We start from the raw sequence: 142,281 nt of genomic DNA, 5'->3' as shown, positions 1-142,281 counted from the left end.
ATGTGGAGAAATAGGAGCACTTTTACACTGTTAGTAGGAGTGTAAATTAGTTCAACCATTGTGGAAGACAGTATGGAGATTCCTCAAGAACCTAGAAATAGAAATTCCATTTGACCCAGCAATCCCATGTTATAAAGACATGCACACATATGTTCATTGCAGCACTGTTTACAATAGCAAAGACCTGGAACCAACCCAAATGCCCATCGATGATAGACTGGACAGGGAAAATGTAGCACATATACACCGTGGAATACTATGCAGCCATAAAAAAAAGATGAGTTCGTGTCCTTTGTCGGGACATGGATGAACCAGGAAACCATCACTCTCAACAAACTGACACAAGAACAGAAAATCAAACACTGCATGTTCTCACTCATAGGCGGGTGTTGAACTAGAGAACACATGGACACAGGGAGGGGAGCATCACACACTGGGGTCTCTTGGGGAGGACTAGGGGAGGGACAGCGGTGGGTGGGGAGTTGGGGAGGGATAACATGGGGAGAAATACCAGATATAGGTGAAGGGGAGGAAGGCAGCGTATCACATTGCCATGTATGTACCTATGTAACAATCCTGCATGTTCTTCACATGTACCCCAGAACCTAAAGTGCAATAAAATAAAAAAAGAAAAAGAAAAGGAAAGGAAAAAATCAAAAAAAGAGACAGGATCCAAGATGGGCGCTGTGCACTGCCTGAGTTTTGGGAGACCCTGAAGTCCCAGAATTGTATGCAGTATTTTGTGTGTATAATCCAGACATCAGCTAAGACACCCAACTTTTTTTTTTTTTTTTTAAGAAAGGGTCTCATTCTGTCACCCAAGCTGGATTGCAGTGGTGCAACCATAACTCACTGCAGCTTTGTGAACTCCTGGGCTCAAGCAATCATCTCACCTCAGACTCTTGAGTATCTGGGATGTGCCACCACACCTGGCTAGTTTTTTTGTTTGTTTGTTTTTTGTTTTTTTTTTTTCTAATTTTTTGTAGAGACAAGGTCTCATTATGTTGCCCAGGCTGGTCTCAAACTCCTGGCCTCAAGTGATTGATTCTCTCCCCTTGATTTCCCAAAGTCCTGGGATTACAAGCATGAGCCACCACACCTGTCCACACCTGTCCACACCTGTCCACACCTGTCCACACCTGATCTTTTGAGTTCAAATAAGATCAGCATCTATGCCAGCCCATATGCACCCCACTCTCAGGCCCCCCAGGAATTCTGGGATCTGGCTAATGACTTCCCGGTTATCACCGGCTCGACCATCTTCCAGGGTGATTTAGTTTGTCAGTCATCTTGTGATCTTGCAGCTACTAATCACGTTCTGTTCTCTTCTCCATGACTTCCTTAAAAAAAAGAAATCACTCATATACAAGGGTGTTGCAGATTTGGGTAAATGTTCAAGGACCAGCAAGACAGAGTAGATGTTCATGTTGCGTGTGTGTGTGTGTGTGTGTGTGTGTGTGTGTGTGTGACACGTGTTTTTCCTGCCCAGTGTCCCTTTCACCATCTGGTGAAAACAGAACTGCCTTTCCCCAACTCCATGTTTCTAGAAGTTTTGTCATCTATGATATCCCAGCCCACCCAGCCACAGGGGTTACTAGGCTGGTGTGCAGTAGGCCTAGAGTTATTAGGGGTCATCTTCTCAACTGTAGGGAAGAGGCTTCTCTACAGGGAAAGAGACTAAAGCCAGGACCAAAAGAAGCTGATCCAAGAGAGATGAGGGGCAAGATGAGAAGTGTCCTTTGAGTCCCTGGATCTCCACTTGAGCCAGATGCGAGAGCTGCCAAAATGTGAATGGCACTCCCTTGGGTCACGCAACTCAGTAGAATCATGGTTCCACTGGCAACTTCCCAGTTAGACGAGTCAACATCAACATGTTCCATCTTTCCACCTGCCTTTCTTTCTTCTTTTCTTTTCTTTTTTTTTTTTTTTTTTGAGACGGAGTCTTGATCTTGTTGCCTAGGCTGGAGCACAACGACGTGATCTCAGCTCACTGCAACCTCCACCTCTTGGGTTCAAGCAATCCTCCTGCCTCAGCCTCCTGAGTAGTTGGGATTACAGATGCGCACCACCGCACCTGGCTAATCTTTGTATTTTTAATAGAGTTGAGGTTTCCCCATGTTGGCCAGGCTGGTCTTGAACTCCTAAACCTTATGATCCGCCCACCTTGGCCTCCCAAAGTGCTGGGATTGCAGACATAAGCCACCACCCCTGGTCTTTTTTTATTTTTTTAATTAATTTATTTTTTAGAGGTTTCACTCTGTCACCCAAGCTGGAGTGCAGTGGCACAATCAGGGCTCGCTGCAGCCCCAACCTCCAGGGCTCAAGCCATCCTCCTGCCGCCCAAGTAGCTGGGACAACAAGTATATACCACCATGCCTTGCTAATTTTTAAAGTTGTTTTTCTGTAAAGATGGAGTTTCACTATCTTGCCCAGGCTGGCCTCAAACTGCTGGGCTCAAGTGATCCTCTCATCTCAGCCTCCCAAAGTGCTTGGGATACAGGTGTGAGCCATCACGCCCAGCCTCTTGCAAGAAATTTGAGTTGAGATTTAATCACTCACTACCGAGGGGGTTCCATCTGCTCCGCCTTGCTGGCCCTCAAACCTTTAGCCAAGTCGACAACACAGCTTCCGGTGGTGATGCCATGGAGAGGGGCTGATTTCTGTCTAGGTCAACCAGAGCAGAGCAAGGGCAGTGCCTGCAGGGTGGTGAGATAGTCTGCAAAGTGAACCATTTTTTAATGGTGAAGTGAGCCATCTTTTTATGCAGAGCAACAAGGTCCTCCCTTGGTTCTGCTCCGGCCTTTCATAGCCTGCCCTGAGGCCCATAGACCTGTCAAGTAATTTTCCCAAACAATGACAGATTCTTGAAAAGGGATCTGGATGCTCCAATGGTTACATTTCCACTATATATATATATATATATATATATATATATATATATATATATTTTTTTTTTTTTTTCCCCCTGTGTATATTTTTCCAGGGAGAGGATTGGTAGCTTTCACCAGATTCTCATAGTTCCATGACTCAGAATAGAAGACAGACAAAAAGAGAGATGGGAGGGGGGAGGGGCGAGGCTCTCATGCACTCGCACAGGAAGCAGCTGCCAAATAAATAGAAGCAGAGCCAGACACTAACGGGCAGACCACAGACATTTCCAGCCAGAAGGATCCTCCGAGGTATTCGAGCATTTTCAGCCTCAGCACCCTTTGTTCAAACGAAATCTTACAGGAAACCCCAATCTGTGAAACAGACAAAAGGAGGCAGGGAAGGGAGCGGGAGGAGGAGAGTCTTGACCCCGCAAGACTCCTGGGAGGCGCTAAGGAGGGTTTTGTGAAACCCTTAGGACTCCTCCATGTACACCTTGGAAAATCCCTGGTCCAGCCTAATCAACTCACAGATGGAGAAACTAAGGCCCAGAAAGAAGTGAGTTGCTTACGTTGCCCGGCTAATTGTGATGTCATTGAGACTTGAATGCAAGACTTCTGGGCTCCAGTGGCCAGGTCTGTGCTCTTCCTTCTGCCTGGAAAAAGGCGAAAACCACACTTTCTGCCCCAAAAGGCCAGGTACTCAGCCCCTCCCACAGCCCACAGGCAGGGGCCTGCCTCCAGTCCCATGAAATATCCCTCATCCCAGCCTCGGGACCCTCCTGGCCTTTACAGGCAGGACACTGGGGGTCTCTTTCACCCAGGAGAGAGTTTGGAGCAGGAACCGGAAGACGCCTCCTCCCTTTTGCTGGCAGCTAGGGCCCGGAATGAGGCTGTGTCTTCTCTAACAGGGCCCAAGGAGGAGCCAGCGTGAACCTGGGACCCCAGGGACCGAGAGCAGCTTAGGGCAGAGTCCTGAGATGTCTCACTTTACAAGGATGGAATTTCATGACTTGTGTATTTTAATTAAATTTTTATTTTTATGGAATTTTAGCAAGAGTTCCCCCACTCCTGGAGCTCGCTTATTGTTATTAAAAACCATGACAAGATGGGGGGGGGGAACCAAAACACTGTCCAAGTGGCCAAAATGAGGCCATAATTTAGAAGAAATCTGACCACAGTGTACACTTGAAACCCACTCCCTGCCTTCAGATGCCGATTCCGCCCCCGTGACTTCACAGATCAGATTTTAAGTCTGTGGCTTATTGCTTTCTGAGCCTCCTGGGGCTTATAGGATTATTCTGGATTTAATCCTTTAATAATTTTTCCTCCCTCCTGTCTAAAGTCTGGTTTTCCAGCTGAAATCGGCCTGGGTGAAGCAGCTTGCTTTTAGCCCTGATGGACACCCCTCTCAGACTGCTGTCCTCTGTCATTGCAAGAAAATTAGGGAGGGGGCCTGTGTAAAGCCGACCGTTGCTGAGACTTACAAAGAGAAAGCTGGAAGTCCTCGTTCAGAAGCTCTGGTGAAGAGGGAAAGGCAGCCCATGCCAAGCCCTATACCTGAAGCTTGGCACATGCCATCTTTACTCCTTACCATGCCTGGGAAGCCAGCATAATTATCCCCATTTTACAGAAGAAACTCAGGCTTGCCCGGGTGCAGTGGCTCACGCCTGTAATCTCAGCAGTTTGGGAGGCCAAGGCAGGTGGATCATGAGGTCAGGAGTTCGAGACCAGCCTGGCCAATATGGTGAAATCCCATCTCTACTAAAAATGAAAAATTAGCTGGGCGTGGTGGCGCATGCCTGAAGTCACAGCTGCTCCGGAGGCTGAGGCAGGAGAATTGCTTAAACCTGAGAGGTGGAGATTGCAGTGAGCCAAGATTGTGCCACTGTACTTCAGCCTGGGTGATAGAGCGAGACTCTGTCTCAAAAAAAAAAAAAAAAGAAAAGAAAAGAAAGAAAAAAGAAACTCAGTTTTAGTAATAACAAATGACTTGCTCAAATTGACACAGGTGGTTAGAAGTAGAACCGGGCTTTGAACTCTCTCTGGCTGGGGTCTGGAGGCCTCACTCCCTGAGCCATACCAGCTGCCTGGCTCTTCTCTCTTTCACCCCAACCAGTTATCCCTTCCAGCTGAGCATGAGACTAGTAGACAGGGTCACCCTAGGAATGGGGAGAGGGAAGGAGATGCCTTATTCAGCCAAGCAGCTCTGGCAGTCAGAGAGGGAGCAATGCCCCAACCTGATCTACCTCAAACAACAGCTGCTAAGGCCAGGTGCGGTGGCTCATGCCTGTAATCCCAGCACTTTGCGAGGCCAAGGTGGGTGGCTCATGAGGTCAGGAATTCAAGACCACCCTGGCCAAGATGGTGAAACCCCGTCTCTACTAAAAATACCAAAATTAGCTGGGCGTGGTGGCAGGTGCCTGTAATTTCAGCTACTCAGGAGGCTGAGGCAGGAGAATTGCTTGAACCTGGGAGGCGAAAGTTGCAGCGAGCTGAGATCACACCACGGCACTCCAGCCTGGGCGACAGAGTGAGACTCCATCTCAACAACAAAAAACACAATAGCTGCTAAGGAAGATGAACAGGTGTGATTCCCCCCCTAAACACCCTAACTGAACACCCACTGCCAACCAGGCAGAGCGCTGGAGGCTGCAGAACAGGCATAAAGAATGAATGAGACCTCCCAGCGAGTACAGGAACCAGACCCACGGTAGTAAGGCTGCTACCATACGAGAGCCCAGAGAAGCAAACGAGCCTCTAAGACCTGCCCAGAAGTGGCCACATTTGGACTCGGTCTTAAATTAGTGAGTTGGATGTCCACCTGCAAAGAAAGGACATGGGAATGCTGAGCAGGGGAAACAGCATGGGCAAAGGTGTGGAGGTGTGATCACAACAGTACATTGAAGGGACTTTAGAAAACGAATCCAGGCAGTATTCTCAGCACCCTGGGAGGCCGAGGTGGGCGGATTATTTGAGCCCAGGAATTTGAGATCAGCCTGGGCAACAAGGCAAAACCCTGTCTCTACAAAAAAAAAAAAAGAAAAAAAAGCAAAAATTAGCTGGGAATGGTGGTGCGTGCCTGTAGTCCCAGCTACTTGGGTGGCTGAGGTGGAAGAATCACCTGAGTTCAAAGACGTCGAAGCTGCAGTGAGCCACAATTGTGCCGCTGCACTCCAGCTTGGGTGACAGAGTGAGACTCTGTCTCAAATCAACAAACTTCCACTTTAAAGACTCACCCAAATTATTTCTTGTACAAGGTCCAAGAATCCTCTCTTGGGGTCTGGATTGGGCCCTCTTTCCAGTAACATACTCATGACCCCAAAAGCTCAGAGAACCAGCCATCCTGCCCAGCAGACCTCCTCCCCTCAACTGAGCTCTATAACCAGCAGCTTGGTTCCATATCCACAATTTATTCAGTCAACAAACTTCCAGTGATCAGCTTCACTATCTGCCAAGCACTAGAACAGACATGGAAAAGACAGTCCCAGCCTTCCCAGTGGGAAGGAACAAAAAATAAGCAGGTGGCCGGGCATGGTGGCTCACACCTGTAATCCCAGCACCTTGGGAAACCGAGGCAGGCAGATCACTTGAGGTCAGGAGTTCAACACCAGCCTGGCCAACATGGTGAAACCCCGTCTCTACCAAAAATACAAACATTAGCTGGGAATGGTGGTGTGTGCCTGTAATCCCAACTACTCAGGAGGCTGAGGCAAGAGAATCACTTGAACCTACCTGGAGGCAGAGTTGCAGTGAGATTGTACCATGCAGTGTCTCCTGAGATCTTTTTAGAAATGCAAATTTGCAGGCCCTGCCTCAGACCTATTGATTCTGAAGCTGGTAGGGGGCCCAGCAATCTGTGTTTTAACAAGCCCTCTATGCGATTCTGATGAGGGCTAGGGTTTGAGAATCACTAAGCTATAGGAACACAAGAGAACGTGGTTTTTTTGTTTTTTTGTTTTGTTTTGTTTTTTGGTTTTTTTTTTTGAGATGGAGTCTCACTTTGCCGCTCAGGCCGGAGTGCAGTGGTACAATCTTGGCTGACTGCAACCTCCACCTCCCAGGTTCAAGCGATTCTCCTGCCTCAGCCTCCTGAATAGCTGAGATCACAGGTGCCTGCCATCATGCCTGGCTAATTTTTTGTACTTTTAGTAGAGACGGGGTTTCACCGTGTTGGCCAGGCTGGCTTTAAACTCCTTACCTCAGGTGATCCATGCACCTTGGCATCCCAAAGTGTTAGGATGACAGGCGTGAGCCATTATGCCTGGCTGGTCCTTTTTTTTTTTTTTTTTTTTTTTTTTTTTTGAGACATAGTTATGCTCTGTTGCCCAAGCTGGAGTGCAGTGGCACGATCTCAGCTCACTGCAACCTCTGCCTCTCAGGTTCAAGCAATTCTTCTGTCTCAGCCTCCCAAGTAGCTGGAATTACAGGTGCCCGCCACCACGCCTGGCTAATTTTTGTATTTTTAGTAGAGATGGGGTTTCATCATATTGATCAGGCTTGTCTCGAACTCCTGACCTCAGGTGATCTGCCCGCCTTGGCCTCCCAAAGGCCTGGGATTATAGGCATGAGGCACTGCACTTGGCCTGGTACTTTTTGAAAACTAAATTAATTTTTTTTTCTTTTTAGTTGGGAGTCTCTGTCACCCAGGTTGGAGTACCTTGGTGTGATCTCAGCTCACTGCAACCTCCACCTCCCGGGTTCAAGCGATTCTCCTGCCTCAGCCTCCCGAGTAGTTGGCATTACAGGCAAGCACCACCACACCTGACTGATTTTGTATTTTTAGTGTAGACATGGTTTCACCATGTTGGCTAGGCTGGTCTCAAACTCCTCGAGCTCAAATGAGCCACCTGCCTTGGCCTTCCAAAGCACTGAGATTGCAGGCATGAGCCACTGCACTGCTCCCAGCTGAGAAAATGGCACTTCACCCTGATTAGGAAAGGCTTCCTAGAGGAAGAAACTCCTGCGGTGAATCTTCCAGAAGGAGCCTGATGAAGAGGTAAAAAGATGCCCAGGTGAATGAACTGTGTGTGTAAGAGCAGGGAGGGTAAGGAGTTTGCAAAGAACCGCAGGGGTGGGTGGTGCATCGGCAGGCAGGTGGGTAGAGATGGAGAAAGTGGCTGGGAAGAGACACTGGGAATCAAAGATTTCAGAGGCTCTGAGAAGGAACACGAAAGAGCGTGGGTGTGCCGTAGACCCCACTGCAGTAAATAGCCTCCTCTAAACCCGGAGGGACAGATACTCAGCCTCCCCCGGGGCCTAGAAGCCTCCCCATCTCACCCTGCAACTCCTCGGGTTAACCAAAGCGGCATGACCTCATGTGTTATGGCTGCAAAGGTGCGGGGGAGGCCAAATCCGGTGTTTGTATTGAAATTAATTGGGGGCTTCTTGGATGATGGAGGCTTTGAGGAATGCACAGGCCCCCGCATATGATCCTGTGAACAATGGTGTCACTTACGACCACCGGGGCCCACGTCTGCACGTCCACAGCCCTTCTCGATGAAATAATAATCAGAGACAGATATGAGTATTTAAAATACGAAGCAGATACCGCAGTGACTTGCGACGGGGAGAACTCAGGCAAGCACCCCAGAGCTATTTTTAGCCTAGGAAACGGAGCCCCATTTTACCAGGGCAGCAGCTTGTCAATCAGGAAAACCCCACTGCTCCCCGCCAACTCTGATTTATGATGATTCAGAGGGGAGATGCTGCCAGGAACGGGCCGGGGCCAGGAAAATTTCATCTGTCTGGAATCCGACAGGAAAAAAGAGGCCTGGAAATTTCAGAGGAAGCCGGGATCTGTGCGGGTTACAGCGCCTCTGTTTGTGTTCGCTCAGCTGGCTCCTGTTAGCGAGTGAAGGGTCCGCTGGGGAAAAGCGTCAGGCCAGGTTTTTCCATCACTCCAGAACCTTGAGCCTGATCCCCAGGCAGCCGCTGCTCCTGCGACCTCCGACCCCAAACAACAGGAGCCTTCACCGGGTGGCCCCAGCCCCCGGCCCTAGGCTATATCTTAAATCAACATCTTTGTTTTTTTTCTCTTTTCCCTTACCACAAGAAATGATAGCAAAGTGATTCTATCTTTTTCCCTATTTGTTTAACCGGACATTTAGCTCACTCCAGAAGCAGGGTTCAATATGAAAACCAACTAACGAAATGTAGTTTTCATTTCCTCCCCTGGAATGGCCCAGCTCTCCCAAGGTGGCCTTCTCACCTCCCCACTGGTGCTGGGGCACCAGGAGCCCCTCACCTCCAAACCTGATGCTACAAGCTCTAAAATGGGGCCAGGGATTAGGATTTTGCCCAGAATCTTTCGGCAAATCCTAAAGGGCCAAACAAGATGGTGACGGAGTTCAGGACACGCCACCCAACTGTACAGCACGTCGGCAAAAGCAGCAGGAGGAGGAAGGTCTCTCTGACCTTCTGCCACTACTCTCCCCTGAAGCAGACCATACAAGAATGTTCTGTCCTTCCTCTAGAGTGGGTCCTAAGACCTTCATTCCAGAGGGGTCTGCCCTATACCCAGAGGAAAGGAATGAAGACGCAGAGAAGAGTCTGAAGACACAGGCCTTGCTAAGCTCCCCTGAGTTGATCACCATTAGATCATACTCCCTTTCTTCCATTGTATTCCTTTTTTTTTTGGAGACAAAGTCTCACTGTGTTGTCCAGGCTGGAATGCAGTGGCACAATCTCGGCTCACTGCAACCTCCGCCTCCCAGTTTCAAGTGATTCTTCTGCCTCAGCCTCCCGAGTAGCTGGGACTACAGGCATGTGCCACCATGCCCAGTTACTTTTTCTATTTTTAGTAGAGATGGAGTTTCACTGTGTTGGCCAAGCTGGTCTTGAACTCCTGATCTCTTGATCTGCTTGCCTTGGCCTTCCAAAGTGCTGGGATTACAGGCGTGAGCCACCGCGACCGGCCTCGTTCATCATATTTCTATACAAGTGTCTGCTCCTCATCAAACCTAAACATAAAATATACACAGTATTCCCTGTTTCCTTAGGTCTTCATCTCCCATGTCACGTAAACTTATTGTACGAATAAATATGCTTTTCTCTTGTTAATCTATTTTTTTAATAAAAGGAAAATATATTACTCTTCCTCCCCTACCATGGTGTCCTTTCCATCCATTCATTCCCTCATTCATTTACTCAGTGCTGATCCACTTACTCAGGAGTTCGAGACCAGCCTGGGAAACATAGTGAAACTCCATCTCTACTAAAGATAGAAAAATGCTGTGCCAGTCCCTGTGCTAGGGGAATGGGGATGGGTTTGAGGGGATGCAAAATAGACATGACCTGCCTTCAAGCAGCTCACAGTTCAGTAGGGTACACAGACCTGCAAACAGGTTTAACTATGGTGCAGAGGAGCAAATGGGGTAATAGCAAAGCAGAGAGGAGTCATGAAGCACAGAGAAGACTCTGGGGGCTGGCTCAGAGGCAGACGAGAGGAGAAAAGCTATCCACGGGCAGGAACTGTGTGTACAAAGACAGAGAAGCAGGAAAGAAAGGGGAACACACACCGCACACCATGAGGATTCTGGTGTGACTGCAGCGTAAGATCCTGAGTCGGATCCGAACTCAGGCAATTTGTTGTGTTAAAGAAAAAATTATTCTTAACACTTTTTAAAGACAGTAAGGAAGACCTGATTTAAGGCGGGGGGGCTACACTGGGGTTTGGCAATGGGGAAAAGAGATTGGGCTGAACTCCGAAGACAACAAGGACTCGTGGAGATTTATAGCCAAGGAGCAGGGTGGGCTCAGTGGATGGAAAATCACTAAGCGGAAGGCTTCAGGTGAGGAGATTCCTGCTGAAGGCAGGCCAGAGATGCGGCATCAGGGTGGGGATGAGGAATTGGATCAGAGAGGAAGGATAGGGGATTTTTGCTAAATGGGCCCGGCAGGATTCATGCTACAACTGGACTAAATTGTCCAAGGACACAGCCCAGTCAAGATGCAATCAAAAAGAGGACCCAGGCCGGGCATGGCGGCTCATGACTGTAATCCTAGCACTCTGGAAGGCTGAGGCGGGTGTATCATCTGAAGTCATGACTTTGAGACCAACCTGGCCAACATGGTGAAACACCATTTCTACTAAAAATACAAAAATTAGCTGGATGTGGTGGTGCATGCCTGTAATCATAGCTACTTGGGAAACTGAGGCAGGAGAATCGCTTGAAGCCAGGAGATGGAGGTTGCAGTGAGCTGAGATTGTGCCACTGCACCCCAGCCCGGGCAACAGAGCAAGACTCTGTCTTCAAAAAAAAACGGACCCAGAGGACCCTGACTCAGGTTTAATCAAGGAGAAAGTCTGTCGGATCAGGGCACTGGTGTAACTGCCTTTGCATTGGGACTTCGTGCTGAGGACACTGAAGAATTGAGCAGGGAAACACCAAGAGGAGATGTTTGTCTGGGTGACCCTGGTGGCAATGTGAAGGCCAGTGTGGAAGGGGGTAGGGGGGGCTGGAGGCAGGAGGACCAGTCAGAAGAGAGCAGGGGCTGACAAGCAGGGCAGTGGAGCTGCAGAGCAGGGCAGGGCTTGAGAAGACATTGAGCAGCCAGGCCGGCGCTTGTAATTGCAGCACTTTGGGAGGCCAAGGAAGGCGGATAACTTGAGCTCAGGAGTTTGAGGCCAGCCTGGACAACATGGTAAAACCCCTTATCTACAAAAACCACAAAAATTAGTCGAGTGTGGTGGTGTGCAACTGCAATCCCAACTACTTGGTGGGGCTGAGATGAGAGGTTGACTTGAGCCCGGGAGTTCGAGGGTGCGGTGGGCCACGTGTGCACCACCGCACCCCAGCCCGGGCAACAGAGCGAGAAGCCCAGTTTTTTCATCTTCGGTGGCTGGCTGATCACAGTTGTTCAACAAGGAAACACGAGTGGGTGAAGGGAGACCTAATTTCCTAAAGAAGCCAGACCAAAACCACATGCCACAATCCCTGAAGGACAGGAAGGGTCCAGGCCTGCAGCTGTTCTGCTCAGGCTACTTGGGGCTGCAGTCAGCCAGGGACCCAGGGGAAGTGAACCCCAGGGCCCAGCCTTTACCAGCAGCTGCCCATCTTAGAACCCAAGGTACTGGGGTAAGGCCTTAAGAGACCAGTAAGGCATTTGCCTCCAGCACACAACTTATGAGAGTACCCCCGAACTCAGAAATCAAGATAGATAACTGATACGGTTTGCCTGTGTCCCCACCCAAATCTCATCTTGAATTGTAACTCCCACCATTCCCACTTGTCATGGGAGGAACCCAGTGGGAGGTGACTGAATTAAGGGGGTAGGTCTTTCCTGTGCTGTTCTTGTGATAGTAAATGAGTCTCATGAGATCTGATGGTAAAAAAATAAAAATAAACAGGAGTTTGCCTGCACAAGCTCTCTCTCTTTGCCTGCTGCCCTCCATGTAAGACACGACTTGCGGAGCAGTGTGAAGAAGAGGTGAGAGTGACCCCCAGACTGACCAAAGCCCATGCGCCGCTGCATCCTGCACCCAGCGCCTACGTCCCGCCGCTGTCGCCACCATGCCCAAGAGACAGTCTGAAGGGTGCTAAAGGAGATAAAGCCAAGGTGAAGGACGAACCACAGAGAAGATCCGCGAGGTTGTCTGCTAAACCTGCTCCACCAAAGCCAGAGCCCAAGCCTAAAAAGGCCCCTGCAAACAAGGGAAAGAAGGTACCCAAAGGGAAAAAGGGAAAAGCTGATGCTGGCAAGGAAGGGAATAACCTTGCAGAAAATGGAGATGCCAAAACAGACCGGGCACAGAAAGCCGAAGGTGCTGGAGATGCCAAGTGAAGTGTGGGCATTTTTATAACTGTGTACTTCTGGTGACTGTACAGTTTGAAACACTATTTTTTATCAAGTCTTATAAAAATGCAGAATTTTGTTTTACTTTTTTTTTTTAAGCTATGTTGTTAGCACACAGAACACTTCATTGTTGTTTTGGGGGAAGGGGCATATGTCATTAATAGAATGTCTCCAAAGCTGGATTGATGTGGGGAAAACACCTTTCCCTCCTAGTTTTGAGAGACTTCCTCTTGGCTCCCAGGAGGAGGGATTCCCTGACTTTGACACGCATGGACCCCTTGGCACACAAAAGCCTTGTGGTATAGAAAAACAAATTCATTTTTACGTCCGCTTCTCCCTTTCCGTCTTTCAGCACAGACTTAACTCCCTTAAGCCCAGACATCTGCTGGGACCTGACCCCCAGCCATTGGTTACCAGTGTCAGGCAATCTGGACTTGCCAGTGATGCCACTGAGATGGCACCTGTCAAAAGAGCAGTGGTTCCATTTCTAGATTGTGGATCTTCGGATAAATTCTGCCATTTTCATTTCACTTCCTGAAAGGCAGGGTCGGCTTGTGAAAAGTTGTTGAACAACATGCTAAATGTGAAATGTCAACCCTCACTCTAAACTTCCCCTGTTCAGAGCATCAGATGAAGACTTCATTGAGTTTGATAGTGGCTTTCTGATTTTTGGTGGTCCATCAAAGAAGGGAATTTGAAAGTTGTTGTATACTGTTAACAATTGTCTGCCCATGTCCTGCCTGAAATACCATGATTGTCTATGGAAAGTATCTTTAATAAAGCTGGATACAGTTTGGCTTGGGGAAAAAAAAAAAAAAGATGTGACTTGCTCTCCTTACCTTCTGCCATGATTGTGAGGCTTCCCCAGCCACGTGAAACTATGGATCCTCCCTTAAACCTCTTTCTTTTGGAAATTGCCCAGTCACGGGTATGTCTTTATCAGCAGCATGAAAACGGACTAATACAATAATATTTTTTTCTTTTTGAGACGGAATTTTACTCTGACCCCCGGGCTGGAGTACAATGGTGTCATCTCGGCTCTGCCCTCCCAGTTCCGGCAATTCTCCCACCTCGGCCTCCCTAGTAGCTGGAACTACAGGCATGAACCACCACCATGCCTGGCTAATTTTTGTATTTTTAGTAGGGATGAGATTTCACCACGTTGGCCAGACTGCTCTCAAACTCCTGACCTCAGGTGATCCACCCACCTCGGCCTCCCAAAGTGCTGGGATTACAGGCATGAGGCACTGTGCCCCGCCAAAGATAGATAATACTTTAATGCAATTTTCAAAAGTCAAAAATAATGTACAAATTCATGATAAACAAGATATTAAAATTTCAAATAAACGCAAGATCCAGCCCTTCCCTCAATACCCTGTCTCATCTACCTCTCCCTAATCTCAGTCTTGGTTCCAGTAAAAACTTGTTTTAAAAAACAGGCAGCCAGCTCACAGACTGTAGTTTACTGACAATGAAAATATTGCATTAGGCCAGACACAGTGGCTCACATCTGTAATTCCAGTACTTTGGGAGGCTGAGGCAGGAAAATTTTTTGAGGCCAGGAGTTCAAGACCAACCTGGGCAACATAGCAAGACTCTGTCTCTACAAAAAATAAATTAGCTGGGTGTGGTGGCACATGGCCGTAGTTCCAGCTGCTCAGGAGGCTGAGGCAGGAGGATCACTTGAGCCCAGGAGTTCCAGGCTGCAGTGAGCCTTAATTGTGCCACTGCATTCCAGCCTGAGGCAGAGAGCAAGACCCTCAGAAAGAAAGAACAAAAAGATGCATTCAATTTTATTTATCTTGATTACTGAGCTTTTTGGTGCCCTTTACATTTTGGGCCTGTGGTGAGTGCCTCACTCCCCTCACCCTAAATCTGGGCCTGCCAGAGACGGCCCCCTTCCTGGAATAGAAGCCCCAGTGAAGAGACCTATAGCCTGCAGAGAACACTGTGCCCACGTGAATTCTGCACGGGATCACAATCACTCCATGTGTGCTGAGGGGTCCAGGTTGGTCAGCAACCCCTAATGTCCCCGTTCCTTAGAATATCTGATGCCTCCACTGCCTCCACACACCTGGGAAGAGTTATTTAATCTCTCTCTCTCTCTCTCTCTCTCTCTCTCCCCCTCCCTCTCTCTCTCTCTCTTTCTTTCCCTCCCTTTCCCCCCTCTTCTTCCCTTCCTTCCTTCCCTCCATTTTTTTTGAGACAGAGTTTCGCTCTTGTTACCCAGGCTGGAGTGCAGTGGCTCAATCTTGGCTCACTGCAACCTCCGTCTCCTGGGTTCAAGCGATTCTCCTGCCTCAGCCTCCCAGTACCTGGAATTACAGGCACCCGCCACCGCACCTGGCTAATTTTTGTATTTTTAGTAGAGATGGGGTTTTGGTTTTTGTTTTGTTTTGTTTTGTTTTGAGACAGAGTTTCGCTCTTGTTACCCAGGCTGGAGTGCAATGGCGTGATCTCGGCTCACTGCAACCTCCGCCTCCTGGGTTCAGGCAATTCTCCAGCCTCAGCCTCCTAAGTAGCTGGGATTACAGGCACGTGCCACCATGCCCAGCTAATTTTTTGCACTTTTAGTAGAGACGGGGTTTCACCATGTTGACCAGGATGGTCTTGATCTCTCGACCTTGTGATCCACCCGCCTCGGCCTCCCAAAGTGCTGGGATTACAGGCTTGAGCCACCGTGCCCGGCCCGAGATGGGGTTTTACATTGTTGGCCGGGATGGTCTCAAACTCCTGACTTCAGGTGATCCGCCCACCTCAGCCTCCCGAAGTGCTGGGATTACAGGCGTGAGCCGTCCCGCCCAGCCTGTTTAAGCTTTCTAAGCTCATCTGTCTTATCCAAAACAGGGAGAGAGACTGTTTATTTACTGCTCTTCATGCCAAAGAAATCTAAGTTGGCCTGAACCCAGGACCTTTTGCACATCTAATGTACCAGCACTGAGACCATACTATGTGCCAGGCCCTGTCCTGGGAAAATGTTGACAAAGTAGGTGTGACATGTATTCCCAACCACTACTGACCACAGCTTATACTCACAGCTTAGAAAGAGGTAGGCCCAGAAACCAAAATCACTCATTCATTTGTTCATTCGTTCACCCCTTCAGTAATGGGCATCTGCTGACTATACACGCCAGACACTGCCAGCGTCAGTTGAGTCAGACATGATCCTTGGCCTCAAGATATTTGCAGCCTAGTATGGTGAGATGGATAAAGAAAAGTAACTGTAATACGAAGCTATGTGTGCTCTTTGAAGATAAAGGGATGTGGAAATTTAGAGAGGACCACTATTTAGCTGATAGTGAGGAGGGATTTTGCAGAGTAGGGCACAGGTAGAATTGCGCCAGACAGAGGGACTAGCACTTTTCAGGCAAAGTCCTGTATGTGCTAAGGCAGAGTGTGAAAGAAAGCATTGTGATTATAGGCCAGGAGGCTAAGCACAGGAAAAGCAGGTGTTGGGTCCAGGCCTGGTGGCTCACGCCTGTAATCCCAGCACTTTGAGACGCTGAGGTAGGAGGATTTCTTGAGGCTGGGATTTCAAAACTAGCCTAGGCATCATAGTGAGACCTTGTTTTTAAAAATTAAAAAATTTAAAAAGTAAGTGACGGGCTGCGGTGGCAGGTGAAATAAACTCAGCATAGACTATGAAAGGCCCTGAATGCTAAAATAAAAAATGGGATTTTGGTCAGACAAGGTGCCTCATGCCTGTAATCTCAGCACTTTGGAAGGCTGAGGCGGGCAAATCACTTGAGGTCGGGAGTTCCAGACCAGCCTGACCAACATGGAGAATCCTGTCTCTACTAAAAAGACAAAAATTAGCTGGGCGCAGTGGCAACACATGCCTGTAATCCCAGCTACTTGGAAGGCTAAGGCAGGAGAATCGCTTGAACCTAGAGGGGTTGGAGGTTGCAGTGAGCTGAGGTCGTACCACTGCACTCCAGCCTGGGCAACAAAAGCAAAACTCCATCTTAAAAAAAAAGGAGGGGGGGAGATTTTTATTCTTTTGGAGATTCTGGAAGCTTATAGGCAGAAGATGGCATGTTTTGATCCATTTTTTTTTTTTTCAAAGAATACTGGCAGGATTGAAACAAACTCAGTTGGAATATTTTGCATTAATCCAGGGAGGAATGATAAAGGCCTGAACCAAGGCACTCCTGGCGGGAACAGAGAGCAGGGATGAAGTTTAGCGAGATTTCTAGTAAGAAGCTATATAAAAATAAATAAAATAAAATAAAATAAAGAAGCTGTACAACTTAGTGGGTAACTGTATGTGGAGGGTGAGGAAGAGAAAGGAGTCTGGCTTGGTTTCCAGTTTTCTGATTTGGACAATTGTACACAGTGGTAACGGGGAACGTAGTGGTAACACACATAGGGAAATACGGGAGGAGGGACAAGTTGGGGAGCAGGGGATATGCTCCTCTGTGGATCTGTTGACTCAGAGGTGCAGGGAAGACTGTTCTGATAAAATGACCAGATGAGATATGATATGCGCAGGGCTTGGGGAAAAGTTTGGGCTGGAGATCCTGCTGTGTGAGCAGAGGGTATATGAGCCTGGGTGAGCTGACCCAGGGTGGGTTTAGAGGGAGAAGACAACTGAAGGTGAGAAGCCAGCAGTGGAGTGGAAAAAGCAAAGGAGACCAGAGGGCAGCAAGGGAGATCTGGGAGGAGGAGCAGGAAAGAGTGACATCCAGGAGACTAGGAGAGCTGCTAAACTAAAAGAGGAGAAAGAGTTCCACACAGCGGAGTGGGAAGAGCATGAGGACAAGAACCAAGCCATAGTTTGAAGACGAGTTGGCCATTGGTGCCTTTAGCAAGAGCAATTTCAAAACTGACCAAAGTCTGCAGCTCATTAAACCACAGATCGTTTCCATGGAAGGATGGAATGAGAGTTGAGGAATCCATAGGAGGTGAGGAAGCAGAGGCAGTGAGTGTGGACGGCTCCTTCAGTACGCTCTAGGGAAAGAGGAAGGAGGTGGTAGTATCTGTCTCGCAGTCCGGAGGTCGGGAGAAAGTGAGCAGGCTTTAGAAAGTGAGAGAGACATGAGGAGCATTTTAGATTCGAGAAGCAATGGAAACAGAAGTGAGATCCCAACTGGGCAACACAGGAGCGCCATGTTCAGACCCCAACCACAGAGCACCTCAGTCAAAATTCAAGACTCATTTTCCTTCATGGTGCTTAGGCTCCCCAGTCAGACCCTCAGAACCCATTTCACCCATAATCCGCCAGAAGCATGGTACCAATTATGCATGGGAAACACACTCCTTGTTCCGACTCAAAGTGCTAGAATTCTGAAGTTCTGACGGATGCTGAAAGGTGGGAACAAGGCTCTCAGGAGTGGGCAAGACAGATCTATATTCTGGTCTGGCTCATTTATCTACAAGGAACAGAGGTCCACTTAAGTCACCTCAAGGAAAAGGGGAGTTTGTGGCAAGGATGTTAGGTGGCTAGCAGCCTAGAAACAGAATGGGAATGGGAACCGAGAACGGTGACAGCAGTAGGTCCCTGGCTCGTGGTCACTCTGCTCCTCTCTGGACATCTGTCCCCTTGTTCTCCTCTCTCTGCCAACAGCTTCCTCCACTCTGCTTTGTCACTTCCCTTGTCACTTTGTCTCACATACATCTTTGACTTTTCATTCTCAACCTCTCGGAATCTCTTTCAACTACTATCCAGCTGCGACTGGGTCCCACTTCTGTTTCCCAGTTGAGGCAGGAATGTGACTGACCCAGCTCCTGGTTCAGGGCAGGGCTTTGGGTCACTAGCCAGGCTGTAGTTGACTGTCTTTAGGTAAACTGCCCACCTCTGCTCCAATCACTGGGGGCAGTGAGCAGAGACCCAGGGACTCAGGACACTACCACTGTTCAGCCTGCCCCTCCTACAGAGGCTGGAATGAGCAGGCGGTACCCAAAGCATATCTAACACAATAAATCTGTGTTCCTTTCTAAGCCAATTGCCTGATGATAGGGTCTGAATTAGGGGAACAAACAGGGATGGGAAATGACAAGGCTTTGAACCACTATTCAAGGGTTCTTATGGCAGCAACCACCTCCTATAGATGTTTGAGATTATTACATGAAGACCAGGAAGAGAATCTGTAGCAGGGAATTCAGAAGGAGATGGTGGTGAATGCCCCTTGTCCCCACTACACACATCATGGTTCTCTCCATCCACAGATCAAAGGAGGTGCCTCCTCTCCCGAGCACTCAGGAGATGCCTGTGCCCAGTGCCCTCCTGGTTTGCTGACTGCCTGCTGGCTTTTAGGAGGCTGCCTCCTCCAATCAGTGCCAGGGAAAAGATCTTGGGTGGAAGCCTGAGGGAGTGTCCTGGATCTCTGACCACAGGCCTACTCAGCAGGGTGTCCTGACCCCAGCACAGTGGAAAAGTATCTTCAGCCCCCTCTCCCTGTCCTCCAGCCTTCAGCTGGGCTGTCCCAGATGTCACTGGCTATCTTTCCAAAAATAGGAAGAATTCCAAAACCAAATGCCAAGTGCTCTGCCTCCCACATCCTCCCATAGCCCAACCAGCCTGCCAATCTTTTGAGGCAAAGAGAATCAGAAACCAGAGCCAGGCGCAGTGGCTCATGCCTGTACCTCAACCCTTTTGGGAGGGCAAGACAGGAGGATCCCTTGAGCCCAGGAGTTCAAGACCAGCCTAGACAACAGAGAGAGGGAGAATTCGAGGCCAGTGTGTGCGGAAGACATCAGCAGACATTGTTCAGAGACGTGCAAACCACAAGGGGAGCCAGTCTGTGGAGGAGGCCAAAGAGCAGGGACCTTAGCTGACCCATCACCCCTCCTGCATTCCGGCTTCTTTCTCCTCCAGCCCTTCTGGACTCCAAAGACCCAGCTCTACAGGAAGCTTAAAGTGAGGCGGAATGTTCACCGCTATTATTAACAGAACATCCAGTAACATTTTAATTGAAAATTTAACTCCAATTCTTCCAGTTTACCGGGAATGCAAGCACAAACCAACTGTGATGCAGGAACTCGGTACGTGAAAAGATAGAGACGCAAACGGGAGGAGAAAAGGCTGGGACCGACCAACAAACCAGGGGACCCCAGGACATTTATCCCACTCACAACGCAAACACCACGTCTCTGCCTCCTAGGGCACCCCAGGCTGCTACCCGGAGAACCTCCTACCCTCAAATCTTCCCCAGACACACACCCTTTCCCACTGCGCCTCTGCTCTTCCCAGCCCTACACTAGCCAATGATCCCTGCTTCTTGCTCAAATCAGACCTGTAGTCAGAGATTTTACTGCTGTGGATACAAAAGATGCTCAGACTATTGTTTTCCCTCCCCTCCCCTCCCCTCCTCTCCCCTCCCCTCCCCCTCCCTCTCCCCTCCCTTCCCTCCCCTCCCCTCCCCCCCATCCCCTCCCCTTCCCTCCCCTCCCCCTCCCCTCCCCTCCCCCTCCCACCCCCTCCCCTTCCCCTCCCTCTCCCCTCCCATCCCCTCCCCCTCCCTCTCCTCTCCCCTCCCCTCCCCTTACCCTCCCTCTCCCCTCCCATCCCCTCCCCTCCCCTCCCCTTTCCCTTCCTCTTTCCTTCTTTCCCTCTCCCTTCCTTCCTTTCTTTCAGATGGAGTCTTGCTCTGTTGCCCAGACTGGAGTACAGTGGCTCACCACAACCTCTGCCTCCCGGGTTCAAACAATTCTCCAGCCTTGGCCTCTGGGACTATAGGCGCCTGCCACCATGCCCAACTAATTTTGTATTTTTTGAGTAGAGATGGGGTTTCACCATGTTGGCCAGGCTGGTTTCAAACTCCTGATCTCAAGTGATCCGCCCACCTCGGCCTCCCAAAGTGCTAGGATTACAGGCATAAGCCACAGTGCCCGGCCTGAGACTGTCCTCTCAAAATGGTGCTTCACCCTCCACAGGGCACATGGCAGTATTCAGGACAGTCTAAAAAGCCACAAGAAAGAAACGTTGTGGCAATATTGTACTGAAATGTTTGGCAGGGAGAACCTTTAGTCTTACATAAAACAACTCAGGTAGGTTATAAGGAAGAAAGCAACACTTGCATGCATATTAAATCAAACACCATCTTCAAAATCATTCAGGCTAAATACAATGCTGTATCCAGGATTAGATCCTGGAACAGAAAGAAGATAGTAATGGAAAAACTGGGAAATCCAAAGGAAGACTGGAGTTAATTACTGGTAATGTACCAATGTTAATTTCTCAGTTTTGAGAAAAGCACCAGAGTTTCATAATATGTTACCATGAGGGGAAACTGGGTAAAGGGTATTTGAGAACTATGTGCTATCATTGCAGCCTTTCTGTAAGTCTAACATTATTCTACAATGTGAAGTTCATTTTAAAAAAAGAAAAGAAACAAAGCATGTGGCTGCTTCTGGCTTTCCGAATCCCTACCACACCCTCACCACTCCCCAGAGGCACAAGGTCACTGTCTTCCCCAACAGGGTTTCTTGGGCAGCAACCACTAGGAAGCCCACGAAGACCACCTGGGGCCAGAGGCAGGGTGTGTGGTCCTGGGCAGGCCTGAGCCAGATCCAACACAAAGCAATCCCGTCTGCAGAACCACAGACAATACAGACCTACGCAGTGGAATTCCAGATCATTCCAGATCTACAGGTCATTGGTTCATTCAATCGGTATTTATCATAGCACAGAGCACGCGCCAAGCACCGTGCTAGGCTGTCTTGAGAATGGAAGTGTGGGGAAAGAGAGGTGAGGTCCAAAGATGCATACCCAGAGAAAGAGAATCTCCTCCCTTAAGGAAGCAGTGAGGCGAACAGATGAGCTCCTCACACACAAAGGACTGGAGAAGAGGGATAGACACAAAGACTGCCAGAGGTGATCAGGAAAGGCTTCACAGAGGAGGTGGTATCAGCACCAGCAACTGTAGCCCTGTGACCCAAAGACAGCCACACCCGATCCCCTGGCTCAGGCAGCTGGAAAGAGGAGCTGAGAAAAAGGAGAGTCATGCTCTCAGCAAACCTCAAATGCTGCAAGCATCATAAAATCATCATCATCATCACCACCATCAGACACTGATGGCCCAGTGGGAGGCTGGGGCCCTGAAGAGAGCCCAGTTAAGGGGCAAACAGGCCTGGAAGAGGCAATTGCCTAGGGCAGTGGGGTGGGGGTGGGGGGCTGCTTCCCCATACCTGCAGCTAGCGGGGCCACGGGGACAGGGGCGTGTTGACACAGCTGGGAAGAAAGGCTTTGTCCCTGCCTCATTAATCACTTCAGCACAGGAGCTCCGAGGGAGGGGACGCCCCAGGGGCACTGGGCTAGCTCTCAAGAGGGGCCCCTCAGAGGCAGAGAGGGGTCCTGCCCTCAGGCCCAGAAGCCAGAGGAAGGTCCAAAGAGGGCAGGATGACATGGAAGGAGGCCGCCCAGGCCCTGGGCCCCTCAGTCGGGGGATTTCCCAGCCAGGATGTTTGTCACAGAGGATCAGTCCTCCCGCCCAGAGCCTAAAGCACTTCCAGCAGGCAGCCCGCAGATGGTAACCCCCTAACAAGAAGGTCCCAGGAGGGGCATATATTTTTCCCTTTCTCATTTGGCCAAGCCAATGTCAGCTGCTCGCCATGCGGTTCCTGACCCTCCCTAAACCCTGCCCAGGGTGTGCGTGTGTGTGCAAAAGGTCACCAGCCTTTGCTGAGAACTGAGAGAAGGTCCATCCGTGAGAAGACTTGGCTGTGAATGCAGCAAGGGAGAGGATGGGGAAGCCGTGGAATCGTTTCCACTTCTATTATTTATTATTCACACCACAAACATTTATGGAACACCTACTGTGTGTCTGGCAGTGTTCTAGTGACTGGGAGCAGAGGGAACACAGAACAGAGAGAAGGTCTGCTTTTCCGGAGCTCGCCTTCTGGAGGGAGCAGCAGAGAACGGGAAAAGCTTCCGTTCATCGGAGTGGTCAGGAAAGCCAACACCCTTCTCGGCCAGCTGAGCCCAGACCCGGTTTCCAGAACCGCCCTCCCTGGCATCCTCTTCCTCCCTCCTAGCCCTCACTGAGGCCTCTCCTGAATCTGAACGTGGAGGCCCCAAGCTGGGCTGGCACCCGGAGGGCATGAAGAACTTCCCAGGAGCCCCTGTCTGTAATGAAAGAAAGAAGCCAGTTCCGGCAGCTCGAGTCCAGTTGCACTGTAAACCCTCTAGGCGATCGGGTGGCCGAGTGGCCGAGGGTCTCCGCTGCCTGGGGGATGAGGGGCTCTCTGCCTCTCCCTTTGTCGCTTCCTCCCTCCCTCCCACAGTCTCTTTCATTCTCTCTCCTCCCGTCTTCCTTCCCCTCCCCCCCCCCCAGCCTCTGTTCTCTCTCTGACCCGCCTCCCCTTCTTCCTGTCTTGCATTTTCCTGCCCAGGAATCAGACCCCAGACAGTACCTAGGAAGTCTGCGGCCTTGCTAATACAACCGTAATAGTCCTCAGGGAGGCGCGATAATGACATCCTCCTTAAATAAAAGGACTTAATGGAGATTTCCCAAATTTGAAAACCACATTTCCACCAGCAACCCATTCAGCAAGCGACTGCCCTGGAAAGGAACCCGTGGGAAGCTGCAGTGGGGAGGGGGTGAAGTGGCAGGAGGGGAGGGATTTGTGCGAAGAAGGTTCTATTCATAGGGGACTTTCTGTGGCAGGACAGAGAAGCTAGCCTGACTGAGGACACGGATCACAAAGGTGCGCCATCTCCCTCCTCACCCTATGGGGCCAGCTCCTGAAGAGCAGTTGCTCAGCTCCGGGAAGTCCTGGGTGAGCTACTCACCCCTCTGAGCCTCAGCGTCCTCAGCTGGGAGTCGGCTGTAATCTTCTCCAGTTACTCACCGAGGGTCAGGGCATTCATTAGCACTCACCTAGTTCCTAACGTGTAGCAGAAGCCAAATGCACCTCAGAGTGCACCTGCTTAACAAACACAGCCAGACAGGGCCCTCCCAATCCCGGGACTGAGCGGACAAACCAGCCCACCCCACCCCACCCATTCACCCTGGACTTAAGGGAATACCAAGCTATTGCTGGGGAGGGGGGTGGTGGAAGGAAGATCATGGGTTTCACATTGCTTCTGTCACTAGCACTGAGAAACTGTTAGTGAGGTGTGGATATTGGATATAGAGCCAAGATCCTGGGGACTCTGGGACCCCACAATTTTGTGTTGTTTGTTTTTTGGTTTTTCTTTCTTTTTTTTTTTTTTTGAGATAGAGTCTCACTCTGTCATCCAGGCTGGAGTGCAGTGGTGCAATCTCGGCTCACTGAAACCTCTGCCTTCCCGGTTCAAGCAATTCTTCTGCCTCAGCCTCCAGAGGAGCTAGGACTACAGGCACGCCACCAGGCCTGGCTAATTTTTTGTATTTTAGTAGAGACGGGGTTTCACCATGTTAGCCAGGATGGTAGCAATCTCCTGACCTCATGATCTTCCCACCTCGGCCTCCCAAAGTGCTGGGATTACAGGCGTGAGCCACCGCACCCAGCCATGATTTCACAGTTTATCTCAGGGAATCATGTAAACCTTTTTGGGTCCCATTGGCTGCGCTTGAAAACAGAGATCCAAAGACTGAACCAAGGGCTCTGAGCCCCCGGCTCCCCACCCCAAGCCCAGGATGTGAAGCCACAGGCAGAACAGTATGGCAAATGCGCATTTCATCAATAAACCATCAGGAGTCCCGGACAAGGGGCACAACTCTGCCACCAACTCATTCTGTGATCTTGGCCAAAGCTCTTCCCCACTCTGGGCCTCCATTCCCAAGGTGTGGAGTCATGGAATTAATCGATCTCTAAGTATCCCATTCTAAAAAGAATTTAAACTGGAGGTAAAATTCTTCTCATCTGGGCCTCGTAGCAGTGAAGGATGTGGTTTGTTTGTCAACACTGCCACCTTGTGGCAGCAGCACAGAACTCCCGACTGAGGCCTCTGGACGCGGCACCCTGTGGTCAAAGCCCAAGGGTCACAGGCCTTCTGCCCACCCCACCTCCGTTCCACAACGAACACGCATTCCTATCAGCAGAGTGGCTCTGTTTCAAAAAATCCCTCGCTCACGGCTTGTAACATAGGACCCTCATTTTTGCAAATAAGATCCTATCTCGGAAGAGTAAAAGAATTATCATTTCTAGGCCGGGCGCGGTGGCTCAAGCCTGTAATCCCAGCACTTTGGGAGGCCGAGGCGGGTGGATCACAAGATCGAGAGATCGAGACCAACCTGGTCAACATGGTGAAACCCCGTCTCTACTAAAAATACAAAAAATTAGCTGGGCATGGTGGCGCGTGCCTATAATCCCAGCTACTCAGGAGGCTGAGGCAGGAGAATTGCCTGAACCCAGGAGGCGGAGGTTGCGGTGAGCCGAGATCGCGCCATTGCACTCCAGCCTGGGTAACAAGAGCGAAACTCTGTCTCAAAAAAAAAAAAAAAGAAAAGAAAAAGAAAAAGAATTATCATTTCTGGGCCTGCACGGCGGCTCACACACTTTGGGAGGCCAAGGAGGGTGAATCATGAGGTCAGGAGTTCGAGACCAGCCTGACCAACATGGTGAAACCCCATCTCTACCAAAAATAAAAAAATTAGCCAGGCACGATTGCAGGTGCCTGTAATCCCATCTATTCAGGAGGCTGAGGCAGGAGAATGGCTTGAAGCTGGGAGGTGGAGGCTGCAGTGAACTGAGATGACACCATTGCAGTCCAGCATGGGCAACAGAGCAAGACTCCGTCTCAAAAACAAAACAAAACAAAACAAAACAAAACTACCACTTCCAAGCTCCTTTTTTGTGCCAGTGACCACAAAGAATATGTTATTATACATACATTGTCTTGTTTGATCCTAAAAACAACACTGTGAGAGAGATACTGCTATTGGCTCTCATTTTACAGATGAGAAGACTGAGGCTCAGAGAGGTAAAGTGACTTGCCCAATTTCATGCACCTAGAATGAGATCACCGTGAAACTCCAAGAAAGCTCACCTAACTCCAGAGCTCAGGCTGCCTCCCCAGGAATGAGTAATTCATTATCCTCAGTTACATCCGACTCCATCTTCACAGACCTCTGCAGTTGAGGGGGGTCACTGAGTTGAAGGGGATGAGGGAGCGAAGTGTCTAAGGAACACCCCGCCCTACTCTTGGGATGTGAGTGGAGGTAGCCTCACTCTAGTCTCTGGGCCCACCATGCTGACTTGGGGCACATCAGTGCTTTCTGAATGCTCCCTGAAATGCCAAAGAAAAGCCGCCAGGCCCTAAAGAAGGCATGAACCCATGACTCAGAGGAACCAGAGAATTGACTCCTGCGTCTGGGGAATATTTGTCAATTTACTTTTACCTCTAAACCTCCTCCAACTTCCCAGAGTCCGTGAGCAATCTGAGGGAGTGAATGAAGATAGAGACCCAGCTGGTTCTCATACTCTTAGGAAAAGTGATTCTCCTGATGTGTTCCTGTGTAATAGGAACACGACCAGTCCAGCTCCAAAAATTACATATTCATAATGTTGCTTATAAGCAACCCCCACAAACATATTAGAACATCTGTCACAATCCCCACTGCATTTAATCACTTCCATCCCCACAACAGCGGACATCCCATAAGCAACATGGGCAGCAGCAGGAGAGAAGGAGGGAGGGAGCTGTGAGGATGCCCTTTACCTCCAGTCTGGGGATATGTAACTGTGATCAACTAATTGGCTAAGCTAATCTTAGCTGGTTCGTGTGAGCTTCGCGGCTTCTTGAAGCATAGACACCCACCCATGGGCCCTGGAGCTGTCCCAAATAGACCAGGAAACTGTCAGTATCTCCCCTACAGTCTGCTGATCTAGATGGTGTAAATACTATGGCCCTATGACTCCCCTGCTTCCAAAAAGAGACTGTAAAACTCAAAGATTAAACAACAGCAATAATAATAATAATAGAGTGCATACAGTCACTGGACAGAGAGTTCACCAGCAAATGGGATGTCCCAGAGCAAATGAAAGGAGGAAAGGCACAAGTCTTGCTCCCTGCAGTCCTCTGCACAAGCCAGGCCCTGTCAAGCTCACCAAAATTCCAAATAAGCATGCCCCCATTGAAACTTACTCTAACATTTTCACATTTATTCACAATGCATCAGCATGCCCAAATGTCCTTTACTGAAGACACTGTCACTGTCTGTTGGTGACATTCTTTAGCAGCAGCCTTGGCTCTGTGAGACACACCAGACACAGACGCAGATGCAGTACGTGCAACCTAGCGCTGCTGAAACCCACCAGCCCACAATGTCCCTCGTTCCCCACCCCGCTTGATGACAGTGAGCCAGAAGAGTCGCTGAAGCAGTGGACAGGCCAAGCGAATGCCATTGTGCCACGCAATTTCCCTGATCTTCAGTCGGTTTCTTGGGGACAGCTTTCATTTCCTTGTGAACGCTAGAGGAGTGGTGCCTGCTAACTGGCAGTGCGGTGTCAGGAGACCTGGTCAAGAGCAAGGCATTGACCTCTAGCTCCCAACACCCAGGTCAGAGCAGCGGTTATAACTTGGAGGGAGCGGGGGCAGAGACCTCCAGCTAACTTCTATATGGGCCAGAGAGGTGTCATCTCCAGGCAGCACCGCAAACAGAGCCTCAGCCCAGCCCCACCTGCTGACCACCTAGGAGGGAACACACGCACCCTGAAGCACCAGTTTGAACAGGCAAGTAGCACAAAGAAATTAGACAGCATGTGCTCCTCCATAAGGTGTGGGGGGACCCAGGGGCCCAGCAAAGCTGCAGAAGCTGCAGGCTCCGTTGCCATCTGAGTGAGGCAGAGGCTACTCCTCGCCTCTGGGGCTCGAGAGGGTTAAAAACTTGTTCATGGATCCATGGCTCCATTCCAAAGGGTCTCCGTTAACACCAGAGGTCTCCTGATATCTCACTCTCTTTAATAGATTTTTCCCATTGACGTCTGAGTTTATTGACTATCATTTCCTTTTCTGCAGGGGAGCTATTTTCTGGGTCACTGATCCAACCAACTTAAAAGGGGTTGCATTGATTAGGTTTTATTGGTGGTGACTTGCACAGAGATGGGCTGACTTGCTCCTACCTGCTAACAGCTCCTTTGTTTCCCCTCCCAGCCCCCACCCACCCTGTTGACTTATGAAAGGGACAAAGTTGGAGCACTTAGGTGGTGAGCTTTATGAAGTGATGGGGAACTTCTGGCTGTATTGCCTCAAGGTTTCTGCAGTGTTAGGGTAAAGTCCATTAAAAAAAAAAAAAAAAAAAAAAAAAACTTTAAAGAATTTATGTTCACAGAGCTGGAGTGAAAATAGAAGCAAGTCCAGGAAGTCACCCACTCATTTAGTGAGCCTTTCCTGAGCACCTACTATGTGGGATAATTATAAATAACACCTTAGTGACATTGGCAGGTTTCAAAACTCTTTTAAACAGATGCTCTCACTTGATGCTTGTAACTCTGAGTGATAAACAGAATGATTATTAGTCCCACTTCGTGGATGATAAACCAGAAGCAAAGAGAAGAAACACGTCCTAAATCACATAGTTAGCCAATGGCAAATTCAAAACTTTAAACAGAGGGTTGTTTGACTCCAGAGTCTCCATCCTCCTCTACTGAGAGCTCAAGGGGCTCCCAAGAATAATTAGGCAAAATTCTTTTTTTTTTTTTTTTTTTTTTTTTTTTGAGACAGAGTCTTACTTTGCTGCTCAGGCCGGAGTGAAGTGGTGCAATCTTGGCTGACTGCAACCTCCACCTCCCAGGGTCAAGCCATTCTCTTGCCTCAGCCTCCAGAGTAGCTGAGATTACAGGCATGTGCCACCACCAAGCCCAGCTAATTTTTGTATTTTGAGTTTTAGTAGAGACAGGTTTCACCATGTCAGCCAGGCTGGTCTCGAACTCCTGACCTCAAGTGATCTGCCCACCTCAGCCTCCCAAAGTGCTGGGATTACAGGCATGAACCACCACTCCTGGCCAACAAAATTCATATTTGAGGTAAGTGTATGATTACTGATGCATGTACAGTGCATGTACCACGAATTGACAAAGGGGGGATGGGAGAAGAAGTGGCAGTGGAAACCCTGGAGGCAACTAGTTCAAGCCCCGCAACTTACAGATGAGAAAAAGTGAGTCCCAGAGATGTAAAATAGCATGCTCAAGGTCAAACAGCGTTCATATACTCGTTCATTCATTCAGTGTGCCAGGTACTTGTATGTGCTCTCACTAGAGCCTAAGAGCGTTCAGCAGAGGAGTGGCCAGTTGCCTTCAGGAATCCTCCTCTATATAGAGATAGCGCATCTGTCCAGGGAGCCTTTGATCCTACCCTACTCTGAGTCACTGATCTCTTTTCACCACAGGCCCTCCCACCCCAGTCCATTATCACATTCAGAGTAGCCCATTTCCAACCAGGATCCCAAAGCTCCAAGACCCCAACTTGGTCTTGGTTCAACATTGGAATGCCCCTCCAGTCCCACTTTTCTCCCTCATCCTGTGCTGCTCAAGCTCAGGTAAACCTTGTCTAAAAGGACAGCGAGGCCAGACATGGTGGTTTACTTTGGGAGGCCGAGGCAGGTGGATCACTTGAAGTCAAGAGTTCGAGACCAGTCTGGCCAAGAAGGTGAAACTCCTTTTCTACTAAAAATAAAAAAATTAGGCCAGGTGCAGTGGCTAATGCCTATAATGCCAACACTTTGGGAGGCTGAGGTGAGTAGATCACCTAAGGTCAGAAGTCTGATAACAGCCCGGCCAACATGGTGAAACCCTATCTCTACTTAAAATATAAAAATTAGCTGGGTGTGGTGGCGGGCACCTGTAATCCCAGCTATGCGGGAGGCTGAGGCAGGAGAATCGCTTGAACCTAGGAGGCGGAGGTAGCAGTGAGCCGAGACTGTGCCTGCCATTGCATTCCAGCCTGGACAAGATCAAAACTCCATCTTAAATAAATAAATAAGCTGGGTGTGGTGGTGCGTGCCTCTAGTCCCAGCTATTCAGGAGGCTGAGACACCAGAATTGTTTAAACCTGGGAGGCAGAGGTTGCAGTGAGCCGAGATCGCACCACTGCACTCCAGCCTGGACAGAGAAAGACTCTGTCTCAGAAAAATATATAAAAAATAAGGCTGGGTGCAGTGGATCATGCCTGTAACCCCAGCACTTTGGAAGGCCAAGGCAGGCAGATCACCTGAGGTCAGGAGTTCGAGACCAGCCTGGCTAACACAGCAAAACCCTGTCTCTACTAAAAACACAAAAATTAGCTGGGCATGGCGGTGGGCACCTGTAATCCCAGCTACTCCAAAGGCTGAGGCAGGAAAATCCATTGAACCCGGGAGGCAGAGGTTGCCGTGAGCCGAGATCGCACCATTGCACTCCAGCCGGGGTGACAAGAGCGAAACTCTGTCTCAAAAAATATTTATGTACATATAATAATAAAATAAGAAATAAAAATAAATTAATTAATGAAAGGACGGCTACAGCTACCAGAGCCCTTCTGGAAGCAAAATGCCAACATGTGCAGAATGAGAATTAATTGCTGGAATTCAATTCAGCCGCCATAGGGGTGAGAAGTATGCAGTTGCAGGGGTGAATATTTGTGTAATGACTTTGGCACGGGAGAGATGGAATGGTGAGGAACTGCGTGCATGTCTGTGTGTCTGCATTTGAGAGCTATGCAGTTCATCCTGTCCATTCTCCTGATCGTATGCTCACTCATCTGTTCAGCAAGCTTCTAGTCCATAACTCCTGCGAGGAAAGGACTACGCTAGGATCTGGTGATTCAGAGATGAATAAGACACAGTCTCCACCCAAGAGAAATTCACGGCTGAATGTGGGAGAAAAACACATGTGCAAAGAATTACAGCTCAGTGTGGTGAGCACCACAGTCGAGATATTCGCAAGAGATGGCCGGACGTGGTGATTCATGCCGGTAGTCCCAACACTTAGATTGAGGCAGGAGGATCACTTGAGGCCGGGAGTTTGAAACCAGCCTGGCCAACATGGCAAAATCCGGTCTCTACTAAAAATACAAAAATTAGCTGGGCGTGGTGGCATACACCTGTAATTCCAGCTATTTGGGTAGCTGAGGCACAAGAATCACTTGAACCTGGGAGGTGGAGGCTGCAATGGGCTGAGATGGTGCCACTGTACTCCAACCTGGGCAGCAGAGCAAGACTCTGTCTCAAAAAAAAAAAAGAAAGAAAGAAAAAGGTATTTGCAAGGGAGAGGAAATGGGAAAGCACATATTAAAAACAAAGTCTAAGCTGAGGACATAACAAGGACAAATAAGGGTTCCCCAAGTAGACCAAGAGTGAAGGAGGGCTGGGTGCGGTGTCTCACGCCTGTGATCCCAGCACTTTGGGAGGCTGAGGTAGGCAGATTACTTGAGATCAGGAATTCAAGACCAGCTTGGCCAACATGGCAAAACCCTATCTCTACTAAAAATACAAAAATTAGCCAGGTGTGGGGGTGTGCACCTGTAATCCCAGCTACCCAGGAGGCTGAGGCAGGAGAATCACTTGAACCTGGGAGGTGGAGGCTGCAGTGAGTTGAGATTGTGCCACTGCACTCCAGCCTAGTGACAGAGTGAGACTCCGTCTCAGGAAAAAAAAGGGTGAAGGAGGACGTTCCAAGCCATAGAGAGAAACATGCAGAGGTGTGGTGTTTTCTTGGAACCAGAACAGTCAAGTTCAAGGGAGGGAGCAAGAGAAGGCCGCAGAAGTGGGCCAGGAGATCGCAGTGGGCAGGCTCTGCTGCTGGACGCTGGGACTGGGGGAAGCCTGGTGTCCAGGAGGGCCAAGCTGGGTGACAAAAGCTGGGTGACACAAGGTGGAAGGAGGGAACGTTCTTTCTCAAATCTGGCCGAGACCAGTTGTTTTTCACAGAAAAGTCCCAAAGACAGGCCCTTATTCTTTGGGCCACCATAACTAGGCCCAAGTGTGAAACGTGTTCCCTTGGAGAGAAGTCCTCTCCCAGCTCCCGCTGAAATCACCAGATTTCAACCTTCTGCATCCCTCTGTCTTCCCCACTCTCTCCTCCAGGCCCCTGTAATGCAAAATGTGTGTTTTGTTCCCTCTAAATGAGAGAATTAAATCATCTGCATTAAATAAATGTCTTCTCCTAGGCAGGAAGCTTGGCACATTTCAGCCAGAATTCCAGCAAACCCTCCAGAAACAAATAGAGAGCCTGAGATCCACCCAAATGAGCAGCAGCTAAAAGGGTCGGCCCGTTACCAGAACCCATTTTCTTTGCATAAATCTGCAGCAATCAAGCGCTGTGCATTATAAAAACACTAGAGGAACAGCAGCAAGTGTTTGCCAGGTACTCGCGCCAGAGAGATGAGTCCCTGCACCTCTACACACCACACGCTGCACACGTGTGCCCACACAGGCCCCCAGAAAGTACCAAATCCCAACTCTAAAGGGAGAAGGAAGTTTCTGGGCTTGGTTTTAGAGTAGTTCTTATACACTCACACACACGCTCATATCCACTTACACACATCTCACACATTACACATACGTACACATACACACAATCACACCCATGCACAAGTACACACACACCCCCATCGTATGTACATACGCATCTCATAATCCATACATATGCTGACACATACTCATACACCTCACACTCACACACACAGTCATAACCACTTGTACATACACACAGCTCACACCACACATAACTCACAAATATACCCACTCATGCACATACAAATATCTCACACATTCACTCACACACTTCCCACTCACAAACACACCATTAATACACCCTACACTCATGCAATCAGTTTCTCACATGTGCATACGCACACATAAACACTCACACATCTCTCACACACCACACATACACACTCTCACACTCATACATTCACACATTTTCTGTGCTCCAGGAAAGCAGTACTTTTCTTTTCTTTTTTTGCGACAGTCTTGCTCTGTCGCCCAGGCTGGAGTGCAGTGGCACGAGCTCAGCTCACTGCAACTCCGGGGTACAAGCGATTTTTCTGCCTCAGCCTCCCTCCAAAGTAACTGGGACTACAGGTGTGCACCACCATGCCCAGCTAATTCTTTATATTTTTAGTAGAGACAGAGTTTCATCATGTTGGACAGGCTGGTCTTGAACTCCTGACTTCAAGGGATCCGCCCACCTCAGCCTCCCAAAGGGCTGAGATTACGGCATGAGCCACTGTGCCCAGCCAAAACTGGCACATTCTATGTTAAGGTGCCCGATGTGTATGGATGAGAGGACCTTCTGTCACACAGGCAAGGCTTGTGGGTGATGTCCTTTGCTGCTCAGCACAGCAATAGTGCTTAGATGACATCAGTTCTGTTTCCTGTCCCTAAAACTAAAAGTGAACACTAAAAGTTTACTGCTTTACCAAGATGCCTTTTATGTACATCTTATTGGACTCTACGTACATTTTATTGGATTAGAAATCTGCCCAGAAGTGTACCCAGTGTAGGTCTGATGCCTTTTTGCAAAGATCATTTCCAGATCAAGAGGCAGAACATGTCCTCAACCCCAGAAGCCCCCATGTGCCTCCTTCTAGAGGTAACTACTATCCTGGCTGCTTCTTCTTCTCATTCAGGATGGAGAGCAATAAATGGCATGATCTCAGCTCACTGCAACCTCCGCCTCCCAGGTTCAAGCAATTCTCCTGCCTCAGCCTCCTGAGCAGCTGGGATTACAGGCATCCATGATCATGCCCAGCTAATTTTTGTACTTTTGTAGAGATGGGAGTTTCACCATGTTGTCCAAGCTGGTCTTGAACTCCTGACCTCTGGTGATCTGCCTGTCTCAGCCTCCCAAAGTGCTGGGATTATAGGCGTGAGCCACTGTACCTGGCCCACTCTCCTGGCTTCTAATAATAATAGCACAGATTAGCTTTGCCTGGTGTTGAACTTTATATAAACGTAACTAGAGGTGCACTCAGATGCCCATGATCACATCCACCTCAGGAAACTGAGCACACTGCTGCTGCAGGAAACAAGAGCAAACAGGACTACCGGCCTCTCTAGAAGCCTGACTTTATGCTGCAAGACGTGGGCCCTGGAAAAAGGGATGCCGTGTACCACTTAGACTCTTTCCTTCTTGAGCATTTGTTTACAGTTCACTGAGACTCAGGAGATCCAGATGAGAGGCCCAGTTCTGTCGCTAACTCCCTGGTAACTCTGGTAAGTCACTTTGCCCCCTCACCTGTACAATAGGGGTGAGAATGATAATAACTGAGGTCTCTCGAGCACTTGCTAGGTGCCAAGGACTGCTCCTACTCACTTATCCTCTAGACCAGGGGTCAGCAACTATGGCCTCCTACTGTTTGTGTACAGCCTGCAAGCTGAGTCATTCTTACATTTTTAAAAGGTTTGAAAAAAAAAAAAATCAAAAGAATAATACTTCACGGCCAGGCATGGTGGCTCACACTTGTAATCCCAGCACGTTGGGAAGCCTAGGTGGGAGAACCCCTTGAGGCTACGGTTCAAGACCAGCCTGGGCAATGTAGCAAAACCCCTGTCTCAACAAAAAATTAAAAAATTATCCAGGTATGCTGGCACGTGCCTGTAGCCCTAGCTACTTGGGAGGCTGAGGCAGGAGGCTCACTTGAGCACAAGAGTTCCAGCCAGTAGTGAGCTATGATGGCACCACTGTACCCTAGTGTGGGCAACAGAGCGAGGCCCTATCTCTCTCTTTTTTTTTTTTTTTTTTCTTAGAGGCAGGGTCTCACTCTGTCACTCAGGCTGGAGTGCAGTGGTGCAATCTCAGCACCTCTGCCTCCTGAGTTTAAGCTATTCTCCTCCCTCAGCCTCCCATGTAGCTGGGACTACAGGCACATGCCACCACACCCGGCTAATTTTCGTATTTTTAGTGGAGATGGGTTTTCACCATATTGGTCAGGCTGGTCTCAAACTCTTTACCTCAAGTGATCCATCTGCCTTGGCCTCCCAAAGTGTTGGGATTATAGGGGTGAGCCATCGTGTCCAGCCAACCCTATCTCTAAATAAATAAATAAATAACTATTGGGTACTAGGCTTAGTACCTGGGTAATGAAATAATCTGTACAACAAAACCCCATGACACGAGTTTACCTACATAACAAACCTGCACATGTACTCCTGAACCTAAAATTTAAAAAAAAAGGAATAAGAATTTGTGACATATGAAAATTACATGAAATTCAAATGTCAGTGTCCATAAATAAAGCTTTGTCGGAACACAGTCCTGCTCATTCATTTACATATATGGCTGCTTCCGGAGTAGGTATGATAGAGATCTTTAGCCTTAAAGGCTAAAATATTTACTACTTGACCTTCTATAGAAAAAGGTAGCCGGGGGCCGGGCGCGGTGGCTCAAGCCTGTAATCCCAGCACTTTGGGAGGCCGAGGCGGGTGGATCACGAGGTCGAGAGATCGAGACCATCCTGGTCAACATGGTGAAACCCCGTCTCTTCTAAAAATACAAAAAACTAGCTGGGCGTGGTGGCGCGTGCCTGTAATCCCCGCTACTTAGGAGGCTGAGACAGGAGAATTGCCTGAGCCCAGGAGGTGGAGGTTGCGGTGAGCCGAGATCGCACCATTGCACTCCAGCCTGGGTAACAAGAGCGAAACTCCGTCTCAAAAAAAAAAAAAGAAAAAAAGAAAAAGGTAGCCGGGAACGGTGGCACATGCCTGTAGTCCCAGCTACTGAGGAGCCTGAGGTGGGAGGATCGCTTGAGCCCAGGAGTTCTGGGCTGTAGTGCACTATGCCGATCGGGTGTCAGCACTAAGTTCAGCATCAATATGGTGACGTCCTGGGAGCGGGGGACCACCAGGTTGCCTAAGCAGGGGTGAACTGGCCCAGGTCGGAAATGGAACAGGTCAAAACTCCCGTGCTGATCAGTAGTGGGATCGCGCCTGTGTATAGCCATTGCACTCCAGCCTGGGCAACATAGCGAGACCTCATCTCTTAAACAAACAAACAAACAAAAAAGTTAAAAAGAAAAAGGTAGCCACCAGTCTGGGTGTGGTGGGTGAGTCGCGCCTGTAATCCCATCACTTTGTGAGGCCGAGGCAGGCTGATCACCTGGGGTTAGGAGTTCAAGACCAGCCTGGCCAACATAGTGAAACCCCATCTCTACCAAAAATACAAAAATTAGATGGGCACAGTGATGGGCGCCTGTAATCCCAGCTACTTGGGAGGCTCAGGCAGGAGAATCACTTGAACCCAGGAAGCGGCAGTTGCAGTGAGCCGAAATCATGCCATTGCACTTCAGCCTGGGTGACAAGAGGGAAAGTCCATCTCAAAGAAAAGAAAAGAAAAGAAAAAGGTGGCTGACCCTTTGTCTAAACTGTGTTCTAACTCCCCTCTCACTCTAGACATTCTTTTTATCATCCCCATGGCCCAGATGCAGAGAGGTTAGATCACCTGCCAGGGGAACCCATATTGGAGAGGTAGCAGGCAGGCTGGCTTCAGTCTACTTCCTCCAGGAAACACCCTGTGTGAGGTGCTTTGAGGTGGTGGGCATAGCACTGCTTTGCAAACTGCAGAGAAGTTTACAGATGTGAGATCCATACCTCCCTTACCTTTCTTACCTCCTGGTAGGCATCAGTGACTGCATCTACACTCACTTTCCAGATCAAAATGCCCCAACACCCTACGCATACCACACCCAGCCCAAAGACCTCCTGATGGGATTAATTAGTGCTTTTTTTTTTTTTTTTTTTTTTTTTTTTTTGAGATGGAGTTTCGCTCTTGTTACCCAGGCTATAGTGCAATGGCGCGATCTCGGCTCACCACAACCTCCGCCTCCTGGGTTCAGGCAATTCTCCTGCCTCAGCCTCCTGAGTAGCTGGGATTACAGGCACGCACCACCATGCCCAGCTAATGTTTTGTATTTTTAGTAGAGACAGGGTTTCACCATGTTGACCAGGATGGTCTCAATCTCTTGACCTCGTGATCCACCCGCCTCAGCCTCCCAAAGTGCTGGGATTACAGGCTTGAGCCACCGCGCCCAGCTTAATTAGTGCTTTTCTACACACTTATACTTTGGAAGGAGAGGGTTGAGTCTACCATACTCTCTGCTCGTGGCCTGTTGTCATAACTGGTCTGTGTAGTGCCCTGCTCTTGGTTTCATTCATTCATACATTCCCCCCTCCACCTTTTTTTTTTTTTTTTTTTTTTTTTTTTTGATACAGGGTCTTGCTCTGTCACCCAGCCTAGAGTGCAGTGGTTCACTGCAGCCTTGACCTCATGGGCTCAAGCAATCCTCTCACCTCAGCCTCCTAAGTTGCTGGGAATACAGGGGCATGCCACTGTAATTTTTTTCATTTTTTTGTAGAGATGGGGGTCTCACTGTGTTGCCCAGGCTGGGCTCAAGCTATCACCCCACCTCAGCATCCCAAAGTGCTGGAATTACAGGCATGAGCCACTGCACCCAGCCTGTTTGCTGAGTTCTTTCAGGATGTGTAGTTATTTCATAGGCATGGGTTTTATTTTTTATTTTATTTATTCATTCATTTATTTGGAGGGGAAAAAGGGAATGGAGTGCAATGGGTCAATCGTGGCTCACTACAACCTCCACCTTCTGGGTTCAAGTGATTCTCCTGTCTCAGCCTCCTGAGTAGCTGGGATTACAGGCATATGCCACCACACTTGGCTAATTTTTGTATTTTTAGTAGAGACAGGGTTTCAATATGTTGGCCAGGTTAGTCTGGAACTTCTGACCTCATGATCCACCCACTGTGGCCTCCTAAAGTGCTGGGATTACAGGCATGAGCCACTGCATCCAGGCTGGCATAGGGTTTATTTACATAAATAGTATTGTGTTATGTATCTCCTTATTTCCTACAACTGTTTCCCTCTACAACTTTTTTTTTTTTTTTTTTTTTTTTTTTTGCTCTTTTCCTTTCCTGTCAAGGTATGACACATACACAGTGAAGTGAGTAATGTGCACTGATCTGAAATATAAAACTCAATTTTTAGCCTATATATACATCTGTGTAATCACCACCAAGATCAAAATACAGAACATTTCCAGCACCTCAAGTAAGTGTCCCTTGTATCCCTTCACAGTCAATAAACTGCCCCCTTCCCTGCCTGAGGCACCCAGTCTTCCGGCACCCGGCACCACCTGTTAGTTGGATTTTTTCTTGAACTTCCTCCGCATGGAATCGCACCTGTTTTTCATGTCTTGTTTCTTTGGCTCAGCTTGTCTGGGAGACTCCCCTATGTCACTGTGGGTAGTGAGACATTGTATTTTTTTGCTGCTGTGGAACACTACATCTTTGAGATCTATCCGCGGGGCTCTGTGTACAGATGTCAGTTGCTTCTTGCTGCTGCCTAAAGCACCAAGCACCCCTTGGTGCTTCCACCCGTTTGACCTCTCCACTCTCCCAGTGAGGGACACCCAGGGTACCTTCTCTGAGGCTGCTCTGATCATCCCCATCCACATCTCCTTACGGAGCCATGTGGACATTTCACTGGATGAATACCTAGAAACAGAATCTCTTGGGCACAGGGAATTGACTGTGCCCTAGCAACTGACAAACTGCTGAAATTGAGCAGCTCTTTCCCTTGTCTACCAAGGCAGGAGCAGGGAGAAGGGAAGAAGAGCTGCTCTGGTGATCCTCCTCTGACCCCCACTCTCCCCTCCCGCTTGCCCTCCAGGAAAACCTTTCAGCTCCTCCACTTCGCCCTCTGGCAGGACGCAGCTAAGCGCTTTGCTTCCTGAACGCCGCTGCCTCCGCGGCAGCCCGCACCATCCTGCTGCATTATAACAGGACGATAATCAATGAACTGCTAACTCTATTGCAATAAAGGAGCGAGCCCAACCTTATATAATTCTTTTTAATTGTTTTCTCACATTACAAGGGTTTTTTCTTTTTCTTTTTTTTTTCTTTTTTTTTTTTTTTGCTAAACTTATTCCGCAGTAAGTTATGTCGTTTAATTTCTCAAAGTGCTAATAATTTAATTGCTTCCTTCCTGCAGACAAAGTGCTTGTACTGTCCTCCCTCCCCGGCTCGGAGATTATAAAACGGAGTTGGCAGGAATACCTAAGAGGAGAGTCTTTTTGGCGGCAGGATTTGATGGGAAGCAGCTTTCTCAGAAGTCAGTATGTGGGGCTGGGAACCTGGCTTAGGACTTCAAAGGGGCATGGGGCCCAGCCAAGCCTGCCTAACTTGAGAGGGTTTATGATAATCATAGGGGAGGGGAAAGGGAAGAGCTGAGATTAGAGAGGCTGGATGAGGGTGGGGAGCATTGAACATGGAACTTCCCATCCTGAAAGGCTGTCAGGGAAGCTGGGCTCCATCTGCAGCAGGAGGGATTTAGATCAGACTGGTAGGTGGGGTGGAGGCATTCCTGAGTCAGGACTTTGAGGTGCTGACTGAACCCGGACAGAGCAGGGAAGTGACATCTGATAACAGGAACTAGCATTTATTGAACCCTTACTGAAACCCTGAGCTTCCCTAGAACATCTCATTTTAACTGCACATCCAGCTCTCTAAAGCAGGTACTAGTAGTATTGCTGTTTTACAGATGAGGAAACTGAGGCATACAACGGTTCACTTGCTCAGGCCGGGCGAGGTGGCTCACACCTGTAATCCCAGCACTTTGGGAGGCCGAGGCCGGCAGATCACAAGGTCAGGAGTTCAGTTCGAGACCAGCCTGATCAACATGGTGAAATCCTGTCTCTACTAAAAATGCAAAAAACAATTAGCCAGGCATGGTGCACCTGTAATCCCAGCTACTTGGGAGGCTGAGGCAAGGGAATTGCTTTACCCAGAGAGGTTGGAGGTTGCAGTGAGCCGAGATCACGCCACTGCACTCCAGCCAGGGTGATGGAGCAAGACTCTCTCAAAAAAAAAAAAAAAAAAAAAAAAAAAAAAAAAAAAGGAAGGTTCACTTGTTCAAGACCCCATAGCAGGCGACCCCAAACTACGGCCCCGCAGGCCGCATGCAGCCCCCTGAGGCCATTTATCCGGCCCCCCACCCGCACTTCAGGAAGGGGCACCTCTTTCATTGGTGGTCAGTGAGAGGAGCACAGTATGTGGCGGCCCTCCAACGGTCTGAGGGACAGTGAACTGGCCCCCTGTATAAAAAGTTTGGGGACGCCTGCCCCATAGCTTGTTGGTGAATGATGAGTTGAATGATGGCATCACATCTTATGTGGCAAAAGGGGGACATATAGGCTGCAGGGGACAGGATCAGGGATGAACTACTCTTGAAGATTCCCAAGGCAGTGACCTCCTTCCTCTCGTCCAGCATCTGATTCAGTCGGAATTGCTTTAACCTACCCATGACCCCAACCACTCCCCCGACCCGTGACTCCCATGATCTATAGATGATAATCCAAAAACACGATCTTCAAAATACTCCCACGCCCTAGCCTGAGGGTAGGAATTTCGAGGGCGACCCCCACATTTGTCACTCCCCTAGGATTTCCTTTCTGGCTCGGGCACCTTGGCAAATGCTGCTTCTTCAAACCTGGAATGTTTTCCCCTTTCCTAGGATAGAATTTCATTCATCCCATGAGGCCTGGCTCAAATGCCTCCTCCCCACCTCCCAAGCCGAGTCCCTTTCTAGAATCTCTAGGACATTCAGAGCACACCTCTGCTGGAGGGAGACCTGATCTGCAGGGTTGCTGGCCTGAGCTCACTCACTTGACTCCTCTTGCTACTCACTAGCTCTGTGACTTGAGGAAAATCACTTAACTTCTCTGTGCTGTATACATATATAATGCAGAATAAATGAATAGCATCTGCAAAGCATTTAGCCTGGCACATGATGAATGCTGAAGGAAAGATTTGCTGTTGTTCTTGACTGTCATTGGCCCTGTATTCTCATCTCCTGAACAGTTGCCTGCCTGGCATGTAGCAGTTGCTCAATAAATGAATAAAATGGAAACAATGACTAACTACCATCTCCCTCTACCCCAGTTCCAGGAATGTTCCTGTTTGGAATCCCAAGTTGAAATCCCAGGTATAACACCTATTTGCAGTTTCCATTACCCTGGTATTTCCTCTGGAAGGCAGGGCCCCAAGGGTTCTGCCTAAATTAAGGCCCTATCCCTCCCTCACCTGCCCACAAAGGACGGGGCAACAGAAGGCATCTCGAATAAAGCAGCCACTGGGCGTAGAGAAGCCAGAGCCTCACCAGCAGCCCCTTTCTTTCTCACCTTCCTTTCTCTGGCTCTGGCTGTCATCTCTGTGATTCAGAACTAGGATTCCCCAACTGGGCCTCTGCCTCCTTGCCCTGCACCTCTGGATATGAGTGCCTGGGACAGACTTCAGGTCTCTTGTTCTCAGTCCATTGAATCTACTGATATGCTAGACAGAAGTTCAGAGGCTTTCAGGCTCCAACTGCCATTCCTGTCTGTGTGAGTCAGTCAAGTCACCTAACCTTTCTGAGCCTCCAGGCTGTGGTACAATAATATAGAGGGCTGGGTGAGACTCCACAGTGCAAAGCCACAGACAGACAATTCTGATGGGCTCCCTTCCCTGTAGCAGCGGCCTGCCCCGGAAGAGGGAACAGAGCAGGGTCAGAGCCGAATGCCTTGACGTTGCCAGAGTTTGAGAACCTGAGGGGACCAGGGAAGAGGGGTGGGCTACAGAGCCATGGAAAAGTGAGTGACTTGGAGGCACGAGCAGACACCCTCCTACCATGGGACAAGCAGGGCGCCAGGAGTGTGGCTCGAAGCTGCCGTGTTTCCCCCTCACATGCAATTGCTGAAATTGGGTTGGACAAAGAGCACACCTCACTCCCCTAGCCCCGCCTGAGCAGCAAAAGTAAGCTTTGTAACTCCTAGAGGGGGCCAGCAGGACCGAAACTCACAAGCGTCCCCTCCCTCTACCCCAGGGAGACCCACGTATACCAGTGACCCCTCTGCACGAGGCCATGGTTCTGAAGTCTCCATCCTCGGCAGACAGCAGCAGAGACCAAATGAGGGTGTAGCACCCAGAATGATGGAACTTCCAAGACAAGCCAGTGCAGGAACTGTGGGCTAGAACGGGAACGCCTCCAGGAGTGCCTTCCTTGCCTTCCTGTTGACACGAACCTCTGCTGGGTTGCCTTTGGTGCTCAAACTTCAGTGATTAAAAAATGTTATTATTGGCCGGACGCGGTGGCTCATGCCTGTAATCCCAGCACTTTGGGAGGCAGAGGTGGACAGATCACGAGTCAAGAAATCAAGACCATCCTGGCTAACATGGTGAAATCCCGTCTCTACTAAAAACATTAAAAAATTAGCCGGGCATAGGGCATGCACCTGTAGTCTCAGCTACTGGGGAGGCTGAGGCAGGAGAATTGCCTGAACCTGGGAAGTGGAGGTTGCAGCGAATCAAGATCGCACCAGTGCACTCCAGCCTGGGTGACAGAGCGAGACTTTGTCTCGAAAAAAAAAAAAATGTTATTATTATAACAGTGGCTGCCACCTCCCACGCTCCTCCCTGACTGAACGGGAAGTGTCTAGCAGGTAGAAGCCTGTTTTGCACCCCTATGGACAAACCCCTTCCCCCAGCACCTACTCGCGCATTCCTTCACTCACAGGTGTTTATTACACACTGATGCAGTTGCCAGGAGACCTGAGAGTTATTCTTTAGGGGTGTCAGCTGCTAAAGCTCCAGAACTTTGGCCTCCCAGATTCCCAAATGTAAAGCTTCCCCGCCTCCATCCCAGAGGGAGGACAGGGTCCAGCAGGGCCTGTAAGGAGAAGCCACGGACTACATGTTGCAAAGGAGAACCACTTTCCCCTTTTTCTTTTCCTCAGGTCCAGGGGTGTGATGGCCCCACGGAATATTCGCAGCAGGACTTGGAATCTCTACCGGGGAGTTAGCCCACGCTGCATTCAGGGAAAGCCTTGCCACCAAGACCAGGCCTGCGCCCAGGGAAACGTGTCCAAGGCCACCGATGTACAAAGGCCCAGGCACCCAGAGCTTCTGACCATCCAGGGTCTCTCTCCCTCTCTCTCTCTCACTGGCCTGGAATTACTCTCAGCTTCGAGGCCAGCCAGCACAGACAACAGGCCTGGGGCCACAGAGCCGAGATTCCAAAGAGAAAATTCCAAGGCAAATATCTCAAGGGTTTCCAAGGACTGTCTCCCCACTTCCCAAAACTCCCTTCCACACCACCCTGGAGTCTCCCCTCTAACCCCCAATTTAACCTTGTGCTTCCCAGACTCCTGCCCTAGGTCCTGATATTAGGAGATATCCCTAAGCCCAGAATATCCTGCCCCTAGCCCCACACCCAAATCCTACTCACCTCAATGCTAGCTCCAATGCCGCCTCCTCCAAGAAGTCTTCTCTGATCTTCTCTGAGGACGGTCTCTCTCCCTCCTTTAAATAATGAACTCCAGGCCTCTTCTATGGCTGTGGTCAGGTATTTGGCTTCTGAAAGCAAACAAGGCTGGGTTTCCAGCCTGGCTCTACCATTTCCCAACAAGGCAACCTTAGTGAGTTCCCTTCCTGCTTCCTGGCGGGCTGCCCTTGCCCCTGCCTTGCCCAGAGATACTTTACCACCTCCCTTGGGCTGCCCAACCTTCATTCAACCTGGATTCCTAGTGTTTGTGAATTAGTTTCTCTGGCTGCAAACTTTTTCTGTTCGGGGCCAGAGAGTAAATATATCAGGCTTTTCAAGCCATACTGTCTCTTTTGCAACTACTCAACTCTGCTGTTATAACACAAAGCAACCTAAAATAATAAATAAGCATGGCTGTGTCCTAAGAAAACTATTTATGCACGCTAAAATTTGAATTTCTTGATCAGGAGCAGTGGCTTACGCCAGTGATCCTAGCACTTTGGGAAGCCGAGGCGGGTGGATCACCTGAGCACAGGAGTTAGAGATCAGCCTGGGCAATGTGGCAAAAGCCCATCTGTACTAAAAATACAAAAATTAGCCAGGCTTGGTGGTGTGCACCTGTAGTCCCAGCTACTCGGGAGGCTGAGGCACAAGAATCGCTTGAACCCAGGAGGCAGAGGTTGAATTGAGCCAAGGCATTCCAGCCTGCATGACAGAGCAAAACTCTGTCTCCAAGGGAAAAAAAAATTGAATTTCCCATATTTTTCACGTCCAAAAATATTGTATTTTTCAAAGATTTTTTTCAATCATTGAAAAAAAACACTTTATATCTTCCAGGCCATACGAGTACTTCTATGTCTCTCCTGAGAGTACTCCCTGGCTGCGAACTCAGTTCCAGAGGCTGCACAAAGCTGCTCCCTCTGATTCAGCCTCAGCAGGGAGTTTGCAAAGCCCTGACTGTTCCAAGAGCAGGCTTGGGTGCCAAAGGGAGCAAAGAAGTGAGGCACCCAGCCTGCCCTCTAGGAACTTCTGATCCAACGGGGGACCCAAGACAGATCCACAGAGGATTCAACAGCAACACAAGGGGCAGGGCGCAGTGGCTCACACCTGTAATCCCAGCAGTTTGGGAGGCTGAGGCAGGCAGATCACCCGAGATTGGGAATTCGAGACCAGTCTGACCAACATGGAGAAACCCCATCTCTACTAAAAATAAAAATTAGCAGGGCATGGTGGCGCATGCCTGTAATCCCAGCTACTTGGGAGGCTGAGGCAAGAGAATTACTTGAACCTGGGAGGTGGAGGTTGCGGTGAGCCGAGATCGTGCCATTGCATTCCAGCCTGGGCAACAAGAGCGAAACTCTATCCTCTATCTCAAAAAAAAAAAAAAAAAAAAGTAGTAACACAAGGTTAGGGAAGATCAACATCATGAAAAAGAGCTTATCTTTTCCTTTTTTTTTTTTTGTCTGCGATGGAGTCTCGCCCAGTCACCCAGGCTGGAGTGTAGTGGTGCAATCTCGGCTCACTGCAACCTCCACCTCCCAGGTTCAAACAATTTTCCTGCATCAGCCTCCTGAGTAGCTGGGACTACAGGCACGTGCCACCACTCCCAACTAATTTTTTGTATCTTAGTAGAGATGGGGTTTCACCATGCTGGCCAGGCTGGTCTCAAACTTCTGACCTCATGATCCGTCCGCCTTGGCCTTGCAAAGTGCTGGGATTACAGGCATGAGCCACCTCGCCCAGCCAGGACCTTATCTTTTCCAATGAACAAATACTTTTTTTATAACTTACATTGACGAAACTGAAGGAGAGTCTTGGCTCCCTTGGAGAAGAAACGAACCAGGAGAGACTTCATGGAGGAAATGGCATTAGACATGAACTTAAAGAAATAGGAACTCCAGGACTGAAGTCGTCAACCTTCACTGTTTCCTCCTGAAAGGCAGCCCCCTGGCTTTTGCAAAAAACACTGAAGACTAGCCGGGCGCGGTGGCTCAAGCCTGTAATCCCAGCACTCTGGGAGGCCGAGGCGGGTGGATCACGAGGTCAAGAGATCGAGACCATCCTGGTCAACATGGTGAAACCCCGTCTCTACTAAAAATACAAAAAAAAAAAAAAAAAAAAATTAGCTGGGCATGGTGGTGCGTGCCTGTAATCCCAGCTACTCAAGAGGCTGAGGCAGGAGAATTGCCTGAACCCAGGAGGCGGAGGTTGTGGTGAGCCGAGATCGCGCCATTGCACTCCAGCCTGGGTAACAAGAGCGAAACTCCGTCTCAAAAAAAAAAAAAACAAAAAAAAACACTGAAGACTTATAGTTACATTCAGCCCCATGAACCTACAATGCCATCACCAGATGGTGGGCTCCTTGGGCAGGGGGAAGGGCCTTCCTCAATTCTGAGCCTCTGGGCATGTTTCTGAGCCTAGCACATGTTTTTTGTTTGTTTGTTTGTTTTGTTTTTTTGTGTTTTTTTTTTTTTGCATGTTTTTGTAAATGCCTGTCGAGACTGAAATTGAAATTGGAGTTATGGGAGATGATTACAAAAAAGATTCCCAATAGAAACTGGACAAAGGGAGGCCAGGCATGGTGTCTCATGCCTGTAATCCCAGCAATTTGGAGGCCAAGGTGGGCAGATCACTTGAGGTCCGGAGTTCGAAATCAATCTGGCCAGCATGGCGAAACCTCTTCTCTACTAAAAATAGCAAAATTAGCCAGGTGTGGTGGCACGTGCCTGTAATCCCAGCTACTCAGGAGGCTGAGGCAGGAGAATCACTTGAACCTGGGAGGCGAAGGTTGTAGTGAGCTGAGATCACGCCACTGAACTCCAGCCTGGGTGATGGAGTGAGACTCCATCTCAAAAAAAAAAAAAAAAAAAAAACTGGACCAATTAAGTCATTCTTTCCATTTTGTCCAGCTCCTCGGGCCCAGAAAGACGTTTCCCAAGGAATAAGCCAACTGTCTTGGGCACAACCTTAGATGTGTACAATGTTGTTTTAAGCAAATACAACATAAAATGTGGATTCAGTGTCCTGTTTTCAACTCTGCAGGCACAGCTGAGACAACAAAAGCAGAGGTCTGGTTACTACCTTGTAGAAGGACAGAGGGGAAAACACAGGGAACAAAATGCCATTTAAAATCTCACCAGGCTGGCTATGGTGCTCACACCTGTAATCCCAGCACTTTGGAAGGCCGAGGCAGGTGGATCACCTGAGGTCAGGAGTTCAAGACCAGCCTGGAAACACGGCGAAACCTCGTCTCTACTACAAATACAAAAATTAGCCGGCGTGGTGGCTCATGACTGTAATCCCAGCTACTCGGGAAGCTGAGGCAGGAGAATTGCTTGAACCTGGGAGGCGGAGGCTGTAGTTGAGCCGAGATTGTACCACCGCGCTCAAGCCTGGGTGACAAGAGTGAAACTCCGTCTCAAAAATAAATAAAATAAAATAAAATATCACCAAATGATCATGCCAAGTAAGGGTCCTGCCTGGGAAAAGACAGGGGTCAGAGAAGCCAAAGAGAACTGATACGGAATGAACAGTACCCACTGGGGAGGGGAGGGAGGGGAGCTCCAGAGGCCCATCTCCCTCCCAGCATGAGTTCGCATGGGGAGAGGGAAGACATTTAAAGAGAGAGGAGTTGGAGCCTGGAGACTCCCACCTGTGATGCACGTAAATTGAAGTAGGAGAGAGAAGGTGGCAGGCAGGAAAACAAGCCCCAGTGCCCGGCTCCACCTCAGCCACTCACACAACCCCGGCACTTCCCCAGTCTGAGAATCAGTTCCTTTGTCTCTACCATGAAGCATTTGGCCCAGACAGATCTCCAAGGTGCCTCACGGCTCTAATATTCTCTGATTTGATGGCTTCAGCCTTCTGCAAATGCGCATAAAATAGATTAGTTTTAGCAGTAGTAAAAACAAAACTGAAAATCAGATTTATCATTTTAATTAAATATACTTTACATTCTCAATTTCTAGGGAGCAAAATGCTCCCCCCACCATCAGTTTCCCTTTGCGGGAGGCATTCATGTCTGACACGCAATTTAAGAAAATGCCAAAACACCCCGTGTAAGATACACAATTAACAAGACCCTAACAGGCATTTCTTAACAGTAAAGTGGGGCTTGTTGGTCGGGGGGTGGGGTGGAGAAGAAAATAAAAAGGAAATGTCAAGAAGGGGAGGGTCATGTGGGATCAGGATACTGGAGAACGGGGATCAGGCTAGTAAGAACAGCAGGCTACTGTCTGCTAGCCCTCAGAAGTCACTATCTGTGGAACTCCGTGGAGCTGGCGAGTCTGAAGCGGGTGGTTTGGTTCCCTCTCCCTGGGTGACGTAAGGCGAATTGCTCTCTGGACTTTAGAGTGCTCAACTAGAAAATGGAACTAAATACATCTACTTTGAGGAATGCTGGGAAATGTAATAAGATATCTGAAAAGGCTTAAGAGAACAATAGTAAAGCACAATGCAAACACTGCTTTTTTTTTTTTTTTTTTTTTTTTTTTGAGACAGAATTTTGCTCTTGTTGCCCAGGCTGGAGTACAATGACATGATCTCAGCTCACTGCAACCTCCACCTCCTGGGTTCAAGCAATTATCCTACCTCAGCCTCCCAAGTAGCTGGGATTACAGGCATGGGCCACCACACCCGGCTAATTTTGTATTTTCAGTAGAGACAGGATTGTACCATGCTGGTCAGGCTGGTCTCGATCTCCTGACCTCAAATGATCCACCTGCCTCTGCCTCCCAAAGTGCTGGGATTACAGGTGTGAACCACTGCATCTGGCCCAAATACTGTATTTTCGAGACTCAAATTGGGATCCAGAATGCCTGGTCCCCATCTGGTTAGGTAATGTGTCCTCCCAGCATGCGTCCCCCTGACATCTTTTCTTTCTGCCATTCTCTTCTCCACCCAGGCACGTGGTCCCCACAAAGCAAGAGAAAAGCAGCCGCCCCTGCCCAGAAGGAACATCATTTCCGGGGCTCTGGGCTCAGTGGCTCCAGATCATAAATTAATAACCGTGGTTGTAAATTACCAGATAAATCTGGGCTGGGGTCGCCAGCAAGATAGATGAAAATCAACCGGAGAAATAAATCTACAGCAGCAGCTCCCTGAGTTTCAGGAAAGCACTACAGCCTCAGGACAGTCAGGGACTAGCCAGAGAGAAGAGTTTCTGTTTTGGATATAAAATGAAAAGGCCGGCTGAGGGGGCTCAGGGCGTGGTTGCCTGAGCTCAGGAGTTAGAGACCAACCTGGGCAACGTGGCAAAACCTTGACTCCACAAAAAATACACACACACACACACACACACACAAATTAGCTGGGCATTGTAGCATGTACCTACTGAGATTGTATCACTGCATTCCAGCCTGAGTGACAGAGCAAGACCCTATCTTTTAGGAAAAAAAAAAAAATCAAGGCCCATGTGGTAGCTCACACCTGTAATCTCAACACTTTGGAAGGCCAAGCAGGAAGATCCCTTGAGGCCAGGAGTTCAAGACCAGCCTGGGCAACATAGCAAGACCCTGACTCTACCAAAAAAATTAAAATACTTTTTAAAAAAAATCTCAGAAATAGCCTGGTGACACCTGTAATCCCAGAACTTTGAGAGGCTGAGGCAGGTGGATCACGAGGTCAGGAGTCTGAGACCAGCCTGACCAACATGATGAAATCCCATCTCTACTAAAAATTAAAAAATTAGGTAGGTGTGGTGTCGTGGGCCAATAATCTCCGCTGCTCAGGAGACTGAAACAGGAGAATTGCTTGAACTCGGGAGGCGGAGGTTGCAGTGAGCTGAGATCATGCCACTGCACTGAAATTCAACCTGGACGACAGAGCGAGACTCTGTCTCAAAAAAAAAAAAACAAAAAAACAAAAAAAAAAAAAAAACACTCAGAAATAAAACCCGGAATTCTCCTCACTACCCACTACCACAATTCTCCCAAAAAGATTCAGGTAAGAGTCAAGTCCCCAGGCTTCTGCCAGCTCCGACAGAGCTGTCCCTGTCCCTGCCTTATTGAACTGGGGCGTCCACTCAGTTGCCCATTATTCCTGACGACAAGAGCAAATATAGATACTCTCAGAGGACTGAGGAGAGGCTAAGTGGAATAAGCGGTGTTTAATCTTTAACGAGAGAAATCGCTCTCCCTTAGCAGAGCCCCACCCAGCAGGCACTGTTGCCCCTTATAATTCAAGTCCGTCCTTAATTAAAAAGGGGAGCATCCTGGACTCTCCCCAACTGGCACCAATTCCATTCTCATTCTTCAGCCTGCTGACATTTGTCCGTTTGTCTCTCTTCAACAGAAAGGGAAAAAAATCAAAAGGAAAAGAAAATGTTATATCTTGCAGCTTTTTGAGAGGGCCTGTCCTTGAGCTGGGGCGCTTCATCTAGAAGCAGAGAGGTTGAAATCTAACAGGGGGAGACAGAACAGGACAAGGAATCCTTTGCATTTTGGAGGGAGCCCTGAGCTGCTGCAAACAGCAAATATGGAAAGCTAAAGTCACCAGCACCTTCTAAAAATAAAACTTGCTCTCCCTGGGGCACCGTTGGTCGCTGCCCTTCCAGCGCTGGGCTCCAACATTTCCTCCTGGGACAATATTCCAGAAGAAAGGAGGATACATGTATTTAGCCTTGTTTAAAAATATTAAAATAAAAGGCTGGACACAGTGGCTCACACCTGTAATCCCAGCACTTTGGAAGGCCGAGGTGGGTGGATCATGAGGTCAGGAGTTTGAGACCAACCTGGTCAACATAGTGAAACCCGTCTCTACTAAAAATACAAACAATTAGCTGGGTGTGGTGTCGGGCACCTGTAACCCCAGCTACTCAGGAGGCTGAGGCAGGAGAATCTCATGAACCAGGAAGGCAGAGAGCCGAGATGGCACCACTGCACTCCAGCCCAGGCAATAGTGTGAGACTCTGTTTCAAAAAATATATATATTAAATTCCTAATTGCAGCTCTGTCAGCTCTGTCTGCCAGAGGAGATCCCTCAGGAGTCAGGCTGGGACAATCTGATCTTCTCCTCCTGTTTCTCCCAAGATTCTTGAGGATGTCCAATCCCTGCACCACCCAAGGGAAAGAGAGTCCTCCTCTAGGACTTTTCTATGGAGACTGCTCTCCTCCTCCACAGGGTGCCCTTAGGAATCAAGCAAGACATCAGCTTTATCTGAGCGCTTCCTCTTTAGCCCAATATACTCCCAGCTAGTAGGCTGAAGGAGAGCCCCATTTCTTTGGAGTCTCAAGAGAGATCTCAGGCTAAATAGAAGATGGAGACGAACAAGGGAAGTAGTTGCTTTACCTCCCTCCCCAGCACATTCTCCAAAAGTGATGCCTTTCCAACCATGTTGAAGGGAATACATTGACAAGATATTTGTAACGACATCTATGATTTAAAAAAAAAAAAAAAACAGGTTGGGTGTAACGGCACATGCCTATAATCCCAGCACTCTGGGAGGCCAAGGCAGGAGGATCACTTGAGCCCAGGAGTTTGAGATAATCCTGGGCCACACAGTGTGACCCCATCTTTGTAAAAAAATTTAAAAATTAGCCAGTTGTGGTGGCGAACACCTGTACGCCTAGCTACTCAGGAGGCTGATCGTGGGAGAATCACATGAGCCCAAGAGGTCAAAGCCACAATGAATGAGCAATGATTGTTCCACTGCACTACAGCCTGGGGAACATAGTGACACTTTGTCCCCATGGCTTCCCCCAAAAAAAGTCTTCTTAGTTTTATAACATTAAAAAATAAATAGGCTGGGCGTGGTGGCTCATGCCTGTAATCCAAGCACTTTGGAGGCTAAGTTGGGTGAATTACCTGAGGTTGGGAGTTCAAGACCAGCCTGACCAACATGGTGAAACCCCGTCTTTAATAAATAAATAAATAGCCGGGTGTGGTGGCTCAAGCCTGTAATCCCAGCACTCTGGGAGGCCGAGGCGGGTGGATCACGAGGTCGAGAGTTCAAGACCATCCTGGTCGACATGGTGAAACCCCGTCTCTACTAAAAATACAAAAAATCAGCTGGGCATGGTGGCGTGTGCCTGTAATCCCAGCTACTCAGGAGGCTGAGGCAGGAGAATTGCCTGAGCCCAGGAGGCGGAGGTTGTGGTGAGCCGAGATCGCGCCATTGCACTCCAGCCTGGGTAACAACAGCGAAACTCCGTCTCAAATAAATAAATAAATAAATAAATAAATAAATGGCTTTCGGCTCGGAGGAGGCCAAGGTGTAACAACAGCGAAACTCCGTCTCAAATAAATAAATAAATAAATAAATAAATGGCTTTCGGCTCGGAGGAGGCCAAGGTGTACCTTTCTTTGGTCATCCCAAATCCGGGTTCATCCCACAGCAGCCGCCTCCACCACGCCGCTGAAGTTCAACCCCAACGAGATCAAAGTCGTATACCTGAGGTGCACCAGGGGTGAAGTTGTTGCTACTTCTGTACTAGCCCCCAGGATCGGCCCCCTGGGTCTGTCTCCAAAAAAAGTAGGTGATGACATTGCCAAGGTAACAGGTGACTGGAAGGGCCTGAGGATTACGGTGAAACTGACCATTCAGAACAGACAGGCCCAGATCGAGGTGGTGCCTTCTGCCTCTGCCCTGATCATCAAAGCCCTCAAGGAGCCACCAAGAGACAGAAAGAAACAGAAAAAAACATTAAACACAGCAGGAATGTCACTTTCAATGCGATTGTCAACATTGCTCAACAGATATGGCACCTATCTTTAGCCAGAGAACTCTCTGGAACCATAAAGAGATCTGGGGGACTGCCCAGTCTGTGGGCTGTAATGCTGATGGCCGCCACCCTCATGACATCATAGATGACATCAGCAGTGGTGCTGTGGAATGCCCAGCTAGTTAAGAAGCACAAAGGAAAATATTTCAATAAAGGATCGTTTAACAACTGGAAAAAAAATTTAAAAATAATAAATAAATAAAAGAAAAATGGGCCTCAGGCATCTTGGTGCAGGCAGTTAATTTCAGGAGTACATATCCACGCACCCGTCATTCAGAAGCCCTGCAGTTTAGAGGAAGCGATGTGAAAGGGGGACAGTGACACAAGACAAAAGGATGTCAGGGAGTGGTGCTTTTTGATCATCCTGACCCACCAGCCCATGGGGAGAACCCCAGCCTCCCCCTCTTCCATCCCTACTACCAGACCCCGCTGTCTGGTTCATTCCTCTAGTGTCTCCAGTCTGGGAGATACTAAAGGGACACAGGACATTACTTGACCCTATTTATCTCATCCATCTGGCCTTGCAGAGCTGTCTCGCAAGGCTACCCCAATGGGTTCCACCGTTTAAGGCTCTGAAACTCAGCTCTTCCAGACATGAGGAAGCCAGGCCTTGAAGATAATTCCATCCTCCTCTCACAGTCACATGGCACGGGTCACCCACAGGATGTCCCCAGCTAACCCAACCCAGAGAACCCAATCCAGCCCTCCGCTCATTCTCTGAAACCTGCCCTGGGGAAAGCCCGCTTCTCTGATGGCTCCTGAGCCATCCTGATGTCTGATCCAGGTGAATCCAACAGCTTTCTCTCCCTACTCATCACAGTGCTCTGATCTTCCAACCTCCAGAGCAAGCCACAGCCTGCCTTTACATGAACATTTGCATATAAAAACCCCACATTTACGTTATGTATCTTAGGCTCCTGGGAAACAGGTCAGAGTTCAGCACCCCCAATCTCCTAGTGGGGAAAGAAGCATTTATCTGTGCAACCCCCACTAAAAATGTGTAGGAGGGTGTCAGGGAGTATGCTGCATGTGTCCACAAAGCTGTGTGTCCAGGAGGGGACTGTGAGCATCCTGCATCCAAGAGGGTCTATGTATATATCTGGCCTCCATCTGGCCTGTTGTATGTGCCTTCAAAGTGTCTGCATGTCTGTGAGTCTGTTTGGGGTGTCCTCAGTCTGAGTCTGTTGTGGGTGCCCTTGGGGTAAATGTGTATTTGTGAGGGCTCTGTTTCCTTATCTGTAAAATGGGAATGACAATCCTAATACTTACCTCACAGGCTCATTGTGAGGTTGCATGGGTTAATGCAGGTCATGCACTTACAGCAGGGCATGGCTCAGTACATGCTGGTTATTGTGATGTGATTCCCAACAGAAACCTCTAGCTCCTCTATTTCCTTCTCCCCAACTACTTCCAGTGGTGTAAGAGGCGAATGTTCCCCTTGGAAATATCACTGCTCTGAGCCTGGCCATTCAATCAGAGGTCAGTGACAGCAGCAGTATCTTCTCTTAGCCTGAAGAAGGAAGGCTTCTCAGCCTCTGCCAGGGCTGGGGAGGATTGGGAATGGGACAGGGGCATTTACTCACCAGGGAGCCAGGGGCCCTCCAGAAGAATATAAGAACTCAGAGCCAGTAGCCTGGGCAACATAGTGAGACCCTGTCTCTGTAAAAACCACAACAGACACACACACACACACACACACACACACACACACACACACACACACATACACACTAGCCACGCATGATAGTGCATGCCTGTAGTCCCAGCTGCTTGGGAGGCTGAGGTGGGAGGATTGCTTGAAGCCAGGAGTTCGAGGTTACAGTGAACTATGACGGCACCACTGCACTCCAACCTGGGTAAGAGAGGGAGACCCTCTTGTTTCTCAAAAAAACACAAAAAAGGCCGGGTGCGGTGTCTCATGCCTGTAATCCCAGCACTTTGGGGGCCAAGGCAGGTGGATCACCTGAGGCCAGGAGTTCAAGACCAGGCTGACCAACATAGTGAAACCCGGTCTCTACTAAACATACAAAAAATTAGCCAGGGGTGGTGGCAGGCACTTATAATCCCAGCTACTTGGGAGGCTGAGGCAGGAGAATCGCTTGAACACAGGAGGTGGAGATTGCAGTGAGCCAAGATGGAGCCTTGGCACTCCAGCCTGGGCAACAAGAGTGAAACTCTGTCAAAAACAAAACAAAACAAACAAAAACTCAGAACTGGAGGGGCACTGGCACCCCTAGACGAGCCCCACGCCACCGAAGTGCCCAGTACCAACTTAAAGACCCACTGGACTCTTCATTGTCATGGAGACCACATCGGAGCTGCCTTCCAGAAAGAACTCTCTGTCCTCCTCCCCACTTCTGTTGGCCAGAACTCACACTCTTCTCTAAACTGGTTCCATCCAGCCCAAAGCTGGGATTTGCTTGGGCTTGCCTCTTCTTCCTTGGGCAGGATTCCTGCTAAGCTCAATTAGTTTGGTCTGTATTGTACCTATTCACTACACAAGCATTTCATGCCACCCTCATAAGCATGAAAACAGGCTGAGGAGGACTTACAGAGGCAAATGGGCTCTGGAGAGCTCTCCATACATAAGGATGTATGTCTACATCATGAGGCAGAGTAAAAATTATCCACACCAGCCGGGCGCGGTGGCTCAAGCCTGTAATCCCAGCACTCTGGGAGGCCGAGGCGGGTGGATCACGAGGTCGAGAGATCGAGACCATCCTGGTCAACATGGTGAAACCCCGTCTCTACTAAAAATACAAAAAAAAATTAGCTGGGCATGGTGGCGCGTGCCTGTAATCCCAGCTACTCAGGAGGCTGAGGCAGGAGAATTGCCTGAACCCAGGAGGCGGAGGTTGCGGTGAGCTGAGATCGCGCCATTGCACTCCAGCCTGGGTAACAAAGAGCGAAACTCCGTCTCAAAAAAAAAAAAAAAAAAAAAAAAAAAAAATTCCACACCAGAGATATATAGTCAAGAATGTTGTATGGGGCTAAAGGAACTGATTCAGGCTATCATGGAAGGCTTCCTGGAGGAAAGGGACAATAGATATGAGCCTTATAGAATATTACAGCAGAGGTGGGCAGTGGCTCATGCCTGTAATCCCAGCACTCTGGGAGGCTGAAGAGGGGCGGATCATCTGAGGTTCAGAGTTCGAGACCAGCCTGACCAACATGAAAAAACTCCGTCTCTACTGAAAAATACAAAATTTGCTGGGCGTAGTGGCTACCCGGGATGCTGAGGCAGGAGAATCGCTTGAACCCGGGAGGGGGAAGTTGCAGTAAGCTGAGATCAAAAGACCAAAACTTCATCTAAAAAAAAGAGAGAGAGAGAGAGAGAGAGAATATTACAGCAGAGAAGAAAGGGAAGTTCATTTTCATTTGCCCAAGCTGATCTCACGGAGTGAGCCCTAAACAACAATTTTATGTTTTAGCCCCAGTTCTGGCCAGACAGGCACAAAGATGCTTACATGTGTCATTTCCTTCTCTGAAACTCCACTGCCTCATCTGTAAAGTGGTGGGTGTAAGGTTAGATGAATTTGGGAAGCTACTCTTACTGGCCTGGTTTTCGAACATTATTTTGTATTTATCACAGACAGGACGCAAAATCAGGCTGTCCACAAAGGAGTACATAGGCTGAAGAGACAGAGAATTGTCTCAGAAAAAAAAGGCCTTTGAGGATTCATGTCCTGTGTGCCCCTATGGCCACAGCCCAAACAGCCCAGCTCCCCTCAGATGTCTGTCTTGTTCATAGCTGCTTGCCTGGCACCCAGCACTGTATCTGATACAATAAATGTTTATTGAAAGAAGTGGTGAATGGATGAGATGACAGAAACTTCAACCAGCTTCTGAGCCAAAATTGAAAACCATCCTGCCCCCAGATCATCAGAGCCTTTGGGGCTTTTGCTTTTGCTCCTTTTGCTGCTGTCAGTTAAGAGGGAAGATGGCTGAAAGGGAGCTACACTTTTCAGAAATCATCTACCCTAGGGCCTCTAGTTTCTGCTGCAATCAATAGAAAGTGGGTCACAAAACAGTTCTGCAGAGAACAGACCTTTGAGGACAAGCCTGGATTCTGTGCCAGTTTACATTTATTGATCACCTACTATGTATCAGCTGTCACATGGCTTAACTCATTTAATCATGGCTTCAGAGTGCTCTACAGGAGAGTGTGAGGGATCTGAGGTACTAAACCCCCCGAAGTGCTGACTAGCTGAGTTACCTCAGGCGAGTTACCATCTCTTTCTGAGCTTTCATTTTTAGTATCTGTAAGAATCAAACGATCCACTTCGTCGGGTTATGGGAACGAAATGAGCACGTGGAAGCGCAGCGCTTCATAAATGCTAGTTATTATTGTTCCTCTGGGCACACAAGCCCGGTCGCCTCCCCGCTGGGCGCACACAGACATGTTCATACTCCCACGTACACGCAGATGCAGGGACGTGTGCAGACGCCAGCCGGAGGAGTTCGCGGCGCCTCAGACCCAAGGCCGTGGCAGAGACCGTGGAGAAGCCGCGGGGTCCTGGGCTTCTCTCCTTTTCTCTCGGTTCTTTATGAATGAACTCCGGCCGCGAGTTTATTTTTTTATGAATGGGAGCCGGAGCAGTGAATGAAGCCGGGAGCCAACCCCTACATTCTGATTGGCCCCCGCTGCTGGGAAACTCCGCCCCCTGACTAGGCCGGGCGACTCTCCGGATTGGCGGGCGTGCCCAGCCCTGGGGTTCCATTCACAAAAGTCAATGAAACAAAGGGAACCGGGTTGGGGAGAGAGAGAGCCGAGGCCGAGCAAAGGAAATGCACCAATCAGCTGCTCCCCCGGGCTCACAACTGTCTGCGGCGCCCGAAAAACAAGTCGGTGCGCTGGGGACCCGGGGCCGGGGCCGCCTCGCTCCGGCCTAGCCCCGCGGCCCTCGGTGCCGGCCCCAGGGCATGCTCGGAACCCCGCGCGGCTCCAGCCCAGACGCCCCGGCCTCAGGTGAGGCTGCGGGAGGGAGAGGGAGGGAGAGTGTCTGTGATTCCCCGCCTCGCCTCCCACGCACACCACACTCTCACCGCCCGCCTCCGCAGATTCCAGGGCGGGGGTGGGAGGCGCTGGGATTCGGGGTTGGAGGGGGCGCGGGAGTTGTGGGCATGCGATGGTGTGCGCCTCGCCTGCTCTTCCGCGCTCGCGCGCGCACACACACACACACACACACACACACACACACGTCTTATGTAACCGAGCCCGGGTAGAGCAGGGCTGCAGAAAGCAGAAACGGCGAGCCCGGCTCCCGGGAGCAGGTGGGACCTCCTTTCGCCTTTGGCGGGAGGGGAGTGGTGGTGGCGCTCGGCCTGGCAGGCGGAAACCTCCCCATCGCCCCAGTGAGTCGGAGAAGTTTCGCTGTCGGACTCAGAGCCTCGGGACTGCCCCCTCCCGCCACCCTTCCCCGCCCCCATCGCAGCCCTCCCAGGACGGTGTGCGAACGCAGTCCCCTCCCCCCCAGGTCTCGGCCCCCGCTAGGGGCCCCGGCCGTGCGGCCGGAGGGAGCGGCCGGATGGAGCGGAGGATGAAAGGCGGATACTTGGACCAGCAAGTGCCCTACACCTTCAGCAGCGTGAGCGCCGCGCCGGCCTCCACGCCCGCCCCGCCCCGCACCCAGCCCCTACTCTCGCCACAGACCCCCTCCCCGCCGTCCCAGACGAGTCCTGGGCTGCCCCGCCCCGAGCCACCCGGGGACCCCAACCTCGTCCCCCAGACTAGGCGCCTCGGGGTGACTCGGGGGCATTCTACCCCTTCTCGCAGAAATCGCCAGGAAATGGGAGCCTGCGCGAAGCGCTGATGGTCCCGCAGGGGAAGCTCATGGACCCGGGCTCCCTGCCTCCCTCTGACTCCGAAGGTAAAGAGCAAGAGACACAAACCGCGACCGTCCTCGGCCACACACACACACACACCGGCCGACCCTGGAACCCCCGCCTGTTTCCCCAAAAAACTCGCCCTCCAAGGAATCTGGTCATTCTTCTTGGTCCCTACTACCAAGGCGAGGCGCGAGTCGGGGGGCGGGGGTGTTCACCGGGGCTTGCTAGGGCTCTTTCTTTCTTACTGTCCCCTCCACCTCACCTCCAATTCCACTATTTACCCCTCAGATCTATTCCAGGATCTAAGTCACTTCCAGGAGACGTGGCTCGCTGAAGGTGAGTAGTTTTGTGACCTTTTCTATTCTGGGAGTCTGGAGAGGGGAACACTCTCTGTAGCCCCTGTTATTCCACCCTGGCCCTACACTTCCCTCCCTTCCCTGCCTCCAAGGCCCTCTCTCCCCAGGTTTCTTGCCACTCTACTCACCCCAGCGCCCGGTGTGGACACTTACATTGATATTTATTTTCTCTATCCTGAGCCAGGCTTGTGTAACTAGGCTTGAGGATGAATCAGACCATTGTGTGGGGTATTTGCTTATTTGAATGGAACTTGGCCCCAGGCCCATTTTCCTGGTTGAAATTTTCATTTGCAAAGTTTGTTTTGCAGAAGCCGCCAGGCCAAGGTGCGTGTTGGGGTGTCATTGTGGGTGGGGGGAGAAACAATTAATTTGTCACCTATCCTCCGGAGTTGCCAAAGCATTGATTCTTATCCCGTGAGTTTCTCTTCTTCCCAATCCCAGCACCAATTTTACTGTCCAAGCCAAAAGCACAACAAAAGTTTAAATAATTCTTTTCGGCAGTCCTTCGGCACCGAGGGCCCAGGGCTTCCTCCCCAAATAGCCTTGATTGTAATTCTAATATCAAGTGTTCCTCCCTCCTCCATCCCACTTGAATACCTCCGCCCCCAGGCAAATTCCCCTTCCTGTGTGCTGGGGAGTTAGCGGAGAGCTGGCTGGGGTGGGGTCCGTGGCTGGGCCTGATGGGGAAGTGGTGTGTTTGAGAGGTTTCCTGGTTGGATTCATCCTTGCCTTTTGGTGGGGCCTGAGGGTGTCGCTGGTGGGGCTGCAGGTGGGAGGGAAAATGGTGGTTTAGACAGCCTCTGAGAGCAAGGGGTTACTAGCCCCATCTTAGGGTTCCTTTATTTTAACGCTACGAAAAGGAAGAAGCCAAAACACTAAGAACCCCTTTTTGAGGTCTTTTCCTTAGGATCTCCTCCTCCCTCCACCCTGGCATTTTTCTTTGGTAATTTTTTTTAAAGCTCAAATCCAACTGCCCTGGAACTCTCCGTAGAAGCTTAGAGTAAGAGGAAAATGACTCCTGACTAGATCCTTGGAGTGAGACTAGGTCTGTCTTGCCCACTACGGTATTCTAAAAATATATATGTTGACAGAATGACTATTTAGCATAGAGCAAGCATTCAAGACATTTTGTGGAATTAATGGCTGAATGGCAGTGTGAGTGCTGGAGGGATCTGGGGGTATTGTGTGCGTCTTCCCGACCTTGCAAGTCCTGCATGCCCAGCTCCAATTTACAGGCAGAGCTTTGCCCCATCTCCCCATCCTCCTCCTGAGGTTCCGGAGCTGGGCTGAAGCTGAAGAACGCAGAGGTGTCAGTTTCCATGGGCTCTCAAAGACTTCCTTTCCCAGCGCCTGATTTCTGTCTGGCTCACCGGCTTCATTCCTTGCCTGTCAGCTGAGAGTCCCCACAGTGGGCAGCTCCTGGGGCTGTGAGCTAGGGGTGGGCTGAGGTTGGCATTTTGGCAGCAGCTGGTCCATCTGTGCCCGGGTTTGAGATGGGAGGGGGAGGAAAAAGCTCTCATCTCTCTACCTCTTGGCCGGCGGTCTGGAGAGGGTCCGCATGTCTGTCTGTCTGTGTCAGTGTCAGTGTGACAGCAAGTATGTGTGTGAGAGAGAAAAAAAGAGTATGTGTGTGTGTGTGTGTTAGTTACATGCTGCTGCCCTGTACATTTAAATCCAGTGGGTGGGGAGGTGGGGGTGGGGATTGCAAGGAGGAGGTGGGGTGGGCGCTGGGATCTCCTTGGTTCCCTCTCCTTCCTTCTGAGGGAGCAGCTCAGGTTCCCAGCTGGCGATGGATGGCCAGGCCTGAGGGGGGGATGCTGAGGCCGATCGCTCCTTCTCACTTTCTCTGCGGAGACAGATGCAGCTGCCGGGGCCCTGTCCCCCTGCGCCATCCCAGCACCACCCCAGCCTCCTCTCCTGCCTCTTCCCACCAGGTCAGTGACACCGGCAACCCATGGGGAGCTTTGGGGTGGCAGGGAGGGACTAGCTCCTTTGGAAACTTGCCAATGGTGGGACTCATTAGGAGGAATGGGGACCAGAGCCCAACCTCCCTCTCTCAGCTTGGTTTCTTCCAAAGCCCCAATTTGGAGAGAAGCAGCAAGGGGTCTAGTGTGGGGGCGCTGCAAAGACTTAGCATTTGGAGGATGCACAGGTTGGAGTCGGGCAGGTATAGGGAGATTCCGATATGGTTGCCGGTTCGGTGTCCTGTGTCTGGGCGTTGAAGGGTGAGTGTAAGTGGGGCTTTATGGAGCCAGCTCACATATTTGGGGTTGGGATTTTGTAGACAGAGGGGAATGATGTGAGGCTAGGAGGGCGTGTCTGATTTGGGGGTACCTGGGATCTGTTGAGATGTTGGGGAAAGAATCAGGCTGCTACAGGAAGACCCAGGCTCAGGCAGGCTGAGCCCAAAATGTGTCTGGCTATGATAAAAGATGTGCTGGTTTCTGGTGAAGGTTTCTTTCCAGGCTTTTCAGGAGCCCTGAAACCTTGGGGACAATGACTTTGTTGTCTATTTGGTAGTAAGAGCCATTGACTCTAGGCCATGACTCCTTTGTGTGAGGCTGGGGTCTGTGGATTGCCAGAGCCCTGGGGATGTGCTGCAGGGACTCTTGATCCCTCTGAGACTATGTGTAAAATTGCTGGGAGTGCACCATACACAAAGGTGTATGGATGTTTTTAGGAAGAGAATGACCGGTAGCTTTTATCAGGTTCTCAAAGGAATCAATCTGCGCTCCCTTTTTCACCAGAATCACTACTCCCCAACCCTCTTCCAAGGGCTCCAATCCCCTTGCCCTTTGGCTTTCCCAATCATATTTGTAGCTCCAAAAAAAGATCCCATGTGCGGAGGGTGTGCACAGAGGGCGTGCATGGAGGGCACATTTCACCCTGTGCTGTTGCGCTGCCGCAAGAGTGAAGTGAAAGGAAATAGGGTGTGTGCATCCCTGAATGCGTGTCCATGTGCGTGTACACTGGTGCCTCAGCATGTCTGTCGGGAGAGAAATCCCCTCCCGAGTCTTTACCAGCTACAATGCCTCCTTCTCCCTCTTTCTGTCTCTTCCCCTTCCAGAAGACTCCTGGGGACAAAAATGTCCCCTCCACAACTAGACAACTGGTTTCTTCCAGTACAGAGGCTGCCAGGGTGGGGGCAGGGTAAGGGACAGCAGTGACACAATGGAGCAGAAGCTCTGGAGAATGCGTCTATCCCCTTAACACTACGACTGGAACCTGGGAAGAGGGTGGCAGGGTATATGTGGTGTGGGTGGCTAATGCATGGTAGGCTTCAGTTTGTCTCTGTGTTAACATTCTTTCAGAATCCAGTTTGGGAGGCCCCAGAACCCCTCCTCTTTTTTTAACTGACCCCCATTTTGACAGGAGAGTCCCTAAAATTCTCTCTCTGGGCATTCTGCTGTCCTGACACTTTTCCCACCCCCTTCTTTTTTTTTTTTTTTTGAGACGGAGTTTCGCTCTTGTTACCCAGGCTGGAGTGCAATGGTGTGATCTCGGCTCACTGCAACCTCCGCCTCCTGGGTTCAGGCAATTCTCCTGCCTCAGCCTCCTGAGTAGCTGGGATTACAGGCATGCGCCACCACGCCCAGCTAATTTTTTGTATTTTTAGTAGAGACGGGGTTTCACCATGTTGACCAGGATGGTCTCGATCTCTCGACCTCATGATCCACCCGCCTCAGCCTCCCAAAGTGCTGGGATTACAGGCTTGAGCCACCGCGCCCGGCCATTCCACCCCCTTCTTAATCATCTGCCCGTCCTCAGACAGATAAACTCCATCTTAGCGCCAGGATGGAGCCAGGGACAGACTCTGGCGCACTGTGGCATGGCAGCCAAAACTCAGCCAAGTTAACAAATAAATAAAGAGAGTGGTATACACTCAAGACCAAACATGGTAATTAAAAATTCTCCTGCTCTCCAGGAACGCAAGGCTCAGTGTTCCTATTTCTATCCTGTTGACAGTCTCTGGATGACTGAGGGCCCTGGCCTACCCACTTTGGGAGAAGGCCAGTGTTTAGGGGAGGGGCCGAGCAAGGACAGATTTCTCCTGGCTCTGGGAAGAGGATGGTGCCACCTCTTTTGGGGTGTGGTCTATGTGCTTGAGGAGGCCTCCTCCTGGACTGCTGGGCCGGAGGGGTCTCTGGTTAAACTGTCAGGCACGAGGCAGGAAGAAAGGCAGGATGATGCCAAGGGCTCTCTGCTGTCCAGCGCCAGTGACGCCAGCAGGAGATACCACCAGCCCATTACCTCAATGGAAAGTGGCAGTAAATGAAGCCCGGGGTGGGGGGGACCCCTGGAGTGCGTCAGCCACCCCTGAGTTCTGCACCACCCTTTCCCTTGGGACCTTTCTTGCCTAGTAGGAGGGAGGGAAATGTTGATCACTCTGCTCCGGTCACCCTCACTTTCTGCCACCTTGGGGGTTGTTGCCTCTGAATGGACCAGAGGGCACAGCGGGGATGAGCCTGGGCTTTGCACCCCTGGGCAGGTAGACAGATTTGGCCTCCTACCTTCTATCCAAATGTGCCTATTTTTAAGGTTGTGGTGGCTGAAGTGGGAGGATTACTTGAGCCCAGAGCCTCAAGGCTACAGTGAGCTATGATTGTGCCACTGCACTCCAGCCTGAGTGACAGAGACTTTCTCATAATAGACAGATTTTTTTTTTTTTTTGAGACAGAGTCTGGCTCTGTCGCCCAGACTGGAGTGTAGTGGCACAATCTAGGCTCACTGAAACCTCTGCTTCCTGGGTTCAAGCAATTTTCCTGCCTCAGCCTCCCGAGTAGCTGGGATTACAGGTGCCTGCCACTATGCCTGGCTAATTTTTGTGTGGTTTTTTTTTTTTTTTTTTTTTTTTAGAGATGGGGTTTTACCATGTTGGCCAGGCTGGTCTTGAACTCCTGACTTCAGGTGATCCTGCCTCGGCCTCCCAAAGTGCTGGGATTACAAGTTTGAGCCACTGTGCCCCACCAATAAATAGATTTTAAAATGCAGATGGCTGGGCCCCACCTGAGTCCTATGGAATGGGACTCTCCCAGGAGAGGATTGGGAATTGTGTTTTTATTTTATTTTATTTATTTGTTTATTTATTTATTTTGAGATGGAGTTTCGCTCTTGTTGCCCAGGCTGGAAGTGCAATGGCGCGATCTTGGCTCACTGAAACCTCCGTCCCCTGGGTTCAAGTGATTCTCCTGCCTCAGCCTCCTGAGTAGCTGGGATTACAGGCACGTGACACCACGCCCAGCTAATTTGTTGTATGTTTAAGTAGAGACGGGGTTTCATCATGTTGGCCAGAATGGTCTTGATCTCCTGACCTTGTGATCTGCCCACCTCAGCCTCCTAAAGTGCTGGGACTACAGGCATGAGATACCATGCTCGGCCCTATTATTATTTTTTGAGACAGGGTCTCACTCTGTTGCCCAGGCTGGAGTGCAGTAGTGTGATCTCGGCTCACTGCAACCTCTGCCTCCCAGGTTCAAGTGATTCTCCTATCTCAGCCTCCCGAGTGGCTGGGATTACAGGCGTGTGCCACCTCTCCTGGCTAATTTTTATATTTTTAGTAGAGATGCAGTTTTGGCACGTTGGCCAGGAACTCCAGACCTCAGATGATCTGCCTGCCTTGGCCTCCCAAAATGTGATTACAGGCTTGAGCCACCACACCCTGCGGGAATCATGTTTTTAACTATGCTCTGGTGACTCTTGAATTGGGCCAGTTTGGGAATGGCTGACTTTTTGCCATGTTTGTGTTCCTGAAAAGATGTGTGCCACCTGTGTGTTTCTGTTTGTTCTTGCCACTGGGTTTCAGGTCTCACTGATTTCTTTGGGCACTTTAGACCAAAGTATTATGTTGACTTGTCCTCACTTCTCCTCTAGCTGCTGGTGGCTCCCAATTCTTTTTTTTTTTTTTTTTTTTGAGACGGAGTTTCGCTCTTGTTACCCAGGCTGAAGTGCAATGGCGCGATCTCGGCTCACTGCAACCTCCGCCTCCCGGGTTCAGGCAATTCTCCTGCCTCAGCCTCCCAAGTAGCTGGGATTACAGGCACGCGCCACCACGCCCAGCTACTTTTTTGTATTTTTAGTAGAGACAGGGTTTCACCATGTTGACTAGGATAGTCTCCATCTCTTGACATTGTGATCCGCCCGCCTCGGCCTCCCAAAGTGCTGGGATTACAGGCTTGAGCCACCGCGCCCGGCCAGCTCCCAATTCTTAAATTCCCTCTCCCTGATCCTTCTGTCAAGAAATCAACTTTCTATTAATACAAGCCTATGTTTATAAACACTTGACGTCTCTAATATTTAAAGCAAGTTGTTGAAGAATATTCTTGCCAAGCAACGTATCACAACCTAAAGTATCCCCTGTGAGATGTGCTTTCCTAGAGAGGACCTGCCCCTCTAGTGTCGCCTTGTGTGTGGAGAGGGGGAGCCTGCAGGGAAGGGCTAGGATGGTCAGGATCTCTTCAGTGCCTGTCCCAGCTTGAGGACAAACGGTTATTGCCTGTTTATTCACACAGTCAAGAAATAATGCAGCGAGTGTCTACTCTAACCTGCTGTCTACTCTGACCTGTGCTGGGTGTCGGAGAATCAGATGACAAGAGATAAATCTCTTGCCCTCATAGACCTTAACTTCCTGGTGGAGGAGATAGATGATAGATCGATAGACAGACAGACAGACAGACAGACAGACAGACAGACAGATAGATAGATAGATAAACGGGTAAACATAAATTAGTAAGTTCAGGTGGCAGTATGCACCAGAAAACAAAGCAGAGGCTCAATAGAGAGCCAGGAGGAACCACTTTGGTTTAGAGGCAGTCAGAGAAGCCCTCTGCAGAGATGTCAAAGTGAGCTGAGACTGATGGCCAGGAAAAAAAAGAGGAAGGCAGGAAAGCATCTGAGGAAGAAGGAACAAGCTCAGCAGGTCTGAGGCTGGAAAGGGGACCAGAGTGCTGCAGCCCCAGGCAAGGAGAGGCGGCGGGTCAGAGGTGGGCAAGGCCAAGTCACACAGAGCCTTGCAGGCCAAGGGCAAGCATTTGGAGTCCATGCTTTAAATAAGAGAGAAATGATTCCATTTTTGTTGTAAAAAGGTCACCTTGGCAGCTAGGTGGAGAGCAAGGGACTATAGGAGGTCAGAGTAGGATATTCTAAGAAGAGGCTGTGGCTGAAATCCAAGTAAGAAACAATGGAACCTTAGCCTAGAGGGAAGCAGACGGGCTGGGATGTGCATCTGTGTAGGCTGGGTGTGTGCAGGTTTTCTCTAGCCATCCCATCCCCCTCCCCAGCCATCCTGACCTCTCTGGGCATTTTATCAGTTTCCCCATTGTCCAGTCTGAGAACAGTCTCCAGGGAAGGAGAGTCCAGCCTCATCACCTAGAACCACTCTCTGGAATGTCAGGAAGTTCTTCATGTCTACACTTCCTGATGTGATCCCTTTATTTTTGAGAGAGGGGCAAAAGTGGGCAAAGACTGGGATCAAGGGAGACACTTAGCTGTATAACCACCTGGGAAGCTCCCCTCTGGGGAGGCCAGGATAAGAACTAGAAATCAGAGTTTGCTGTCCCGGTTAGAAGCCTTGGATGCGCTGCCGCTGTATTTCAGTTTTCCTGCCTGTTCCCAAACCTAGCTCCACCCATACTGGCATCCAGGGAGAGCTCCTCAGACCTCCAACCTTGGGAATCCCTCCCCTCAGCTGCATATTAAAGGGATGAGGCACCTAGGTGCTCAGCCAGTGTCCTTTGCCTTCTGCAGTGGACCCAGTCACCAGCCTCCTGCTCTCCCACTGGCATCCTCCTTTTCTATTTTGTTTTATTTTATTATTTTTGAGATGGAGTCTCACTCTGTCACCCAGCCTGGAGTGCAGTGGTGTGGTATCGGCTCACTGCAACCTCCGCCTCCCGGGTTCAAGCAATTCTCCTGCCTCAGCCTCTTGAGTAGCTGGGATTACAGGCGTGAGCCACTACACCCAGCTAATTCTTGCATTTTTAGTAGAGACAGGGTTTCACCATGTTGGTCAGGCTGGTCTCGAACTCCCGACCTCAGGTGATCCACCCACCTCAGCCTCCCAAAGTGCTGGGATTACAGGTGTGAGCCACCGCACCAGGCCCTATTTTTATTTTTGACACAAGGTCTTGCTATGTTGTCCAGGCTGAACTTGAACTCCTCAGCTCAAGTAGTCCTCCCACCTCAGCCTCCCAAGTAGCTGATCTACCACATCCATCAAACTTTTCCCCTCTGTCAAACCTCCTTCCTGCCTCCATTCCATCTCCTTTCCCTGGCTCAGGTTTTTTGTTTTTGTTTTTTTTTTTTTGAGAGAGGTTGAGCAAGCTCTGTGCAGTGGCACCATCTCAGCTCATTGCAACTTCCACCTCCTGAGTTCAAGCGATTCTCCTGTCTCAGCCCCATGAGTAGCTGGGATTATAAACGCCTGCCACCACGCCCAGCTGATTTTTGTATTTTCAGCAGAGGCAGGGTTTCGCCAGGTTGGCCAGGCTGGTCTCCAACTCCGGACCTCAGGTGATCCACCTGCCTCAGCCTCCCAAAGTGCTGGGATTATAGGCGTGAGCCACAGCACCCCCTGACCTTCTATGTGATTTTAAATCCACGGGGTCCCACTGTCTGCCCATCCCAGATATGACTGCTGTGAGCTTTGAGGGAGTTTTGTAAACTTTGACAGGCAAGGCTGTTCCACTTCAGAAAAATGGAGGAAATAAAGACAAAGCGTCTAGGAAAAGAAAGACTGGAATCTGCTTCTACAGGTTCTGGAACAGTCTTCCCTCCTGAGTGGAGCCCAGAGCTAGGGGGCACTAGGACCTAGGGTGGAGCTACCTTTAGTTTTAAGCAAGCTTGTCCAACATGTGGGCCTGCAGGCCACATGCAGCCCAGGGTGGCTTTGAATGCAGCCCAGGCCCAACACCAATTCCTCATAAACTTGCTTAAAACATTGTAAGATCTGGGGCCGGGCGCGGTGGCTCAAGCCTGTAATCCCAGCACTTTGGGAGGCCGAGGCAGGCAGATCACGAGGTCAAGAGATCAAGACCATCCTGGTCAACATGGTGAAACCCCGTCTCTACTAAAAACATGAAAAATTAGCTGGGCATGGTGGCATGTGTCTGTAATCCCAGCTACTCAAGAGGCTGAGGCAGGAGAATTGCCTGAACCCAGGAGGCGGAGGTTGGGGTGAGCCGAGATCGCGCCATTGCACTCAAGCCTGGGTAACAAGAGCGAAACTCCGTCTCAAAAAAAAAAAAAAAAAATTATAAGATTTGTTTGTGATTTTTTTTTTTAAGTTCATCAGATATCATTAATGTTTGTATTTGTGTATTTTATGTGTGGTCCAAGACAATTCTTAAAAGGTGGACACCCCGGTCTAAAGGCTGTTGGTCCTTTCTTGACTGTTGCTAATCTGCAGGGCTGCAATAATGGAGCCTCCCAGGAGCCCACCAGGGCCCCACCCCAAACTCACCTCTGATCTCTCTCTGCAGCTCAGGTACCAGACAGTGATGAGCCGTTTGTTCCTGATTTCCATTCAGAAAACCGTGAGTAGAGGTCCCGGAGTGGGGGTGGCAGGAAGTGAGTCGTAGGATAGAGAATCACAGGTCAGCTGTTCTCTCCTGAAAACAGTGGGGGTAAAGGTCAGGGCTCCCCATTCTTGGGTTCGATCTCAAAGCCCGAGGCAGTAACTGGAATGAAAACCTTGGCTGAAATCCGGGGCTGCTGTGTTCTTGCTGTGTGACCCTCCAGCAGACACTATCCGTTTGGTCCTCCACTGCCTTAGATCTGAAGTGAGGGGCCTGGGCCAGTTCTGCAGAGTCCAGTTCTAAGTTGCTTTCATGTAACTGGGGACGATTTTGCTCCCCAGGAGACATTTGGTCATATCTATAGACATTTTTGGTTGTCACAGTTGAGGGTGGGGTGCTATTGGCGTCTAGTGGGTACAGTCAGGGATACTGCCGAAAGCACCGTATGAAGCTCAGGATGGCTCCCCACAATATATTCATAAAACACTATCTGGCCCACCTGTCAATAGTGCCACTGTTGAGAAACCCTGCTTTAGGCTGGTCACAGTGGCTCACGCCTGTAATCCCAGCCCTTTGGGAAGCCGAAGCAGGTGGATCACAAGGTTAGGAGTTTGAGACCAGCCTGACCAACATGGCAAAACTCCGTCTCTACTAAAAATGCAAAAATTAGCTGGGCATGGTGGCGGGCGCCTGTAATCCCAGCTACTCAGGAGGCTGAGGCAGGACAATTGCTTGAACCTGGGAGGCAGAGGTTGCCGTGAGCCAAGACTGCACTGCTGCACTCCAGCCTGGGCAGCAGAGCGACACCCCATCTCAAAACAAACAAACAACAAAAAGCCCACTTTAATGTCAGATACTTTGCTGACAATTGTCTACACCAGTGAAACAGAACAGGGCACAAAACGTTGAAAACAGCAGAGAATAGTTGATTACAAACAAGGCATTTGACTGGACTGCAGTTAAAACGGAATCTCACTCACACTGGCTTGGAACCAATTCTTTGCTGCTCAGCCTCGTGGCTAGTTTGGGAACCCAGCAGGGGCCACAGGAAAGGCCAATGTTCTTCACAGATAATGTTATTCAGCTGACATTCAAGTGGGCCAATATCCAACCTCAACCAGAAAAAGGAAGCTTCTTTATATCCTCAAGTAAGAAAACATGTTGCACCCCTGGAATTTTCCAGGGCACTCAGGAAAACTACAGGCCCTAGGTTGGAGGTACTCACTCCTATGAAAGTGTTTTCTGGGGCCTGGGGTTGCATTAATTTTTTTTTTTTTTTTTTTTTTTTTTTGAGACAGAGTCTTGCTCTGTAGCCCAGGGTGGAGTGCAGTGGTGTGATCTTGGCTCACTGCCATCTCTGCCTCCTGGCAGAGATTCCCTTGAGGCAAGCAATTCCCTTTTCTCAGCCTCCTGAGTAGCTGGGACTACAGGTGCCCACCACCATGCCCGGCTAATTTTTTTTTTTTTTTATTTTCAGACAGAGTTTTGCTCTTGTTGCCTAGGCTGGAATGTAATGGTGTGATCTCCGTCTACCACAACCTCCGCCTCCTGGGTTCAGGTGATTCTCCTGCCTCAGCCTCTTGAGTAGCTGGGATTACAGGCACGTGCCACCATGCCCGGCATTTTGTCTTTTTAGTAGAGACGGGGTTTCTTCATGGTGGTCAGGCTGGTCTCAAACTCCTGACCTCAGGTGATCTGCCTGCCTCAGTTTCCCAAAATGCTGGGATTACAGGCATGAGCCACCAAGCCCAGTTAATTTTTTTAATTTTTTATTTTTAGTAGAGACAGGGTTGCACCATGTTGACCGGGCCAGTCTTGAACTCCTGACCTCAAGTGATCTGCCCACCTTGGCCTCCCAAAGTGCTGGGATTGCAGGTGTAAGCACTGCACCCAGCCTAAATGTTGAACTTTAGAGGATTTGTTTGGTTAATAATCAGACACTAGTCTGATATATAAACTAGATACAATGTAAATAGCCAAAATGTTCTTAAATGTCTCACCTTGGATCAGGGAAAACTGATACCCAGAGAGGGAAGGAAGCTGTTGCAGTCACCCAGCTGGTCCTCAAAGCACAGAAGGTGTCAGATGCCCTGCCTGCCTCTTGTGTGACAGGCTCTGGCCTTGCTCTGTTCCCTCTACCCCCTCCACCCTCGCAGTAGCTTTCCACAGCCCCACCACCAGGATCAAGAAGGAGCCCCAGAGTCCCCACACAGACCCGGCCCTGTCCTGCAGCAGGAAGCCGCCACTCCCTTACCACCATGGCGAGCAGTGCCTTTACTCCAGGTGAGCCCCAGCCGGACCTGGTAAAGGGTAGGGGAAGGGTGTCCAGAGAAGGGAGGCAGGGGCAGAGGCAGCAGCTGAGACGCAAGTTAGACAAAGGATTTTCCAGCTCCTGTAAGGAAGCAATACAGCTAAGGATATCCTCTAAATAATCAGACGGAAAAGGCAGCAGAGGGCCTCAGGAATGCATACGGAAGCCAGAGCAGAGTCTCTTGCCACCAAGAGGCCCACTGTGCCACCTAAACCACTGCTCTGAGTAACGAAGCCCAGGTGTTCGACCAGCCTGGGCAACAGAAGGAGACTGTCTCTGAAAAAGAAGAATTCGCTAGGGCTGTCTGTGGCTTCTGTGGTTCCCTTTGCAGCCTCCTCTGTCCTTCCTTCTCCCATAATCCCGGTGACCTCACTTTCCTAGGAATGAAGGGTTCAAAGACGCTTACCAGCTTCTCTGCTCCCTCACCCCTGTCTCCTTCTCAACTCCAGTGCCTATGACCCCCCCAGACAAATTGCCATCAAGTCCCCTGCCCCTGGTGCCCTTGGACAGTCGCCCCTGCAGCCCTTTCCCCGGGCAGAGCAACGGAATTTCCTGAGATCCTCTGGCACCTCCCAGCCCCACCCTGGCCATGGGTACCTTGGGGAACATAGGTAAGGAGACAGGGAAACCCCACTGCTTGTGGGCCCAGGTCTCAAACAATTTTTCACTTCTTGAGTGTTCTCCATAAAGACTTGAGCTTCGGGGCGGTGGGGGTGGGGGGCGGCAGAGTAGAGAGGAGAGATACTGACACTCCAACCCCCTAGACCCCATTCCAGAGCCCGCTCTGTAAGCCTGGGAGTAGCAGGCTTGAGGAGGGATTAAAGTTCTATTCTCCTCCTTCTCCATCCAACCACATCCAGCTCCGTCTTCCAGCAGCCCCTGGACATTTGCCACAACTTCACATCTCAGGGAGGGGGCCGGGAACCCCTCCCAGCCCCCTACCAGCACCAGCTGTCGGAGCCCTGCCCACCCTATCCCCAGCAGAGCTTCAAGCAAGAATACCACGACCCCCTGTATGAACAGGCAGGCCAGCCGACCGTGGACCAGGGTGGGGTCAATGGGCACAGGTACCCAGGGGCGGGGGTGGTGATCAAACAGGAGCAGACGGACTTCGCCTACGACTCAGGTAAGAGACTGGGGTGCGGCAGGGTGGCATGTGATCAAGTGAAGAGTTCAGTTAAGCCCAGAATGTCTCCCGACCTTTCTACATCCCTGTTTACCATTTCATACATCTGACCCACCCCCCCTTTTTTTCATAATTTCAAAAGAATTATCATTTTTCTTTCTTTTTTTATTTTCTTTATTTTTTTGAGATGTCTTATTCTGGGGTCCAGGCTGAGATGCTCACCACAACCTCTGCCTCCCAGGTTCAAGTGATTCTTTTGCCTCCGCCTCCGAGTAGCTGGGATTACAGGCACCAGCAACCACGCCCGGCTAATTTTTGTGTTTTTAATAGAGACAAGTTTTCACCATATTGGCCTGTCTGGTCTCGAACTCCTGACCTCATGTGATCGTGATCTGCCCGCTTTGGCCTTCCAAAGTGCTGAGATTACAGGCATGAGCCACCTCACCCAGCCAAATTGTTACTTTTCTTTTTCTTCTTTTTTTTTTTTTGGATAGAGTCTCGCTCTATTGCCCAGGGTGGAGTGCACTGGCATGATCTTGGCTCACTGCAACCAACCTCCACTTCCTGAGTTCAATCGATTCTCCTGCCTCAGCCTCCCGAGTAGCTACAGGTGCATGCCACCATATCTGGCTAATTTTTCTGTATTTTTAGTAAAGATGGGATTTCACCAAGTTAGCCAGGATGGTCTTGATCTCCTGACCTTGTGATCTGCCCGCCTGGACCGCCTCCCAAAGTGCTGGGATTACAGGCGTGAGTCACTATGCCCAGCCTATTGTTATTTTTCAATTGGGAAACCTATATTTAGATTAAAAGATAATCAACCCTCCCCCATGGTGATTTATCTGTAATCCCAGCACTTTAGGAGGCCAAGGCGGGAGAATCCCTTGAGCCCAGGTGTTAGTTCAAGGCCAGCCTGGGCAACAAAGTGAGATCCCCTGTCTATTTATAAAAAGGTAAAATAAAAATAAAATAAAGGGGGATGTAGATCCTGCCCTCATGTAGCTTGTGACTTAATAGGAAAGTTAAGGCGTTTATTTCGATTGAACAGGTGTTTGAGGTTTTAATTCCCCACTAAGACCAAACTACTGTGACAGGAACATGAGTGTGCAGAGTTGGGAAATACAAAGATGAATAGAATGTGTCTGGTCCCTATCCCCACAGAAGTTAAAAAACACAAAGGGATTTGAGTGAAGAGAAACGTGAACTTGAAACTAGCCAGGCTCATCATTCTTGCTAGTTCTCAATAGGAGTGCAGGGTGTTTGTTTGTTTGCATGTTTTGAGACAGAATCTCCCTCTGTCACCCAGGCTGTAGTGCAGTGGTGCGATCTCAGCTCACTGCAACCTCCACCACCTGGGTTTGAGTGATTCTCGTGCCTCAGCCTCTCAAGTAGCTGGGATTACAGGTGCCCACCACCACAGCCAACTGATTTTTGCATTTTTAACAGAGATGGAGTTTCATCATGTTGGCAGGTTAATATATGGTTTGCATATCCCGTTTGAGCCTCCCAGTTGATGTATGCCCTGACCAGAGGCTGGGCACTGGAAGTAGGAACTTATTTAAGTTCTAGTTCCACCTGGCTGCTGACTGGAGTGAAATGCCCCCAGCTATGTTCATAAATAGCTATAGTTCAAGGCCCCAAGCGCTGAGGGAGGGCCAGGTCCAGGAAGAGCCCAGAAAACCCTGCCTTTTCTTCTTTCCTCCTGGCTTTTGTTACATTGTTAATAGCCCCAAATCTGAGTTTATTAGAGTAGGCCCAGAGCCAGCTAGAACTTTGGAATTTATCTTTTTGTGGTGCCCGCAACCTTTCAGGGGCACGGGGATGAGCCGCAAACCCCCAGGCTATCCGACTGAGAACCGGATGGGTGCTCCTGTCCTCAAATCCAGGGCCTAAGCCTGACCCAGGCTTGGCAGTGAGCTGGGAGAGGAGGAGGGAGGCACTCTTGCCGCTGACCTTCAAAGGCTGTAGACCGGAGGGGATCGTGTTACATGCCCTTGAACTCCTGCCCCTCCCCCCAGCTACGCCTGAATGGAGTCAGGAATTCCATTCACAAAATGGATGCATGAATGAGCCCACCCTCCCGCCTCCTCCCTGAGGTGTCGGGTTTCACCATCTTCTCATTCATAGGTGGGAGTGGAGTGGGGGGAGGGCGGGAAGGGGTTGGAACTTGAACGAGTGGCTTCACGCAGCCGCCTCCCCGATGTGGAGTGGGGAGGTTCCTATCCTATGGAATGGAATGAGATGAAGTGGAATGTGCTCTGTTAGACCTGAAAGAACAAGGCCCAGTGCCCACTGCCTCTTCCCCAGGTGCATGCAGACGCACACTCTGTTTCTGTCACACACACACACACACACACACACACACACAAACACAAACACACACGTGCGCACAGGGCTGGGAATCTGACCTGCTGACCGGACATTTGTCCATTCTGAGGGAGTCAAGCGTGGACACCGAACCCTTTCCCCGGACGTTCATCTCGCCCTCCCTCCTCCCTCTGAACCCACAGGAAACAGCTGCTCCTTGGCAGCTTGGGCCTTGCAGAACAGCTTGCCCAGCCCCCGCTGCTGCCTTCCATGGCTTCTGCCCCAGCCCTCAAGTTGAGGGGCTCCAGCTTCACACTCCCTCTGGGTGAACTTCCCCTGGGATTTTGTGGTTGGCAGGCAACTTGGGCAAAGAATAGTCACCAGGAAGCAGGCTGGAAGGAAGAACTTTTTTTTTTTTTTTTTTTGAGACTTAAGTCTCATTCTGTTGCCCAGGCTGGAGTGCAATGGCAGGCTCTCTGCTGACCACAACCGTCGCCTCCCGGGTTCAAGCAATTCTCCTGCCTCAGCCTCCTGAGTAGCTGGGATTACAGGCAAGCACCACCACGCCTGACTAATTTTTTTTTTTTTTTTTTTTTTTTTTTTTTTTTTTTTTTTTTTTTTTGAGACGGAGTTCCGCTCTTGTTACCTAGGCTGGAGTGCAATGGCGCGATCTCGGCTCACCGCAACCTCCGCCTCCTGGGTTCAGGCAATTCTCCTGCCTCAGCCTCCTGAGTAGCTGGGATTACAGGCACGCGCCACCATGCCCAGCTAATTTTTTGTATTTTTAGTAGAGACGGGGTTTCACCTTGTTGACCAGGATGGTCTCGATCTCTCGACCTCGTGATCCACCCGCCTCGGCCTCCCAAAGTGCTGGGATTACAGGCTTGAGCCACCGCGCCCGGCCTGCCTGACTAATTTTTTTGTATTTTTAGTAGAGACGGGTTTTACCATCTTGGTCAGGCTGGTCTCAAAACTCCTGACCTCGTGATCAACCCACTTTGGCCTCCCAAAGTCCTGGGATTACAGGTGTGAGCCACCGAGCCAGCCTAGGAAGAACTTCTTGAATGTGGGATAGGATTTCCTCCTCCCCTACCCCCCAGCTCCACCCTAGCCACCTCTCACATACCCCTTTTCTTCCCCACAGATCTCACCGGTTGTGCATCAATGTACCTCCACACAGAGGGCTTCTCCGGGCCCTCTCCAGGTGACGGGGCCATGGGTAAGGCAGTTCCCCTTCCCCTGCCAAGCCCTCCGTGTTGGGGGAGGGTCTCCCTGGCCAGGATTCCCTCTGGACTCTGGGGTTTCATCAGTGAACCCCCAAATCTGAGCAACCCCTAACTTCCTCTACAAGGCTATGGCTATGAGAAAACTCTGCGACCATTCCCAGATGATGTCTGCGTTGTCCCTGAGAAATTTGAAGGTCAGAGAAGTGACTGTTCATGGGAGGGTCAAGGTCTTAATATGCTGTGTCCCGGAAGGAGTCACATCACGTTTCATGGTTGCAAGAGGGTGGGACCCATAGAAAAGTGCCTTGGGAGACCCCTTGAAAAAATCCCTGGGGTGAGGGGAGGCAGTTGCTTGGGGGACCAGAAGACCCAAACCCCACACCTCCTATTTTCATGTTCCCCAGGAGACATCAAGCAGGAAGGGATTGGTGCATTTCGAGAGGGGCCACCCTACCAGCGCCGGGGTGCCCTGCAGCTGTGGCAATTTCTGGTGGCCCTGCTGGATGACCCAACAAATGCCCATTTCATTGCCTGGACGGGCCGGGGAATGGAGTTCAAGCTCATTGAGCCTGAGGAGGTGGGCCTCTCAGATATCCCCTGCCCTCCTTTCCAAAGTTGAGGGCCTGGAGATGGGCGGACCTGGGGAATGGTGGCACGTGCCTCCACCATGATCCTTGCTTTACCTGACTGGAATTCTTGCCAAGCCTAAGTTTATGGGCTGATGCTTTGTTGCCGGGCTGGCTTAGTACTTTGCACCGAGAATCTCAGTGCTCTTTTTGACCTTTCCCCCATTTTTTTTTCCTCTGCCAAGGTGGCATCTCCACCCCAAAACTCTTTTATCCCCAGGTTGCCAGGCTCTGGGGCATCCAGAAGAACCGGCCAGCCATGAATTACGACAAGCTGAGCCGCTCGCTCCGATACTACTATGAGAAAGGCATCATGCAGAAGGTGGGGGCTGTGGGTCCAGGGACAAGGTGGTGGGGGCAGTGGCTGTGGGAAGCTAATGAAGGAGAGGGTCAGAAGGGCAGCCCTCAGCAACTCTGCAGGATCAGATAATGAATCGGTCAGAGGGACAAGAAATTGTGGACAATCCCAAGGTTTTCCTCTCCCAAAAAAGTGCTCCACCGGAACTGAGAAGCCCCAAGCAGGGAGACATTGAAATGAAAAAGGAGTAAGAACTGTGAAGGGAAAGTCAGCTTCTCAGGGGAACCAGCATGGGAGAGAAATGCCCTGAGCATCTGCCTGGACTGGTAGAAGGCTGCATTTCCCACTCCCCCACCTTACCCCATACCAAGGCTGCGGGGCTAGCCAAGCTGACTAGCCCTTCTCTCTCCCCATAGGTGGCTGGAGAGCGTTACGTGTACAAGTTTGTGTGCGAGCCCGAGGCCCTCTTCTCTTTGGCCTTCCCGGACAATCAGCGTCCAGCTCTCAAGGCCGAGTTTGACCGGCCGGTCAGTGAGGAGGACACAGTTCCTTTGTCCCACTTGGACGAGAGCCCCGCCTACCTCCCAGAGCTCGCTGGCCCTGCCCAGCTGTTTGGCCCCAAGGGTGGCTACTCTTACTAGCCCCCAGCGGCTCCTCCCCCTGCCGCAGGTGGGGTGCTGCCCTGTGTACATACAGTTGAATTTGGTGTTGGGGAAGCCTTCATCTGAAACCCACAGATGACTCTGGGCAGATCCCCACTGTCCTACCAGTCGCTCTGGCCCAGACTCTGAGCTGCTCACCAGTCACTGGGAAGGAAAAGTGGAGAAATGGCAAGTCTATAAAGGTGGAGTCTCAGAAACCCCTGGGGGCGCCACCGGGGCCCTGGGGGAATTCAGCTCAGCTTCTTCCCAGGTCCTGCTTCCAGTGTCCAAGCCCCTCACACCTTTTCCCCAACCACAGAAAACAAGAGTTTGTTCTGATCTGGGGGACAGGGAAGGCGCTTCCCAACTTAAACTGGCATGAGGGAGAGGAGGTTCGCTGAGATTCCCCAGCTCTTCCCACTTCGGGGAGACAGAAGCCTGGACTCTGCCCCAAGCTGCAGCCCCGGGTGGGTCCCAGCTTGTCAGTTCTTGGTGCTCTGTGTTCCTGGAAGCAGGGGGAGGTCGAAGAAAGGAACCTGGGATGGGGGGTGCTGGGTGGAAGCGGAGAGGGATGGGTTCCTGCTCCAAGGGGCCCGTTGCCTTTCTTCTGCCCTTTCCTAGGCCCAGTTTCCACTTCCACCTCCACCACATCTGCCAGACCTTAATAAAGCCCCATTTCTCCCGTTAGTTATCCTGCGTCCTCTTTGCTGTCCTATGAAAACAGACCTGGGGATGGAAAGAGCTCTGGCCTTGGAGCAGAGCTCACTGGTTTGGGGCCAGGCCCCTGACATTTAATCCCCATGTGGATTTGAAAAAAGGCACCTATTTCTCTTCTGAAAAATGGGCTTAATGATACCTGCCCTTCCCCCTTCCCAGCATCACTGTGTGAAGATCCAGAAATAATGGACAAGGGTACTTGATAACCTGGACAGGCGTCCCTTGTGCGTTTTCGGCCTGCTTCCTGCAGCAGTCTCCCCGGCCCTGTGGGTGGGGCAGGTGGGCCACTGAGTTGCAAGGCTCTCCCCCTGGGACTTTTTTTTTTTTGAGACGGAGTTTCGCTCTTGTTAGAAACTGGCGCAATCTCGGCTCACTGCAACCTCCGCCTCCTGGGTTCAGGCAATTCTGCCTCAGCCTCCTGAGTAGCTGGGATTACAGGCACGCGCCACCATGCCCAGCTAATTTTTTGTATTTTTAGTAGAGACGGGGTTTCACCATGTTGACCAGGATGGTCTCGATCTCTTAACCTCATGATCCGCCTGCCTCGGCCTCCCAAAGTGGTGGGATTACAAGCTTGAGCCACCGCGCCCAGCCCCCCTGGGACTTCTTCAGGCAGGGTTTTGGTTTTTGGTTTCTGTGATCCTAACTGTTCCCCTGACCCTGCTGCCCCACATAGACCCCAATTGCATGTCCTACATCCTACCTCAGCTCCTAGGTTGCTACTTTTGCTGAGGTTGGGAACAACTGTTTGTGGAGAATGGGCCAAAGGAGAAAGACTCCCAGGCCAGATGGTACAAGGAAAGGCTAGAGCAGGCTCTGGATTCTGGCCAGTGGAGACTAGATCTTCAGGGGAGTGGGGGAGTGGGAAACACCTAGATTCTCCTTGCCCAGATTTGGGAGAGATCAGAGTCCTGAGGCTGAGATTTTTGGGCGTGGGTAGAAACGGCAAAGCGGACAACATGGTGATACCTGCGGAGGAGGTATGACTGAGTAGGGGTGACCAGAGGTGGGAGGGGCAGAGTGGGGGCTTCCAGACCCAGCTCCTGTGTAAACCACTGCCCGGGAGACAGGCTGAAGTACAAACATGGGCTCTCGTGTTAAACAGAAATTGCAGCTGTTCTGAGGTTGGGGCCAGCCCAACTCTGTTCATGGCTGAACTGCCAGCATTGGCCCAGCAACAACCTGAGACCATCCCTTGGAGGGACACCCCAGCCACCATCCATAAATAAAAGGCGACATTACTGCTTCCTAGAAACACAAAACATCAATGTACTGATACACTTTAGAGCAAGAAACAGAAAATAAATTTTAAAAATAAGTTTTAAAAATATATAATTTAATTCCACATTAAAGCCAAGCTATCATGGTGGGAAGAAGGTATAAAAACCTGGTGGAGACCCTGAGGGCTGAGTACACACACGAAGAGAGGGATTGAGATGAGAAGTAGCATCCAGGGAAAGCGAGGTCTCTGCAAGCTGAGAGGATTGTCTCTGCCCTCTGAACTGTTCACTAACAGGTCACCAGTCCCAGTTCTTTGTTCAAATCCTCAAACTTGGAGGGGCACTGCTCCAATGAGACAGCTATAGCACCCATGGGGAGGAAGTGCCTTGGGCTGCAGTAGACAGTCAAAAGCCAATTCGTCCAGGCAGGATGAAGTAAACCTGGACTGAGGAGCCTGACCCAGCAGCAGGGCTCACACATGCCCCATGGGGACGGTCCCCAATATATATAAACAGTGCACTCAGCACGTGTGCAGAGGCAGGCAACTCCTGAGCCTGCTTCCCGCTGGGTTGGGGTGAACAATATACTTTAATGGCCAAAAAGATCCCAGCTCTCTGCATGAGACCCACATCCTCTCCTGGGCTGTCACTCAATCTTGGGAAATACTGGTTCAATGAAGAGAAACAAGGGCTCCATTGTGCGAGAGCAGCAGGCAAGCTCCCCTTCTGCATCTGGACAGGACCCCCTCCTCTCCCGCAGAGCAGGCTCAGCTCAGCTCCCCACACTGCTTTCCTGATAGTCAAAAGGTCAGTCCCCAGCTATGCTGTCATAGCAGAGAAGTGACCTCGGCTCTAGGGTAGAGATGGTCAAGGAACACCCACAGAATGGGGATCCTTTTTTCCTCACCTGAGCCAGAAAGATAACCAACCCTGCTGCCATTATCCTTGGCCCAGTCAACATTCCTTTTCAACCTCAGCTTAAAACCTAAGCCTCCCTCCCCAGGTGCCAACACTATCAGTGCTGGGCACTCAGCCGGGACAGGGTGGGCCACCACATCCAGGAGTTTGTTTCTGAATGGGGAAGATTTAGGCTGGAATTAAGACTGGGAGACAGGTGTGGTGGTGTGCACCTATAGTCCGAGCTACTGGGGAGGCTGAGGCAGGAGGATAACTTGAGCCCAGGAGTTTGACGCCAGCCTGGGCTCAAGATCATATCTCAAAAAATAAAACAAAACGAGACTGGGGAGGTGGATGCCAGTCCCCGTTTCCCCTTTGGCTTCATTTGAGGTCCCTGCTCTGTCTCTCCCCAGAAGGCTTCAAGGTTAACACACAACAATTCCCTGCCCCTTGATGACTGGCCTGGGCTTACTGAAGGCACAAAGACAGAATCAGGACACTCACCCAGCTTAACAAAGGGGCAGGGATCAGCAGTCAGCAGGTTGCCTGGCCTATATTCCTCTCCCTTGGACTCTCTGAATTGTGTCTTTAGGGTGTGGTTTGCTGCCCAGTGACAATATACATTCCTTTATATCCTGCCATGTTGTGTAGTCTCTTTTAGTTTCTGGTATACAGTTCTACAGTAGTTCTAGCATTTACATCACTTCAGAACTTGCTAATAACCTAAGGATGGGAGAAGCAGCACCGTAAGAGGATGTGCCCAATCTCCCAGCGGCTTCTCTACAAGCACTACGTCCAGACCAGCTTTCCACAAGTTCCACAACCTGGCCTGGCAAGACCTGCCTGATGTCCTTCCAGGTAAGGAGCCTCCTCGGTGCCGAGGACAGTGGCTCTCACTGTAGCCTCCTCAGGAGCTGTGAGGGGGGCATAAGGAGGCGGCCATTCCCCAACCAAGTGCCAGGAAAAACCCACGGGAACAAGCCCTGGAGCACAGATTCCAGGCAGCACAGACCAGCTGAGGGGAGAGGTGTTATGTGTGATTTCTGTCTGGGGTGGGAAAAGGGGAGGTTTTGACCATAAAATTCCTTTGTTAAAGTCCATCCAGGACCTCAGGGGAAAAAAATAAAAACAAAATAAAATACAAGCTGCGTTGTTACTTAGTATGTTTCAAAAGGAAATGGGACATGCTGCACGTTGTGAATGTGGTGGGAGGTTGAGGGAGCGGAGGGAAACCTTCTGTGTTTAATATGTGGCATCTGTAACCACTCAGGCCTCCAGACTGACATGCTCTGTGGAGAGGACGTGGTTAATCATGGGCCGATCCCCCAGCATGGCCGCGGATGCCGAAAGACAAGGCTGGAGGTCTGGGCTGTACATCATTTCTGGGCCCAAAGAGGCCCTGTCCTCTGGTTTTAGGGGATTCTCATCATGTGCACCTGAGCACAGATACTAAATCTCCCTCACCCTGAGCCCAGGCCAGTATCCTACCCTTTCAGCTAAAAGAAACAGTCACAGAAAATCATTTTAGATTCCTTAAGAAAATAAATATTTCCATAGAGGTCAAACCAAAGTACAGGGGCTGGAGAAGGGGTGGGAAGCCCTGGGGCACACACTTTGGATGAGCACAGTAGGTCCTGCCAGCTGGGGCATCAGCGCCCTCACCGTGTCCTTGCACGAGACACTCACCCACTCCCCTTTCCCATCCTGGGACTGCACAAGTTGCCCCTTTCTTGAAGTTGATGCAATGTGTCTCCGTGTTAGCTATGAGCTCCCAACAGGCCCCAAGGACTTGGGGTGATGGGGCCTGGAGGCTCTTGCCAAAGCCAAGCCTAAATCCCTGTTTCTATTTTATTAGCAGGGAAGAAATAAGAGTCAAGTTGAGAAAATGCCCAGTTAAGACAGTCAGTCACAGGACAGCTGTATTCTCAGGACCGGCCTGTCATCAATGAGAATACGTCCAAGTCCCGGGCTACTGCTGCCGGAGAGGGAAATGAACACGCTTGCCTTTCAGCGCCGTCGGAAGGCCCGGGATATTCTCCAGGCATTGGGTTCCTCATAGCGGTTGTACAAGGGTTCCAGACGCTGCTGCTTCTTCTGTTTGCTTAGCTTAGTTGGGTCAGAGACCTTGAAGAAGGCGGGGGCAAACTCCACAAGCCACCGGGGGTCGATGGTGGTAACCTCACGCATGTATTCCTTGGTGGTCAGCACCAGCTCGTGGTATACCACCCTATGGGGGGACAGAGATAGAACTCAAGCCTCTGGATGCAGGTCCCACTCTACAGTCAACCTGATCCCTAGTAGGCCTCAGCTGAGCTTACATTTTATCCTCTTACCTCTCACGCCTGACCCCTACAAGACTGCAGACTGTTTATGATAGCCACACCCCAATACTGAAGCACCCGCACACCTCTAACCACAAGAAAGGTCTCAGGAGAATGTGCTCTAGTCCTGGCTCTGGCTCTAGCTAGTTAAGTGACATGGAGCCAGTCACATCCCTTCTCTAATCTGCTTCTTGCTCTATAGGGTGGCTTATTTGAATGTTTCCACAGAATTCTAGGGCCCTGAAGAGGGGTCTCACACACTGCCACAAGGGCTGGGGAAGGCCAAACAGGCAGGAAGCTACACTTCTAACCCTTCTACTGTGATAACATGGTGGTTTTGAATCAGTTTTATATTAGGGTTCTAGAGAAAGAGTCCTTTTTTTAATAAAAAAGTTACTTTAAAACTACATCTCTAGGTAGTTTTTTAAACCACAAATTTTTTTTCAGCTACGTCTCACCCCTATGACTTTAATTCTCACAGGGTTTGATACACTGTGCCTAATTCAGGTTTCGGCTGCTCAAGAAATGCAAGCAATGTTATAACAGGAAGGACTGGGAGTAGGGAAGACACAGTCACAAACTGCCAGGAGATTTACAGGTTTTCTCTGACCCTAGACCCTGGGACGTGTCCACCTACCATTCTGGCTGTCTGTTGAAGAGGGCACTGGAAGGATGGATGTAGACCACCTGCTGGTCAATCAGCGTCCGGTAACCCTCCTGCGGGTCTTTCTTGGCGGCATTACGGAAGAACCCACTGCAGATGGCCTTCTGTACTCGGACTGTGGACTTGCCACAGGAAACAACATCCAGCTTGTGTCTATCAAGATAGGACAAAAGATGTGATCCCACTCTGCTTTCAGAGGTTTTATTTTCCACAATGGCAGTGCCCAACACCCCCATCTTGGGGTACCCAGAGTAGTCACCAGGACCTTCCTTCCAGCCCTAAGTGTACTACAGAGGCAGCTCTACACAGTGGGCAGACGGAGGCACTCAGAGGCAGATACTTTGTTTAGACGGGAATTCAATTCCAGAGTAATAATGTTCCAGAGGCTTGTAAACAAAGAGCGTTTCTTCAACAACTGACAAATAATCTTCCTCTTAGGAACTTTCTGAGGTAATTCTCAACCATACCCTGGCTTGGGCAGAAGGACTATAACAAAGACGGAAACGCTGGAGGAAGAGGTTTATGTGAGGAGCAAGAGAAAGGCTGCCTATAGCTTTATAGGTTCACACAGATGAACAGACATGATACTCAAGGTGGTTCAACTCAAACATCGGGAGTCATCGGATTCCGGCTTACCTGTCCATTATGCCTAACATCTGCTTGCGAATGTCCTGGGCCCGGCGCAGGGAACGAGCCTGGATAAAGTTCTCATAGCACCATGGGTTGGAGAACTTGTTATTCTTCCAGGAGTTGTACACAGCTAGCAGGGTGAGGTGGTCTCCTTCAGTCTGGTGGAATTTGGCCTTCTTCTGATCTGCAAGGGCTTGTTTATCCTGCCAAGCAGTGGGACAGAGGATCATTTCCGACCCAACTGCTACTAACCGAACATGGAGCAATTCTAGGGAGCCCTACAAGGCCCTGTCAAAAGTGTCCACATCAGGCCAGGCATGATGGCTCAGGCCTGTAATCCTAGAATTTTGGGAGGCTGAGGCAAGAGGATCACTTGAGGCCAGGAGTTTGAGACCAGCCTGGCCAACGTGGTGCAACCCCATCTCTACTAAAAATACACAAATTAGCAGGGCATGGTGGTGCATGCCTGTAATCCCAGCTGCTCGGGAGGCTGAGGCAGGAAAATTGCTTGAACCTGGGAGGCAGAGACTGCAAGATTGCGCCACTGCACTCCAGCCTGGGGGACAGGGTGAGACTCCACTTCAAAAAAAAAAAAAAAATTCCACATCAGCATTGGAATGGCAACAGGCCAACTACCCCAACTTCACAGCACCCCATCTAAACCTGGATGTGAACTTCCTACCTTGGGCCTATAGAAGACGTTCTGCACAGACAGCATGGATACAATGGTCAGCATTTCCTCACTGCAGCCCAGATGCACAGACATGATGAGCATTTTGCATAGCATTGGCTCCAGAGGAAACTCTGCCATCTAGAGGGAGAAAGAAAAATGACAACTACTTCCCTGCGGAAGACACTTGGATTCACCATAGCAAGACCTTGGTCAGAATGGGTAACAACACAGATTTTTCTCAAAGCATAATGATGCCGTGGGATGCCTTTCTCTATCAGGAGAATGCTGTTGTTTATTCTTTTCCCAAATAAAATCCAACGGGATGTATGTGACCAAGCACATAACTACTGTTGGGGTAGGTGAGAATTTTGCAGATGCCTTTTCTAAGTAAGGCTAGACTCACTAATATATCCTGAGGCAAAATTAACTGTGAACACCTTTTTCTATAAAGACGAAACAGTTTAAAGTGATCGTGGAGAAATTCAGGTTAAAAACAAGCATTGATAATTCTACTCAAAGCTTATCCACAGTCTCAACTCTTGATTTTGTACAGACCAAAAGATGTGAAAGGCTGACCAGGGAATCTTCCCAAAAACAGAAAGTTAAGTCTGTCCCCTACCCGGCGGCCCAAGCGAGTGAGCAGGCCCTCATCGTCCAGGGCCCCCAGTGTATACAGCTGCTCCATGGCGGTGATCAAAGTTTCCATTGGTGGGGCATCCATGAAATCAAAGGACAACAGGTCATTGATACCCATGGCCTAGAACAGAAAGGAAGAAGGCAGGTGATAAGAGGGTCAGTCTAGCCAGTGTTAGCAGGTGGGGAAGCTATTTGTTACTTTATTTCCCATTTCTTCAATTGCAATTAGGAAGCCACCAGTGAGACTGATGTAACTTCCAGGGCTGGGCCACATAAAACTCAGACTATTGTAATAGAAAGCACATATCTGACACAGAGTCTCACTCTGTCACTCAGGCTGGAGTACAGTGGCCCAATCTCAGCTCAATGCAGCCTCCACCTCCCAGGTTCAAGCAATTCTCCTGCCTAAGCATCCCGACTAGCTGGGATCACAGGCGCCTGCCATCATGTCCAGCTAATTTTCATATTTTCAGTAGTGATGGGGTTTTACCATGTTGGCTGGGCTGGGCTGGTCTTGGCCTGGCACAGTAGCTCACGTCTGTAATCCCAGAACTTTGGAAGGCCAAGGGGTGGGGGGCAGATCATGAGGTCAGGAGTTTGAGACCAGCCTGGCCAATATGGTGATACCCCATGTCTACTAAACATACAAAAATTAGCCAGGTATGGTGGCACGTGCCTGTAGTCCCAGCTACTCGGGAGGTTGAGGCAGGAGAATTGCTTGATTCCGCCCTTGCAATCCAGCCTGGCAACAGAGCAAGCCTCCTTCTTAAAAAAAGAAAAAAAAGAAAAAGAAAAAAGAACTGAAAGCAGATTCAGCATTATTGATAATAGCCAAAAGGTAGAAACAATCCAAATGTTTCTGCTGAAGAATGGATAAACAAAATGTGGTATATACATACAACAGAATACGAGTCACCCTTGGAAAGGAATGAAAGAAATGACTAAACCTTGAAAACAACATGAATAAATCTGGAAAACATTATTCTAAGTGAAACAAGCCAGATACAAAAGAATACTGTATGATTCCACTTAAATGAAGTTGTCTAGAATAGACAAATTCACAGAGGTAGAAAGTAGAATAGTAGTTACCAAGGGATAGAGAGAGGGGGTAAAGGGGAGTTACTGTTTAAGGAGTACAGAATTTCTGTTTGGGACAATGAAAAAGTTCTGGAAATGGATGTTGTGATGGTTGTACAACATCATGAATGTATTTAATACCACTGAATTGTACACTTTAAAAAGGTTCCAATCGTAAATTTTGTTATGGATTTTACAAGAATAATAACAATATAGCCTACCAGCTTGTCCTGTCTCTTGCATACCTCATTTCTACTATATATTACGAGGGACCTCGTACCATGCTAGGTGGGAGGGATATAAAGATGGCCAAGATATGGCCTCTGCCTTCAGAGAGTTCACACTGGGTGAGAACTATGTTCACGAAACCACAACACAGTGCAATCTCCATGCCTGGCATGTAGCAGCTGTTTAATACATTTATTAGCTAATTTGATGAATAAAAGAAACAACTGAATGATGATGATTCAAGTGTGTATAAAGTGTGATGTGGTAGGACCGAAGCTTTCTATTTCTTTCTCATAAAGTGATCGTGACCATAAACACAGCAGGTGTTCAATACATGTTTATTGTGTGAATAGTAACTATGAGGAATTATGTTAGCAATCATCAAGCTAGGCGCTGTGCCAAGTATCTTCACCTACATTATCTCACTTATCTTTCTAACAAATGCTATTTTTTTTTTTTTTTTTTTTTTTGAGACAGAGTTTCACTCTTGTTGCCCAGGCTGGAGTACAGTAGCATGATCTCAGCTCACCACAACCTCCGCCTCCCGGATTCAAGCGATTCTCCTGCCTCAGCCTCCCAAGTAGTTGGGATTATAAGCGTGCACCACTAAGTCCATCTAATGTTGTATTTTTAGTAGAGATGGGGTTTCTTTATGTTGCTCAGGGTGGTCTCAAAGTCCCAACCTCAGGTGATCTGCCTATCCTGGCCTCCCAAAGTGCTGGGATTACAGGCGTGAGCCACTGTGCCCAGCCTCCAACAAATAATATTAACAGCCCCCTTTTCAGAGGAGAACACAGAGCAGAGGGCAAAGTAAATAAACTTGCCCAAAGTCACACAGTTTGGAGCTAAAGTCTGAGCCACAGATGCCTCTCTGTTGGCACTCCAGAGACTGGAGCAGGTTTCTTTTTTCTTTCTGAAGCTCTGTGTTAGCGTCTCTTACAGGGAATAAATAATAAATGACAATAGAGCCCTCTGCACCAGAAAGTGCCAGGGCTCCAGGGTAGCATCAGTGTCGGGGGAAATGCCATCAGCCGGGAAATTATTCAAACAGCTCCTCCTGCCAAAAGAGAATGAAGTCCTCACTGGGGACTGAGAGAGGAAGAACAATGATTCAGAATGAAAACCAAGCCCCTGAGAGCCAGTCTGAAATCTGTGCTGACAGTTCCCTTGCAAAGTTTTTGAAGAGGGAGTTTTTTTTCTCTGTTCTAAAGGAACAGAATTGGATCTGAACACTAAAGTGGTTGAGGTTAAGTGTGTTTGTCCACAGTTTGGCATTGATTATATTTTTGTAATTTCCTTTTAGAAAATGCTCCTAACTACAACCTTTTACAACCTAATATCCTGCTAGTTGTTATGGTAAGAAAAAATGTGTGTTCACAGCAGACATGCCAACTTAGCCCCAGACCTGCTGTGAGAGGCGGTTATCACAGCCATTTGCATTTCACTCAAAGGGACTGGTTCCATGAGGTTACTAAAGTATTTAACAAGCTTCATAAAACAGATTCATTTACAAAGGCCAGGATTGGACTCTTCCACCAACCCATTCTAACCAGACAGTGATTTCTACCTTGAGTGACAGCACCGTGCTTGCTAAGTTGGTTCTCTGGATTTCCGGCACATTGGTGGTGAGCATTTCATCTCGGTAGGCACGTTCTGTATACAGCCTGTAACACTTCCCTGGGCCTGTTCTCCCAGCTCTGCCAGCTCGTTGCTTTGCCTGAGCCTAGAGGGGTGGGCATATAAAAGCAACATATCTGTTAAACACTGCTTAACAGCTTTACCCAGGATCTCTGTTAAAAGGGGGACAATTAGCAACTGGCAAAATCAGAAATGGGGTTGATTTCACTTCCTTTGGGACCATTTCCAAGACTACCAATGCTCTTTTCTTTCCCTCTCCATACTCAGCACTTCAGGGCAGTTTGTTCAAGGCAGGCAATATAAGCAGGGTTAATGAAAGAAATATTATACAGATCTCAGACATGTAGTTTCAAAATAGTATGGCACAATATAAAAGAGAAAGCAGCCAGGTGCAGTGGCTCACACCTGTAATCCCAACACTTTGGGAAGCCAAGGCAGGCAGATCATGAGGTCAGGAGTTCAAGAACAGCCTGACCAACACGGTGAAACCCTGTCTCTACTAAAAATATAAAAATTAGCCAGGCATGGTGGCGTGTGCTTGTAATCCCAACTACTCAGGAGGCTGAGGTAGGAGAATCGTTTGAACCCAGGAGGCAGAGGTTGTAGTGAGCCAAGATTGCACCACTGCACTCCAGCCTGGGCAACAAAGCGAGAATCGTCTCAAAAAATAGAGAAGGCATAAAACAAGATGAGAGAACACATCCCCACAGTTATGACCAAAAATGTAAGTGAAATAAATAAATCCTGTCAATCATACAAATGACTCTACAGTCATTTTTTTTTTTTTTTTTTTTTTGAGACGGAGTTTCGCTCTTGTTGCCCAGGCTGGAGTGCAATGGCGCGATCTCGGCTCACCGCAACCTCCGCCGCCTGGGTTCAGGCAATTCTCCTGCCTCAGCCTCCTGAGTAGCTGGGATTACAGGCACATGCCACCATGCCCAGTTAATTTTTAGTATTTTTATTAGAGACGGGGTCTCACCATGTTGACCAGGATGGTCTCGATCTCTTGACCTTGTGATCCACCCGCCTCGGCCTCCCAAAGTGCTGGGATTACAGGCTTGAGCCACTGCGCCCGGCCTTACAGTTCATTTTTAAAATTATGTTTGCAGGCCAGGCGTGGTGACTCATGCCTATAATCTCAGCACTTTGCAAGGCCAAGGCGGGAGATCACCTGAGCCCAGGACCAGCCGGGGCAACATGTTGAAACTCCATCTCTACAAAAAATACAAAAATTAGCTTGGTGTGGTGGCTCATGCCTGTAGTCCCAGCTATTCAGGAGGCTCAGACGGGAGGACCACCTGAGCCTAGGGGGTTGAAGCTGGCTGCAGTGAGCTGTGATCATGCCACTGCACTACAGCCTGGTAACTATGAGACTGACCCTGACTCTAAAAAAATTAAATAAAAATAAAAATCACGTTTGCAATGTTAAGTAACAGAAGAAAATGTTCACTCACATTAAATGCAAAATGCAAGTTACAAAACAATATAATGTTAATTTTGTAAAAAGTCTTCATATATCAACTACTAGAAGGAAATGACTAAGGGAAAAAAAACCTAAAATGTGAACAGTGGCCAACTCTGACAGATTTGCAGATGAGGTCTATTTTCTTTAGACTTTACCAAATATTAAACATGTATTATTCCAGTAGGAAAATTAAATACTCAAAAAAAAAAAAATTCAAAACTGCCTACTTATTTGACTACTAAAATTGCAACCATGAAAGAAATAAACATGAAAAAAGACTGGAAAGAAAAACAGCAAAATGACACAGTGGACATAGTAGGATGATGGGTAATTAATTTTTTTCTTCTATTTTTCAAAAATAATGTAATACTACTTCTGTACTGGGAGAAGAAAACGCTGGGTTTTTTAAATTTTTTTTTTTTTTTACTGTAGTTTAGCCATAGGTTGCTAGGAAACAATGAATAGCAATCTGAAGAGGGCCATTTTCTGACAAAACCATCTGTTGTTACAAACAGTACCAGGATTTACAAATTACTATGCCAGCTCCAAACCAAAGGATGGAGTATCAAAGGACAACTAAGCATACAAATCCAGGCAGCAATCACGCACAGTGGCTGGACTCCACAGCATTCTATAGATGTCTCTCTCCAGATCAGGAAAGGCATGTATAACTAATTTTTTGATGACCACCACCCTGACAAGTGGTATACAGCACACAAGCTGGAGTCAGGTTACCCAGGTTCAAATCTTGGCTCTACTAGCTCTGCGATGTTAGGCAAGTCACCTAACCCCTCTGTGCCTCAGGCTCCTCATCTGTGAAAATAATATCTACCACACAGGATCAACGCGAGAATGCACTGAGTAAATGCGCGTATCTAGGACAGTACCTGGTACTTGGTAAGTACACTGTAAGTGGTAGCTATGATTTTACTTAAGTTTTAAAATAAAAATAGCCTTATGGCTTTTTACAAATTATGAAAGTAATACATACCCTTTGTGAAAGACTACATAAAAGTATAAAAGAAGCCAAGTGCAGTGGCTCACACCTGTAATCCCAGCACTTTGGGAGGCCAAGGTAGGCGGATTACCTGAGGTTCGGAGTTCAAAACCAGCCTGACCAATATGGTGAAACCCTGGTCTTAAATAAATAGTATAAAAGAAAATGCACTTCACCTAGCAGTACCACCCGGAAATAATCTTGGCTAACATTTGGACTACATGCTTTCAATCTTGGGCACACCTCACTCATATACACACTGCAGAAATGCACACCATCTTTTTTTTTTTTTCTGAGAAGTATAAGGTTGAAACATCATCTATGAAACACTATTCATGCTGTTTTGTAGGCTCACTTTTTCAAATAAAACATTATAGTTACATGCTTATGTCATTAAAGATAGATAAATGCGGCCGGGCGCGGTGGCTCAAGCCTGTAATCCCAGCACTTTGGGAGGCCGAGGCGGGTGGATCACGAGGTCGAGAGATCGAGACCATCCTGGTCAACATGGTGAAACCCCATCTCTACTAAAAATACAAAAAATTAGCTGGGCATGGTGGCTCGTGCCTGTAATCCCAGCTACTCAGGAGGCTGAGGCAGGAGAATTGCCTGAACCCAGGAGGCGGAGGTTGCGGTGAGCCGAGATCGCGCCATTGCACTCCAGCCTGGGTAACAAGAGCGAAACTCCGTCTCAAAAAAAAAAAAAAAAAAAAAGATAGATAAATGCCACCATGTTAATGCCACCAACATTCTATGGCGGGAATATACCATAATTTATTAAACTACTTCCCTTTTGGAATACATTTAGAATTGTTTCCAGGTTTCCCCTGATACAAACAATGCTTCAATGAACATCCTTTTCCATTACCTTTGGACATGTATTTAATCATTTCTAACTTTCAGATATATTCCTAGAAGCAGAACAGTTAGGTTAAAGAGATGAACCTTTAAATTTTGGATATAATGTTGCCAAACTTCTCTCAAAAAAGTGATCAGGTAATTCATTTTTAAATGTAATTTCCTGCCTAAGCAGGAAATTATTTTAGAGGCAGGGCCTTGCTCTGTCACCCCAGCTGGAGTACAGTGGTGCTATCCTAGCTCACTACAGTCTCGGACTCCTGGGCTCAAGTGATCCTCCCACCTTAGACTCTTAACCAGCTGGGACTGCAGGCACATGCCACCATGCCAGGCTAATTTGTTTTTTTTTGTGTGTGTGTGGTGGCAGGATCTTGCTATATTTCCCAGGCTAGTCTAGAACTCCTGGGATCAAGCAATCCTCCCATTTCAGCATTGAAAAGTGCTGAGATTATAGGTGTGAGCCATGGTGTCTGGCCTCATGGGGGCATTCTAATGGTGAAATACTACTCTAAAGATTAAAAACTTCAAGGATCAGTCAGACTTGGAGGTAAAAAAAAGATCAAAAACAAAGAACAAAAAACCCTTCCCTTGTGTCATTATAGGACCCAGTATCATAAAAGTTCATCTTTGAAAACAATAAAGTTTGAAATATATAACCATAAAAAATTTCAGAAAGGCCCTAACCAGGATTATTAGGAAACTTTTGATACAAGCTGCCATACCTGAGAAATAGGCGTCACCACAAGCTGGTCAATCCCTGTCTTGGAATTGTAAACTTTCTGCTTCACGAATCCTGGGTCCACCACGTAGTAGATGCCATCAATAGTCAGCGATGTCTCTGCAATATTGGTGGCAATCACAACCTGCAGGCAAGAGAGGCAAAGCTGCCATGAGCCGCCCGGCTCAGCCCTGATGTATGACACAGTTCTTCTGAACCCAGACATCTTCCCAAAGGAATATGTGACTATCTCCCTCTGTGGATGTTTAAAATGACTCTTAATCCCAGCTCAGCGTCCAACGGGTAGAAAGGAGGTACCTTGAGCTTAAGGGTTAAGTTGGAAAAGGGATGGTACCTGAGAGGTACAGGAAAAAGCTAAGGCCAATCAAAGCCAATTTCATTTGGTACAAATAGCTACTGTATATCTCATTTTCTAGATCCAATGTTGATTACTACAATTTTAATTTTCTAGCACCCTGGGAAAGCAGAGATTTCCTGGCATCACATGTGCCAATGCCAAATGAGATTTTTCTTTCCCCTACCGAGACATCTGGACTGAAAAATGGACTGCTTGTATTGTGCGGAATATGTATGTGGAACAAGAGGGAGACTGCTTTTTTTAACTGATCATAAAATGAACTATGAGACGACACAGGAATTTCACAGTTTGTGTGTGTGTGTAGCAGTCTATGTGATCTGGAGGATTATTAGTCTCAGCTTGACACTGTCACTGTTCTTCCACCCAGAAGTTCAGCTAATAAAACACAACTGCTTGGAAAAATCATCACTAGGAGGCACTGGAATAACATGCATCATGCCAGCATCTTAGTGGCCCTGAAAGCCTCCTACCTGCTACAGAACTACAGAAGCCCTGCTTAGAAAGAACTCCAACTATTAGGAATAGACTAGGGGAGAAATTCACCATCTTTCCACTCAAGCCTGATTGTCCCCCCATGCTTCCCTCCTCAGCACCATCTTCGATCCAGCTGCCCAAGCCAGAAACCTGAGTCATGCCTGACTTCCCTCACCTTTCTCTCCTTCACCTGCTAATACCCACCAAGTCTTGTCCATTTTAACTTTTTTTTTTGAGATGGAGTTTTGCTCTTGTTGCCCAGGATGAAGTGCAATGGCATGATCTCGGCTCACTGCAACCTCTGCCTCCCAGGTTCAAGCAATTCTCCTGCCTCAGCCTCCCCAGTAGCTGGGTCTACAAGCATATGCCACCACACCCAGCTAATTTTTGTATTTTTAGTAAAGACAGAGTTTCACTATGTTGGCCAGGCTAGTCTTGAACTCCTGACCTAGTGATCCGCCCGCCTCAGCCTCTGAAAGTACTGAGATTACAGGTGTGAGCCACTGTGCCAGCCAAGTCCATCTGCCTTCTACTCTTAGGAATATGCCTAAGAGAAATGAAAACATATGTCCACACAAAAACTTGGTTTTCTGAGACAGGGTCTGGTTTGCTCTGTATCCCTACCTGAAGCACAGTGGTATGACCACGGCTCACAGCACCTTCACCCTCCTGGGCTCCAGTGATCCTCCCACCTCAGCCTCTTGAATATAGGCACACGTCACCATGCCTGGTTATTTTTTTATTTTTTGTAGAGATAGGGGTCTTAACCATATTGCCCAGGCTGGTCTTAAACTTCTGGGCTCAACGGATCATCCCACCGTGGCCTCTAAAAATGCTGGGAATGGCTGGGTGTGGTGGCTCACACCTGTAATCCTAGCACTTTAGGAGGCAGAGGCAGGTGGATTACCTGGGGTAATCCTTCGAGACCAGCAAGGCCAACACAGCAAAACACCTTTTCTACTAAAAACACAAAAATTAGCCGGGCGCTGTGGCACATGCCTGTAATCCCAGCTACTCGGGAGACTGAGGCAGAAGAATCACTTGAGCCCAGGAGACAGAGGTTGCAGTGAGCCGAGATTGCACTACTGCAAGACTCTGTCTCAAAAAAAAAAAAAATTCTGGGATCACAGGCATGAGTCACTGCAACTGGCTCACACAAAAATTTGTAAATAAATATTCATGGCAGCACTGTTCATGATAGCCTAAAAGGGGAAACAACTCCCAGGTCTATCTCTTTCTTTCTTTTTTTTGAGACAGTTTTGCTCATTGCCCAGGCTGGAGTGAGTGCAATCTCAGCTATGCAACTTTTGCCTCCTGGATTCAGGGTATTCTCCTGCCTCAGCCTCCCACATAGCTGGGATTATAGGCATCCATCACTACACCCGGCTAATTTTTGTATTTTCAGTAGAGACAGGGTTTCACCATGTTGGCCAGGCTGGTCTTGAACTCCTGACATCAGGTGATCCACCTGCCTCAGCCTCCCTTACTGCTGAAATTACAGGCATGAGCCACTGCGCCCAGCTCCAATGTCCATCAAGTGATAAATGGATAAACAAATTTTTTTGTGCCCATACAACAGAAGAGTATTCAGCAATAAAAAGAAATGAAGTACTGATACATACTACAATGTTGATAAACTCTAAGTCTAGAAAAATCACTGGAAATAAGCCAGCCACAAATACATGCTTTCATTTATATGAAATGTCTAGAATAGGCAAATCCACAGAGATAGAAAGTATAGATTAATAGTTTCCAATGGCTGAGCAGAGAAGTAAATGGGGGTAGGAGGTAACTGCTAAAGGGTACAGGATTTCTTTTTAGGGAGATAAAATTGTTCTAAATACAACTGTGGTGATGGCTGCACAATTCTGTGAATACAGTTAGCCCTTTGTATCTGCTGGTTCCCCATCTGTGGATTCAACCAATAGCAGATTAAAAATATTTGGGGAAAAAATATAATAAAAAATAATACAAATAAAAAATACAGTAAAACAGCTACTTATATAGCATTTACACTGTATGAGGTATTATAGGTAATCTAGAGATGGTTTAAAGTATCATACAGGAAGATGTGCTTAGGTACATGCAACTACTACAGCATTTTATATAAGAGACTTGAACATAATTGGATTTTGGTATCCTTGGGGGTCCTGGAACCAATCCCACATACCATGGAATAACTGTATACTAAAAGCCATTGAACTGTACACTTTAAAAGCATAAATTCCAATCTGGGCAACAGAGCAAAAAAGTGCTTCCACAAAAAAATACAAAAATTAGCCAGGAATAGTGACACATGCCTGTAGTCCCACATGCTTAGGAGGCTGAGGCAGGAGGATCACTTGAGCCTTAGAGGCAAAGGCTGCAGTGAGCCGAGATCACACCTCTGCACTCCAGACTAAGTGACAGACACCCTGTCTCAAAAAAAAAAAAAAAAAAAGAAAGGAGGGGGTGGGGGAGTTAACTGAAAGGTATGTAAATTATATCTCAATAAAGATGTTATTAAAAATATACCTATATCCATCTGTCTTCTTTCCTGATGTCTCATACACACAGTCATATACTTGGTTCCAGCCAGCGGAACTACGCCATTCTCTGAACTGGCCCCACTTCCTCGCCTCCAGGCCATCACAGACAGTTCTGTGTCCTCAGAAAGCTTGTCCCCTTGCCTTTCGTGAGCTCTCCAGGACTAGCTTAGATTCTTATTTCCCCTAAGAAGACAGGATTGGGTGCTCCCACCTGGGTATCCAAGCATGAGTGGCCTTTTCACACTATATGCTGAAAGTCTGTTGACTAGGGATGCCCCACTGCAGATAGAGGCTTGTTCTCATAATGCAGCTCCCATGCATAGCCCAAAATCTGGTAGATGCTCAAAAAATATTTGTCAAATGAAGGAGATGAGGAATAAGAGCAAAGGTCACATACTAGACCCTCATTCCTAAACAAATTGCTTGGACCAGTCTCCAAAACCTAACAAACAAGACTTGCATACATCCTGAGCAATCCCTACTATGACAAGCTGCACAGAACACATGATTTCAGGGGACATGGGAGCTTCCTTTTGCCTATGTTACCTTTCTGCTGCCTGGTGGAGCTGGGTCAAAGATTCGGGTCTGCATCTCACTGGGAAGCGCAGAGTACACTGGGAGGATAATTAACTCCGGAACATCAGGTCCCAGGGATTTCATTCTTTCATACAGGATCTCACAAGCAGTATCAATCTCTTCCTGACCAGTCAGGAAGACCAGGATATCACCTATGAGGAGAATAAAGCATTAATTTACCTTCTAACTGTGTGTGTGTGTTCTATACAAAGGCTACGGTGACTTTTTAATAAAACTTCAAATAACAGAAAATATACATTCATATTCTGACCAATAAGTAAACAATAGAAGTCTGTTTATATGACAATATGACATTATAACCACCACCAATTCTTTTTTGTGTATGATGGAGTCTTCCTGTGTCACCCAGGCTGGAATGCAGTGGCACGCTCTTGGCTCATTGTAACTTCCACCTCCCGAGTTCAAGTGATTCTCCTGCCTCAGCCTCCACAGTAGCTGAGACTATAGGCACCTGCCACCACATCTGGCTAATTTTTATATTTTAAGTAGAGATGGGGTTGCACCATGTTGGCCAGGATGGTCTCAATCTCCTGACCTTGTGATCTACCTGCCTTGGCCTCCCAAAGTGCTGGGATTACAGGCATGAGCCACTGCACCCGGCTACCAACACCATTTCAAACATACAAGCCTGAGGCTTGCAGAGAGATGAAGGTGTTTCTAAAAAGATTAGCAAAAAAAATATTCATATGAGGACTCTTGGCCTAAGAGGAAAAATACTGCTTTTTCTTTACCTGGTGGCTCTGTTAAATGGATCTGCATAACAGTAATCAGGCTGGCATCCAGATAATCTGTCTCAGGCTCCTTTGTGTACAGTATTTCCACTGGATATGTTCGACCTGGGATGGTGAAAATGGGAGCTTCATAGAAGTATTGAGAAAACTTCACTGCATCCAAGGTGGCTGAGGTGACAATCAGCTTCATGTCCTGCCGTTTCTGAACTGTCTAAAGAGAAATAGAATGTGGCTTACTGAAAAGGACTACCCAAAAAGACACAGGTACTCAAATCCAACTCCCAGAATTCAGTGTCCAGCAAGTAAAAGGGTCATTAAAGAGCATCTAGTTACCTTTTTCAACAATCCAAAGAGCACATCGGTGTGAATTGTCCTCTCATGTGCCTCGTCCAACATGATGATTGCATACTGAGTGAGGTCAGGGTCGATCAAGCACTCCCTAAGCAACATCCCATCTGTCATGTACTTGATGACTGTTTCAGGGCTAGTGCAGTCCTCAAATCGAATGGTGTAGCCCACCTAAAGCAGAACGGAAGGGAAAACCTAGGATACAAATGTCTCCTCTTCCCAATCACCGGGCAGGATTTCAGCACAGTCACTGTTACTCATAATCTTAAGAATTTGATCAAGATGTATAGTAATTTCCTCATAGTAAGGTATATCTTAGACCATACCCTGAACAGACTGATTATGACAATGGGAACCCTCTCTCCCTCAGGAGAAACCTGCGAAAAGGCAGTATTATTCGTATTTCCATTTGATAGGTTAGGAGATCTGGGCCTTTGCTTCTGGTATTTTTAGAGTGACTCCACTATCTACTTACCTCTTGGCCTAAGCAACAACCAAACTCCTCCGACACCCTTTTGGCCACTGACATTGCTGCCACTCTTCTGGGCTGGGTACACCCAATCTTGCCCCTGGAAGTGTAGCCTGCCTCCGCCAGGTACTGGGTGATCTGTGTTGTCTTTCCAGATCCTGTCTCACCAATAACAATCAGGATCTGATTGTCGTGGACGGCCTAAAGCAACAGAATATAAATATGGTCATTAAAATTTGCCACATGCTACTTTGGAATAAAATAATTAATGACTATATTCTAACACTGAAGAAAAGGGGGACATACACACACATACGGTTAAAGAAGTCAACAATAAATTTAAAAGACACATAAAAAGTGTTCCTTCCCACTGTAACTCCCAAATTTCTAGTATCTTTCCTCAAAAGTTATTTCTTATTTCTATATTGTTTGTAACAGCCAAGGATTATAATCAACTATCTTTCTATGGATACAGGACTAGTTAAATAAACCAGAGCTGATCCCAATAACAAGGCATATAAAAAAAGCTTTTTTTTTCTTTTTGAGATGAAGTCTCATTCTGTCACCCAGGCTGGAGTGCAGTGGCATGATCTCAGCTCATTGCAACCTCCACCTCTCAGGTTCAAGCGATTCTCCTGCCTCAGCCTCCCAAGTAGCTGGGACTGCAGGTGCCCACCAGTATGTCTGGCTAATTTTTGTATTTTTAGTAGAGACAGGGTTTCTTCCTGTTAGTCAGGCTGGTCTCGAACTCCCGACCTCAGGTGATCCGCCTGCCTTGGCCTCCCAAAGTGTTGGGGTTATAGGCGTGAACCACCATGCCTGGCCTTCCTCATTTTTAATTACTGACCAGAGCTGTTGGTCCATGCAACACAATACTCTGCCCACCTGGAACTGTTCTAGGGTCCCCAGGAAAAAGAAAATATATGGACATATACATATGTATGTGTACACACACACACACACACACACACACACAGACATTTTTGATACAGAGTCTTGCTCTGTCACCCAGGATGGAGTGCAGTTCATTGCAGCCTTGACCTCTCAGGCTCAAGCAGTCCTCTTATCTCAGCCTTCTGAGTAGCTGGGACTACAGGCAAGGACCACCATACTCAGGTAAATTTTGTATTTTTTTGTAGAGACGAGGTCTCCCTATGTTGCCCAGCCTAGTTTCAAACTCCCAGGCTCAAGTGATCCTCCTGCCTTGGCCTCCCAATGTGCACAGGTACAAGCTAACATCCCTGCACCCATCATTTTAAAAAGTATTTAGAAAGTTTTCTCCTTTGGCTGGGCACAGTGGCTCATGCCTATAATCCTAGCACTTTGGGAGGCTGAGGTACGTGGATCACCTGAGGTCAGGAGTTCAAGACCAGGCTGGCCATCATGGTGAAACTCCATCTTTTAAAAAAAAAAAAAAAAAATGCAAATTTTCTCCTTTTTTCTTTTTTTTTTTTTTTGAGACGGAGTTTCGCTCTTGTTACCCAGGCTGGAGTGCAATGACGTGATCTCGGCTCACTGCAACCTCTGCCTCCTGGGTTCAGGCAATTCTCCTGCCTCAGCCTCCCGAGTAGCTGGGACTACAGGTGTGCGCTGACATGCCCAGCTAATTTTTGTATTTTTAGTAGAGACAGAGTTTCCCTGGCCTTTTCTCCTTTTTTCTTATCCCTTTTGGAAGAGCCACTTCAAGTAGGCACATACTTGTCCCGCTAGTTTCAATTTTTTTTTTTTTTGGAGATGGAGTTTCGCTCTTGTTACCCAGGCTGGAGTGCAATGGCGCGATCTCGGCTCACCGCAACCTCCGCCTCCTGGGTTCAGGCAATTCTGCTGCCTCAGCCTCCTGAGTAGCTGGGATTACAGGCACGCACCACCATGCCCAGCTAATTTTTTGTATTTTTCGTAGAGACAGGGTTTCACCTTGTTGACCAGGATGGTCTCGATCTCTCGACCTTGTGATCCGCCTGCCTCGGCCTCCCAAAGTGCTGGGATTACAGGCTTGAGCCACCGCGCCCGGCTAGTTTCAATTTAAAAATGTCATCCCTCTTTTAGAAACCAACCCTACTCCCCACCAATACATCATAAAAGGGCTTCTCACCTGCACCAACTGCTCCTTCAGTTTGTAGATGGGCAGGCTCTCCCTCTGCTCAATGATTGACATCTGGGTCTTTTTCCCATAAGAGGCTTTGTTGCCCCCAAAAGCATGTTTCTTCCACTCAGGAATATCATTGGGCATCATCCCAATACCCCTCATGTTGGCAGCAATCTGTCTGCCTTCCGCTGTAAAGGAAAACAGGCAACTTAGGATTGTCCTCAAGCTACCTCAAGATGCACCAGGGGGCTGGGCACGGTGGCTCACGCCTATAACCCCAGCACTTTGGGAGGCTGAGATGGGGGGATAACCTGAGGTTAGGAGTTTGAGAGCAGCCTGGACAACATGGTAAAACCCTGTCTCTACTAAAAATACAAAATTAGCTGCACATGGTGGTGGGCACCTGTAATCCCAGCTACTCAGGAGGCCGAGGCAGGAGAATCACTTGAACCTACTAGGCAGAAGTTGTAGTGAGCCAAAATCGCACCATTGCACTCCAGCCTGGGCGACAAGAGCAAGACTCTGTCTAAAAAAAAAAAAAAAGCCAGGCACGGTGGCTCACACCTGCAATCCTAGCACTTTGGGAGGCTGAGGTGGGTGGATCACCTGAGGTCAGGAGTTCAAGACGAGCCTGGCCAACATGGTGAAACCCCATCTTGAAAAAAAAAAAAAAAAAGGACGCACCACGGAAAAAATAAAATGGCAGGTAAGTACTACACATGCAGCATTTCAATTCAGTGATCCGTGATCAAAAGTACTCAAAGAAGCAAATTAATGTGAAGAAAAGAATATAGAAGGGGCAGCAGGGAGTGGGAAAGAGACTGTAACAAGTGGTGCTACACACCTGTGATGTCAGAAGAAAGGTTAGTTGAGAGAAGTGAAGACCTGATTGTTGGACACTGGAATTCTTTTTTGAGGCCGAGTCTTGTTCTGTCATCCAAGTGGGAGTGCAGTGGCACAATCCCGGCTCACTGCAGCCTCGATCTCCTGGTTTTAAGTTGTCCTTTTGCCTCATTTTTAAATTTTGAAGAGAGAAGATGTCTCTATGTTGCCAGGCTGGTCTCGAATTCCTGGGAGCGAGCAATCCACTCACCTCAGCCACCCAAAGTAATGGAATTCCAGGCGTGCCACCATGCCCAGCACTCTCTGCCTTTTAAATAAGTGCTATAGCGGGATGTAATTCACAGGCCATGTCACACTCTTCTTTTTTCTTTTTTGAGACTCTGTTGCCCAGGCTGGAGTGCAGTGGTGCAATTATAGCTCACTGCAGCCTCAAATTCCTGGACTCAAGGAATCCTCTCTCCTTGGCCTCCCAAAGTACTGGGATTACAAATGTGGGCTACCACACCTGGCCTCCATGTCACTCTTTTCAAGTGTCTAACTCAGTGTTTTACTGTGTATTTATAAAGTTGTGCAGCCAACCCCATTATCTAATTTTAGAACATTTTCATCATCTCAAAAAGAAACCCTGTACTGATTAGCAGTTGCTCCCCATTTCTCCCTTTTCCTTCTCCTTGGCAACTACTAGTCTACTTTCTATGTCTATGGGTTTACCTATTCTGGATATTTCATACAATATGTGATCTGTTGTGTCTGGCTTCTCTCAGATTAATTTTTATTTTTTATCTATTTTTTTTTTTTGAGACAGGGTCTGGCTCTCATGCCCAGCAGGCTGAAGTGCAGTGACATGATCTCAGCTCATTGCAACCTCCACCTTCTGGGCTCAAGCCATCCTCCCACCTTAGCCTCCTCAGTAGCTGGGACTACAGGTGCATGACACCACACCCAGCTAATTTTTTTTTTTTTTTTTTTTTTTGAGATGGAGTTTCACTCTTGTTGCCCAGTCTGGAGTACAATGGCGTGATCTCAGCTCACTGCAACCTCTGCCTTCCGGATTCAAGTGATTCTCCTGCCTCAGCCTCCCAAGTAGCTGGGATTACAGGTGCATGTCACCACGTCTGCTAATTTTGTATTTTTAGTAGAGACATGGTTTCACCGTGTTGGTCAGGCTCGTCTTGAACTCCTGACCTCAGATGATCCACCCACCTCAGCCTTCAAAACTGCTGGGATTACAGGCATGAGCCACCACACAGGGCCTAATTTTTGTATTTTTTGCAGAGACGGGGCTTCACCACATTGCCCAGCCTGGTTTCAAATTCCTGGATTCAAGCGATCTGCTTGCCTCAGCCTCACAAAGTGTTGGGATTACAGGTGTGAGCCACCGCACCCGGACCTAGCTTATATTTTTAAGGTTCGCCTTGGAATTATGGCTTGAGTGAGGAGCAAAAATAATGAGAGAGTTTTACTGGTGCTCTAGAATATGCAAACATTTTACAAATTTGATGCCAAAAGCCAGCTATGAAAAAATAACTTATGCCAACTAACAAAATAAGTGAGCTTTGGCAGAGGCCAAAGAAGGGTCACAGAGAACACCTCACTAAAGGGCAAAAGGGAATGAATGGGTTTATTCTGAGGAAATGGAAGATGATATTGTTAAACAATGAATAAATATTTCTAATCTTGCATTTTTTGTCATTTTTTTAAAATTTGATTTTAAAATGGAGACAAGGGCCAGGCACGGTGGCTCACCTGTAATCCCAACACTTTGGGATGCCAAGATGGGCGGATCATTTCAGGTCAGGAGTTCAAGACCAGCCTGACCAACACGGTGAAACCCTGTCTCTACTAAAAATATGAATAAATTTGCCAGGCACAGTGGTGCATGCCTGTAGTCCTAGCTACTCAAGAGGCTAGGACAGGAGAATCACTTGAACCTGGGAGGCAGAGGTTGCAGTGAGCCAAAATCGCACCATTGCACTCCAGCTGGGTCAACACAGTGAGACTCCATCTCAAAAAATAAAATAGAGACGAGGTCATAACATGTTGCCCAGACTGGTCTTGAACCCCTGGTCTCAAGCAATTTTCCTGCCTCAGCCTCCCAAAGTGTTGAGATTACAGGCGTGAGCCAACATGCCAAGCCTAATCTAGTATTTTGAATCTCTATTATATGCAGCCAAACTGTTACCTAAATTAACAGAATTCTCAAACTTCTGTCTCCAGCCCAGACCTTTCTTCTGAGCTCTTATACTCAATTCTACACTGGATAACTCAACCTAAGATGTCCTCTAGTTACCTTGGATACAAGTCCAAAACTGAATTCCACATCTTTTCCCACAAACCCATGTCTCCTCCGGTGTTCCCATGATTCATCCTAGTGCTCATATCAGAAACCTGGAAGTCACCTTTGGCCACTCCTGTTACTCTACATTCAACAAGTCACTTTTCTCAAGTGCATCCCTCCTCTTTGCTACCTCCACGTTCAAGCCACCATCCTCTCTCTTCTGAATTAGTATAAAGGCTTCCTAAATCATCACATGTGCCCCATCGAACTCATTCTGCAGGACACTCTGAATCATCCTTTGGAAATGCAACTCTGGTCATGGCACTTAAACCTGGGAGGTGGAGGATGCAGTGAGCCAAGATTACGCCACCGCACTCCAGTCTGGTGACAGAGTGAGACTCTGGCTCAAAAAAAAAAAAAAAAAAAAGGGGGGCCGGGCGCGGTGGCTCAAGCCTGTAATCCCAGCACTTTGGGAGGCCGAGGCGGGTGGATCACGAGGTCGAGAGATCGAGACCATCCTGGCCAACATGGTGAAACCCCGTCTCTACTAAAAATACAAAAAATTAGCTGGGCATGGTGGCACGTGCCTGTAATCCCAGCTACTCAGGAGGCTGAGGCAGGAGAATTGCCTGAACCCAGGAGGCGGAGGTTGCGGTGAGCCGAGATCGCGCCATTGCACTCCAGCCTGGGTAACAAGAGCGAAACTCCGTCTCAAAAAAAAAAAAAAAAATTTTTTTTGGTTTTAAACACGTTTAAGAAAAAAAACAGACATGCTGTAACTGAAGTGAAAAATCAACAGTAAATTTTTTTAGAGACAGAGTCTCATTCTATCAACCAGGCTGGAATGCAGTGGCCTGATCTTGGCTCATGCAACTTCTGCCTGCTGCGTTCAAGCAATTCTCCCAGCCTGCTGAGTAGCTGGGATGACAAGTATGTGCCACCACACCCGGCTAATTTGTTTATTTTTTTTTACTAGAGACAGGGTTTCACCATGTTGGCCAGGCTGGTCTCAAATTCCTGACCTCAGGTGATCCACCCGCCTTGGCCACTTGAAGTGCCGGGATTACAGGCATGAGCCACTATGCTGGCCTAAGGGTGAATTTTTAGTGTGTGCTGGGAGTGCCCCGTCCCTGTGTTCTGGAAGGCTCATATTTTTAAACAAGGTCCATACACCTCTCCAAGGGTCCTACCATCAGGCAGAGGGTCAACCCAGTGTTTGTTGAGCCCCATGGGAATAGAATCCATCTCGGCTTCCCGCTGGGCCTGCTTGAGTTCCCGCCTTTCTTTGGCCAAGGCACTTTGCATCATTGCTGCTTGGGAGAGGGAGCCATCTGGGTTCTATACAACAGAAGAAAAATCAACATGAATTAAATGTCCAGGAAACAAAATGTAGATGTTAAGCCCCTGTAACCTAAAACATGAGACTACACCTGGAATAAAGTTCCTACCAACGTAACAGACTATATGAAAGAAATGGATAAACTGTAGCATATTCAGACAAAACGAACAAGGACAATGATAAATCATTGAAAGAATTGGATGTTGAGTTTCAAGATGAGATAGGAATGATGTGCTACCTTTAAATGTATGAAGGACATAAGAAAGGGATCGGCATTTTTCTGTATGACCCCGGGATCCAAAATCAAGACCAATGTGGATGAGGTTTTAGGTCAGCCTAAAGAAGAACTAGCGATCAGATCCATCTAATGATGAAATGTACCTCCTGAAGGGCTGGTGAATTCCCTGTCACTAACAATGTCATGCAGCTATGAGATGACCACATAAGAAGAACACTGTAGAAGAATTATATGCATGGATCATATGCATTACATATGTGCTGGGCAGGGAGACCTTTAATACACCCTTTTCCATATCTAAAATTTTTACTGTTCTATGGATTCGAGTTCACATTCCCCTCGCAACTCTGCCCTCCCTAACACCCAATGCTACAGCTTTCTATGGTGGCCAGTCCCAACTGCTCAAGTAAATCCTTCAAAACTGCCTTTCAATCTGCAACATTCAAGCCCTAAGGAACCCAGGCAAAGGCAAGGATGGTAGATTAAGCGTTCTATCTCTGCTTCCACCCAAAACACACAAAAGTAGCACAAAAGAATTAAACAGGCAAAAGCAATAAAGCCAACCCAAACTCCATGTAAAACAAAACTATTCTAGACCCTGGCTGACAGCCAATAAGCCTTTCAGTGGCCCAAGTTCTACTTGCGCAGATCTAATAACCTGACCCGTTACTTTAGAGAAAGAAGTCCACTTGGCATTTCCAGGTTAAAGGTCCAGCAATTCTCACCTTGACGATTTTAATGGGGCTCATGTCCATGCTTTGCTTAGTGTGCCCTCTCAGGAATGGAGGCTCTTCTTCAACCAATTCAATCTCAAGGTCCTCATCTAAAAGTTCCCCCAAAAGAAGAATTAGTCATAAACAAGAGAGAATAACAATTTTCATCAAAACAATTTCCATAGGCACCAGCAATCTTTATCAGTAATAGCTTCTCCTCGTGGGGCACACTGGCTCATGCCTGCAATCTCAGAACTTTGGGAGACCAAGGCAGGAGGATCACTTGAGGTCAAGAGTTTGAGACCAGCCTGGCCTGGCCAACATAGCAAAACTCTGTATCTACTAAAAATCCAGAAATTATCCAGGCTTGGGAGCAGGCACCTGTAGTCCCAGGAGGCTGAGGCAGGTGAATAGCTTGAACCTGGGAGGCAGAGGTTGCACTGAGCTGAGATCGAGCCACTGCACTCCAGCCTGGGTAACAGAGTGAGACTCCGTCTTAAAAAAAAAAAAAAAAAAAAAAGTCCGGTGCCCTGACTCACGCCTGTAATCCTAGCACTTTGGGAGGGCGAGGAGGATGGATCACGAAGTCAGGATTCGAGACCAGTCAGACCAACATGGTTAAACCCGTCTCTACAAAAATACAAAAATAAGCCGAGCATGGTGACACGTGCCTGTAATCACAGCTACTTAGGAGGTTGAGGCAGGAGAATCGCTTGAACCTGGGAGGCAGAAGTTGCAGTGAGCCTAGATCGCACCACTGCATTCCAACCTGGATGACAGAGCAAGACTCCATCTCAAAAACAAACAAAAATGCTGGGCATGGTGGCTCTCACCTGTAATCCCAGCACTTTGGGAGGCCGAGGCGGGTGGATAACCTGAAGTCAGGAGTTCCAGACCAGCCTGGCCAACATGGTGAAACCCCATCTCTACTAAAAATACAAAAAAATTAGCCAGGCATGGTGGTGAGTGCTTGCAATCCCAGCTACTCAGGAGGCTGAGGCAGGAGGATCACTTGAATCCAGGAGGCAGAAGTTGCAGTGAGCCAAGACTGCACCACTGTACTCTAACCTGGGCAACAAGAATAAAACTCTATCTCAAAAAGAAAGCTTCCCAGGTCAAAACAACAGCAATGCAAGTAAAACTCCAACCCAAGTGACTATTCCCCCCACCACCAGCCATTTCTAGGGCATTTGTGCTCCAGGCCAAGAACTGATCATCCCTACTTTCTTTCCTTTTTTTTTTTTTGAGACAGAGTTTCACTCTTGTTGCCCAGGCTGGAGTGCAATGGCGCGATCTTGGCTCACCGCAACCTCTGCCTCCTGAATTCAAGCAATTCTCCTGCTTCAGCCTCTCAAGTAGCTGGGATTACAGGCATGTGCTACCATGCTTGGCTAATTTTGTATTTTTTTAGTAGAGACAGGGTTTCTCCATGTTGGTCAGGCTGGTCTCGAACTCCCAACCTCAGGCGATTCACCCACCTTGGCCTCCCAAAGTGCTGGGATTACAGGTTTAAGCCACTGCACCAAGCCCAGACCTACTTTCAAAAGAAGTTAAGCCTGTGATAAAATGTTCTCCTGACATTCTAAATGGTACTAAGGCATTTGCCATCCAACTTCATTATGGAATAATCCTTAACCCATAATAAATTTGCAAAAAATTAGTTGGACAATTGAACAACACCAAATGGAATTTGCTTAAGCTTATGGCAAAAATATAAACGGTACGGAAACCAATAGCAAACAATTTGGAACTGCCCAGCAGAGTCAAACACACACATTTCTTACTACCCAGTAATTTTTTTAAAAAAGACAGGGTCTTGCTCTGTTGCCCAGGCTACAGCACAGTGGCATGACAATAGCTCACTGTACCTTTGACCTCCCAGGCTCAAGCAATCCTCTCTCTTCAGCCTCTCTAGTAGCTGGGAGTACAGGCACATATCACTACACCTGGCTAATTTATTATTATTATTATTATTATTATTATTATTATTATTGTAAAGATAGGGCCTAGCTATGTTGCCAGGGCTGGTCTCAAACTTCTAGGCTCAAGCAATCCTGTCATCTTCTCAGTCAGCTTCCCAAAGTGCTAGGACGACAGGGGTGAGCCATGACACTTGGCCTTGCCAGTAATTGTACGTATTTAGCAAAAAAAAAAGACGTTTTGCACATAAGCACTGAGAGACAATATAGCAATTTCAAAATACTATTATTCACAAAGATTAACAAAAAACCAAGAAACAACTCATATGTCTACCAAAAGTAAAATGGATAAATTATAGACAATTTGTGTATAAAAACACTAACAATGGAAATGAGTGAAATACCAATAACAGATAAATATCAAAAATATGTAAGTCAAAAAAAAGAAATATGAGTTAAGTTCAAAAATAGACCACACACTATAATGTTTAGGGATAGATATGTAGATGGTAAAACTCTACAGAAAAGCAAGGGAGCGATTAACACAAATTTGGGATGGTGGTCACTCCGAGGAGGGAGAAAGAAGATCTAAGCAGAGGGGAGCATGGAGGGGCTTCAGAGGTGCTTCCAAAATTCTACTTTTTAAGCTGGGTGATGGGTTCATAGGTGTTCACTATTATAATATAAATTATAGAATTCTATTATAAGATTTCATAATTTCAAAAAAGTCATTATGGGCTGAGTTAAAAGTTGTTTCCAGGGCAACTCAGAGGTTACCTAGGTGAATCCAGGGTTTTCAGAATAATTACTAAGAATATGAGATCAAATTTACTCTCAAAAATACAATTTTAACTTTTTATATCCTGAAAGCATTTTGGTTTTGTTTTTGTTTTGAGACAGAATCTCACTCTGTCACCCAGGTTGGAGTGTCACCCAGTGATCTCGGCTCACTGCAACCTCCATCTCGCAGGTTCAAGCAATTCTCCTGTCTCAGCCTCCTGAGTAGCTGGAATTACAGGCGCCCAGCACCACGCCCAGCTAATTTTTGTATTTTTAGTAGAGACAGGGTTTCACTATGTTGGCCAGACTGGTTTCAAACTCCTGACCTCAGGTGATCTGCCCGTCTCAGCCTCCCAATGTGCTGAGAGTACAGGCATGAGCCACCATGCCTGGCCCTGAGAGCTTAGTATAAGCAACAAATATAATAATACATAAGCATTTGTCAGAAAAATGAATTTCTTGCTTCCATCGTGGTAAGATCCTTTTTTTTTTTTTTTTTGAGAGATGAATAGTGAGACCCAAAGAACAGTGATTAATAGCCACTAAACAAGCTAATCACAAAATACAACAGCTCACTCAACTTGCCAATTATCTTTCTCAATCCAACTGACTAGTTACCTTCTTCATCATCCACCTTAGGGAGAATGCCAGTCTCTTCATCGAAGTCTGGAAACTCTTCCTTAGAAAGGACATTGGCAGCAATCATCTAGCCAAAGAGAAGGCAGCATTTGTAATCTGCTAAGATCAAAACTTTTTTCATTGTTTTTGGTTTTGTTTTTTTGAAATAGGATCTTGCTCTGTCACCTATGTTGAAGTGTGGTGGCCTGATCAAAGCTCATTGCAACCTCAAACTCCTGGGCTCAAGCAATTCTCTTTCATCATTCTCCTGAATAGCTGAGACTACCGGTGCACACCACAATACCTGGCTAACTTTTAAATTTGTTCTAGCAACAGGGTCTCACTATTTGCCCAGGGTGGTCTCAAACTGCTGGCCTCAAGCAATCCTCCTGCCTTGGCTTCCAAAGTGCTGGGATTACAGGTGTGAGCCACATGCCCAGCCAAAACTCTTTTCTAGGAGAGTTAATCACAGAGGTTTCATATAGAAAACCCAATTTTTTTTTTTTTTGAGACGAAGTCTTACTCTATCGCCAGGCTGGAGTGCAGTGGCACAATCTCGGCTCAAGAGGATCACTTGGATCCCAGGAGTTTGAGACCAGCCCTGGTAACAGCAAGACTGTCTCTGCAAAAAATTAAAAAATTAGCTGGGCATGGTGGCATGCGGCTGGGGTCGCAGCTACTTGGGAGGCTGAGGTGGGAGGATAGCTTGAACCTGGAAGGTTGAGGCTGCAGGGGGCCATGGTCATGCCACTGCACTCCAGCCTGGGCAACAGAGCAAGCAAGACCTTGTCTCAAAAATAAAATAAAATAAAAATATGTAATCCCTCACAATTATTTGTTTAGATCTGTCTCCTCTGCTGGACTTTGAGCTCCTTAAGCATAGGAACCATGATATATTTGTCTTTTTTTTTTTTTGAGACAGAGTTTCGCTCTTGTTACCCAGGCTGGAGTGCAATGGCACGATCTCGGCTCACCGCAACCTCCACCTCCTGGGTTCAAGCAATTCTCCTGCCTCAGCCTCCCGAGTAGTTGGGATTACAGGCGTGTGCCACCATGCCCAGCTAATTTTTGTATTTTTAGTAGAGATGGGGTTTCACCTTGTTGACCAGGATGGTCTCGATCTATTGACCTCATGATCCACCCGCCTTGGCCTCCCAAAGTGCTGGGATTATAGGCGTGAGCCACTGAGCCCGGCCATATTCGTCTTTTTTTTTTTTTGAGACGGAGTTTCCCTCTTGTTACCCAGGCTGGAGTGCAATGGCGCGATCTCGGCTCACCACAACCTCCGCCGCCTGGGTTCAGGCAATTCTCCTGCCTCAGCCTCCTGAGTAGCTGGGATTACAGGCACGCGCCACCATGCCCAGCTAATTTTTTGTATTTTTAGTAGAGACGGGGTTTCACCATGTTGACCAGGATGGTCTCGATCTCTTGACCTTGTGATCCGCCCGCCTCTGCCTCCCAAAGTGCTGGGATTACAGGCTTGGGCCACCGCGCCCGGCCCATATTCGTCTTTATAGCCCCAGCGCTGCATGGTACTTGACATACCATGGTTATGACATTTAGTGAAGAAAGATAAAAACAATAATGAAGACTTACATAGCAATTACTATATGCCAGGCACTAACCTAAGAGTTTGACCTCTTTTAACTACTCATTTAATCTTCACACCACCAACACGGGTCGTGTTTTATAGATGAGGGTGCTGAGGCACAACGAGGCAGAGTAGCTTAGTTAAGGATTACACAGCTAATAAGCGGCTGACAAGGTTTGGCTGTGTCCCCACCCAAATCTCATCTTGAATTTCCATGTGTTATGGGAGGGACCCAGTGGGAGGTAACTGAATCATGGGGCAGCTCTTTCCTATGCTGTTCTCATGAGATCTGATGGTTTTAAAAAGGGGGAGTTTCCCTGCACAAGCTCTCTTCTCTTGTCTGCTGCCATGTGAGACATGGTTTTCACCTTCTTCCATGATTATGAGGCCTCCCCAGCCACGTGGAGTTTTAAATCCAATAAACCTCTTTAGTAAATTGCCCAGTCTCAGGTATGTCTTTATCAGCAGTGTGAAAACAGACTAATACAGTGGCCAAAAGTCATCCCAGGCCATCGTGCTCCAGGGCACACACCCCTAAGCACCATGCTACATGCTGAATGACTATCTGGCCATAAAGGCTAAGGGCCCCAACCTGTTTGATCTCCCACTTCTCTGGATCAGAGATTCGGGTGAGGCGCTTGCGTTCCAGTGAGTCATCCTCTACTTCAGGGGCACTGACAAGGGATAGGTGAGTGGGTCTATCAGGATTCCGCATTGAGGTCTCCTCATTGGTCTCCCCAACAAGATTTCGTCGTCTATTTGGGTTTAGATCTTCTCCGGTCTCTTGATCCACATCCTAAGGCACAAAAACAAGGGAGCTAGCTCACCTGCTGTCTTCCATTCCCTTGGCCGTCAGATGTAAGAATAGGCTGACCATCTCACCTACCTTCATGCTCAGGCTGGTCTTGGTCCCAGTGAAGGACAGCACTTTAACTTTGACCCTCTGGCCTTTGCTCACCACATCAGCTACATTGGCCACACGACCTTCCCGCCGGAGCTCAGAGATGTGCACCAGGCCTTCCCACCGCTTCCTGAGGGAGAGTCAGACACATCTGGAACATACCAGAAAATACTTTTCCCCCAACCAGTTTCCACCCTTGTTGGAACTAACAAAAGAAAATGGTCTTGACCTCAAGAGACAAGTACCATGAAGGTGGTGAAACAATAAAATAGTATTATCACTCTCCCTACAGGGAGACATGGGGTGCAGAGGGAAATTCCACTTGTCCCAACCAGCAAAGGGCAGATCTCCTGAAGGCAGAGAAAGGAATAAATGTAACATTTCAAAAGAGTCCATTTCTAAAGTGTCATTAATCAAAATAACTTCTCAGAATGTGAAAATCCTCAGTGATAAAAGAAATTCTGCCCATCACTGGTGTGAACAGAAGAGCACCAGCCATTACCTTAGTCCTTCCAGCTGCACAAAGCAACCAAACTGCATGATGCTGGTAACTTTGCCATTATAAATGTCCCCAATGGTGGGCTCTTCAGGAGGAGGGCGGTCCACATGCTTATCCCGCCATCTATCCAGATTCCTCTCTCCGTATTTGTCCCGGTCCTTCCGGTCTTTGGGGGGACTCTGACTCCTGCTCCTTGACCGGTGTCTAGACTTGGCTTTGTTCCTCTCCCGGGCCCTGGAGCGTGATCGCGAACGGGATCGGTGTCTCCGCTTGTGGTCTCTATCTCGATTTCGTTCCCGATCTCGGTCTCGATCTCGGCTTCGACTCCGCTTCTTCTTCTTTGTCCTGTCCCTAACAAATCAATAAGCACCTGTTTAAAAAAGAAAAAACCAATCCAGCTTCATCTTTGCATCCCCAAGCACCCAGTACAGTGTCATGTACAAGGTAGGTGCCCAACTAGGTGTTGAACTGAATTAGAGTTTCAGTAACTATGGCACCCCTAGCGGCCAATAAAGAATCAAGCCACAAACATATTCAGCCTCTTTCAACCCTCATTTCTCTCTTCTGAACATCCTAGTATTTGCTACATACTCTTAGCAGGGAGCAATAAAAACAGATCCAACAATATCATATATGACCAGTCCAGATTCTGTAAACTTGCCCACAGTTTTGCTTGGCTGGTCCACAAAATTCAACCGTCACAGTATCCTAAACTTCCAAAGGACAGGACAGTAAGGACAAACCGGTGCTCAGTGTCTCTTTGCTTCTCCTGGCCTGCTGCGCTGGGCATTAAAGCTTCCAATTCTTTCAGGACATCCACAGCAACTTTCACATCATCTTCATCCAACATGGTCTGCACAGGTAGAGGAGAAGGAACAAAATCACTCAAGAATCTGTATGTACTTCAGGTACATCTACAAATCACTAACCACTGTGTGAGGGAAACAGAAGAGGGACAGAGATTTCCAGCTTGATTTGAGATAGATGCAGAAGAAACGGACAAAGGCTCTTGAGAATCACTGCTACATTAGACAAATCCCCTTTGTCCTTAATACAATTCTATAAAAGGCAATTCGATTTTTTTTCTTTTTTTGAGATGGAGTCTCACTCTGTTGCCCTGGCTGGAGGGCAGTGGCGCGATCTTGGCTCACTGAAACCTCAGCCTCCTGGGTTCAGGCGATTCTTTGAAAGGCAGTTAGATATTAATCATCTCTGCCATAAAAGAACGCAAGTGATGATTATAAATAGAAAACAGATATTAGAAATTTTAAAAAGCAACTCTCTTTTGAGGGAGGCACAGAAAAAAAAAAAAAAGCAACTTTCCCTCTACACTCTCTTTTTCCCTCTCCCCACTCCAGCTTTATTTTTTTTGTAGCCCTTATTGCTATCTGCTATGTTATACACTTGGTTGTTTATTGCCTATCTCCTCCCCACCCGAATGCTTACATATTTATTTCCTGCTTCCTACCCTAAAACCAGCATATAATCTCCAGAGGCAGAAACTCTTGTCGGTTCTGTTCACTGCTGTTACCCAGGTACTTAGGGGCACACAGTAAGTAAGTACCTAAAAAATATTTGTTCAAATGAAATTTAAAAACCAAAATGCTTTTAAAATTAGACCTTTAGCAAGGAACAGGGCAAAAAAATCTAATTTCACACATCAGGCATCTGTTCCAGAACCTTATTTTATATCCCAATCACTACTGCCCCAAATTCCCAAATTTGTTTCCCTTGAATATCATTCTCAGAACCCCTTAACATAATCCATACATAGTACATGCTCAGGGAGGGATCAAACATTTTCTGAAAAATAAGTTATAACGGCAAACTTAAAATTAATAAAATTACTAATGAGACAAAGAAAAAGGGTTGGGAGTACACATTTATAGTAGACATTCTCAAAATGGCATCAGTACCCGAACAGAAGGGTTGTCCGGTTGGCAAAGGACAGGGAAGAGTTCCTTCAGCTTTTCTTTTTCCGTTTTAGGTTTAACAACTGGATCTTATTTCATTAAAGAGCATGAAGGGGTTAAAAAAAAGATATGTTTAATATTATTAATGGTTAAGCTAGATTTGTATCAAACTAAAAACAGAACATTGCATTTTGCTACATATTAATCATACCCCTTACTACAAATGTAATTTAATTTTCAAAAAACATTGACCACAAACTATCTAGAAATGGAGCAGACAGAGGAGTGTAGCAATACTCATTTGGTTATATCTTATCATTTTGATTTTGTCTTAAGCCATTTGAAATTTTTTTCCGCTTGAAACAGGGAGAGGACAGACACTCTGTCACTCAGGCTGGAGTACAGTGATGCAACTATGGCTCACTGCAGCTTTGCCGTTTGGGGCTCAAGCGACACTCCTGCCTTAGCCTCCCAGGTAGCTGGCACTACAGAGGTGCGCCATCATGCCTGGATAATTTTTTTATTTTTCTGTAGAGACTAGGTCTCTCTATGTTGCCCAGGCTGGTCTTAAACTCCTGGTCTCAAGTGATCCTCCCACCTTGGCTTCCCAAAGTGCTGGGCCAGCAGTGAGCCACTATGCCCAGTCCATTTTAAAAATCTTACTAGAATATTTACTTGCTCAGCAACTGCTGAGAGGAAAACAAATGCAATTTACAGGCTGCTCAGAATCTACACCATTCTGGAAGGTCAGCTCAGCTGGAAGCTCTGCTTACCTTTGCTAGTGGAAGGCTTCGCTGGAGGTCGCATGGTTTGTATGAGACGCAGCAAGTTACTAATAAGAGAATCCTTTGAAAAGAAACATAGAACGAAAATTGTCAACTCCTGGATCAGTACTTAAATACACTTCTAAAAGGAAAAGGCAAAGAATGTCCTTTAGGGAAGGGTTGTTATGCACTTGAATTTAGCTAATTGCAATAAAGGAAACAGAGTGTCAACCTGGTGTAGCATGAACCTAGTATAGTAGCTTCAGAGAAAGCCAATACTTAGTACTCTTTGAGGATAAAAGTTATTAGGTTCCCTGCCATCGTTTTATCTCCCACGGTTTAGAACTACCCTCAAGACTCGTTTCCGATTTCCTGACTCACAGAATAAGAATGTAAATACCTACAAAAACTTAATGATGAAAATCTTGCCCTGTTTTCCTAGAGAGGTATAGAAAATCTGTTTACATCACTACTGCTTAATGGCATGAAAACATTACACATTTAATGGTTTACTTAATTGATATGTGTAAAATTGTCTCCTTCCTATATCAAAATCCTTTATAAATCCTATCAAAACTTAAATTTGATAGTGACATTAAAACATTAATATCTACAGATTGCCTTCTCCAGGTATACGTACCGTAAATTCTGCACCATTTTTGACGAGAGAAGCCTTAAAAGTATCAAAGGTGGTATTTTTCTCAGCAAGACTGATCACAAATTCAGCTTCAAATAAGAAACAGAATTCAGAAAAGAGAGACATGAGCAAGAAATCAGTTGCAAGCATGTTGAAAACAAAACTAATTAGGTTATCCAACAGTCATAAAAACTAAAGACCACCATCTGATAAGAGTAAAGAAAGAAAATCTAGACTGCTGAGATTACCCACACGTTCTAGTGAATTTATACAAATGAAAGATATTACTACAAAATGGCTCCATGTAGCCCCTGAGTGTATTTAAACTAGGAACAACTATTTGCCCCACATCATCATACCCTCTTCTCACAAAACTACTACCTGGGCACGATGGCACCCAGACTAGACTCTAAAGGTGACAATAAAAAGCATGAGCCCGTGCATACACACAGAGACTCACAGAGGCACACAACAGAAAGACAGACCCAATCTGTATATGAGGGCCAGGCAGCTGCTAGACGGTGCAATCTCCACACTGATCAAAGACTAACTTGTTCCCCAAATTTTTCTAAACAAATCTGCCTAGTTCTTGAAACATTTTTCTTTTCTTTTTTTGAGACAGTCTCACTTTGGCTGGTGTGCAGTGGCGTGATCTCAGCTCACTGCAACCTCCATCTCTCAGGTTGAAGCAATTCTCCTGCCTCAGCCGCCCAAGTAGCTAGGATTACAGGTGCCTGCCACCACACCTGGCTAATTTTTGTATTTTTAGTAGAGATGGGTTTCGCCATTTTGGCCAGGCTGGTCTTGAACTCCTGATCTCAAGTAATCCTTCAGCCTCAGCCTCCCAAAGTGCTGGGATTACAGGCATGAGCCACTGCTCCCAGTCTAGTTCCTGAAACTTCTAATATTAGAGCTATTTATTAATTAAGCGACAGGCTCACACCTGTAATCCCAGCAGTTTGGGAGGCCATGGTGGGGAGACTGCTTGAACCCAGGAGTTCAAACCAGCCTGGGCAACACGGCAAAATCCCATCTCTACAAAAAATACAAAAATTAGCCAGGGGTGGTGGTGTGCGTCTGTAATCCCAACTACTCAGGAGGCTGAGGCGGGACGATGGCTTAAGCCCAAGAGGCCAATGGTGCAGTGAGGCATGATAGCACCACAGAACTCCAGCTTGGGTGACAAAGTGAGACTTTGTCTCAAAAAAAAAAAAGAGAATTTTGGCCGGGCGTGGTGGCTCAAGCCTGTAATCCCAGCACTTTGGGAGGTCGAGGTGGGTGGATCACGAGGTCAAGAGACCGAGACCATCCTGGTCCACATGGTGAAACCCCGTCTCTACTAAAAATACAAAAAAAAAAAAAAATTAGCTGGGCATGGTGGCGCGTGCCTGTAATCCCAGCTACTCAGGAGGCTGAGGCAGGAGAATTGCCCGAACCCAGGAGGCGGAGGTTGTGGTGAACCGAGATTGCGCCATTGCACTCCAGCCTGGGTAACAAGAGCGAAACTCCGTCTCCAAAAAAAAAAAAAAAGAGACTTTCAGAAAAGAAGTGCATGAGGGTGGGGGGGTGCAAAAAAAAAAAAAAAGAAAAAAAGAAAGAAAAGAATTGCATTTTACCATAGACTGAGATAATAAGCCTCATACTATGATTCCTACAAAAAAATTTTAATGCTTTCATTTTAATGCTAATCCTAAATAAATAAATAACATGAAAGATCTAGATAACTAACTCATGAAAGATCTAGTCTAGATAATTCGTTGCCTGGGCAACAAAAGCAAAACTCCATCTCAAAACAAACAAACAAACAAACAAACAAACAAACGGAGTTTATACCTTGCTCTATTTTTTGTACATAAATGAAGTTAACATCAAAACAATTAAACACCAGAAGACATCAGTAACTTTTTTGATTTCTCTAAAAGGCCAAGGTATTAGGAGTTAAAACAAAAACAGAGAAAGGTAAGCTCCCTGAAAGCAGAAATCTGTCTTGTTCTCTGTGGTATTCCTAGCCCCCTAGTTCAATATTTGCTGAATAAAGGAAACATATTAATGAGATAGCAAAACCGACAAAATGATCACCTCATTATCAACTAAAGGAAAAGAATACTGAGGAAAAAATATACAGGACAGACACATCTTGACTGGGAGGCAAGAGAAAAGCAAACTAAAATATACTGACTGCAGGGCATCTTCCTAAGTGCTACATGGTGACCCTGTGACGACACTGTCCCACTTCACAGATGAGAAAAACAGCTTCAGAGAAACTACGAATCTTACCAAAGGTCACTCATCTAACTTCCCTAACCCCCTCCTGTCACCTGCCCCTTCCCTTCCATCCCTCCAACTGATGACTTCGTCTTCATTTAGAAAACGGAAGACTGGACTGGAACTCTCTCACTCATCTTCCTACCACCAGTATCTAAACTCATCTGAATCTGCAACTATATTCTCTGTCCTCACTTCTGTTACAACTGAGGAAGCACCCCTGTACTTAGCAAAAGTCAATCCTTCCATTGGTTGCCCTTTATCCCATCCATCCCCTTTTACCTTCATAAGGGATCCGTCTGTCTATGGCTTTAGATCTAAGACCTTAGCATTTTCTAATTCCTCAGTTTGGGTTCCCCAGATGTAGTTTGCCCCGAATAGTGACTGGTGTTTAAGACATAGTACAGGACGCAGTGGCTCACGCCTATAACCCCAGCACTTTGGGAAGCCAAGGCAAGAGGACTGCTTGAGGCCTGAAGTTCGAGACCAGCCTGGGCAATACAGTGAGACTCCCATCTCTACAAAAAATTTAAAAATTGGCCAAGCTAGGTGGGGCATGCCTGTAGTCCCAGCTACCCGGGAGGCTGAGGTGGGAGGATTGCTTGAGCCCAGGAGGTCGAGGCTGCAGTGAGCTGAGATCTTGCCACTGCACTTCAGCCTGGGCAACAGAGCGAGACCCTGTCTCAAAAAGGAGTACAGAGAGAACGGTCAAGAACACAGACTGGTACTATGTCACAGAGAGGCGTGAAGACCAAAAAAGATGTCAATAAAGAGCTGAGCATCATCACATCTGGCACACAGTGAGCACCCAAGAAACGTCAGCCTACATTATCGTCATCGCAGCACCTGCTGCTGTTGTTAAAGATGTTTAATTGAGGCTGGGAAAACAACAACAACAACAACAACAAACAAGCAGAGTTGACCGCCCCGGGCTTCACCGACAGCTCTGGGAAAGTTTCTAAAGTTTCTCGGGGGCTCTCAAGCCGAGGCCACGGCCGCGGTTTCCTGCGCCCGGGTCTGGTCTGTGGTCTGTCAAGCACAGATCCCCTTAGTCTGGAAACCCTCCGAGCCAGCTGCCTCCACAGACTCACAAGAACATATTTTCGGTCCATCAACCACCTTTCTTTCTCCTTCCGCTTCCCTCAATCCCAAACTGAGGCCACAAGGACCTCCCAGGGCTCACCTAAGTCCTTGTCGTTGATCCCCAAGTGATTGTCCAGCTCAGTGCAAACCTTCGACACCAAAGACAGGTACTCAAGTTTGGCAAGTTCTTCCGCGGGGCCTGGCTCCGACCCGATTATGGAGCCCGCCATGGCTACAGCCACAGCCATGGCTGCAGCTTGCCCCGGACCTCCTTCCTCACAGCCGGTGCACGGAGCTACTCCGGCCGGGTTCCGGCTTTCACTTCCAGGTCGACGCGCGTCGCCTTTGTTTACGGTAAATTGAAAACTTAAGGAACTAATCATGGTGCAATTGGATGGATCATAGAGACAGACAGGAAGTACTTAAGGAAGGGACGGCTAGAGAGGATTACTCTGCACGTCAAACCGCGCCCTCTACAGGCAAGAAAAATCTCCACCGCCCCCAGGCCCGGAAACGTTCACTCAACGCGCTCCTGCCGGCAGAGGGCGACTGTGGCCTGCACAAGAGGCGCCGGGAGGAAGCCGCAGAACAGCCTGCGCCTGCGCTGTAGAACCCTTGAAAAAGGAATCGGAATGCACGTCTTGAGGAAGAGACAAACTTGCTTTACTGTGGATCCGCAAATTCCCGGCTTCACTTCTTTGTGGTTCCTGTCGTCCGATCTCAAGCGATCTTTGATAAGCCCCAGGCGAACACACGAGGAAACTGGCCCTTCCACTGTCCAGCTGGGTGCTTGGGCAAATTAATCTCTGGGGCCTTAGTTTTCTCCCCTGCAAAAGAGAATAATGTTGCTCTACCCTAAATGGAATAATAACTGGAAGGAGTGTGACACACAGTCTGCACACCACAAATGTCAGTTCCTGTTAATATCACAAGGCTAGGCTGGGTGCAATGGCTCACGCCTGTAATGCCAGTACTGTAGGAGGCCGAGGCTGGTGGATCACTTGAGATCAGGAGTTCCAGACCACCCTGGCCAATGTGACAAAACCTCATCTCTACTAAAAATAGCAATATTGGTCGGGCGCAGTGGCTCACGCCTGTAATCCCAGCACTTTCTGAGGCCGAGGCAGGTGGATCACCTAAGGTCGGGAGTTCGAGACCTATCTGACCATCATGGAGCAACCTCCGTCTCTACTAAAAATACAAAATTAGCTAGGCGTAGTGGCCCATGCCTGTAATCCCAGCTACTTTAGAGGCTGAGGCAGAAGAATCGCTTGAACCCGGAAGGTGGGGGTTGTAGTGAGCCGAGATTTCGCCCTTGGACTCCAGCCTGGGCAACGCAAAAACTCTGTCTCAAAACATTTAACAAAATTAGTTGGGCGTGGTGATGGCAGGCGTCTGTAGTCCCAGCTACTCAGGAGGCTGAGGCACGAGAATCACTTGAACCCGGGAGGCAGAGGTTGCAGTGAGCTGAAATTGCACCACTGCAATCCAGCCTGGGTGACAGAATGTGAGTCTGTCTCAAAAAAACAAATCACAAGGCTGAGAAGATGGTCACAGTGGAGCTGGTCTGTGGTCTGTCAAGCACAGATCCCCTTACTCTGGAAACCCTCAGAGCCAGCTGGCTCCACTCTTGTGAAAACCTGCTTTTCAATCCTCAGTTTTCCTGAGTCCTCCTGGAATTTATTCCTCCATGGGGCAGACACAGTGGCTTACCCCGGTAATCCCAGCAGTTTGGGAGGCTGAGGCAGGTGGATCACTTGAGGTCAGGAGTTCAAGACCAGCCTGGCCAACATGGTGAAACCTCCGCCTGTACTAAAAATACAAAAATTAGCTGGCTGTGGTGATATGTGCCTGTAGTCCCAGCTACTAGGGAGACTGAGGTGGGAGGATCGCTTGAACCCTGTAGGTGGATGTTGCAGTGAGCAGAGATCTCACCATTGCACTCCAGCCTGGGTGACAGAGTGAGACTCTGTCTCAAAAAAGAAAAAACAAGCTGGGCATGGTGGCTCACGTCTGTAATCCAAGCACTTTAGAGGCCAAGGCGGGCGGATCACCTGAGATCAGGAGTTCAAGACCAGGCTGACCAACATGAAACCCCGTCTCTCTCTCTCTCTCTCTCTCTCCCTCTCTCTCTCTCTCCATATATATATATATATATATATATATATATATATATTTTTTTTTTTTTAAAGAAAAGAAAAACAACAACAACAAAAACAACAAATCTTATTCTCCCAAATATCAGCTGTGCTGTAAATCCAAGATCATAAGCTCAGGTCTCCCAACTTCTGCTCCAAGTCCTTTTTTTCCTTTGTGGCAACCCCAATGTGGGATGGCGATTTTCCCCACACCCCAGTGCTCTGTGTGATGAATAAGGAAACGGAAGCACCCTAAATCGAATGGCTCTCCAATCAATCAAAAGGAGGAAATCAGACTCCTGCTTTTCACTTTGGCAACATTTTTTACAGTGATGCGCCTTTGGACTCTGTTTCTTCAACATCTCACCATGGACTGAAAAATGACGGGTAGAGAAAACCCCAGCAATTGTTCTCACTGCCTCCAGGAGCTCCGTGTATCCAGGTTCCTAAGGACTCACTACTGTAACCTCTCTGAGTTCTTCCCACTCCTCCCCTCTCGCTTCCTCTTTCTCCCCATGAATAGAATGGAAAACTCTGCACTTGGTCTAATGTGCCCAACTTGCCAGCTTGGAGTTACAATGTCAAAGACTTATTCTATTTGATGTTGATTCTCTGTGCTTCTTTGCCTTTAAAAAATCATATTTCTATTCTGCTTTCCTCCAATACTTAACTGGAAGGAGGAACAGATAGGGAGTTTTGTTTGTTTGTTTGTTTGTTTTTGTTTTTTAGATGGAGTTCCGCTCTTGTTTCCCAAGCTGGAGTGCAATGGCATGATCTTGGCTCACCACAACCTCCACCTCCTGGGTTCAAGCAATTCTCCTGCCTCAGCCTCCCAAGTAGCTGGGATTACAGGCATGTACCCCAGCCTCCCAAGTAGCTGGGATTACAGGCATGTACCCCTATGCCCAGCTAATTTTGTATTCTTAGTAGAGACAGGGTTTCTCCATGTTACCCAGGCTGGTCTTGAACTCCCAACCTCAGGTGATCCCTCTGCCTCGGCCTCCCAAAGTGCTGGGATTACAGGTGTGAGGCACCGTGCCTGGACTGGAGTTTGTTTTGTTTTTAAAGCTCTGTCAGAAAATGGGCTATGGAACCATAACATACAGTAGCAGTAGTAGCAATAAATACTAGAATTAATTCACACTAAATATTAGAATTGTTTGGGAATTATTGAACATATATATCAATAGTAAATATTAACAGCAAAACATTACATTTTATTTACATGCGTCATTAATTACACATTTTAAGAAGTGACAATTTTTACACGATATACATATTTCTTATAACACCAAAAATTTCTCTGAAGCCAAAGGAAAACAAATAATTATGTAGATACAGATAACTTGACAGCCCAAACACAGATGCACATGGAATCCTTCTATCTTCCTCCCTGTAAGAGACTGTGAATCGAACTCAGCGCAAAAGTAAATCTATCCCAACTGTCCTTTGGATAGAATATTTTTCAATAAAATATCAGTTATAATTAATTTTCATTATTAGGCCGGGCAGGGTGGCTCACACCTGTAATCCCAGCACTTTGGGAGGCTGAGGCAGGCAGATCACCAGAGATCAGGAGTTGGAGACCAGCCTGGCTAACAGGGTGAAACCCTGTCTTGACTAATATTAGCTGGGTGTGGTAGCCATGCCTGTAGTACCAGCTGTTTGGGTGGCTGAGGCAAGAGAATCACTTGAACACAGGAGGCAGAGGTTGCAGTGAGCCGATATCATGCCACTGCACTCCAGCCTGAGCAACAGAGCGGGACTCGTCTCAAAAAAAAAAAAAAAAAGAAAAAATGAAAAGCATCAAGGAAGAACTAGAATACTCTAAATGCTGTGCTCAGCCAAGAGAGCTCCTGGCAGAGCTGTGTTTATAACTGAGGTCTCTCTGCTGCCTAAACATGAGGGCAGATGATTGGAAGACAGAAAAAAAAAAAAGCTGATCCGTTCCCCGTCATCTGAGGGCAGGCAGTTTGGGGTTGCTGGGCAAGGCCACTTCATAGGGCAGTTTATCCTGTTGCAATCTGTTATTTGTCTGCCTTATTTTCCAGTGCCCAAGTACGGTCTCCATTTTGCACAAAACATTCCTGGCCCACAATTCCCTCTCTTCTTAGGTCATCAACCTGCCATTGGCAATAACAGATGCTTTACGTTCTAAATTCTCCAAGACTGTATAATATTGGGCAAAAAAAATGTTCCTCCTAGCCGGGCGCGGTGGCTCAAGCCTGTAATCCCAGCACTTTGGGAGGCCGAGACGGGTGGATCACAAGGTCAAGAGATCGAGACCATCCTGGTCAACATGGTGAAACCCCGTCTCTACTAAAAATACAAAACATTAGCTGGGCATGGTGGCGCGTGCCTGTAATCCCAGCTACTCAGGAGGCTGAGGCAGGAGAATTGCCTGAACCCAGGCGGCGGAGGTTGCGGTGAGCGGAGATCGCGCCATTGCACTCCAGCCTGGGTAACAAGAGGAAAACTCCGTCTCAAAAAAAAAATAATGTTCCTCCTAAGCAGATTTTTTTTCTTTTTCGGTGTAGTCAAGTTTCCCCTTTCTCTTGTATTTTTTTTAAATTTTTATTTATTTTATTATTATTTTTCTCTTGTGTTAAGAGTCTTTAAAATGTTGGGCAAAAGCAAGCACAAAGCCAGGTACCCAGACACTTATGATGTGAACTTGTCAGAAAAATGTTATCCCTTCATCTCGGCCTCTTCATCTTCTGTGGGAATGGTAAGGAATTTTTTCATATTTATTTATCAGTTCTTCATCTTTTAAGTGACCTTGATTCAGGATCTAGTTAGTATTTCTTAGACTTAATTTAAGTTGATTTTATTTAAAAAGAAAAACATTGGGCTGGGCGCAGTGGCTCACACCTGTAATCTCAACACTTTGGGAGACCGAAGTGGGCAGATCACCTGAGGTCAGGAGTTCGAGACCAATCTGGCCAACATGGTGAAACCACATCTCTACTTAAAAAATACAAAAATTAGCTGGACGTGATGGCAGGCACCTGTAATCCCAGCTCTCAGGAGGCTAAGGCAGGAGAATTGCTTGAACCCGAGAGGTGGAGTTTGCAGTGAGCCAAGATCACACCACTGCACTCCAGCCTGGGCCACAGGAGACTCTGTCTCAAAAAGAAAAACAAAAATCAAAAACCAACCAAACAAAAAACATTGGCTGGGCATAGAAGCTCACACCTGCAATCCCAGCACTCTGAGAGGCCAAAGTGGGAGGATTGCTTGAGGGCAGAAGTTGGAGACCAGCCTGGACAATATAGCGAGGCCCCGTCTCTTATTTTTTTAAAAATAGGCTAACACCCTTTTCGGCCGTAGCGCACCTGTACCCAGGTGAATATTTTTTTTTAATAAATAAAAATAAATAAAATAAAAAGGAAACGGGCCGGGCACAGTGGTTCACGCCTGTAATTCCAGCACTTTGGGAGGCTGAGGCAGACAGATCACGAGGTCGGGACTTCGAAACCAAGCTGACCAACATGGTAAAAGCTCATCTGCACTAAAAATACAAAATTCAGCTGGGCATGGTGGCACGCACTTTTAATTTCAGCTACTCAGGAGGCTGAGGAGGGAGAACTGCTTGAACCCAAGAGGCGGAGGTTGCAGTGAGCCGAGATCACACCATTGCACCCCAGCGAGGGTGACAGAGCGAGACTCCATTTAAAAAAAAAAAAAAAGAAAACCATTTTAATCGAGATTATAAGTATGAATGACAAAGTGACAAGTTACGCTGGGCTTCCTCCCCGCCCCCCCCCATGATATTTACCCACTGCTCCAGGGGACCAGGGATTTTTGTAGCCTCTGGTTTCTGTTTGAGGTAATTTATTCAGGAATTTATAAGGATTTCCTCAGGAGAAATGCAAAGACAAAAAGCAAGCCAAAACAAGGAATGAGTTGATGGGAAAAGATGAGAGAAGAGGAGCTGAAGTTCCGACATTCTGTTGACGTTCTGTTCGCGAGTCAAGCATGGCAACAGCTGTGCAGTGTGGGCTGTGCAGCGAGCCCAGGGCCAAAGCTCTGTCTGAAGCCGCAGGCTTGCCACTAACACAGAAGACGTGGCTCTTCCAGGAACTCCGTTTCTCCCAGGTAAAGGAGAATGGGTTCCCAGCACCCGCTCTATCCCAAATCTCAGTGTCCCGACAGAGCCAGTCATCTGCAGCTCTTTCCCCAGCTCTCAGGTAGGACTGCATTGGCGGTGTCCATAGCTGCTGCCCTTGTGCCAGAAAAGCAGCCCCTTCGTCTTGGGATTACAGTAATTATGGTGATTTATGCCTTCAGAGTGAAAATTAGCAATCTGGTGAGGTAACTGAAAATGAATGCATCTCTTCCCAGAGTTCACTCCACCCAGCTGAGCCACCAAATAAAACCAGCATATGGGGCAATTAGAGAGCCAAGCTTTGCTTTCAAAACGCAGTATAAAGAGACAGAGTTCAGGGGCCAGGCTCCCCTGCCTGATTCAATTATGATCACAAGTTCCTAACAAGCGTCCTTTCTGCCTCATAGTAGTGTGCCAGGTCTGAGTCCTCCCATAAACGCCAACCTGTGATTCCGTCTTTCAAACAAAGTAATTTGTTCCAAGACATCATCATTTTACCTTCTTTTTTTAATTGCAGATTGGCTGAGGGAGGGGAAAGAGGGAAGTGAGGATGAACCTCTATCACATGGATATGTGTGGAGCAAAGATTTTTTTTTTCCTTCTTAGTCATACATTTGCTTTTACATGACACAGACTCTGATCTTACGTAACTTCCACAGCCCACTGTCAAATACTGGTGTGAGTAGAATTTATATTAAAAGTTTCGCTGGGCATGGTAGCTCATACCCGTAATTCTAGCACTTTGTTTTATTATTTATTTATTTAGAGACAGAGTCTTGCTCTGTCCCAGTCTGGAGTCCAGTGGCACAATCATGACTCACTGCAACCTCTATCTCCTGGGCTCAAGCAATTCTCCTCCCTCAGCCTCCTGAGTAGTTGGGACTACAGGCATAGGCCACCATGCTTGGCTAATTTTTGAATTTTTTTGTACAGATGGAATCCATGTTGCCCAGGTTGGTCTCAAATTCTGGGCTGAAGGGATCCACACACCTTGACCTCCCAAAGTGCTGGAATTACAGGTATGAACCACCACACCCGGCTGTTCCCAGCACTTCGAGAGGCTGAGGCAGGAGGGTCCCCTGAGGTCAGGAGTTCAAGACCAGCTTGGGCAACATAGTAAGTCCCCACCTGTAACTCTACAAAAAATTTAGAAATTAGCTGGGCATCTGGCTCATGTCTGTAGTCTCACTTATTTAGGAGGCTGAAGCTGGAGAATTGCTTGAGCCCAGGAGTCTGAGGCTGCAGTGAGCTCTAATGGCATCACTGCACTCCAGCATGGATAACAGAGTGAGATCCTGTCTCAATAAAAAAAAATTTTTGAAAGACATAGAGGTCCAATAGTGATTGATTATCCTCATCATTGAGCACGTGCAGAAATTCCTAAAATAATACAAGTCTATGGGGATAGACTTGGACTTGATGGGATTTCACATGTAACAAGGATTGATTGGGGTCACACTTTCAGCCACTTGGATTGGATGTAAGTGCAGTATTCACTCACTCATACTTCTCATAGAGTTTTAGAGTTGGAAGGGGTTTAAGAGAGAATATAAACAAACTCACATGTTAGATTCTATCATTATTTAAAGTGGCTCGATTTCTAAATCTCAATCTATGAAGTTCCCTCTGACCTAGCTTATTCTTCTTTTTCTTTCTTTTTTTTTTTTTTTTTTTTTTTTTTTCTGCCTCAGGTTTATTTGTACAAATAGCACAGGAGGACCCCAGCACCATGTGGATGGCAGCTCGGGGGGTGCAGGTCACACCAGTCTTTCTGTCTTCATGTTGGCTGATGGTAATAACTACTCTGAAGCCTTTGTAGGGTCCTGGGCACCTTTGGGAGCCCGAGCTGGAACAGAAGCTGGAGCTGCAGCCTGGGCCTTGGTTTCGTCCTTGGCCTTGGCCTTTGGCTGGCACAGCCTGAGCCCCTTCGCAATGCGGGCACGAGCACACTTCCCAAGCTTGGCGTGGGCAATGTAGGCAAGTGGCTCAAGCTTGTGACTGACACCCTTTGAAATCTTGGGCTTAACCTCCTTGGGCTTTATGAGGGCCTTGATAGCCTCAGCACCTGCACTCATGGCCTTGGCCTTGTTGGCCTGCATCTTCTTTTTATTGGAGACAGAGTCTCACTCTGTTGCCAGGCTGGAGTGTAGTGGCATGATCTCAGCTCACTGCAATCTCCACCTCCCGGGTTGAAGCAAATCTCCTGCCTCAGCCTCCTGAGTAGCTGGGACTACTGGGACCACCACACCTGGCTAATTTTTGTATTTTTAGTAGACGAGGTTTCACTATGTTGGCCAGGATGGTCTCGATCTCTTGGCCTCCTGATCCGTCCGCCATGGCCTCCCAAAGTGCTGGGATTACAGGCGTGACCCACCATGCCCAGCCAAAAAAAAAAAAATTTTTTTTTTATAGTGATGAGGTCTTGCTGTGTTGCCCAGGCCGGTCTTGAACTCCTGGGCTCAAGCTATCCACCCACCTCAGCCTCCCAAAGTGCTGGAATTACAGGCGTGAGCCATTGCGCCTGGACTTTCTTTAAAGAACATGCAACACTTCACGAATTTGCACGTCATCCCTGCACAGGGGCCATGCTCATCTTCCTGTGTGGTTCCAATTTTAGTAAATGTGCGGCTGAAGTGAGCTCTCTCCTTGCCTTTGGCTTTCACAGCACTGTTCTCTGTGACTCAGTATGAAAGGACATCGTGTTATTCAAAAGATGTTTGTAGAGTGGAACTAAAAGTTGCTCATACGTATTTGGCTCGCCTCTCATTGGCCATTTTAAGGGAGACTGGAAATGTAATCTCTATTGTGGGTTTAGCGTGAGTTTAGCTAAAGACCAGGGTTCTAATCCTACAGCACTTCCAGTTCATACTTTTAACTCGTTTTCTCCTTCCCACTGTCTGGAAGTACAGATACAGTAGAGTTAAGCCATCTTGGAAAATGTGAGCACAGGCATGACCCTGGGTTTGGTGGGGCAAAAAGATAGGAGGAACTTGAGTCTCTGACATCCCAGAGCCACCATGCCAACCTAGACTGCTTACTCTTGAATTGTGTGAAAGGAAAAATAAATATCCTCTGTCTGGTTTAAGCCTACCATTATTTGGGTGTCACGATTGCATTAACTGAACCTACATCCTTGTTAAGTAGACCTAATCAGGTTCAACTTTCACTTTCAGCAGCTCTCAGATCTGTATGTCCACCCTCTGAAGCACTCCCAAGATCCAATCCCACATTTCAGCTACCTTTTGGACACTCCAGCTGAATGTCCAACTAGGATCCTAAAACCTAGGATCTTTAGTACATTTAAAACCAGGAGTGGTGGCTCATGCCTATAATCTCAGTACTTTGGGAGGCTGAGGTGGACAGATCACCCAAGGTCAGGAGTTCAAGACTAGCCTAGCCAACATGGTGAAAGCCCATCTCTACTAAAAATACAAAAATTAGCCAGGCATGGTGGTGGACACCTGTAATCCCAGCTACTTGGGAGGCTGAGGCAGGAGAATCACTTGAATCCAGAGGCAGGGGTTGCAGTGAGCCAAGATTGTGCTGCTGCACTCCAGCCTGGGTGACTCCATCTCAAAAAAAAAAAAAAAAAAAGACAACTCATTTTCCAAATCACCTAGGCTCCAAATCTGTGATGTCTCCCCATCTGATGATCTCTCCTCCCAATAAATAGCCCCCTAACAACCTTAGCCGCCTGCACTCTCTGCACGCCCCATATACTTCAACCAAATCAGACCACTTGCTTATTCCCATTCCCGAATATACCATTCTGCTTCTAGAACTATTGCCGATTCTGTACTTAACTCTACTGAAAGTCCATACCCAGCAGGCCCTTCTTTTTAAAAGGCATGTCTGAGTCATCCCCTAGAAGTCCATCTCAAAGCCTTGCGTGAGGTAGGTATGCAAATGTTTTTCAAATTGAAGACATCAAATGGTTTGCCCAAAGCCACGTGGCTAGTTACAAATGTTCTGCCATATGAAGGGGGTCTGCACATTCAGATGATAGATACTGTATTTCTTCCTTTCTTTATTGGGCTTACAATGTCATGAGGATATGGACTTCTTAGGAAAAGGTAGTGATTTGAGGAATTTTAAGCTGCAATTTAAATAACTGTCCTGCTATTTTGAGCCTTTGGCAAACCATACACTATAATTTTGTCCCTGTGCCTGTGTAATACAAGAAAACTAATATAAGCATTTTATATATGTTCATGGGTTAGATGTGAATCTTTATCCAAACATGCTGTAGCCTGCCTGATTCCTTATGGGCCAGGAAGGCATTTAGAATACTAAGATATATTTCAAATTGTGCTTGCTCAGTTCAAATTGAGAATCACTAAGGGATCCTGTTTAAACAAATCAGAGGGTACCACAGCCAATATTTGAGCCATGTAGACGGCTCTTACAATGAAATGTCTATAGCCAACCTTGTTTGTGTGCTCATGATTTTTTTTTTTTTTTTTTTTTTTTTTTTTGAGATGGAGTCTCGCTCTGTTGCTTGGGCTGAAGTGCAGTGTGGCTTGATCTCAGCTCACCACAACCCCCACCTCTTGGGTTCAAGTGATTCTCCTGCCTCTCAGCCTCCTGAGTAGCTAGGACTACAGGCGTGTGCCACCATGCCAGGCTAATTTTTGTATTTTTAATAGAGACAGGGTTTCACTATGTTAGCCAGGCTGGTCTTGAACTCCTGACCTCGTGATCTGCTCTCCTCAGTCTCCCAAAGTGCTGGGTACAAGTGTGAACCAAAGCACCCGGCTGTGCTCATGATTTTTTAAAAAACAATATGTACGCTGGGCCCGGTGGCTCACGCCTGTAATCCCAGCACTTTGGGAGGCTGAGGTGGGTGGATCACGAGGTCAAGACATCAAGACCATCCTGGTCAACATGGTGAAACCCCGTCTCTACTAAAAATACAAAAAATTAGCTGGGCATGGTGGCGCGTGCCTGTAATCCCAGCTACTCAGGAGGCTGAGGCAGGAGAATTGCCTGAACCCAGGAGGTGGAGGTTGCGGTGAGCCGAGATCGCGCCATTGCACTCCAGCCTAGGTAACAAGAGCGAAACTCCGTCTCAAAAAAAAAAAAAAAAAAACAATATGTAGGCCGGGCGTGGTGGCTCATGCCTGTAATCCAAGCACTTTGGAGGCCAATGCAGGTGGATCACCTGAGGTCGAGAGTTCAAGACCAGCCTGACCAACATGGTGAAACCCCATCTTAAAAAAAAACAAAAACAAAAACAGAAAACGACATGTAGAGCCATAGGAGAAAGAAAGTGAAGCAGTATTGATTGAGTACCTACTTAGGGCATATGGCTAGATACTTTGACCATTATTACCATGACCTTACAAAGCAGATAGAAACTACAAGAAGATACAGGAAGGTGGAGAGACCGGTGAGGCGGCAAGGCCATTTGGCCAGACCTCAAATGATGGGGCCTCAGTTTTGACTGCTTTTAAGAGGCAAATTTGAGCAGGGCTGTTTAAGCCTTGAACTATATCCTTCGGTTCCTTCTAAGAGCCATATTGCCCCCAGTTGCCAAGGCCTGATCTAGTCTTTTACAGTTATCTGTAAATGCCAGCTGGGTTTGTGATCAAGAAACTGTTCCCTTGGCTACTCAGGAGACAGTGCTCAAAGTTATTATAATTTCTCCTTATGATAACTTTCTTCCTCTAGAACACAGAGAAATTTGCTCTTTGGGTGCCATTCAGCTATTTCTGTAAATATTAAAAAATGACTAATTACACACACTCTTGTATATTATAAATTGTATATATAATGATATTTGTTTTAATATATTGGTTTATTATATCTTTAAGTTCCTGATTTATTTTATTTATTTATTTTTTTTGAGACGGAGTTTCGCTCTTGTTGCCCAGGCTGGAGTGCAATGGCGCGGTCTCAGCTCACCGCAACCTCCACCTCCTGGGTTCAGGCAATTCTCCTGCCTCAGCCTCCTGAGTAGCTGGGATTACAGGCACGCGCCAACATGCCCAGCTAATTTTTTGTATCTTTAGTAGAGACGGGGTTTCACCATGTGGACCAGGATGGTCTCGATCTCTTGACCTCGTGATCCACCCACCTCAGCCTCCCAAAGTGCTGGGATTACAGGTGTGAGCCACCGTGCCCGGCCCTATTTTCTTAAATTCTTTATAATTTTCTACATTTCACCTTCCCCTTTATGAGCTTTAAACATAATTTATATAAAACAAAAATTTCACATTCAATTATGTTCTTATATGCTTACACTAGATTTTTGGTCTTTTTTTCAATTCTGTAATATTATTCAGATAAGTTTGCTTTTGTTTCTGTTCTGTTTTGTTTTTGAGACAGGGTCTCGCTCTGTCATCCAGGCTGGAATGCAGTGCCACGATCCCAGCTCACTGCAGCCTTGGACTCCTGGGTTCTAGCAATCCTCTCACCTTGATCTCCCAAAGTTCTGGGATTACAAGCAAAAACCACCACGCTCAGACCCAGGATTTTTGAAACTGGAATTGAGGGAAGAGACCAGGCCTTCTTCAATAGTGAAGCTAAGTCCATGAGACACGAGAGATACCAAAAGCCATGATCCCCTCTCTGGGAAAAAAGCTGGACTGAAAGAATAAAGCCAGGCCAGGCGTGATGGCTCACGCCTGTAATTCCAACACTTTGGGAGGTTGAGGTGGGTTAATCACCTGAGGTTAGGAGTTCAAGACCAGACTGATCAACCTGGAGAAACCTGTCTCTACTAAAAAAAAAAAAAAAAATACAAAATTAGCTGCATGTGGTGGCACATGCCTGTAATCCCAGTTACTTGGGAGGCTGAGGCAGGGGAATTGCCAGGTTCAACCTGGGAGGTAGAGGTTGTGATGAGCTGAGATTGTGCCATTGCACTCCAGCCTGGGCAACAAGAGTGAAACGCCATAAAAAAGAAGAAGGGAGAGGAGGGGAAGGGGAGGGGGGGAAGGGAGGGAGGCGAGGGGAGGGGAGGGGAGGGGAGAGGGAGGGAAGGAGGGGAGGGGAGGGGGGAGGGAGAGGGGAAGGGGAGGGGAGGGGGAGGGAGAGGGGGAGAAAGAGTGGGAGGGGAAGGGGGAGGGGGAGGGGAGAGGGAGGGGGAGGGAGGGGAGGGGAGAGGGAGGGAGGGGAGGGGAGAGGGAGGGAGGGGAGAGGAGGGGAGGGGGGAGGGGAGGGGAAAGGGGAGAGGGAGGGAGGGGAGGGGAGCTTTAGATGCTCTAGGATCCTACCATTACATTCTCCTTTTTGCTCAAACTGGGCCAAGCCATCTTTATACAACTACTAACTGGCAGAGCAAAGAGGCCTGGATAGGTGAGTCTGACTCCTGGGCCCATGCTGTTTTCATGTAATCACTCAGATCTTATCCCTGACAACATGGGAATGAACAGCACAAAGGCACCAAACCCAGCCTTCAACTTCACGTGACTCATGCCCATTTCAGCCTCAATCTTCTACAGCATGTGGGAAACTGATGTTCTTACTGGTGGTGGTGTACATTTCAAGATGACAGGTACACCTGGGGCATGGGTTCAGAAGGAAATGTTACACTCCCAGCTGTGTGTCTACACTGATCTTGGATGGGGTATGGTGAATAATCAGCCCTACAAAACCACACCCAGGCAAGTTCGTACATACTTGGGAGAATGAGAGAATGTGGAAAATCTGAATTAAGGCAAAGGTAACAGGCCTCTACATGGTTATATGCTTTGCTGCTCCCAATGTACTTTTCCACGTTATCTTGTTTTGAATCTCATGGCAATCCCAGAGGGACAAAGAGCAGGTATAGTATCAACTACATTTTACAGAAAACTATGAAAAAAAAGTTGCCTCAGTGCCAGGGGCAGAGCAGATGCTCAGCAAACTCCTTCCTTCATTCCATGTTCTTTGGATGCTCAGTGACCATATGATGCATGAACAAATGTGGCTCTGTGGCATGAAGTGACTCATCCAATGTGACACAGCTAATAAGGGGGCAGAGGAGGCACTTTAACTTGGGTTTTCTTGCCCTGGGCCACGCTACGCAAAGCTAAATTCCAAACTGTGAGCATTTCTACCCGCTTCTTGGATTCATGTACTGCAAGTTCAGAGACCTTAATTCCCCACTGCATGAAAGAGGCATTTCTCAGGCCTGCCAGCCCTGCAGAAAATTCTTCAAATAAATGCTTGCTGACCCTAGAAATGATTAGATCTTCCAGCATTGAAAGGTCTTGCCTCTCAAACAAGCTGTATCCGAAACCAATGGCTCGAGCACAAAAACACTCAAGAAAAAAAAAATGAATACCACAGGAGTTAGCAAATAATTTACGAATCAGACACACAGCCCCAAGCTCCTTTTGCTACTCTCAATGGCATGTGAAGTTAATTTGAGGAGGCAGCAGGACATTCCATTGCCTGAAACCCTCCGAGGTGAAAACCCTGCCCTTCTATTAGTAGGCAACCCCCGCGGTAGAAAAACGTGATTTCTCCTGCTGAGCACATGAAGATGATTCAGGCCTGTCATTGCTTTATTCCCCTGCCTCCAAAAGAATATCAGTTCCGATATCACATGCAGAAATTAGATCAAAATGTAAATGGGGTCGGAGGCAGTGCTGTCGCTTGGGGAATCTCCCTCAGCTGAAGTTACAGAAGTGCTCCCTGCATCCACAGGGAGACATCTGTCATTGACTTTCCTGGCACCTGACAGATGCTCCTGTTCCCTGGGCAGGGAGAATCTGCTGGGTGTGAACATCTAACTCAAATCTGTCTTGGACCATCTGAGCTCCTGGCTAGATTCCAACCAGACCCAATACTGAGGAAATAAATAGAATACTCCTCATGGGGAGATGATTTGCTCCTTTGGACAGACTCTTCCAGGTCAGCCACGACCAGCCTGGGCTCCCTCTCAGCTCTGGGAAAAATGAGAACTCGAAGGTATCCCAGGTTGCAGGGTGGCTCTAGGCATTTGGTCATACAATCAAGCAAGCAAATGAGAAATGCACCTGAGCACCCAGTATGTGCTGGGAGCTGTGGAAGATTTAACAGTGGCAAAAAGCCTTCTTCTTCTTTTTTTTTTTTCCCGAAGAATCTTCTTCCTTCTCCTTCTCTTCTTCTCCTCCTCCTCCTCCTCCTCCTCCTCCTCCTCCTCCTCCTCCTCCTCCTCCACCTCCTCCTCCACCTCCACCTCCTCCTTTTCCTCCTCCTCCTCCTCCTCCTCCTCCTCCTCACAGAGTCTTGCTCTGTCACCCAAGTTGGAGTGCAGTGGTGGTCAGAGTGGACTGCAACCTTTGCCTCCTGGGCTCAAGCAATCCTCCCACCTCAGCCTCTGGAGTACCTGAAACTACAGGTGTGTGCCACCATGCCTAATTTTTTTTTTTTTTTTTTTTTTGGACAACATGAGTAAACAGCCTGACTAATTTTTACATTTTTTCTTAAAGACAGGGTCTCTCTCTCTCTCTCTCTCTCTCTCTCTCTCTCTCTCTGTCTCTCTCTCTCCCTTTTTTTAAGAGATGGGCTTTTACTATGTTGGTCAGGATGGCCTCGATCTCCTGACCTTGTGATCCACCCACCTTAGCCTCCCAAAGTGCTGGGATTACAGGCCTGAGCCACTGCGTTTGGCTGAGACAGGGTCTCACTATGTTGCCTAGGCTGGTCTCAAACTCCTGGGCTCAAGTGATCTGCCCACCTCGGCCTCCCAAAGTGCTGGTATCACAAGCGTGTGCACCACTGTGCCTGGCTGGGAAGAGCTTTCTTTTTATAATCTATAGAGGAAGTAAGTCACATTATGGCAATTAATTCATTTAATAGACATTCTTAGAACATCCACTGAGAATAAGTACTAGGAAAGATGAGAACATTCTGGAAAGGATTTTTTTTTTTTTTTTTTTTTTGGTGAGGCAGAGTCTTGCTCTGTCACCCAGGCTGGAGTATACTGGAGCCATCTTAGCTCACTGCAACCTCTCCCACCTGGGTTCAAGCGATTCTCCTGCCTCAGCCTCCTGAATAGTTGGGATTACAGGTGTGTGCACCACTACGCCCGGCTAATTTTGTATTTTTATTAGAGACGGGGTTTCACTTTGTTGGTCAGGCTGGTGTCAAAGTCCTAACCTCAAACGATCCACCCGCCTCAGCCTCACAAAGTGCTAGGATTACAGGCGTAAGCCACCACGTCCACCCTTGGAAAGGATTTTTTTTTTTTATCTTTTGTAGAGGCAGTCTCACTATGTTGCCCAGGCTACTCTCAAACTTCTGGGCTCAAGCAATACTTCAGCCTTGGCCTCCTCATGTGCTGGCATTACAGGCTTGAGCCACCGCGCCCGGCCACGAAAGGATTTTCAAGCAGGGCTTCTTAGGAGAGCTAAACTTTGTCTGATCACTTAAACCTCAAGTGAAGAGACTGGATTTTAAATCATATCAGTCCAGACTACATTGGTGAGTAGTCTCCAGATATTTTATTGATACTTGCCAAAATCATCAAGAGAGGAACTTAGAAATCAGAAGGCCAAGTTGACCGTTTATAATGAGGGCAAAGCTTTTTATTGCTAGCAGGACTCCAGCCTAAAATTACACAGGCTCTAGGACCACATGTCCGTGTTATAGGGTGATATTTTTTTTTCTTTTGAGACAGTTTCGCTCTTGTTGCCCAGGCTGGAGGTCATGGTGGATCCCCACTCACCGCAATCTCTGCCTCCTAGGTTCAAGTGATTCTCCTGCCTCAGCCTCCCGAGTAGTTGGGATTACAGGCACCTGCCACCATTCCCAGCTAATTTTGTATCTTTTTTTTTTTTTTAAGACAGGGTTTCACCATGTTAGTCAGGCTGGTCTTGAACTCCCAACCTCAGGTGATCTGCCTGCCTCAGTCTCCCAAAGTGCTGGGATTACATGCCTGAGCCATCGCACCTGGATTTTTTTTTTTTTTTTTTTTTTTTTAAGATGGAGTTTCCCTCTTGTCGCCCAGGGTGGAGTGCAATGACATAATCTCAGCTCACCACAACCTCCACCTCCTAGGTTCAAGCGATTCTCCTGCCTCAGACTCTCAAGTAGCTGGGATTGCAGACATGTACCACCACGCCCAGCTCAAGTTTTTTTCTTTTTTTTTGAAATGGAGTTTTGTTCTTGTTGCCCAAACTGGAGTTTTGCTCCTGTTTCCCAGGCTGGAGTGAAAACCTGATCTCGGCTCACTGCAACCTCTGCCTCCTGGGTTCAAGCAATTCTCCTGCCTCAGACTTCCAAGTAACTGGGATTACAGGCATGCGCCACCATGCCCGGCTAATTTTTTGTATTTTTAGTAGAAATGGGGTTTCACCATGTTAGCCAGGCTGGTCTCAAACTCCTGACCTCAGGTGTTTCGCCAGCCTTGGCCTCCTAAAGTGCTGGCATTACAGGTGTGAGCCACTGCACCCGGCTATTTTAAAAGGAAAGACTTTTGTAGAACACTAGGAAGGGAGTCATTTGTAACTCTCTTGTAAAAGACCAGGACAAATTAAAATTAACTGCAAGTCCTTAAGGGTAACTGAAACACTTAAAATAATACATCTTGGTGCATAAAATTATAATGGCATTCCAAAGAGGCCTGAGCACAGATATCAGCACAGCTTCTCCTGCACACTGGGATATCCAACGGGGGCAGTCGTTTCCAGGTTTTTTCTCATCAGTCACTCATTGACATCCACTTGTCTGGCCAAGTCACTCAGGAGATGCTTGACTCCTACTAACTCAGGAAAACCTGGAACACGTGGCAAGCTCTGCAGGCAAAAGATGTTTATTGGGCTGGGAGTGGTGGCTCATGCCTGTAATGCTTGCACTTTGGGAAGCCAAGGTGGGCGGTTCACTTGGGGTCAGGAGTTCGAGACCAGCCTGGCCAGTATGAGGAAACCCCTGTCTCTACTAAAAATACAAAAATTAGCAGGGCATGGTGGCACATGTCTGTAGTCCCAGCTACTCAGGAGGCCGAGGCAGGAGAATCACTTGAACGGGGGGAGCAGAGATTGCAGTAAGCTGAGATAACACAATTGCACTCCAGCCCGGGAGTCACAGCAAGACTCTATCTCAAAAAAAAAAAAGAAGAGGAAGAAGTTTACTGATTGCAGAAAAGTAATCGTTTGGTAAGTGAAAGGGGTAGGCTGATACTCAGTCCTTATCCTGATTTCCAGTTCAAATCTGAGACGATTATAGGGCTAAAAAAACTGTGTCTGTTCTCAGAAACTCTGGAACAAGCAGGCAACATTTTGAAAAAGCTTTTTGAGCCAAGAACAAACTTGAGTCCACATCCCTTTTCCTGGTGCTTTCTCTCTCTCTCTCTCTCTCTCTCTCTTTTTTTTTTTTTTTTTTTTTTTTTGAGGTAAAGTTTCACTGTTGTTGCCCAGGCTGGAGTGCAGTGGTGTGATCTCAGCTTACGGCAACCTCCACCTCCCTGGTTCAAGCAATTCTTCTGCCTCAGCCTCTGGAGTAGCTGGGATTACAGACGCCCATCACCATGCCTGGCTAATTTTTTATATTTTTAGTAGAGACAGGGTTTCATCATGTTGGCCAGGCTGATCTCGAACTCCTGATCCACCCGCCTCGCCCTCCCAAAGTGTTGGGATTATAGGCGTGAACCACTGCACCTGGCCCCAGCACTTGGCGCTTTTTCAAGTAATCGCCTTCTGAGGCTGGCTGCTTCCTTTCCTGCTACAAGGATTTGCCTCACCTAACTTCTTTTTTTTTTTTTTTTTTGAGATGGAGTTTCACTCCTGTTACCCAGGCTGGAGTGCAATGGCGCGATCTCGGCTCACCGCAACCTCCGCCTCCTGGGTTCAGGCAATTCTCCTGTCTCAGCCTCCTGAGTAGCTGGGATTACAGGCACACGCCACCATGCCCAGCTAATTTTTTTTTTGTATTTTTCGTAGAGACGGGGTTTCACCATGTTGACCAGGATGGTCTTGATCTCTTGACCTTGTGATCCACCCACCTCGGCCTCCCAAAGTGCTGGGATTACAGGCTTGAGCCACCGTGCCCGGCCGCTCACCTAACTTCTGTAAGCCTCAATTGTGTCACCTGCACAGTAAAATAATAGTAGGTAGTGCTTACCTCACATGCTGCCTGAGGATGAAATGTATTAACGCTGGGGAAGTGATTAGACAGAACTTAGCACCTAACACTCAGCCAGTGTGAGAGATGACACCGCCATCACCATCATTATTTCTGGTATTTCCAGCTGTCCTTGCCCCCTCACACCCAGTTCTTTGTCAATTCTATTCTTTCTCACTCGCCATTTATTGTTCATTTGGAAATATTTTCCTTGGCTCCTGTTTTTGTCCTCTGCACAGATTTTTTTCCATATATTATCCATATGTGATTTCCAAACATTGCTTTAATAGCAAGAGCCTAACAAGGTCATTTTCACAACCCCCTTGTCTTGTGTTAATGAGCAGCGAAGTGAATGCCACACAAGCTAGGGGTAATGATGGCTTTATTTACAAAACAGCTGACATTAAAGAGTTGTATTTGAGAGACGAAAGTAACCAACCATCTTGGGTTGCCTAGGACTGACTGGGTTCCCAGGACACAGGATCTTCAGTGGCCAAATTGGGGAAGTCTTGTGCAAACTGGGACAATTTGGTCACCATCAGCAGAAGAGCATAATGTAGGCTCTGGAAACTGGATTCAAATTCTTTTTTCTTTGAAACGTGGTGGCTGAAGGAGGCAGAGCTGTGGAGAAGCCACTGTCCAAACTCCGCCCCCACCCCACCTAGTCCTGCCTTCCTGGATTCAAATTCTGGTTCTGCTATTTCCTAACTGTGTAAACTTGGACAAGTTACTTAACTTCTCTGAGCCTCAGTTTTCTCATCTGTAAAAGGGAGATAACAGAAGTACCTACACAGGATTATTGTGAGAATTAAATGAGTTAATAAATTTAAACATCTCAGAATCATGTCTGGCACATAGTATCTGCATGACATATGTCACCCACTATTACTGATTCCAAATTTTACAATATCAAAGCATAATCCAAATGTACAATAAAATCCCTGTTATCAGCTGGGTGAAGTGGCTCACATCAATAATCCCAGCTATTCTGGAGGCTGAAGCAGGAGGATTGCTTAAGGCCAAGAGTTCAAGGCTGCAGTGAGTTGTGATCGTGTTACTGCACTCCAGCCTGGGTGGCAGAGTTAGACCCTGTCTCTCTCTCTCTCTCTCTCCTTTTTTTTTTTTTTTTTTTCTTCTGGAGATGGGGTTTTGCTCTTGTTGCCCAGGCTGGAGTGCAATGGCCCTGTCTCTGCTCACTGCAAACTCTGCCTCCCAGGTTCAAGTGATTCTCCTGACTCAGTCTCCTGAGTAGCTGTGATTACAGTTACTCGCCACCATGCCCGGTTAACTTTTGTATTTTTAGTAGAGACAGGGTTTCACCATGTTGGTCGGGCTGACCTCAAACCCCTGATCTCAGGTGATGCACCTGCCTCGCCCTCCCAAAGTGCTGGAATTACAGGCGTGAGCCACCACACCTGGCCAAGACCCTCTCTCTTAAAAAATAAAACAAAATCTCTGTTGACCAGACACATTTCAATGTGTATCTTTAACCAAAAAAAAAAAAAAAATGTTTTTTGTTTTAGTACTTCCCTTTTAACTGGAAAAACAAAAGCTGAACAAGCCAATACTTTGTTCTCCCCAAGTGTAGAGTCCAGGTTTAGTCTTAGCTATTGCTATGATATTAGCCCAAATAACTTACACACATTTGCTGTCATGTATATCATGTATATCACTGCTGATGCTAAACATAATCGCTCTGAAGCAAGCCCCTTGATCCTGAATCAAGAAAGTATCCAGCCCAGGAGTTCTGGGCTGTAGTGTGCTATGCTGATAGGGTGTCCGCACTAAATTCGGCATCAATATGGTGACCTTCCCCGGAGCGGGGAACCACCAGGTTGCCTAAGGAGGGGTGAACCAGCCCAGGTTGAAAATGGAGCAGGTCAAAACTCCCGTGCTGATCAATAGTGGGATCGTGGCTGTGAATAGCCACTGCATTCCAGTCTGGGCAACATGGTGAGACCCCATCTCTTAAAAAAAAAAAAAAAGCCAGGCGTGGTGGCTCACGCCTGTAATCCCAGAACTTTGGGAGGCCGAGGCGGGTGGATCATGAGGTCAAGAGATCGAGACCATCCTGGTCAACATGGTGAAACCCCGTCTCTACTAAAAATACAAAAAATTAGCTGGACATGGTGGTGTGTGCCTGTAATCTCAGCTACTCAGGAAGCTGAGGCAGGAGAATTGCCTGAACCCAGGAGGCGGAGGTTGCGGTGAGCTGAGATCGCGCCATTGCACGGCAGCCTGGGCAACAAGAGCAAAACTCCGTCTTAAAAAAAAAAAAAAAAAAAAAAAAACTATAACAAGCATTCTAAAAGAAGAGGTTTCTTTGGGTTTTTTTGTTTTTGTTTTTGTTTTGTTTTGTTTTGGGAGACGAAGTTTCACCCTTGTTGCCCAGGCTGGAACACAATGGCACGATCTCAGCTCGCTGCAACCTCTGCCTCCCAGGTTCAAGCAATTCTCCTATCTCAGCCTCCCAACTACCTGGGATTACAGGCACCCACCACCACGCAGCTAATTTTTTGTATATTTTAGTAGAGACGGAGTATCACCATGTTGGCCAGTCTGGTCTCGAAATCCTGACTTCAGGTGATCCATCCACCTTAGCATTCCAAAGTGCTGGGATTACAGGCATGAGCCACCGAATCTGGCATGAAAAAAAAAGATTTTTGTTGACCCTCCTTTAACCAGAAAACTCCATTATCCAGAACCTCATATATTCTCAAATATATATAAGCTATATTTTTAAATTTTAGCCATAGAAACCCTATAGAAATCCATGCTGTAGTGTAGAACAATGGGAATAGTTCTGCCACAACCCCAATCTCTTTGTGCATCAACATTTTCCTTTTTTTTCTTTTTTTGATGCGAAGTCTTGCTCTTTTGCCCAGGCTGGAGTACAGTGGCGTGTTCTTGGCTCAGTACAACCACTGCCTCCCGTGTTCAAGCAATTCTCCTGCCTCAGCCTCCCGAGCAGCTGGGACTACAGGCATGTGCTACCAAACCCAGCTGATTTTTTATATTTTTAGTAGAGATGGGGTTTCACCATATTGGCCAGGCTGGTCTTGAACTCCTGACCTTGTGATCCACCGGCCTCGGCTTTCCAAAGTGCTGGGATTACAGGAGTGAACCACTGCACCCAGACCCTCTTTTTTTTTTTTTTTTTTTTTTAAGAGAATATTCTCTTTAATCTGGACCCATCTATCTGTGACAAACATGGTCCCTGAACAGGACCATTCATTCAACAAACACTGAGAATCTTTTATGTTTCAGGCACTCTTCTTGCAGGCACTGATGATAAGCATTGGAAAACAAGATAGAAATATCTCTGCTCTCATAGGGCTTCCAATCTGGCCACAGATCAATAAGTAAACAGGATGGTGTTTGGTTGTATGGGATGGAAAGGTGTGATATCTTTCCTCACCTTCTATCATAAGGGTCATGGCTGACATTCAAAACAAAAGACAGATTAACAAGAGAAAAGAATAACAAATGAATGTAGTCAAACTTTCCTTTTAATCAAAAGAATAACAAATGAATTTAATCAAAGTTGCCTCAGAAATAATGACCCATAGACCCAGGGAAAACAATTTTGACACTTAGATTCTATGAAGAATGGACAGCCATGTAGAAGTGATTGCATGAAAGGGTCTGATCTAACCAGGAGTGGTGGCTCATGTCTGTATTCCCAGTATTTTGGGAGGCTGAGGCAAGGGGATTGCTTAATCCCAGGAGTTCAAGCCCAGCCTGGGCAACATAGTAAGACTCTGGTCTCTACAAAAATAAAAATAAATAAATAAAAAATAAATTTTTTTTTTTTTTTTTGAGATGGAGTTTCGCTCTTGTTACCCAGGCTGGAGTGCAATGGCGCCATCTCGGCTCACCGCAACCTCTGCCTCCTGGGTTCAGGCAATTCTCCTGCCTCAGCCTCCTGAGTAGCTGGGATTACAGGCACGCGCCACCATGCCCAGCTAATTTTTTGTATTTTTAGTAGAGACAGGGTTTCACCATGTTGACCAGGATGGTCTCGATCTCTTGACCTCGTGATCCACCCGCCTCGGCCTCCCAAAGTGCTGGGATTACAGGCTTGAGCCACCGCGCCCGGCACAAAAAATAAATATTTTTTTAAATTTTTACTTATTTATTTTTTGAGATGGAGTCTTGCTCTGTCACCCACACTAGAGTGCAGTGGCGTGATCTTGGCTCACTGCAACCTCTGCCTTCTGGGTTCAAGCGATTCTCCTTTCTCAGCCTCCTGAGTAGCTGGGATTACAGGCACTGCCACCATGCCCAGCTAATTTTTGTATTTTTAGTAGAAATAACGTGGTTTCACCACGTTTGCCAGGCTGGTCTCAAACTCCTAACCTCATGATCCACCTGTCTCAGCCTCCCAAATTGCTGGGATTACAGGCATGAGCCATTGCACCCAGCAAAAAAAAAAAAAAAAAAAAAAAATTTTAATTAGCTAGACATGGTGGTATGTGTCTGAAGTCCCAGCTACTCAGAGGGCTTAGATGAGAGGATTCCCTGAGTCCAGGAAGTTGAGGCTGTAGCGAGCCATGATCATGCCACTACACTCTAACCTGGGCATTAAAGTGAGATACTGTCTCAAAAAAAATAAATAAGAGTATAGTCTTTAGCAATTGACCGGGAGAAAATCCAGCAAGATCTGTCCGTTTAGATTCTTCTTGGTCTCTCTGTGTAGCATTTCTTCTCCCTTCCCTCCCCAATTTCTATGAGACAAGACATCTCTGGAATGAGGGTTTTCCAGGGAGAAGAAAGAGAATGAGCTGTCTAAGTTTTACGTCTTGCTTTGGGAGAGAGGGGTTCTAGCTTCTATGAGCTGCCACGGGGAAGAGACATTCTGAGCCTATGACTCACTTCAGGGGAGAAAAAGGGGTGGAAGGCAGGAGGGGAGGAGAAAGTCAGGCAGTCTGCCTCTGATGCCTTCCAGTCTCCTTACATTCAAAGTGCTCAGCATGCCAAAGCGCCATATTTTGGTAGTATCACTTTCTGAGTCCTGACAATAGCAATAATGGCTATAGCCATTCATTCATTCATTCATTCATTCATCCAACATTCATTCAGACAAGCTGCAGTGAGTATCAACAACGGGCTGGGCACTGTGCTAGGTGTTGGAGACACATCAATGAGCAAAACCTGACAGAGATCCCTGCTTACTGGACCTTATGTTCCAGCTCCTAGAGATGACAGAAGTTGTGGGGTTGGAGATGGGAATCGTATTTTAGAAGCAGGGCCAGAGAATGCTTCTTTGAGAAAGGGACTTTCGCTGAAGGGGAGCCTCTCCAAGAGCCTGGTAAGGAGAATAGCAGGTATAAAGGCCCTGAGGCAGGAAGACAACTTCCAGAAATAGAAAGGAGGCTAGTGGGCCGGGTGCCGTGGCTCGCATCTATAAGCCCAGCACTTTGGGAGGCCGAGGTGGGAAGATTACTTGAGGTCAGGAGTTTGAGACCAGCCTAACCAATAGGTGAAACCCCATCTCTACTAAAAATACAGAAAGTAGCCGGGTGTGGTGGCGCATGCCTATAATCTCAGCTACTCAGGAGGCTGAGACAGGAGAATCACGTGAACCCAGGAGGTGGAGGTTGCAGTGAGCCAAGATCATACCACTGCACTCCAGCCTGGGCAACAGAACAAGACTCCATCTCAGAAGAAAAAAAAAAAAAAAGAGGAGGCTAGTGGAGCTTAAGCAAAGCTTCGCAGAACTACACTTTGTGAAAAACTTCACAAGTCCCCCAGACTTTTGTTTGTTTGTTTGTTTGAGATGGAGTCTCACTCTGTTGCCCAGGCTGGAGTGCAGTGGTATGATCTCAGCTCACTGCAACCTCCGCCTCCCGATTTAAGCCATTCTCTCTCCTGCCTCAGCTTCCTGAGTAGCTGGAAATACAGGCGAGAGCCACCACGCCCAGCTAGTTTTTGTATTTTTAGTAGAGACAGGGTTTCAACATATTGGCCAGGCTGGTCTTGAACTCCTGGCCTTGTGATCCACTCGCCTTGGTCTCCCAAAGTGCCAGGATTACAGGTGTGAGCCACTGCTCCCAACCTTTTTTTTTTGGATACAGAGTCTAATTCTGTCGCCTAGGCTGGAGTGCAGTGGCATGATCATCGCTCACTACTGCCTTGATCTCCCAAGTGATGCTTCCTCCTCAGTCTCCCTAGTAGCTGGGGCTACAGGCACGTACCACCACACCTGGCTAATTTATTTTTATTTTTAATAGAGACCAGCTCTCGCTATGTTGCCGAGGCTGGTCTTGAACTCCTAAACTCAAGCAATCCTCCTGCCTAGGCCTCCAAAAGTGCTGGGATTACAGGCATGAGCCACTGCTCCCAGCCTAGGTCCCCAAACTTTCAAACTGTAGTTGGACAGAAGGATCTGGGGGTGCTGGGAGGGGGAAAGTTTTCATTTCCTTTTACTTACCTAGTTCCTGTGCCTGGGACAGAACCCTGAAAGGGGCAGAACGGTTCTCTAATCCCAAACGTCCAGGGAAG

General features: G+C 47.9%; 2 protein-coding genes, 1 non-coding gene and 2 pseudogenes across 9 annotated transcripts; 3 read left to right on the top strand and 2 right to left on the bottom strand.

Annotated features, from left to right (window-relative positions):
• Nucleotides 1–12,382: 12,382 nt before the first annotated feature.
• LOC120366870 (non-histone chromosomal protein HMG-17 pseudogene) lies at nucleotides 12,383–12,653 on the top strand (annotated as a pseudogene).
• Nucleotides 12,654–51,081: 38,428 nt separating this feature from the next.
• On the top strand, nucleotides 51,082–51,661 carry LOC101050209 (large ribosomal subunit protein uL11-like; annotated as a pseudogene).
• Nucleotides 51,662–56,302: 4,641 nt separating this feature from the next.
• On the top strand, nucleotides 56,303–76,688 carry ETV4 (ETS variant transcription factor 4). 4 transcript variants are annotated; one of them, XM_003943653.3, is made up of 13 exons: nucleotides 56,303–56,504; nucleotides 57,013–57,123; nucleotides 57,312–57,405; nucleotides 57,653–57,700; nucleotides 67,197–67,250; nucleotides 69,389–69,515; nucleotides 69,993–70,154; nucleotides 70,404–70,669; nucleotides 74,121–74,195; nucleotides 74,328–74,396; nucleotides 74,607–74,779; nucleotides 75,049–75,150; nucleotides 75,543–76,687. In XM_003943653.3, exons 2-13 carry the CDS (start codon nucleotides 57,064–57,066, stop codon nucleotides 75,765–75,767), a joined length of 1,455 nt encoding a protein of 484 aa, XP_003943702.1. In that variant the 5' UTR covers nucleotides 56,303–56,504; nucleotides 57,013–57,063; the 3' UTR covers nucleotides 75,768–76,687. The 4 variants fall into 4 exon arrangements, with proteins under 4 accessions (XP_003943702.1, XP_010329820.1, XP_003943701.1 ...); XM_010331518.3 differs by lacking the exon at nucleotides 56,303–56,504 and adding an exon at nucleotides 56,753–56,809 and having other exon boundaries at nucleotides 74,121–74,180; nucleotides 75,543–76,688; XM_003943652.3 differs by lacking the exon at nucleotides 56,303–56,504 and adding an exon at nucleotides 56,753–56,809.
• A 1,111-nt stretch (nucleotides 76,689–77,799) lies between these two features.
• DHX8 (DEAH-box helicase 8) lies at nucleotides 77,800–116,903 on the bottom strand. 4 transcript variants are annotated; one of them, XM_003943651.4, is made up of 23 exons: nucleotides 116,600–116,903; nucleotides 113,155–113,240; nucleotides 112,524–112,596; nucleotides 111,754–111,839; nucleotides 110,581–110,690; nucleotides 109,841–110,188; nucleotides 109,324–109,468; nucleotides 109,030–109,233; nucleotides 106,847–106,934; nucleotides 103,542–103,639; nucleotides 102,430–102,577; nucleotides 98,125–98,306; nucleotides 96,039–96,233; nucleotides 95,549–95,734; nucleotides 95,216–95,426; nucleotides 94,434–94,615; nucleotides 90,511–90,651; nucleotides 86,398–86,553; nucleotides 83,509–83,646; nucleotides 82,899–83,027; nucleotides 82,223–82,419; nucleotides 81,560–81,739; nucleotides 77,800–78,096 (listed from the first exon to the last, which is right to left on the bottom strand). In XM_003943651.4, the coding sequence occupies exons 1-23, from the start codon at nucleotides 116,880–116,882 to the stop codon at nucleotides 77,994–77,996; spliced, it is 3,669 nt and encodes a 1,222-aa protein (XP_003943700.2). In that variant the 5' UTR covers nucleotides 116,883–116,903; the 3' UTR covers nucleotides 77,800–77,993. The 4 variants fall into 4 exon arrangements, with proteins under 4 accessions (XP_003943700.2, XP_039332042.2, XP_003943699.2 ...); XM_039476108.2 differs by having other exon boundaries at nucleotides 109,841–110,182; XM_003943650.4 differs by lacking the exon at nucleotides 77,800–78,096 and adding an exon at nucleotides 79,683–80,828.
• Nucleotides 116,904–125,280: 8,377 nt separating this feature from the next.
• LOC120366986 (U6 spliceosomal RNA) lies at nucleotides 125,281–125,386 on the bottom strand. The gene has a single exon (XR_005581493.1). It is a non-coding gene; the product is annotated as a U6 spliceosomal RNA (small nuclear RNA).
• Nucleotides 125,387–142,281: the final 16,895 nt, after the last annotated feature.

Source organism: Saimiri boliviensis, chromosome 17 (assembly GCF_048565385.1).
Source record: "Saimiri boliviensis isolate mSaiBol1 chromosome 17, mSaiBol1.pri, whole genome shotgun sequence".
Taxonomy (NCBI): domain Eukaryota; kingdom Metazoa; phylum Chordata; class Mammalia; order Primates; family Cebidae; genus Saimiri; species Saimiri boliviensis.
This window is presented reverse-complemented; position numbering and strand designations above follow the sequence as displayed.

Bases quoted from the DNA above. Each gene is read 5' to 3' on its own strand.
- ETV4 (XM_003943653.3), top strand. From the start codon at position 57,064: ATGGAGCGGAGGATGAAAGGCGGATACTTGGACCAGCAAGTGCCCTAC. The intron at 57,406-57,652 runs GTAAAGAGCAAG...TTTACCCCTCAG, and splicing joins GCCTCCCTCTGACTCCGAAG to ATCTATTCCAGGATCTAAGT. The intron at 70,670-74,120 runs GTAAGAGACTGG...TCTTCCCCACAG, and splicing joins GGACTTCGCCTACGACTCAG to ATCTCACCGGTTGTGCATCA.
- DHX8 (XM_003943650.4), bottom strand. From the start codon at position 116,882: ATGATTAGTTCCTTAAGTTTTCAATTTACCGTAAACAAAGGCGACGCG. The intron at 111,840-112,523 runs GTAAGCAGAGCT...TAATGAAATAAG, and splicing joins GAAGCCTTCCACTAGCAAAG to ATCCAGTTGTTAAACCTAAA. The intron at 103,640-106,846 runs GTAACTAGTCAG...GGGAACTTTTAG, and splicing joins TAAGGTGGATGATGAAGAAG to ATGAGGACCTTGAGATTGAA.